At 47.0% G+C, this 139,697-nt stretch overlaps 6 protein-coding genes and 2 non-coding genes across 18 annotated transcripts in view; 6 read left to right on the top strand and 2 right to left on the bottom strand.

Moving 5' to 3' along the window:
- The window catches only part of GRB2 (growth factor receptor bound protein 2), a 72,149-nt gene extending 32,558 nt beyond the window's left edge, over positions 1–39,591 (top strand). Inside the window, exons 3-6 of the mRNA XM_043585260.1 lie at positions 26,453–26,550; positions 32,662–32,784; positions 36,092–36,260; positions 37,446–39,591. Coding sequence (XP_043441195.1) covers positions 26,453–26,550; positions 32,662–32,784; positions 36,092–36,260; positions 37,446–37,631 — 576 coding nt within the window. The 3' untranslated portion in view covers positions 37,632–39,591. The remainder of the gene's footprint in view (positions 1–26,452; positions 26,551–32,661; positions 32,785–36,091; positions 36,261–37,445) is intronic.
- Positions 39,592–60,991: 21,400 nt separating this feature from the next.
- Positions 60,992–75,462, top strand: SLC25A19 (solute carrier family 25 member 19). 3 transcript variants are annotated; one of them, XM_043585251.1, is made up of 8 exons: positions 60,992–61,092; positions 61,606–61,656; positions 64,353–64,522; positions 64,691–64,846; positions 66,202–66,372; positions 71,317–71,500; positions 72,080–72,210; positions 73,780–75,462. In XM_043585251.1, the coding sequence occupies exons 3-8, from the start codon at positions 64,391–64,393 to the stop codon at positions 73,960–73,962; spliced, it is 957 nt and encodes a 318-aa protein (XP_043441186.1). In that variant the 5' UTR covers positions 60,992–61,092; positions 61,606–61,656; positions 64,353–64,390; the 3' UTR covers positions 73,963–75,462. The 3 variants fall into 3 exon arrangements, with proteins under 3 accessions (XP_043441186.1, XP_043441185.1, XP_043441187.1); XM_043585250.1 differs by having other exon boundaries at positions 61,606–61,661; XM_043585252.1 differs by lacking the exon at positions 61,606–61,656 and having other exon boundaries at positions 61,001–61,092.
- Positions 73,819–80,250, top strand: MIF4GD (MIF4G domain containing). Of its 4 annotated transcripts, none has more exons than XM_043585258.1 (6): positions 73,819–73,910; positions 77,317–77,448; positions 78,317–78,426; positions 78,625–78,780; positions 78,872–78,964; positions 79,508–80,250. In XM_043585258.1, exons 2-6 carry the CDS (start codon positions 77,361–77,363, stop codon positions 79,733–79,735), a joined length of 675 nt encoding a protein of 224 aa, XP_043441193.1. In that variant the 5' UTR covers positions 73,819–73,910; positions 77,317–77,360; the 3' UTR covers positions 79,736–80,250. The 4 variants fall into 4 exon arrangements, with proteins under 4 accessions (XP_043441193.1, XP_043441191.1, XP_043441194.1 ...); XM_043585256.1 differs by lacking the exon at positions 73,819–73,910 and adding an exon at positions 76,279–76,408; XM_043585257.1 differs by lacking the exon at positions 73,819–73,910 and adding an exon at positions 76,448–76,696.
- Positions 80,156–83,649, bottom strand: MRPS7 (mitochondrial ribosomal protein S7). Of its 3 annotated transcripts, none has more exons than XM_043585254.1 (5): positions 83,541–83,649; positions 82,595–82,786; positions 82,410–82,473; positions 81,871–82,038; positions 80,156–80,765 (listed from the first exon to the last, which is right to left on the bottom strand). In XM_043585254.1, exons 1-5 carry the CDS (start codon positions 83,585–83,587, stop codon positions 80,544–80,546), a joined length of 693 nt encoding a protein of 230 aa, XP_043441189.1. In that variant the 5' UTR covers positions 83,588–83,649; the 3' UTR covers positions 80,156–80,543. The 3 variants fall into 3 exon arrangements, with proteins under 3 accessions (XP_043441189.1, XP_043441188.1, XP_043441190.1); XM_043585253.1 differs by having other exon boundaries at positions 83,324–83,547; XM_043585255.1 differs by lacking the exon at positions 83,541–83,649 and adding an exon at positions 83,091–83,305.
- Positions 83,646–99,763, top strand: GGA3 (golgi associated, gamma adaptin ear containing, ARF binding protein 3). Of its 3 annotated transcripts, none has more exons than XM_043585244.1 (17): positions 83,646–83,759; positions 90,372–90,456; positions 90,583–90,658; positions 92,035–92,133; positions 92,850–92,973; positions 93,230–93,333; positions 93,468–93,548; positions 93,938–94,075; positions 94,616–94,697; positions 94,810–94,926; positions 95,257–95,499; positions 95,885–95,955; positions 96,259–96,572; positions 96,815–97,023; positions 97,327–97,496; positions 97,670–97,780; positions 97,997–99,763. In XM_043585244.1, exons 1-17 carry the CDS (start codon positions 83,720–83,722, stop codon positions 98,105–98,107), a joined length of 2,175 nt encoding a protein of 724 aa, XP_043441179.1. In that variant the 5' UTR covers positions 83,646–83,719; the 3' UTR covers positions 98,108–99,763. The 3 variants fall into 3 exon arrangements, with proteins under 3 accessions (XP_043441179.1, XP_043441180.1, XP_043441181.1); XM_043585246.1 differs by lacking the exon at positions 83,646–83,759 and adding an exon at positions 84,052–84,157; XM_043585245.1 differs by lacking the exon at positions 95,257–95,499.
- Positions 99,764–100,167: 404 nt separating this feature from the next.
- On the bottom strand, positions 100,168–138,080 carry NUP85 (nucleoporin 85). Of its 2 annotated transcripts, none has more exons than XM_043585248.1 (19): positions 137,761–138,080; positions 133,423–133,516; positions 130,471–130,633; positions 124,329–124,399; positions 123,752–123,795; positions 122,443–122,512; positions 121,149–121,270; positions 116,356–116,490; positions 116,120–116,242; positions 115,788–115,919; positions 114,798–114,904; positions 103,909–103,992; positions 103,702–103,767; positions 103,381–103,532; positions 102,515–102,632; positions 102,305–102,405; positions 101,237–101,388; positions 100,730–100,831; positions 100,168–100,356 (listed from the first exon to the last, which is right to left on the bottom strand). In XM_043585248.1, the coding sequence occupies exons 1-19, from the start codon at positions 137,791–137,793 to the stop codon at positions 100,258–100,260; spliced, it is 1,968 nt and encodes a 655-aa protein (XP_043441183.1). In that variant the 5' UTR covers positions 137,794–138,080; the 3' UTR covers positions 100,168–100,257. The 2 variants fall into 2 exon arrangements, with proteins under 2 accessions (XP_043441183.1, XP_043441182.1); XM_043585247.1 differs by having other exon boundaries at positions 124,329–124,465; positions 137,761–137,894.
- Positions 125,826–125,932, top strand: LOC122486298. Its single transcript, XR_006298133.1, has one exon. It is a non-coding gene; the product is annotated as a U6 spliceosomal RNA (small nuclear RNA).
- Positions 131,670–131,776, top strand: LOC122486188. Its single transcript, XR_006298045.1, has one exon. It is a non-coding gene; the product is annotated as a U6 spliceosomal RNA (small nuclear RNA).
- Positions 138,081–139,697: the final 1,617 nt, after the last annotated feature.

Raw genomic sequence — 139,697 nt, 5'->3', positions numbered from 1 at the left:
ATTTACAAGCTTTGTCTCCTTGGGCAAGTTTTCTGGCCTCTTTGAGTGGACCTTAGCTTCTTCACTTTTAAAATAGAATAATATCTACCCATCTTACAGAGTTGTTAGGAGGATGAAATGGCCCAGTGTATCTTGAATTCTGGCATATAATAATTGCTTAATAACAGTAAGCTGTGTTATTTCAGTTATTCATTAAAGGAGGGATTAACTCTTCCCACTAACAGGTGTTGAGTGTCTCCTGTATACAGGAATGTGATGAAACCAAAGACTGGACTCTGCAGGACGTAGGGAGTATATGCTCTGCGGTAGTGTAGTATAGTTAGTTTCATTTCATTAGTGGAGATGTGTACAAGGCACACACCTAGAAAGGAGAGTGGCCCCGATAGATTTTACAGATGGACCATTCAGCTACATTTTGAAGATTGAGAGTAGATTAGGTAAATAAATATGGAGGTAAGGGCATTTCAGGCAGAGAGCAGAGACATGAAAAACCATGGAAGGTTGGGGAACCGCAGGTGATTCTGCTGTTGTCAAAATGCAGCAGGGTCGGGGTGCCTGGGTGGCTCAGTCGGTTAAAACACATCTGACTCTTGGTTTTGCTCAGGTCTTGATTGCATGGTTTGTGAGTTCAAGCGCCATGTTGGGCTCTGTGCTGACAGCTTGCAACCTGCTTGGGATTCTCTGTTATCCACCGCCCCTCCCCTGCTCGCTCCCTCTCTCTCTCTCAAAATAAATAAGCTTAAAAAAAATGCAACAGGGTCTTTGTGGAGAAATGGCAGGGATAGTTGGAGAAGTGGGCAGAAACTATATAATTAGGGAGTTCATGTTGAACTTGATTCTTTAAGAGCAGGAACTAATTGGAGGATGTTAAGCATGGAAATAACGTCAGAGTTTCATTTTAAGAAAGAAGTTGTAGCTGAGTGGTAAAGGGAAATCAGTGAGGACATTCCACTGTGTAGAGATGGTGGGTGTTTCTGTTGAGGAGGATGCCTATTTAGATGATAGAAGTAGACTGAGGGGCGGGTCAGGAAGAAGTCTGATTAAAGCAGCTTGGTGCCTGGGTGCTATTCATTGGGAAAGGTAATATGGGAGATAGAATGTTTTTTGGAACATCCTGAGCTCCATTTGGTTATGATTAAGGTGCTTGTGAGACATTCAAGAAAAGAGATTTATTGGACAGTTAAATAGGTTGGTCTGGGCTAAAGAGATTTGTGCATATCCAAGTAGAATGGAGGCACTAATGAGAGTTTGTGCAGAGGTGAGCTTTTTCTAAAGTGAAACTGTAAGGTTAGAATAGTACCAAGAAGAGAAGCTGGAGGAGTGTTAGACATCTGAAGGGGAGTTGGCACAGGCGCGGGGGGGAAGCACTCCTGCCGCCTGAAACCGAAAGAGGCCGTTGTAAAACTGTACTGGCAACATCTTAGGTGGATTTTCGGTGTGCGGTCAGTATGTTGACTTTCTGGTATACACCACGTCAGCTCTCCGTTCTTTAGCTGATTCGCTCTTAGGGCAAGCTTAACAAATTCAGAGTTGTGATTTCTTTCTTTCTTTCTTTCTTTCTTTCTTTCTTTCTTTCTTTCTTTCTTTCTTCCTTCCTTCCTTCCTTCCTTCCTTCCTTCCTTCCTTCCTTCCTTCCTTTCCTTCTTTCCTTCCTTCCTTCCTTCTTCTTTCATTCTTAATATTATTTTGGGGGGTGTGAACGCAAGTGGGGGGTGCAGAGGATCCAAAGGCGGCTCGGCTCTGACAGGCTGACAGCAGCAAGCCTGATGTGGGGCTCGAACTCCACGAACCGTGAGATCATGATCTGAGCCAAAGTTGGACGCTTAACCGACTGAGCCACCCAAGTGCCCCCAGAGTTGTGATTTCTTAAGAATGAGACTCTGTGTAGAACATTTTGCAGATACAGCATTCTTTGTGTCCACTGAACTTTTGGATTCCGGAGATAAATGATAAAATATCACTGTCTTCTTCTACACAAGCCACATAGTTTTCCAAAGTGGAAAAGATCCTCCATAGAGAAAGCTTAGAAGCCGAAGGTGCTACCCAGAGTGGAAATGGTAGTAGCCTACCCCCTGGAGCTAATTTTAGACGTTCCCAAAGTGGAAGATCTGGCAGGTACTTGGTAGTGGGTGGGTGTTGGGACACAGGTTGACCAAAGAAGATAATTTAGGTGTTCAGACCCTTTAAGAGAGTTTGTCTTGATTCTTGATGTTAGAAACCAGGAGACCTTTGTGATAGAAAATAATCTTTCCCCCCAAAACAAATAGGACATACATACTTTGTGACAGGAGTAGATTTACAAAGTATGGTGTCCGGAGCAAGCCCTCAGCTGGGCACCTCTGTTTTCATTTGTTCCTTCCTTCTTCAAATGACCCAATTCGAACGATTCTCATTTTTTTTTCCCTGTCTATCCTTTAGACTTACTATTCTTCCTTCTTTTTTTTTTTTTCCCAGAAATTTTTAATGTTTATTTATTTGTGAGACAGACAGACAGGGCATGAATGGGGGAGGGGCAGAGAGAGAGGGAGACACAGAATCCAAAGCAGGCTCCAGGCTCTGAGCTGCCAGCACAGAGCCCAACGCAGGGCTCGAACCCACGAACCGTGAGATCATGACCTGAGCCAAAGTCAGACGCTCAACTGACTGAGCCACCCAGGCGCCCCACTCTTCTTCCTTCTTATACTCAAAGATGAGGAAGCCTTTAGCTTTTAACTGTAGTGCTTTATTTGGCTGTGTGTATCTGTCACATTAGTAATTGGGTGATCTTGGCTGGAGGTGGGGGGCTGTTCTGCCCTTTTTAAGGTTGGCCCACACACCATTGTGCTCAGATGCCCACACAGGAGCAGAGGCAGGCTGGCTGGATTTTGAATGCAAAAGCATGATACTGTGAGTGGGAGCATGTATAGTTTTAGAATTTTTAAAGGCAAGACAAAGCCCCATGCACCTAATGGGGCCAGAGGATAAACTTTACAACAGACAGAACTTTTATTTCTGTTTTTCTTCATCCAGCAATTTAAAATACTAGGAACAGAAATAAAGTGAAAATTACTCAGTACCTGTATGTATTGCTTATTGCTTAAAAAAATCAACGTATTAAAAAATATCTGCTGGCTCCCAAATTGTTAATACTTGCTGACGTGTCTGCATTCTGAGTAATTTAGTGGAGGAAATGAGCTGGATCCTGCATTCTCATCAGGGATGACTTCTTCCCTCGGGGTGAAATTTGGTGGTTGGAGGATGAAAAAAATCTTACTCTTTTTACGCATATATTACATAAATAGATACATAGTATATTTTTGGTAACAAAAGTTTCATGGGGGGGGTGATTTTTTTTTTTTTTTAAGGCTGTGGGTCACTGGGCTACCCCATTCCAGTGCCTGTCATGCTCTGAGTCCCTGTGTCTGTCTGTGAGGGTGTTAATGCACCTTCTTTATTTTTCTCATCTCTAAAACTGGTCTGAGGTGATAAACTCTGAATAATCTGAAGTGTTTCCAGAATGCCTATGGGTGGTTTGAGGACTTATGTGATTCTAACACTGTATATGTAAGGATTCAAAAAAGTTGATTTGTATAGTTCACTTACATCAAGGAACTTTGAGGTTGGTTTAAACATGAGAAAATCAGAAAAAAATACCAAGAGTGGGAAAACATGAGTCCTAAAATATTTCCAACATTATGATTTACGATACTAATGATCTGTATGAATGGAATTGTTCAGTTAGCAACAGACGTTTTAATTGGCATAATACATTTTGCTCATGACGTCCTAATGTTTTCAGGGATGGTAAAAACTACTAAATTGGGAATTTTTTGTGTTCCAATTTGGTGAGGAGTTTCTTGTTCTGCGCTCTCTCCCTGCCCTCCTCCAACTATGATATTGAGGATGGTTCCTCGCCGTGTTTGAGGTATTAACCTCTACCTTCATTCAGGAGGTAGTATTTTGCAGGTAGATCTGTGCGACTAGTAAGATGGTATTTCCTAATAAGTGAAGCGACTGATAAAGAAATAATATATTTATAATATTTTAAAAGAGCCAAGTGTTTCGGCCCATTTTTCTTCTATTTCCCTATCCCTTCCCATGGCATAGTACACTGTCCTGACCTATTTTTCTGCCCTTACACTGCCTAAAGGAAAACACTTATTTGTATCTTTGCCACTGTGTAGTTTTGGGTTTCCCCCCCTTTTCCAGGAGACGGATGAGCAAAATGTAGAACAAGAGAGATGTAAATTTGAGAGGCAGTTTCATTGTTTATTAACTGTGTTTGTGGTCAGTGAACCTCTTTGAGCCCTGCTTTGTTCATCTATAAAATAAAAATACCCTCTCTGGGAAGAGTTGTTTTTCATATACATAGAAAGGTTATGTAACAGACACACAATATAACGTTAAAAAGTTAAAAAAAAAAAAAAAAAAAAAAGGCAGCAGTGACCACTAGCATTGTGCAGCTCCAGTCCAGCACTCTTATTTTATGAGGGATTTGTGTGAGGCCCAGACGAGTCAAGGGACTGGAGCAAGGTTAGAGGGAGGGACAGCATGGATGCCACTGGCTCTGGTTCTTCTGGCTCCGCTGCACCTTTCTTTTCTGTAACACCATTCCTTACCGGGCGGACACACGTGGTAATGGTGAGGGCTGTGTGTGAGCTAATGCTGATTGAGACCTACATTGCATTGGCAGTGATTACATTTGTGTGGATTCCTAAGGATAGTTCTGTGGAAGCCTCCTAAAATAGGACAATTACTTTGTCCATATTTGTGACTTCATTTACTAGGCTTTATAATAGGAAAATGGATTGGAAGATCTCCTAAAAGCCCATCTGGTCCTTTGATTTTTATGTGTGAAGGGCTTACAATTACCAGGAATTATTCCAAACACATAGAAAACCAGTCCCTGTTGTCCAGAATTGTCTTTTTAAGATGTGGGTGGGTGGAAGATGGGGGTGGGGGAAGAGTGCGCATGAACGAGGTGGGGGAGAGAGACAGAGACACATGCACACACTAAATGCCTGCAATCTGTTGAAACCATATTTTTGAGACTTAAGCTATTGAAGCATTTGCTTATTATGAGTAAAAAGAAAACCAGCCATAAAAATTCATTATGCAATAATCACATTTTCTCATTTACATTTGGGAGATAGTTTGTCATTTCTTTTAAGAGAGAAAGAACTAGAATATTTCTGTAGCATACTGTTTCTCCAACAAAGGTTTTAGGTTTTTCCTTGTAAGACAAACCATCAAACCGTCACTGAGTGCCCTTGAGGGATACCAAGATTTATAGTTGAGGGACCTGCCCACAAGTAGCGCAGTCTAGTAGAGAAGACAGATCGTTAAAATACATGGAGACTGTATGATGGTAGAGCTGAGATAATGCAAAGATCAGCGGTAGCAAAGAGGAAGTGATTCTGAAGTTGAGCCTTGAGTTTGCCATTTTAAGTAGAGGAAACAGCATATACCAAGTCTGAAAATCATAAAACATCCTGGCAGTTGGGAAGCACTTGCAGTAGCTTTAGTATTTGTTGGAACTTGGAGCTCAAGGCAGGAAGTAACAGCCGCCAAGACTGGAGAGCCAGGCAGGGGCCTGATAGGGAGGAGCTGTGCCCTTGATAGCAGTCTGGAAGCACTGGGAGCTTGTACCAAATGATTGGTAGTGTTTGCTCTGCCAGTTAAAGGCCAGCTCCCTGAACTTAATCCCCAGCTTTTCACTTGAGTTATCAGATTCCCTGCCTATAGCTTTTTAGAAGTAAGTAAATATTTAAACTAAGAATGTGGTCATAGACCTGTTAAGATGAATGATTCCAAATTAGATTTTACCTACATTGGTAGGGGAAAAGTCCTTACATTCAACATTTTGATGAGAATTTGAAGCTCTAATATATTTGACCAAGTGTTTCCTACATTGCTGTGTTGCTGGTTTTTAATCCCAATTTAAGCTGTGTGGTAGCCTTTCTTCCTTGTTCATCTGTGGACACACTCATTCCCCGTTCCCTTTCAGTGCTTATTGAGTGTTCAGTAGAAGATACAAAGAACAGTGAACAGGATCTGTAATTTAAAGGGAGGTCACAATGTGATGAGAGGATTTATCAACAAAGGTAGAACTGTCATTGAGAAAAACAGACAATGCCGCTTTTGCTAAATTGTCTCCGAAAACTCTCGTGCATTGGAAATGGTACTCAGCCAGTCTTCCTAACAAAGAGTCCTAGCTACACCTCTGCTCACTCCTTCTGAAGCGAAGGCTTATGTTGTCCAGCCTCACCCACTTCCAGAGGAGGCTTTTGTATTGTCTCAGCTTAAGATGTGAACACACAGCTAGGGAGGACCGGACCTTAGAGGAATGGGAAACCACTGAAGTATCTTAAACAGAATGACAGTCTAGCTTAAAAAAAAAAAAAAAAACTATTTTCAGCACGTTTTAGATTTACTAAAAATTGTACAAAAGCTCAAGTACACCTTACACCAAATCTCCTCTAGAACTAATATCTTACGGTAGTATGGTGTATTTTTTTTCCTACGATTAGTGAACGAATATTGTCACATTATTAACTGAAGTCCACACTTTATTTAGATTTCCTTAGTTTTTTTTTTTTTTTTTTTCCCCTAATGTCCTTTTTGTGTCCCAGAGCCCCTTCCAGGTCCACATTACCCTTAGTTGTCATGTTTGCCTGGATTCCTCCACTGACTGAGCTGGTTTACATTTTACCAATGTTACTCTGGTTTGCAGAATTGACAACATTCTGAAAGGGGGCAGAACAAAAGTCAACAGGACCGGTTAAGAAGTCACTGTAATAACCAAGCAGAGGTAATGCCAGTTGGAATGATAGAGTGATAGCAGTAGAAGTGAAGAGAACGTTCTGATTTGGGATATGTAAAAGCCATGAGACAGGATGAGAAAATTAAGGCAGTGAGTGCAGATAGAGCAGAAAGTAGGTTAGGGATGGCTATAACATTTAAAAGTTAATGAAAAGGAAAAAAAGCTAGCAAAAGAGATTGAACCAGAGTGGCCAGTTGGATAGAAAGAGAACCTAGCAAGTGTCACGTCCTGAAGGCCAAGGAAGTATCTCAAGGTAAAGGAAGTGGTTACCCCAGTTATGTGCTGCTCATAACCCAGGTCAGATAGGGATGGGGAACTGACCTTTGGATTCAGCAATAGGAGATCATCAGTGACCTCTCTGGATAGTTAGAGTGGAGTAGTGAGAGCAAATGGAGGCTTGGAGTGGGTTCAGAGAGAAGGGTGGGCCCGGGGAAAGGGGCATGAGGAAACTTGCTAGGGAGTGGCAGTGATTATGTAAACTTTACACCAAAAGAAAACACTGCGAACTGGTACTTAAATGTAGTCAGTAATTGTGTGCGGACGTATTTAGGAGAAAGTGTACTGATGTCTGTCTGCAACTTTGAAAAGTATCAGAAAACAGGATAGATAGTGGAAGAATGTATTGATGGATCAATATGTGATAAAGCACATATTGTTTTTAATTTTTTTAACATTCATTTTTGAGAGACAGAATGGAGTGCAGGTGGGGGAGAGGCACAGAGAGTGCGAGACAGAATGTGAAGCAGGACCCAGGCTCTGAGCTGTCAGCAGAGCCTGACGCAGGGCTAGAATCCACGAACCGTGAGATCATGACTTTAGATGAAGTTGAATGCTTAACTGACTGAGCCACCCAGGCGCCCCGTAAAACACATATTGTTAATGATATAAATTAGGTGGGTAGGTAAATGTGTGTTCTTTGTAAAATTATTTTAACTTTGTTCTACGTTTGAAAACTTTAATAGGGACACCTGGGTGGCTCATTCGGTTAACTGTACGACTCTTGATCTCACCTTAGGTCATGATCCTACAGTTCATGGGATCAAGCCCCATGCCCTGCACATGGCTCTGGCTCTGCACTGATAGTGTGGCACAGCCTGCTTGGGATTCTAGCTCTCCCCCTCTCTCTCTTTGCCTCTCCTCCGCCCTCTCAAGATAAATACGTGATTTTTTTTTTTTAAGAGGGGGTGGGGATAGGAAAAATGGGTGATGAGCTTTAAGGAGGGCACTTGATGGGATGAGCACTGGGTGCTATACATTAAATGATGAATCACTGGATTCTACTCCTGAAGCCAAGACTACACTGTATGTTAACTAACTTGAGAATTAAGGAAAAAAAAGAAAACTTTGAAAATCTAATGTTGGGGGTGGGGGAGGGAACAGGAGAAAAGAAATTGGGAATAGAGACAACTATTCCGGAGAGTTTTGATGTAAAGGGAAGGAAAGATAGGAGGTAGTCGAATCAAAAGAAATCTGTTTTTACCCCAGTCCCAAAGAGGGGAGAAATAACGGCATTTGTATTTACTGATAGCAGAGATCCAGTAGAGACAGAAAAAAATTGGTGGTACAGAAAGAAACGAATATTACTGGATGAGCGTCCGAAGAGACGAGAGATGTGGCACAGAAGTACTAGCATGGGCAAGAATAATAGGAGGCAGAGGATAAGACTATAATGTTTGTTTATTTTTGAGACAATGCGAGAGACAGAGTGCAAGCAGCGGAGGGGCAGACAGGGAGACACAGAATCTGAAGCGGGCTCCAGGCTCCGAGCTGTTAGCCCAGAGCCCGACACGGGGCTCGAACTCACGAACCACCAGATCCTGAAGTCGGACGCTTAACTGACTGAGCCAACCAAGCGCCCCAGGATAAGACTATAGATACAGATAACTGTATAGGTGTGGCAGGAGCTTAATAAGGTGTCTTCTTTTAGCTTCTGTTTTGTCAGTGAAGTAGGAAGGAAGGTCATCTGCTGGGAAGGAAGATACAAAGAACAGTGAACAGGATCTGTAATTTAAAGGGAGGTCACAATGTGATGAGAGTCTCACTGTTGAGACTTAGGAGGTGAGAGTCCTCTGGGAAAGGGTGAATGTAATGAGAGCCCCCTTGTGGGTTTTCATAAGGTCTGATAACTGACACACGGTTAAAGATTCAGAAGGAGAATGGTGCAAATGGAAGGAAAGACATGATCGAATTTTTAAAAAAAGAAGGAACTTCTCATAGCTGATAGATGTGAATTTTCAGATGGAAGGGCCTACCCACCAAGCACCCAGCATGCTGAAAAAAACCAGATCCACACTCGGATACATTGTTGTGAAATTTCAAAGTGGCAGTGAAAAAGAAAAAGTTCCAAGAGCATCTAGAAGAAACAAGTCTGTATAAAGAACTGATAATCAGACTGCCAGTAAATAAACTCCGCATGAACAGCTCCAAATACGGAAAAAACAGTGTCCTTCACGTTCTGAGGGGAAGTGCTGTTCAGCCGAGAATTCTGTGGAGTTCTGTGCCTAGTCGGACAGGGCTTCAGGTAGAAGCATAGAATCAAGGCATTTTCAGGCATGCCAGGACTCAAAAGGTTTACTTCCCAAGCACCCTTTCTTGTAAGAGTACTTAGAGCGCACTACAGTTAAAACCAAGAATGGGGAAGACATGAAATCTAGAAATCGATACATCCAGCTGAGAAAGGTATTGGAGGAAAACCCCAGAATGATAGGCCTGTTGAAGAGGGGAGTGGGTATCCCAGATATTTTATAGCATTCTTGAAAAGTTGTAATAACTTAAAAGTGAAATGAAGCCAGAAAAAAAAAATTGTTTTAAGGCCCACTTGAACTCTAGGAAAAGCAGAAGGCCACCCAGTAAAGGAACTGTAATTTTTTTTTTTTTAACTAGCTTAACTTTTTCTCCCAGAGGTGCAAACTGTGACCTTGACAATGAAAATTCAACTGTAGAACATAGCATTTTGGTTCTAGTCAGTTCAGATTTGACAGCTTAATCGCTACAGGTCTGTTGTGTGCAACCATTTGTGACATTAAAACCCTTTTACTGCATGGAGTGGCGGGGGGGGGGGGGTGGTTATAAAGGCCTAACCATAGTATCCTGCAGCTGCAAACAGGAGTCATACCTGAGTTGATGGCAATATGTCAGGTCATTTGGGGGGAAATTACTTGTTATTGTTGACAAGGGAGGGAATCCCATATGGCTGCTTCCCTCTTGCATTTCCAGGCAGCACGGATTAGTTCTGCCCTCAGTTGGTTCTGTGGCTAGGCCAGAATCGGGGGGTTGGGGGCACACAAGTTTCCCGCTTTAAATGCCACGTACAAGCAGGAAGTTGTTCTTGTAGTCTGGAATTGAGGGTCTGACGAAGCCATCGTTCGCATTAATACATCCTATTATTTAGTCCTCAGTCCCTGTATTCTCTGCAGGTTGTGACATTTCCGTGGGACGAAAATGATGATTTTCCACACGGAACAGTGTGTAGGTGCTTAGAGAAAGAAAACTAACAGGAGAGCAAGGCTGGGCTTGTCATCTCTGATGGTCCCCAGCAGCAGCTTGGTCGTGCCCCAGTGGCACCGCCCCCCAGCCCTCCCTGCCAGCCTGCTCTTTCTGGCGGTGCAGGTGCCTGAAAGAGGCCACAGAGCTAGTTAATTACTAGAGAGGGAGGCCTGTGCTCCATCAGCAAAAGGAGGGGTAGTCAGTTTAGCCTGTCTGTTAACGGCGGCCGTTTGTCTTCAGTTGCATTAGAGGTGCTTAGAGAAAGTTGTCCCATCCTGGGCTCTCGTGTCCGTTTTCTTCACGAAAATGTCCAATTTGAGGTCTTTTAAGACTTGTAATGTCACTTCTGGAAGTTAGAGAAAGCTTAGTAAGTAAGTGACTAAGCATGGGTCAGGGTGTACTCGTTAAAATGGAGTATTTTCATAGATTCTAAAGTTTGTCTTCACGTTATACCTGTTTGAATTGGTTGTCTGAGAAAGTAATGTCAGTTTTGTCTATTTTTAATTGTATAGCAATTAAAATATGACCAATGTTCTCAAAGAACTGAGGGATTATCCCTTTTACCGTTTTATAGATTTTCTTTTTTTTTTTTAACTTATGGTGGAAAATACTTTAGCTTTTTTTTTTCTTTTTTTTTTTTTAATTTAATTTTTTTTTTCAACGTTTATTTATTTTTGGGACAGAGAGAGACAGAGCATGAACGGGGGAGGGGCAGAGAGAGAGGGAGACACAGAATCGGAAACAGGCTCCAGGCTCCGAGCCATCAGCCCAGAGCCTGACGCGGGGCTCGAACTCACGGACCGCGAGATCGTGACCTGGCTGAAGTCGGACGCTTAACCGACTGCGCCACCCAGGCGCCCCAATACTTTAGCTTTTAAATTAGGTCACCCTGAGAAGCCCATGATAGGACGCCAAGTTTTCTATCACACCTTATACTGTACTGTGTTCCCTATCCCTGCAAACGGGGATTTTGCGCGTGGAGGAGTACATTCTTAAAATAATGTGTATGGACTTTCAAATATTTATTTTAGAGCTTTTCAAAACCGTCAAAATCCCCCTACCCTACTCTAAATTTCCATCTCCTCCTGCCTGGCTTACTGCAGTAGCTTCTTCCTGCTGCTAGTTTTGTCCCCACAAAAGCCAGAGTCGTTCTCTCTGAAGGCCTGCCCGGGTCTCTCTCCGTGACCTCCAGCACCTCTGCTTTGGACATCCTCCCTGGGATTCAGTGTCTGAATTCTAGGCTAACCCCCAGGAACCTCCACTCATACTCTTCCCTCTGCTTAGAATATCCCTTCCTCGCTCTTCCCTGTGTCTTCACCCCACCCCCAGCCTAGCTAAGACCTCCTCGTGCTTAGGTTTCGGTTGAAGTGTTACTGCCCACAGGAGCTTTCCTTGACACTCATCTCTGCGCAGGATTAGATCATTTCTCCCTGAGATGTGCTCTCCTACAAAGTGCCCTAAACTTTTCATCCTGTAATTTATCCTACCTGAAGTTATGATTCCCTTGCCTTCCCCACTGTCTGTTCCTTGCAAGTAAGGATCCGTTCTTTGTTGCGTCCCTGGCACAGCGTCTGACTCAAAGTGGGCACTCGCTGCATGCTTGTCTGCTCCCTGATGATTTTATTAGGATAGGACCCTAAGAATGGTATTACTGGGTTACTAGGTATGAAAATTCAGATCTTTGATACGTATGGCCAGGTTCCTTTTCATAAAACCATAACACCTTTTTTCCTACTCCAACCGGTAACTTTTTCATCTTTGCCAACATGATCATCCACAGGGAGGGGAGATAAAGGGTGGTCTGTCAAATGAGTGACAGAAACAGAAGACTTGGAGTGAGCCACTTGATCTGGTTATCCCAGGCACGCCTGCATGAAATCCTTGAAGTCCTTGAAGATTTCTGGGCTTTAGGACTCTTTGGCCCTTTCGCCAAGTGGAGGCAGCAGCGGAGAGGACAGCTCGACCTGCCTGTTGGTGGAGTAGCGCACCGCCAGAGTGGTTGCCTGTAAGAGGTGACTCTGCCTGATGGAGCCACATCCAGCTATCCGGTGTCTGTAATTACCGTTTGTCGTTTAGACGCGTGACCGCTTCATCACCGGAGGATAACTCGTAACCTGGCAGAGGGTCACAGGCAAAATGTGATAAGATAACAGTGGCCCCTTCTTCTAAATATAAGAGGGGAGATTCGTTTGTTTACCATATCCTCTGCCATACTGAGTTGCTGTACCTTGAGGTTCTTGCTCTATTCCTGGACTCTTTGAAGTTGTCCTTTTTATAGTTCCCAGACAGGAACTGAATTTTATACATCAGCCATGCGACTGATTTGGAAACCGATAGCTGTGGGTTCCATATTCAATTCAAACTCCGCAATTTCCCTTGTCCCACATTTTACTTACTCCCTCATTATTTACATATACAGCTCCCTTAGTTCATAATTGTTTCTGAGGGCAAGGACCATGTCTGTCTTTTTTTTTTTTTTTTTTTCCCCATTTTAGCTTCCTAGCATAATGCGTTCAGTGTAATTAGGACACACAAACATTCACTAAAGTGCAATTCAAAGTGGACAGCTACTGTCAATTATTATGACCATCTAGTAATGACCAGGTAACAGGCTCTGGATTTTCATACCTTCACCCTCTTTCTCAAAAGTTCCCAAGAACTATTTGAATAGTAAATAGAACAATCATTTGGCTGCTTAAGAATAAGGTCCTCATAAAGCAAGCCTCTTTTATAATTTTCTACTCCCAGGTTAGTTGGTAGAAATTGGATACTTGTATTCTTTTTGCCACACAACAAATATCACTCTGTATAACAAAATATCTTTTTAATGAGTTCCAAAGGATACATACAACTGATCTTGAGAGTAATTTCAATCACAATCCTGGGAGGAAACACATGACACCCTTAATCCAGCTAATTGGAGGAGACTTCATTTATTATTAATTTTTTAATTTTAGTTCATGAGCAGGGAGAGAGGCAGAGTGAGAGAGAGAAAATCCCAAGCGGGCTCCACACTCAGCACAGAGCCCGACGTGGGGGCTCGATCCCACAACCCTGGGATCATGACATGAGCCAAAATCGAGTTGGACACTCAGCCGAGCCACCCAGGCGCCTCTTGAGGAGACTTTAATAATGAGACTGTTTACAAGGTGTAGACAGGGCTTCTCTGGGAACCACAGGGGATAGTGCCATGTCAGAGCAAGGAACCGGGTTGCCATCAGAGGCCTGCAGAGAGTGGGGCAAAGGAAGTGAGGGAAGTTACCAGTTACCTGGGGGAGAAAAAGATTGTGTCAGAGGGGCTAAGACCACAGTTGAGGGTTCAAGATTGTCCACAGAAACCCCCAAATTGCAAGAGACCACTGAGAGCGTGAGAGCCTGTAGAGGAGCCTGTTGATGGGGTCCACACAGGTCCAGGGATGATAAGACAGAGAAGGGTGTCAGCTGGATCTGGAGAGGCAGGTGGAAGGTACCAGTACAGGGGTACCATCTACCTTTTAAAATTATTCTTGGGCACCTGGGTGCTCAGTTAAGCGACTGACTCTTGATTTTGGCTCAGGTCATGATCTTAAAGTTAATGAGTTCGAGCCCCGCATCGGGCTCTTGAAAACAGTGCCGAGCCTGTTTGAGATTCTCCCCCTCTCTCTGCCCCTCCCCGACTTGCACTTTCTCTGTCTCTCAAAATAAATAAATAAAAACTTAAAGAGAAAATAAAATTATTATTTTTACTCATGGTGTCTTTAAAAGAAACTTGCCCAGCAGTTCCACATAGGTGTTTTTCTAAAATGCTTTTCAGAAAAAAATCAGTGGCCGAGACACCACTGAACCACATCTAAATACCAAGGCTTTTGGGGAACCTGGGTGGCTCAGTCAGTTAAGCGACCAACTTCAGTTCAGGTCGTGATCTCACAATTTGTGAGTTGGATCCCTGTGTCAGGCTCTGTGCTGACAGCTCAGAGCCTGGAGCTTGCTTAGGATTCTGTCTTCCTTTTTCTCTGCTCCTCCCCTGCTCGTTCATGTTCTCTCCCCCTCTCCTTTTCCTCCTTGCCTCTCTCCCTCCTCCCTCCCTCCCTCTCTCTGTCTTAAAAATAAACATTAAAAAGAAAAGTTTCATTACCAAGCCCTTTTGATTCCACCTCCAAAAAATGTCTTGAATATGACTTCTTCCCTCTACTGCGCTGCCCTTGCCTGTGTCATGGGTCCCCACAACTATAGTGTCATCACCTGTCTTGCCACCTGTCTTCCCTGCACAATGCAGCCAGCAAAGTGTCACTTTTCAGTACCTTATTGTCATCCCTAGCTACCACTTCTCATTCCCTGATTTGCACACAGTAGCTCTCTGCCCACAGCATCTGCAGAAAGACCCTTTGGCTCTCCCCCACCAAATGCCACTCGGATCACCTCCCCTAATGGCAGACTAGATAGTTCCTGTGTTTGTTTCCTCCCTCAGATTATACTTAGCAGTAATCCACATTTTCACCTTACTATTGTAATTACCTGCCTGACTTCCTGCACTCACCTCCACCATGGGAGTGGGGAGTAGGGACTCCCCACTCTATCCAGTACCTCTGTGTCTGTCTTGTGTTACACACTGGTCTGATTTAGAGCCAGATTCACTGCTTTGGAAGTGGAAATGCATTTGCAACTGGCTTTTTTAGCTCAGAATGTTAACATGCTAGGTGTAAGGACCCCTGGCCTTGAGTTTTTAAGAGACCTAGATCCTTATGTGGCTGTCGGTAAGTAGCTCAGTGACTATTGGTTTTGGTGTTTTTGTGTTTTGTTTTGTTTTTCTTTCAGTTACATTTTCTGAGGTAGCTCTCAGGTAGCAATGTAAATCAATAGATCTTAGTTCACATCTTGAATCAGTAAAGCCTTAATTGAAATTTAATAAACTCTATTGTCATTAGTTTTTTGGAGGCAGGGGAGTCTCTTGGTAGCGCCTGTCCCTGTTGTGTTTATGACACTGAAGCAGTGAGGAGCCAGTACGTCTTAGACACTGGAATTGGTGAATGGGCGCAGGTTTGCTCATCCTCAGAAAACAGTAACTCCTGCTGCTCTGGCTTGGCTGGCTTTGTTTTTTATTTTGTTTGGTTCTTTGAGGGAGGGGAGGGTTGTAGAAATTGACCTAAAATTGAAAACGTTCTGTTGTCAGTAAACAATATGGAAAAGACAGTATCTTTCTTGTTGTTGTTGTTATTGTTATTTATTTGGGGGAGGGGGGTGCATGTGCACTGGGGGGGGGGGGGGTGGAGAGAGAGAGAGGGCTCTGCTCTCAGCACAGCTCATCACATGAGATCATGGCCTGAGCCAAAGTCAAGAGCCGGATGCTTAACCGACTGAGCCACCCAGGTGACCCAAGACAGTATCTTTTACAAATATATTATTGTTAAATAATTAGTTATAGTTAGAGATTATTTTGGTTATTTCCGGTTGGGAAGTTCTGGTACGGCCAGTAAGGTTTTACTTTCAACTTAAGGAAACTTAACCTGTCATTTTTAGTTAACGGCAGCCAAGTGTGGCCAAGAGAATAATCCATCCCCCGTTTGTTTGACAGCAAGTTGGGAAGTGTGTTCCTTCCACTCACAGTTCTGCATGGGCTGAGGAGAAGTAAAGATGCAGAGAGTATAACCTAGTTCACACTCGATCCAGGAAGTTTTCCTGTGTCTCCTAAACTGGACTTGGGTCTTTCTCTTCAGTGTTGGGAACTCATATTTTCTGTTGAGTTGGTCCTTGCTGTAGGTAGTACCCCTTACTACCTCCTCTCCCGGCGTCTGTCTCCCCGTGTTGCACTAGCAGTTACCAAACTCCGAGCTCCTGGGGAGGGGTATGCACTGTCTCCTTCGCTCCCCTAGCTCACGGCCTGGCACTCCTGTGCATTGTACCTGCCTAGAGCAGACCATCATTGCTGAACTTTTCAAATGCGCAAAATTTTCTCTCTTGAAACTCTCTGGTATTTATCACTGTCCCTCTCCCTCCCCCATCTCTCCCAACACCCTGCCGTTGAAATTCTGACGTTCTGAGAGCATTTTACTTTTCTGTTGAGCAGTCATCTACACCAATGTAATACAACTTCCATGAATCACAGAACACAAAAGACAATTATTTTGAGTGGAAACTCTTGGTACCCTTTTGGTAGAAAGAGTTTATTTTGGGGTATTGCCTGTGCACTTAGGTTTCACTGCCTCCAGGTTTATCTGGGTGGAGTAATAGCACGTAAAGTGTGAACTACCTTCCTGTTTTGTTGAAATGTCACAAGCAGCTTTTAATGACAACTGAACCTTAAGGAGTTGAAGAAAGTGTCTGATTTGTTTTTTGAGTACTTAACTGTTGCTCAGAGAAAGAGAAATATAATTTGGTTAGCCTTCTTGATTGTTCATTTTCTTATATATATAAACATAAAGGAAGTCTTAACATTTAAAAAAAATGCATGAACTCTTAATATAATCAGTGTGTGTGTGTGTGTGTGTCTAATCATTTTTCTCTCCACATCAATCTAGCTGCCATTCAGCGGAAGAATAGTTAGGTCCGAGGTCTTCTGGACTGTCTTGTGTAAAAATTTTTCTGGAAGGGTTGTAGCTATAAAACAATACCCTGCAAAAATCTGTCACAAGTCAGACATGCAGACTGAAGCAGGCATGTCAGCATTTCAGGAAGTGCTCCCTTGCTGAAAGGTATTAGTCTGGACAGTGTAGCAGCTACTCTTCCTCTATCCCTGTTCCATCCAGTCATCACTCCTTTTCTCCATTCCATACTGAAATTTCTCCTCCCTACCCACCCATTCCCATATACCTGCCTTATATCTTTTTATCTTGGGGAAAGTAACAGCAGATAGTCCTGTGGAAAGGATTTAGCATACCCCCTTTGAGATCTTCACGTGGAAGTCTTTGGGCAGTGGTGCCCAAGTAGGGCGGCAAGACTGACTGCCTGATGATTCTATTACTTGCTTTACTTTGCCTGTCCCTCCTTGGAGAAACAAACTTGTGATGGTCAGACTTCTTACTAGGGTCTGTTTAAGAGGCTGTTGTTTTTCATCAAGGAATTTGACGGTGGTGTATCATCTGTGCTGCTCCTTAGACCAGCTAGCTCTGGGTTATGGTATGCGTTACTTATAACACAGCCCCCATATACAAGTCAGTTCCTCAAAATATGCTAGACACCATTCTGAGCACTATGAGGACCACAGATGGAGAATTGGGCACAGAGCCAGCTTCAGGGTATTTGCAGTTTATTTTAGGAGAGGGCCAAAGCACACCCGAACACAGTACAAAGTATAGTGGTAGATAAGATGTTATAAGCGATTATGTTACTGTTGAGCATGATCCTCCATGGACTACTATAAAAGTAAAACAGAGAAAAGTTGACCAAGGTGGTTGTAAGCTCTGAACTGAATCTTTAGAGCTTATCAAATAGATAAGGAAGAGAACAGTCTAACCAAAGGGAAGTACGGTGTGTTTAGAGGTTGATGAGTTGACTTGCTTGACTGAACTGAAGGGTTCATTTAGAGAACTAAGTGGGTAGGAAGGCAGTTAAGTGGGTGATGGCCAAGTTATGAAAACTGGAATGCCAAACCAAGGATAACTTGAATCTGTGGAAGGCTACTCAGTACATTTTAAAGAGAAAAACAGTGGTGTTTCAACTGATTTGGAGCATTCAATACATTGAGGTCAAACTAAGGCAGCTTTAATGCTTGGGCATTTGGTACTCCTCAGCCTCCTGATTCACCACTGTTCCCCTTTCAAACTGATCTCCGTTGGTAGCAGCTGTTTAGAGAGGGTACAGAAATCGAGCTTGAGCAACAGGGAAGAAGATACTATTTCTGGGGTACAACTGGTTCATATTCAAATGGCAGTGTAAAAGCGATGAATGATTTTTACCAGTGGAAAATTTGGGAGTTTGAGTGTTTTTTTCCTCCTTCCCTCCCTTCCTCTTTCTCTCTCAATTGTTTAAAGGGCAAAACGGAGCCCCTTTCACCATGTGTCCCTAGTGGTCAGACGGTAGGCTCAACTAACAAATGCCCATTGGATTTCTTTACTTTGATAAATGCAATCCTCTCTTAAAAGAAAATAACATAAAAAAGTCAAAGATTTCAGACTCCTGGATCCCCAAAGAAATGAATCTTCTAGAAATACCCTTCTCAAAGAGAACTAAAAAAAGCTTTTCTTGGCACAGATGTTATACTTTTGCTGAGAGAGGTCCTCACCATAAGGTAAAATACCTCTTCTCTTGGTATCTTTATGTGAATACTTTTTTTAATGAATAGGCCTTTTTTTTAATGTTTATTTTTGAGAGAGAGAGGGGGAGAGAGAGAGAGAGAGAGAGCGCACACTAGAGTCGGAGGGGGGCAGAGAGAAAGGGGGATAGAGGATTCGAAGCAGGCTCTGCAGTGACAGCAGCAAGCCCGACACTGGGCTCGAACTCACAAAATGTGAGATCATGACCTGACCCGATGGACGTCAGATGCTTCACTGAGACACCCAGGCGCCCCTGAATAGGGTTTCTTTAAACCATTTATTTATTTTTAAGTAAGCTCTACGCCCCATGTAGGGCTTGAACTCATGACCCTGAGATCCAGAGTTGCAGACTCTGCTGACTGAGGCAGACAAGGACCCCTCTTTCAACCATTTAATAAATAAAACGGTATAGTTTGATGTTTACACACAAAACTTCATAAATGCATTTCGTTTTTCTCAACTTTCTGGTCTTTATTTTTTTATTTTTATTTTTTTTTTAATTTTCTTTTTCAACATTTATTTATTTTTGGGACAGAGAGAGACAGAGCATGAACGGGGGTGGGGCAGAGAGAGAGGGAGACACAGAATTGGAAACAGGCTCCAGGCTCCGAGCCATCAGCCCAGAGCCCGACGCGGGGCTCGAACTCACGGACCGTGAGATCGTGACCTGGCTGAAGTCGGACGCTTAACCGACTGCGCCACCCAGGCGCCCCACAACTTTCTGGCCTTTAAAGGCCGACTGCCTGTCAAGTGTCTTGACTGGGCCATAGGTTCCCCAGCAAGTGTTGAAGGAGCTGTAGTCCTTCAGCCTGGAGACTGACCTGGTGGCTGTTGCTCTCCGTGTGCTTGGGTAAACAATTGAAGGTTTCTGTGGGACCAGGAACCTTAATTATTAAACTGCCTTTAAGTTGGTCATCTCATCATTAAAAGCTGAATAGCTTATCTACAGTGTGGGTGTTTTTCGTGATTTGGCACACAGTAGAGCAGCCAGCCTAACTGAGATGTTTTTCACATTGACAAAACACGTAACAGACGGAGCGGTGATTGCAAAGCACTTATCTCAAGTGTTAGCAGTGAATCAGTGCAAGTCTGAGAGCGAATCCGTAGTCCATGCAAAGGGAGTCTAAAGTTGAAGAGCATTCTAGGAGTTTCCAATAAAATACTCAACAGACAGCTGAAGACAACTGATTTAAAAACAAAATTCTTTTTTAACGTTTATTTTAGAGACAGAGCACAAGAGGGGGAGGGGCAGAGAGAGCCAGAGACAGAACCTGAAGCAGGGTGCAGGCTCTGAGCTGTCAGCACAGAGCCCCACATGGGGCTCAAACCCATGAACCAGGAGATCGTGACCTGAGCCAAAGTTGGACACTTAACCGACTGAGCCACCCAGGAGCCCCTGAACACAACTGATTTTTAAGTGGCTGTCCCAATGCAGTTACCCTAGCCAGGACCCTGTCAAATTTTTTAGGGGTTCAAGCCTTTTAAAAGCGTGTATGTGCATTGTACGTGTGTGTGTTCTCCCTTTTCTAAGAACTTCAGGTTAATATGATGACCAGATTCTTGAAATCTGTCTTCACATCATGGCAGTTTTTTAGTATTGTTCCTGTAGCATTGATTGACCTTTGAAGAGCAGAGGAAACTCACTGGCTTTTGTTGAATTTCCATGATGCAAGGATCATATCAAAGTGGTATTTTGGGGGCCTTATGTGTAAGAGCCTAAATATGCAATTGTTCCTATCGTTCATGCACAAGTGCTCTTACACAAGTTGCTCTGTGAATTGATACAACTCTGGATTGGCCTACTGTTCCATAACTGCACTACATACCTATTTTTTAAAAATCATGTTTTTTGTTTATTTACAAAAAACTGAATATGTTCAGGCAGGAGAATAGCCCCATATTTCAAATTACAATCTAAACTAGCAGTCTATAAACAAAATACTTATCTATCATTTTCCTAAAAGATACCTTTTTCCATAATTTGTATAGAAAATTGAGTACAGTTCTTGTCTTCCAATATTGGTATAGAAGAGATGGGGGAAAAGAATTAGCTGTTATTGTAACCCTTGAACTCCGCATTTAAAATCTTTTTTGAAGTAAGCCCAGAGTCTTGTATTTGTGTGTTTTCAGAATAAAACAATCCCTGCGCTCTGTTAATATGTGTCCTGCTGGTGCCCACGAACAGCATTACATGAAATTTAGTAGAGATAAAATTCAGTCCCCCCAGGATTGCCACATTTTCTATGATCTGATGCTGCTCATGTGTAAGGCAGAGTTAACTGTTGTGAAATTTGTCCACTAAGGCAGCTGAAATGTAGCTCTGTACTGATTGCTACACTGTTTATCACATTTTCTCATGAATCACCTCAGTAACCCCGGGAGGTGTAGGTATTACCACCACTTTATAGGTGGGGAAACCAAAATTAGAGAACAGGTCGTTTGCCCAAGACCACATAGTTCACTGGTGAGACTGGAATTTGAACTCGTGTGTTCAGCCCCTTGAATCCAGATCAGGTGGATCCTAAGAGGCCTGAGACTGAAATTTTTGACCTGACCTCCCTTTCCCTTTGCCCTCCCTCCCCATCCCTCCACCTCCTCCTTCCACTTGGAAAGCTTTGACTTGGTATAAATGGAAATTTGCATTGCTTTAAGAATGGTGTCCGATTGGGGGTGAGGGCAGCAATGAATAGTATCAAAATCACATAATGGAGAAAAGTAGAACCACATGGTGAAGAAAGCTGTATTTCTGAGAAAATTTTTTTCATAGAGTAGTGATAGTAAGCTACGATTGTGGGGGTTTCTGGAGTCTCGCTGTGTTGTTTTCTGCTTCCCTGTGTATTTTGGGGGTGAGAAGTTTGTGCCCAAAGTGTATGAGGAAGCCCTGGTGTGATTTTCTGATGTGTGAATTGGACCAGAATAGGACCCTGTTCTCTTGACTGAAAGATTTCTAACTATTTTTTCTTAATTAAGTGAACTCTACCCACCACATGGGGCTCAATCCGATTACCCCAGTGTCAAGAGTCTCCCATGCTGTACTGAGTGAGCCAGTCAGACACCGAGTATTTCTTTTAGTTGAAGTATGACATGCATATAGAAAAGTTCATGTGTCCTAGGTACCCAGTTGAGTGAATTCTCACAAACCAAACATACCCAGGTAGCCAGCATACAGTCAAGAAACAGAACATTAATGACACCTCGAAAGCCCCTGATATGTCCCCTTCCATGGACTGGAATGGTTTTAGGTGTCCCGTATAAACCTCACATCATTCCTCATCTTTTAGGTGTCTTTCTGATTTGGTTCTGACATTATTTTCAGTCTTTTTGCCAAAAAAAGAAGAAAAAGAAGAAGAAAAGTCACTGAAACTTGTCACTTCCTCCTTTTGTAATCTCCTCTCTTGATCAGTTTGCTTCTGTTAAACTAGAGTGTTTTGTGTGGCTACAGAGTCATAATCTGAGGGATTATGAGAGTTAATAGAACCTGCAGCTGTGAGGTAAAAGCTGAAAATATTCCTTGGAATGTTCAAGACTGAAGATTTGGTTGTTGAACTCCACCATCTATTTTCTTTAAGAGGGAACGAGTGAATGCACTTGCCTTCCATCGTGGCGAATGGTGAGAGGGGCGCTTCCTCATTCTCAGAACTCTGATCAGGCTTTTTAAATTTCTAGCGAAGGATGTGAGTGTTCGTGTAAATCCTTAGGAAGTTAAACCCAGTCTTTACAGGTGCAGACTCCTCCCCATATGGTTCTGGTCCCCTTGTCTGCTCCACTGTGGACTCACTCAGTTATTTTGTGTCCTTTGCTGTTTTAAGCATTTAGATGTGTGAATAAAACTTAATTTGTAAATATGTGTTCCATCATCCCAGCTGCAGGCTTGCGTGTCGTGTCGTGCTGAGGTACCAGTGAAGCCGCTGGGCGGGAAGACCTGGTCCGTGCCTCCCAGGGTGGCCCAGGCTGGCAGATACACTGTTTCTCCTGAGCTGTGCCTCCAGCGAAACCAGTCTTCTAAGTTCTAGAGTAGAGAAGTTTAGAGGCACGCACAGCAACATTTTGACTTTCTGGTAAAGTGATATTCAAGGTGATAGAATGTTCCAGAAAACCAAAAATTTTAACTATTCACATACATTAAAAATAATCTAAGTGCATCAATTCCATATTTCCCTGCCTTCCTGGGGAGAAAATCATACTAAACACCAAGTAATAATTTTATTTTGCAGAAAAAACCGTAGTTCTAAATTGCTGCCAAGTCTGAGAGTTGTCCCATAAATTCTTTTGTTAGGGGGGAGCATTCTTCAGGGGGGTTGCCCTTAGTAAAGGTGATAAGAATGTGCAGCTATATGAACTGGTGTGTAACATAGTTATCCTCTTCTGCGAGGTTATTGGTCACAAATTAAAACTGGTCCTTTTCTGGCAGATTACCTTATTCTGTTTTGATGCCCAAATGGGCCAGAGCCCCCTCCTTGTCAGCCTGATTCTCCTCTTTTTCCAAGAAATCTTTAAGGTAGAGAATGCATCATTTCAGGAATTTTAAAGACATTTTGAAAAACTCTTGTTCATAGGCCTACAGGTTTATTACTGATGTTATTGTTATTATTAATTAGGTAATTACTGGGCCACATTTTTCTATAAGCTCTTCTTTTTGGTAGATAACAGAATACTGCCATGTGTGTGTGTGTGTGTGTGTGTGTGTGTGTGTGTGTGTGTGTGTGTGTGTGTTTATTTTGAGTAAGAGAGAGTGCACATGTGAGCAGGGTAAGGGCAGAGAGGGCGGGAGAGAGAGAATCCCAGCCAGGCTCCACGCTGTCAGCGCAGAGCCCCATATGGGGCTCGATCTCATAAACTGTGAGATCATGACCTGAGCTGAAATCAAGAGTCAGTTGGACATTTAATCCACTGAGGCACCCAGACGCTCCCTTAAGCAACTTCTGAAATCACTCCTTCACCCTCATGCTGTTGAATCTTCTGTGACACCGGCACGTTATGGGCTTCCACCCGAGGTCACTGCATCTTGGGTGACACTGGTAGAGTGACCTCACTGTTCAGGGATGCCAGCGCTATCATGGCAGGGAGCACCTTGGGAACACTTATCCTCAGTATGGGCTGTGTGACGGTCTAGCAACAGAATAACTGCTGGCTGCTGCCACAGTTCATTGTCTTTAAAATGCAGATTTCAAAATTATGAATGTATTTTACATGTATTGGTTTGTAACGTTGCAGTATTTAATAAAACTTAATGATTGGTTTAAAAGGGAAAACAGTAATCAAAAGTTTTCATCGCTGAAACTGCTGGGATTTACCAGTAGCTGGTTTTTTAGAGCTATTCATTCATTAACTCTTGCGGGATTTGCCCTCTTAGCCTGCCCGCTGAAACTCTCTGACACCTAGGGCCAGAGGCTGGCGAGCGTCACAGATCAGCACCAGGACTGTAGAACGCCTCAGGTTGTAACTTCTGTTCAGGAGTGAATTTGCTTAGAGCTGTTGCTGATGCAGCTTGGCTGTTTGTTGGGTAGCTGACCTGTCTAAAGTTGGGTCTTACTTTGGAATGTCAGTCCCGTCTTCCTCAACTTACAATTATCACAGATCAAAAATGCCTTTAATATACCCCTCACCTACGAAAACATCATAGCTTCATCCAGACTACTTTCATTGTGCTCGAACACTAACCTCTACTTGGGCAAAATCATGTAACACAAAGCCTATTTCCATAATAAAGTGCAGATCGTTTCACATCATTTATTGCAAACTGTACTGAAAGAAACAATGGCTGGGTGTGTCTGGCTGGCTCATTCAGAAGAACGTGCTACTCTTGATCTCAGGGTTGTTGAGTTCGAGTCACACGTGGGGTGTAGAGATTACTTAAATAAAAACAAAAACAAAACTTGAAAACCAGAGTGGCCGAATGGGTACAGAATGGCTGTCAGTGCATTAATTAGTGACCCTCAGGATTGCATGGCTGACTGGGAGCTTCAGCTGCTGCACATCACAAAAGAGAATAGGACCATGTATTGCTAGCCCAAGAAACTATCACAATTCAAAATTTGAAGTACAGTTTTTTCCTGAATGTGTCACTTTCACACCATCATAATGCCAAAAATTTATAAGTCAAACCGTTATAGGTCAGGGACCATCTGTACCTACACATCATGCACTCTGAGCAGTCTAAGTTCTAATTTGATAATGAGTACAGCATCGTTCAGCATCTTGAATAAATCATTTGGTGTTTTGGTTGTGGTTTTTATTTTTATTTTTTAGAGCATGCACGAGCAGGGGAGGGGGCAGAGAGAGAATCTTTTTTTTTTTTTTTAAGATTTATTTTATTTTTAGAGAAGGAGTGCGAGAGAGCAGCAGAGGGAGTGAGAGAGGAGACAGAGGGAATAAGAATGAGAATATCTTAAAGCAGGCTCCGAGTTCAGCACAGAGCCTTAACACGGGGTTCACTCCTACAACCCTGGGATCGTGACCTGAGCTGAAATCAAGAGTCGGACGTTCAACCGACTGAGCCACCCAGGCACCCCTTGAATAAATCATTTTGTAAAGAATTTTACCAGCTTTCTTGGGGCGCCTGGGTGGCTCAGTCGGTTGGGCGGCCGACTTCAGCTCAGATCATGATCTCACGGTCCGTGAGTTCGAGCCCCGCATCGGGCTCTGTGCTGACAGCTGAGAGCCTGGAGCCTGTTTCACATTCTGTGTCTCCCTCTCTCTCTGACCCTCCCCCATTCATGCTCTGTCTCTGTCTCAAAAATAAATGTTAAAAAAAATTTTTTTTTTAAAAGAGCACGTGACTTTTGATTTTGCAGTTACGAGCTAAAACCCCACATTGGATATAGAGATCACTTAAAGAAAAAATAAACTTTAAAAAACATTTTTTTTAATTTTTTTAATTAAAAAAAATTTCTTTACAGAACTTTGTTGTATAGTATAGACTGACTGCCACTCTGCTGGTCCATCTACCTTTTCTTGTGTTCAGCATTTTGGAGTTGGGTTCATGTTTCTATTTTCTCTTTTAAGTCATTAAAATGCCTTCTGCTCTTTACCTTTTGTTAGAAATCTAGAATTCAGAGGTGGCTTTTATACTCTATCTGTTCTCTTCTGCTCCTTATACTGTCATGCAGTATCATGGTCCAGCCTATCCATGTAAACTCTCAAGGAACAGTTTGGGATCTGAAAATCAATGTGTGATTCACTAGCTCATAACCTTGGGTAGTCATGTCACGTTTGTAGAGGATGTTTTCAGTCTAGAGAATGCCGTGTTTCGGTTTTATGGGCTCTGGATCTTCCCCCTGAATTGGGCTGGGTGGTGTGCTTCCAGCATTTTCTAACTCAAACGCATTGTGGCCTTGAGGGTGAGTGAAGTAGGATTTGCTGTGCTTTTTCATTAAAGAACGGTTCATGTATGAGGACACAAGGATGTACGTACATGACTCACCTGTTTGGTGGCTGACCTGGGATTGGATCTGTGATTCTGGAGATGGGTTCTAGAGAAGTCTTGAAGTTCTTTGCTGCTGCTTCTCCATTCGGCTGTTCTGCCTGCTTTCCTAGAGAGCATCCCTGTAGGGCTCCCTTCATTCTCCAGCATCAATGCCTGCTGTTGTCCAGAATCTCCTTTCCCAAGCTGGTACTTTCCCCTGTCATTCTCCCATCCTCATCTAGGGGTTAGTGCTAGATGTTTGGGGGCCCCAGACTCTCATTTTCAGAGACCGTTTCTTTTTCTTTTTAACTAGAATATATAAGAGGTGGCAATAACGTTGGTTTTCTAAATTTATGTGAAGTTTTACATCCATGTAACTGATCATACTTCAAATAACACCTTATACAAACAAACCTAAATGGCAAAATTCATTGTCTTAGTGGCTGCCTTTTTAAGAATGATAAGGAGGAAAAAAAAAAAAGAAAAGGAAATGATTGATTTTTTTTTCCCCCTTGTTTTCTTTCTTTTCAGGTTTTAAATGAAGAATGTGATCAGAACTGGTACAAGGCAGAGCTCAACGGGAAAGATGGCTTCATTCCCAAGAATTACATAGAAATGAAACCACATCCGTAAGTTGGGCTCTGCTAGTCTTCCAAGGGTCAGACCCATCTGCTTATTTCAAAGAATGTTTTTAAAATTGAGATCCTAGAGATAATAGTCGTATTTTTTATCTTCCCAGAAAATTAACAAAGCATGTTGATTTTGCATGTTAATAGTATGTAATGATAATACTCAATAGTAGTATGTTTTAGACTGATAATAGTTGCTGGTTCTCTTTAATGAAGCAATTGTTTCATTTTTGAAACAGTAGTTTATATACTATTACATAATAATAGTACACATTTTGGATTGATACTGTCTGATCTTCAAATAATAAAACAACAGTAATGCCACTCCAGGATTCTTTTTCACAAAACCCCTGGGGCCAGAAGTGTTTCATAATTCTACATGTTTTGAGTTTTAAATTTTTTTCAACGTTTATTTATTTTTGGGACAGAGAGAGACAGAGCATGAACAGGGGAGGGGCAGAGAGAGAGGGAGACACAGAATCGGAAACAGGCTCCAGGCTCTGAGCCATCAGCCCAGAGCCCGACGCAGGGCTCGAACTCACAGACCGCGAGATCGTGACCTGGCTGAAGTCGGACGCTTAACCGACTGCGCCACCCAGGCGCCCCTGTTTTGAGTTTTAGAAAGGGTACTTACCACAGGGTCTTGTTGATACATTTGATTACCCTATAGAACTTTATCTTAATAATCTTTGTATCCCCAGAGCACAATGCTTGGCAGTATAATAGGTTTTCAGAAAATGCTTATTTTAATCACTACCCTTGCCTACCACTTAGTGTTCCCGCGTTAGAGAAAACAAAATAATCTCCCTACTCCAGGCTCTTGAGAGCAGTGAATTTTTTTCTCTTTTTCTCCCTAGGAACCTCCCCTCCCCCACCCAGTTTGTACTGGTAGGTGACATGGTGGGACCCTGGGAGCCCATACAGACCACAGCCTTCCCACCCTCACCCACCATCTCCTTCACTGGCCCTGCTCCTCCCTCGGAAGCAGTCTCTTCCATTCCTTGTACATCGGTGGGAATTGAGGCTTCGTGCTCAGACTAGCGTGCCATTGAGACACGAAGGAGGAGTCAGTTGTGTCTACTTCAGTTAACGCAAAACGATAAGAAGCCCTTTAGATGACTTGACCCACCTCGAATAGCAGCCCAACTGTCCCTCTCCTTCACTGTCACTGCTCTCATGGGTGGCCGTCATTTCTTTCCTCTCCCAAGCACCAGAGCGAAGATCTTAACCCCATGTAATCACACACCCGGCTCGGTGTCACAGAGCCCAAAGGGGCCCTTAAGATCATCTAGTTCATTTCTCTTTATCCTAGAAATTAGGGAAGCTATTTTTATTTCACTGCTATAATTTCAGTAACTTATGAATTTAGTTCTCATTATAAAAGACATTGTAGGAAACTGTAGAGCAGAGCAGTACATGAGTTTCTCTCTACACACATACCCCTTTCAGAGGTGACCACCACTGGCAGTCAAGTACAAGCCAAATGCTGGGCGCCTGGGTGGCCCAGTCTTTAAGCATCTGACTTTGGCTCAGGTCATGATCTCACAGTTGGTGAGTCTGAGTCCCACATCGGGTGAGCTTGTGCCCTGCTCTGGGTAAAAACACAAGCCCCAGGTGAACCTCACTTCTCTCTCTCCCTCTCTGGCCCTTCCACATGTGCACTTCCTCTCTCTGTCTCTGTCTCAAATAAGAGCTAAATGCTATTTTTTTTTTTTTTTTTTTTTTTTTTGAGTAGGCATTAAAAAAAAAAAAATACTTCCAAAGGTGTCTGTGGAAGAGATTCCTGGACCCCTGTCAGTGGATTGCTAATACTCCTTATTTGAAGTCCCCATAACATTAGATCAGGGGTTTACGAACAGCCATGCCCGGGTCACTAAAACATAGGCACAAATGGTAACGACCAAAAAACTCCAGAAGATGAACACAAGACTAGTACAGATGTCCTGGAAAGTATGCTAAGGACAGCTTTGCATCCTTGTAACCATTTAGTGTCAGTATTTGCTTTGGGGGCTGTGTGAACTTTCCATGGACAGCATCATGGGATGCACTCCATGGGGAAAAGCAGTTGGGTAGTGGTTACCGGGAGTGGGGGGGACTCCTTAGATCACACAGTGGGAGCTCCCTCGGTCCGTATAAGCCAGGTAGTCTGTACACATCTGTTCTTTCAGTTATCCTCAAAATAGATCAAAGGTTGGCTAAACTCTGTGTAAAGGACCAAATGATAAATATTGTAGACTTTGAGAACTATTTGCGATATCTGCCATGTCACATATTTCGAATTTTTTTTTAATAACCCTTTAAAAATTTGTCAAAGTCTTAGATTGTGGGCCGTATAAAAACTGGGCATATTTGGGCCGAGGGCCATAATTTTAATTTGCTGGCTCCTGCACTCAATCCAGTCATAACAAAGTAAACTTCAGTTCCTTTTCATTTCCATATTTCTGTGCTGAAAGGGAATTCAGCAGAATATCATACTGCAACTTTTATATTAAATAAAATGCCAGTGGCTCTAAATCCTTGTTTTTCTTCAAATTGTTGGAGGTAATGTAGGCGTTTCGAATCCAACTGTTGGGAAAACACAAGAAATGCCTCCTTCCTCAGAAAGTACGAGTTACTGCCCCATTGCGCAGTTGATGGCTTAGCCCTCGAGGAAGAGTCCCTATCCTGCCTTGTCCTCTTTCAAGTACCCTAAAGAACTCTGGAATAATAATCTATCGGGAAGCATCCAGGACAGCCTCCGTGGTGGTGGTCTTTGCAGCCTCTGGCTGAAATGCGGGCAGTGCTTCTCCACTGCAGGCTCAGAACAAGGAAACCATATTGCTGAACAGACTGTGGCCATGGGTCTTTGCAGCAGTTGGCCTCATGGACACGTATTCTGTTCCAGGACTGCTCTGACTGGTCATCCATAGGTACAGTGTCCACGTCGCTCCCATAGCTGTGGGAGAGCACAGGGGATTAAGCCCCCCTTCCCTCTCCCCTCCCTCCTTCCTGTCCCCCTGCCTTTAGTTTTTGTTAGGAGGAGGGAAGTTTCAAATGGAGTACGGCCTAACACAGCATTCAGGTTAACAAATTAAACAGACTACCAAGTGATTGGTGGCAGAAGTGTTGCACCACGGGTTGTACATACTGGGGGTGGATCCAGATCTATGCTTTTCACACTGAGCGCATGTGGATGGGAGCCTGTGGGGTATAGTAAAGAATTAAATTGGACATGAGCCACCTCCTCTCGTTAGCTTTCTCCTTTGCTATTTGTGTCAGAGTATAAACCCAACTTTGAAAGATTTAAAAGATTGTGACCGTAGTCATGTTGTTACATATACGTGTCACTATTTAAATGTTGTAACTGGGAGCGATTGCTTATGTTGTACGAATACCCCTTATGTTCCGGGACATCCATGAGAGGGAGAGGGGGAGAGAGGGAGAGAGAGGAAGAGAGAGAGAAGAGAGAGAGAGATTAGTAAAAACGGAAGCAGATACAAAAGAAGTATAAAATGGTCTCCAGCTAATTTTCTGGTTTTCCATCTGGGTGCTTATAATGAGTGTGTTTACTTTGTAAAAATCCCAATACAGAGTACTTTATTTCACTATAGTTTATCTTTTTTTTTTATTCTTTTTTTTAACGTTTATTTTTTTTATTTAACGTTTATTTGTTTTTGAGAGAGAGAGAGAGACAGAGCATGAACAGGGGAGGGGCAGAGAGAGAGGGAGACACAGAATTGGAAGCAGGCTCCAGGCTCCGAGCCATCAGCCCAGAGCCCGACGCGGGGTTCGAACTCACGGACCGCGAGACCGTGACCTGAGCTGAAGTCGGACGCTTAACCAACTGAGCCATCCAGGCGCCCCCGTTTATTTATTTTTGAGACAGAGACAGAGCATGAATGGGGGAGGGTCAGAGAGAGAAGGAGACACAGAATCTGAAACAGGCTCCAGGCTATGAGCTGTCAGCCCAGAGCCTGATGCGGGGCTCGAACTCGTCAACTACGAGATCATGACCTGAGCCGAAGTCAGACGCTCAACCGACTGAGCCACCCAGGCGCCCCAAGTTTATCTTTTTTAACTGAAAACAAAACTGAGTTAGTTTTAAGCTGGGGCAGGAAAACACTGGCCAGATCTACGAATTTGTGCGTCGGAAGCAAGGGTCTAAAATCGACCCCCCATAACTGCTGACAGTTGCTGCTGTGGGGACTTTGAGGGAAGTCTTGCTTTTTATTTTTACTCGACGAATATCTATGCTAGTCAGCTGCTCTTTCGTAGTTGGAGATCATTCTGTTGTATTAATATGTGACGTCTCTCGTGCGGCCTGACTTCCAGGCCTGGAGGACTTACCCTTGAGTTACTTGTAGGAGCCAGAAGCTAGCTCGTAGCAGCTCCTCAGCAACCTGGCATTATAGTACTCAACATGAGGAACGCACAAGAAGGTAGGTTTAGGAGTGTTTAAAGGTGAATCCAGCTAATAGCAGCTTCTGAACATATCTTCCCTAGCAGCTCACTCCATTTGAATGTCCGTATAGTATGTTACCTTAGAGGGGCGCCTGGGTGGCTCAGTCGGTTAAGCGTCTGACTTCAGCTCAGGTCATGTTCTCACAGTCCGTGAGTTTGAGCCCCGCGTCGGGCTCTGTGCTGACAGCTCAGAGCCTGGAGCCTGCTTCAGATTCTGTGTCTTCCTCTCTCTCTGCCCCTCCCCTGCTCATGCTCTGTCCCTCTCTGTCTCAAAAATAAATAAAAACATTAAAAAAATTTTTTTAGTATGTTACTTTAGAGATTCCGTACTTGTAAGGTAGAAGTTAGATTTATTACTTTAACGGACTTTCTGGTACCTTTGTTATTACAGCTTGTATATATAAACAGACTTCCAAAGTATCATGTAAAGAGTCTGATGAAGCAGATAGATCTTTATTAGCTCTAAGTAATACCATTGCTTTTTATTTTTTTAAATGTGTGTTTGTTTATTTTGAGAGAGAAAGTGAGCCAGGGAGGAGCAGAGAGAGAGAGAGAGAGAGAGAGAGAGAGAGAGAGAGAATCCCAAGCAGGCTCCATGCCTCCACACCGTCAGCATGGCACTCGATCTCCCAAACCGTGAGATCCATGACCTTAACCAGAATCAGGAGTTGGATGCTTAACTGATCGAGCCACCCAGGCACCCCTATCATTGCTTTTTAAAATAATAACACATTAAAGACAAATTTGAAAAGAGAGTATTGTTTTCACAGTTCACTCATCCTAATTAGTAATGGTTTTCGTGTGAAATAGGCAGCTATGACTTTAAGCTCTTTTCACCGGTCGTCCTCCTCCTCCTCCTCCTCCTCCTCCTCCTCCTCCTCCTCCTCCACAGGCCAGATACTCCCATAGTTTTGCATGAATTCACCCACTTTTTCTTGTGGCCAAGGTGAATTAGCATTGAGAGCAGAAGAATCTGTAACCTCCAAATGAAAAGCTGAATTTTGCCACTAGCTGCCTCTGCATAGGATAAATTATAATGTTCCTGATGGTTCCTAGAAGCCGACTCTGAGCAGTGATGGCAGAGAGCGGGGCCTCGAGAGGAGTGCCAGCCTTTGTGATAGCAGAGGCTGCTCTCTCAGAGCCTGACCCTCTTTGCCTTGGGCCGTTACAAGAAGTAGCCCTGTCTCGAGTTTCTGGGCCTTCCGGTTTCCTACCTCCATTTCCCTTAAACCCACTGTAGCAAAACCGTGACCTTGGCAAATGGCTGCAAGTAGAGGCCTGTCTTTCCTTATGTGGTTCTTCCGGTGCTTCATATTGACAGACCCGGGCTTTCCCCAGTGCCCTACTGATGAGTCAGTAGGGAGCCCAGTGGTCCTTGGCCCGGGAGGCCCATCTTTAAGTGTCTTCCTCTATAGGAAGAGTGGCCCACGATCATGCCTTATGAGTCACTTTCTGGAGAGTAGGGTAGGGAACAGTCATTTGAAGGGAGATGGTCCATCTCTCAAGGGAGAAGCTGACTTGAATGGCTTTGTGGGGCATGTTGACACTAGAGGGTAAAGAGGGAGGCCCCTTCCTTTGGCAAGGAGTGTTCTGTTACTCACATTTCGGAGGCTGGATATCCCGTTTCTTTGTGGGGAAGCAGATGTTGACTGGCTTGTCTTCCTTCCTTAGGTGGTTTTTTGGCAAAATCCCCAGAGCCAAAGCAGAAGAAATGCTTAGCAAACAGCGGCATGATGGGGCCTTTCTTATCCGAGAGAGTGAGAGTGCCCCTGGGGACTTCTCCCTCTCTGTCAAGTAAGTACTTCCCGCTCTGGTCTCCTGGAGTCCTCTCTCTGATGATCTGAATTGTGAAGCCACAGGCCGGGTGTCTGGCTACACACACCAAAGGTTAGCGGCTGGTAAAGGATTGGCCTAAACTGTGTTTTACCAAATCAGAAAGTTGTACATTAAAATAGTAATTTCTGGCTCCTCTTAAAAATTCTACCAGCATTGAGTTTAGAGCCCCGTGACTCCAGCGTTCAGTTGGTGATGCCTAGCTTGAATCTACACCGTCCTGGGCCTCTCACTTTGCCTTTAAAAGGTTAACACAAGGGTTTGGGGGTGTTTTGCTTTCCCCTGCGGTAGATATAAATGTGAAGGGGAACTGGAAAGCTGGGAACGAATGGGGAAGGTGGGAATTTTACCGCCCAAGGAATCATGGAGGCTAGAGGTTGGAACCTTGAGGGTTCAGAGCAGATCGCTTCTCATCTGTGAAATAAGGATTTTTAATCAGTGTCATTTCCATATGTGTTTTGACTCCATCTTTTTCCATTTAATGTATTATCATAGGCACCCCTGCCCTGGGAATCTTACACATCACTTATACATCATTTATACGACAGTGTGATTAGGTTACATGCAGACCCAGATCACTGGGTGTTGTATGTAAGTGATGAGTCATTAAATTCTCCTGAAACTAATATTACACTATATGTTAACTAACTAGAATTTAAATAAAAACTTGAAAGGTTAATTAATTTTTTTAATGTGTATTTATTTTTGAGAGAGACAGAGCATGAACAGGGTAGGGGCAGACAGGGAGGGAGACACAGAATCCTAAACCTTCAAGCTCCAGGCTATTAGCTGTCAGCACAGAGCCCGACATGGGACTTGAATTCACAAACCATGAGATAATGACCTGAACTTAAGTCAGATGCTTAACCAACTGAGCCATCCAGGCACCCCTACATTGATTAGTTTTAAGCGAAGCCCATAAGACGATTTATTTGCCATTTGCACAGAATGTAGATATTTCAGTTTCCAGAACCAACTGAATATCTTGTTTCATTTTAGGAACCAGTATGGTTTTTGGAAATGTAGATTTAAACTGAATTTTTGTGTTCCTTTCCTCACTGAAGGTATGGGAGGCGGTTTTTTGTGATACAGTACTTCACAGATCAGTGTCCTATAGAGTGAGTTTTTTTAGTCCCAACATGAAAAAGTCAAACCGGTTCTAATTATTATCATCAGAATTTTCCTCTTCTACCAATGCCTTTTTTTTTTTTTTTTTTTTTTTTTTAAAGTTTCATTTATTTGAGAGAGAGAGGCAGAGAAAATCCCAAGCAGGCTCTGGCTGTCAGCTCAGAGCTCAATGTGGGGCTGCATCCCACGACCCTGGGATCATGACCTGAGCCGAAATCAAGAGTCAGATGCTTAACCCACTGAGCCACCCAGGTGCCCCCTAGGTGTTTGTGTTGTTGAAGGTAGTAATAACATCTGTTTCAAATTTTATTTTTGAAACAGTAAATGCATGGGCTCTTTAAAGTTTTGTTTTGTTTTTTTTTAATTTTTTTAACGTTTATTTTTGAGACAGAGACAGAGCATGAACGGGGGAGGGGCAGAGAGAGAGGGAGACACAGAATCGGAGGCAGGCTCCAGGCTCTGAGCCATCAGCTCAGAGCCGGACGTGGGGCTCGGACTCACGGACCGTGAGATAGTGATCTGAGCCGAAGTCGGACACTTAACTGACTGAGCCACCCAGGCGCCCCTAAAGTTTTATTTGATAAAATGGAATGGTTTCAGGAGATTGCCATTGGCTACCGCATGAGCATGCACAGTACTTACTGGTAATCAAGGCCTCCAACCTCATACCACCTGCCATGGTGGTGGCCGTCACTCAGAACTAACCCACGAGTAACTGCTTGTCCTCCTCGTTTGATAGTGTTTGATTTCTACTCAGATCAGCATAAAACGTAAGGAAACAGATGATGAAACACAGGATAACAAGAAACATCAAGGTAGTAATCACACCTCAAGATACTCAGGGCCATGGTCTCACGGTTCGTAGGATCAAGCCCCACATTGGGCTCTGTGCTGCAGGTGCAGAGCCTGCTTGAGATTCTCTCTCTCCATCTGTCTCTGCCCCTCCCTCTCTCTCTCTCAGAATAAATAAATAAACACTGAGGAAAAAAAAAACCTTCTCAAAGGAGATTCAAGAATCCACAGTCTCTGAGATGTTTCTCTGTTGTCAAGATGTGAGTCAGTGATGGAAAACACTGTGGTAGGTAACAGCTCACTGTCTGGACCCAGTACACCTTTTAGAAACTGTCTGCCTCACACCGGTGGGGGTTAGGCTTCCGTGGCTTCTGTGGAGTCAGAAGTGTCTCTTGAATGTGGCCTCCTTCCTCCCGGCACACAGGGATTCCCATGAAACAGCAACACGGTTTCTGAACTCTTGGAATCCCCTGCTTGAGGCCCAGTGCTGCCACCTGCTGGGTGGTTTTTAAGAAGTTTTTCCATTTCTTTCCCCCTTTAAGACTGAAGGAGAGAAGAGACGCTGTCCTTCATTTACAGATGTTCATCAAGTGCCTTGTGAGGGCTGAGCACTGGTGCCCCTGCTGAGGACCCAGCAGTGAGCAGGACAGGCAGAGCCTTGCTGAGCTGCTGCTCCAGCCACGTAGCACTGTGGTCAGGGGCGGTCAGCACCCAGTCGCGGTCCCACTCCTGTGGGTTGATGGAAGAAGGTGATAGGCACGCCTCTTGGACTTACTGTTCTGTTACGTCCTTTTGTTCTGATACTTTTCTCCCATGAGTAGAACTAAAATCCCTACGCAGGAATCGTGACTCTAAACTGTCCCAGTTCCGGGAAAGTTGTTGAAAGTATGTCCAGTCCCTCCTCTCTCTCCTTCCTGTCCCACCTTTTGTCATCTTGAAATCTCACATAAGGTTTTAATTATTTTTTTGCTTGAAAAGTTAACAAAGTCACATTCTCTGCCTTGAATGAGGTTCTGTTTGATGTGGTACGGTGCAGGGCACGCAGAGGCATGCCATAGGTTGGGCCATTCTCTTCTGTTTTACAAACATCTTCAGAATTGAACTGATGGACAGGGTTTCCCTATCTGGCCAGGGTACTTCCTGTCATCACTGGTGAGCATCAGTTCCCTAGGGGCTTCTCAGGAGCACTTGGTGTCCTAACTCTCCAGCGAGGGAGTCTTCTTGTGCCTCAGCCTGTGAGGAGTGTTGCCAGAATACTAGTCCTCACAAGACCCCTCCTTGATCTGATGGGCCGGTGACCCCCAGGGAGCCAGGACAGAGCCCTCTGACCTGTTCTCTGCGCCCCCAGGTTTGGGAATGACGTGCAGCACTTCAAGGTGCTCCGAGATGGAGCTGGGAAGTACTTCCTCTGGGTGGTGAAATTCAACTCTTTGAATGAGCTGGTAGATTATCACAGATCTACATCCGTGTCCAGAAACCAGCAGATATTCCTCCGGGACATAGAACAGGTGCCGCAGGTAAGCCTCATCAGAGAGACTGGGATCACTTTGAGCGATTCAGAGTAGCTCCTCGGGCAGGCCAGTACCTTCTCAGAGGATTACCGCCAGGGCTTCTGTGCTCATTGTTCAAAATACTACCTTTAGCTCATGTTAAAGGTTTGTGGTTGAAACAAAATAGCTTTGCCTTTTCCAGAGGCTCCCTCGGCTGAGGCAGTGCGTTGCTGGTTACCACCTATGTCTCTCTAGGGAAACGGTCTTTAACGCTGTCCAATATTGTATCGCTGGAAGCAAGTTAGGAGGAAAACCTCGCTTGTTGAGGGAGTGGAGTCCACGCTCATTCCTGTATTCCTATGTTACGGGGAGCTCCACTTTTGTTTGTTTCAAACAAATTTTTTTAATGTTTTTATTTATTTTTGAGACAGAGACAGAGCATGAGCAGGGGAGGGGCAGGGAGAGAGGGAGACACAGAATCCGAAGCAGGCTCCAGGCTCTGAGCTGAGGGCACAGAGTCCAACGCGGGGCTCGAACTCACGGACCGTGAGATCATGACCTGAGCTGAAGTCAGACGCTTAACCGACTGAGCCACCCAGGCGCCCCTGTTTGTTTTATTTATTTATTTAAAGTTTTTATTCTGAAGAGCGCGAGTGGGGGGGAGGGGCAGAGAGAGAATGCCAGGCAGGCTGTGCACGGACCGCACAGAGCCCATTGTGGAGCTCGAACTGACCTAAGCAGAAATTAAGAGTCGGACACTTAACCGACTGAGCCACCCAGGTGGCCCTCCACCTTACTTTATTTAAGCTATTGACTCTGTAAAACCTTAAGGACTTTATAAGCAATAAAGTGATGGGAAGTAAAGCCTTTTCAAAGCCTGGAGTTGTAAACCAAAGCCTGATTGCTGTTTCCCAAGTTCCTTCCCTGAGAAAGCAGTACTTGCTTCGATGGTGTGGTGCCCTGGCCGCCGTGGCGGAATAGACTCCAGCGTGTTCTAGCGTGTTGTGGGCTTTGGTGAAAGTAGTCTGTACCCACGAGAGTAGACGTAGGACCTATAAGGATAAATGGAGGGGGAGGAGAAATGGGAGGTCATCTCAGGAGACATAAAGAGTCGCACACATCTGTTGCGCCCTTGTGACCAGCCCCACCTAGCAGGGGGCTGGCTGTGAGCAGAGACCCAGCATGTGCTCTTTCCCTGCCCCTCTTCTGCAGCAACCAACATACGTCCAGGCCCTCTTTGACTTTGATCCCCAGGAGGATGGAGAGCTGGGATTCCGTCGGGGAGACTTTATCCACGTCATGGATAACTCAGATCCCAACTGGTGGAAAGGGGCCTGCCACGGGCAGACCGGCATGTTTCCCCGCAATTACGTCACCCCTGTGAACCGGAACGTCTAAGAATCAAGAAGAGATTATTTAAAGAAAGTGAAAAATTTAAAACACATACAAAAGATTTAAACCCACGAGCTGCCTTAACAGCAGCCCGTGAGGGAGCTCAGAACACCTGGCTGGGTCACCTGGTGACCCTCTCACTTTGGTTGGAACTTTGGGGGGGGCGGGAGGGGGTGTTGGATATAAAAATGCCAAAACTTACCTATAAATTAAGAAAAGAGTTTTTATTACAAATTTTCACCGCTGCTCCTTTCTCCTCTTTTTCATCCTTTTCCTCTTCTGTCCATCAGTGCATGACGTCTAATACCACATATAGTCCTAGCTGATGCCAATAATAAAAGAAAAGAAACCAAGCAGGCTGGTATTTTCTCTATGCAAACTGTCTGTCGTAGTCGGAATGACAGAAGAAAGAACAGCCGTCGTTGTGCTCCTCGATGCACAGAGGAGAGGGCAGTGGGTGGCAGCCCCTGCCGGTCACCTTCTGCCAGAGGGGCGGCCCCCAGCCCCAGCGTCTTGTGACACAGTTGGAAATGGAGCAGGGCAAAAGGAAGGACTGTTGGCCCCTCACGGCTTCCCGAGAAAAGTCAACCTGAAAACCTTTGTCTCTTTTCTATGTTGTTTTCTCTCCACGTGGTATCATTAAGCACGTTGATTTTTCATAGTGCCTTTTTCCTTATTTCAAGAGTTGCTTATGAGTGGTGTTTTTTTTTTTTTTTTATTTGTTTTAAAATAAGTTAAAGACAGTCCAGAGCTTTTCAGCCAATTTGTCTCCTACTCTGTGTACATCATCCTCCCTGGGTAGGGGGAGGGAGAGAGGGAGCGGGGTAGAGGAGAGGAGGCCAGCGCAGGTGGAGGGTGTGGGCATTTCTGCCTGTCCACAGCCACGAGCCTGGAACGTTCAGCTTTAATATTTGTCCAGCCCTCTGGGGTTTGCAGTGGCACCTGCTGCCGGGGAAGGAGGAGAGGTTACAGCTTCTCCCACATCGGACTGGATCTCACCTAGGGAGGAGGGGGGTCAGAGTCCTTGACCTCGTGATCTAGGCTGTTGTCTGCCCCTCCTCAACTCCAGAGCGCCCACCGCCCTTCCCCCCACCCCCTCCAGACACAAAACCCTGGAGCCAGCAAGTTCCAAACAGGAAAGCCCAAGGAAATTAAAACGTCCCTCTGTGACTGTCCCAGGTTGTACTGTGTTCCAGCACTGGGGTGGAAGATGAGAGCTTCCATTTTTCTTGCTCTGAAACAGAGGTGTCCGTGGCTTTCTTCGTTTGTGCTGACTCCCTAACCTGCCCAGGCGAGCACTGGGGCAGCGTTGATGAAGTGGCTGGGTTTTCGTGTCTCTGTTCCCAGGGGGCTGTGTTTATAGCTGCCCCCCCCCCCCCAGGAAGTGTCTCCGTGAGGCAGGGACTGTTTGGGGAAGGACAAGTGGGAAATGTAGGAAGGCCGTGTCCATGGCAGAGCTCTCTCTGCACGCCTTGTCAGCTGCTTGCCCCTCATAGTGATGTGCCTGTGAACTTTCTCCACCTGATCCCATTCCTGCAACAAAAAATGGGGCTGCCCGGAGTTGGTGACGGCCTTTGGATTCTGAAGTCTCCAATTGGTTGGAGGTTGGAGTCTCCCCTGGACTTTGGTTATGGAGCGGGACTCGGCCCGGAGTACTCAGAGGCCCCGGAGGCGGCTGCTCTTCTGGACGGAGCATCTGCCACCTCACGTCCTTTCTGGTAGCTTCTCCTTTCCTTGGTGATGATAAGAGGAATCTCTGGCATTCTACACCTGGACCATTTGATTGTTTTATTTTGGAATTGGTGTATATCATGAAGCCTTGCTAAACTAAGTTTTGTGTGTATATATTTAAAAAAAAAATCAGTGTTTAAATAAAAAGACTTATGTACTTAATCCTTTAACTCTGCGGATAGCATTTGGTAGGTAGTGATTAACTGTGAATAATAAACATACAATGAATTCTTCACTCTGTATCTTTTCTCCTTTTTTTCCCCCTTTCGTCTTAAAGTAAAAACCTAAAAGCTGTGTCAGATGTCAGGACTCCTGTGTCCTGTTTTCTGACTCACCTAGCCCCTTGGGGAGCATGTGGGTCTTGCTGGGCCCCTGAATTAAGGATGCCCACACTCAGCTGTTCATCAGGGTCCCTGGGGGGCTTGTTCACAATGTGGATGCCCAGACCCCACCCTTGGGTGCTCCGAGATGCTTGAGGGCACAGCCAGGCATGCCTGGTGTTTTGGGTTTTTTTTTTTTTAACGTTTATGTTTGAGAGCGCGTGAGCAGGGGAAGGGGCAGAGAGATTAGGGGGAACAGAGGCTCTGAAGCAGGCTCCTTGCTGACAGCAGAGAGCCCCATGTGGGGCTTGAGCCTGCGAACTGTGAGATCATGACCTGAGCCCAAGTCAGACGCTTAACCAAAAGAGCATGGCTTCTTTGGTTCTCATCCCCTCTCCCCCTCCCTTAAATAAAGGACAGAGGCACAGAATGCTGTGTGTTGAAGCAGTCTCCATGTGCTAAGTAGCTAAAAAAAGCGTCTGCTCAGCTGGCTGTTGCAGGGTGAGACCAGGAGTGTCTGACCACATCATGCTGGCTGTCCTAGACCAAACAAGTGTTGTTTGGGGAGAGCCTGATGGAAATTGAACCCAAGGAATTTCTTGGTCTGTGTTGTGTGTGTTTTATGTTTGTTGTTGTTGTGTTTTGTTTTTGAGAGCAAGAAATTGGGAGACTGTGCCAGTGGGGGAGAGAAAGAAGGAGGGAGACAGAATCTTTTTTTTTTTCTTTTTTAAGTTATTTACTTTGAGAGGGAGAGAGAGAATCCCAAGCAGGCTCCACACTGTCCATGCAGAGCCCCGTGCCCGGTTCAAACTCGTGTACCGTGAGATCATGACCTAAGCCAAAACCAAGAGTAGGACGCTTAACCGACTCAGCCACCCAGGGGCCCCGTGTTCGTGGTCTAGTTCTTAAATACAGTTCAGCATGCTACCTCATTTGTGGTTGCCCTACTTGTGCAGTAGTTTTCAATTCGCATTTCTTCGATGGCCTCAGTGGATACTGTCCTGCTGGACTCTGCTGGTCTCCTGGACCACCTGTGCTAGCTACTCCGAAGCTGAGCAGTTGTTTCCAAAGTGGGGCCATTTTAGTGAAAACTTAAGGCCCTGCCCATCAGCCTCCTTGTGGCTTTTTGCTCTGTTTGACTCATTGCGTCAGAACAGCATTGGAATTAATGGGAACGGTGATGCTTTTGCAGAGTTTGGTCACAGGTTTCTTGGTGTTTGGATCCCCTTCCACCATGAATGTGTAATTCCTGGGGAGGCATGCCCCATGGACAGCTCAGCTGCGTTTGATGCCTACGAGTCAGGCGGACGAGTGGCCTTGAGACTTCCTCGTACTGCACTCACTGCAGTGGCCCTGCAGCGGCAGGAGGTCCAGTACGCCCGGCTCACTGGTAGCAGTCTCATTTTCAAACACGATTGCAGAGGGAGCAGTGCTGACAGCTCCCATCGAGGGCCTCAAGGCAGTCTCTGCAGCACCAGACCCCACCTTCAGGTACTCCAAGATGGTGCTTGAGGGCACAGACACCGACGTCATGGAAAGAGATAAGGCCAGGGGCACAGGAAGTCTGCCTTTCCTTGTCTTGCCCCCTTGACCTGCTTACAGTCGGCGATGTGTGGATGGAGCTCTGCTTTACCAGAGCGCCTGGATGACTGGGAAGAATGAACACGGAATGGTATCTGGTGCCTTAGAAATGCTTTCATTCCCCAAGACACCATGTTTCCATGAAATGCACGTTCTCCAGTCCTGAGCCCTGTTTTACACTAAAGAACAGGGAGACGCTGTATATGCTCTTGAAGCGTGTGTTCATTTGGTGGTTTTGTTTTTAGTTTATTTTGAGAGAGAGTGGGAGCATGAGTGGCGGAGGGGCAGGGGCCTAGGGAGAGAGTGAACTGTCAGTGCAGAACCTAACTCAGAGCTTGAACTCACAAACTGTGAGAGGAGAAGATGACAGCCAGCCTCTGCCGCAGATGGACAGAGAGGAGAAACCTGTATTGAGCAAATACCCTATTTCTGGTATCGTGCTTGACATCTTATGTATTACTCACTTCTCCCAAAACCCTAGGAGGCAGACTTTGTATTCCATCATATTGATGAGGAAATAAGGTCCGAGGCGTTAGGTAACTTGCCCAAGGTTACACAACTCGTAGGATCCAGAGCTAGGACTACGAACTTTGCCATGGACTGAATGTGGGTGTCCCCTCCCCCCCCATCCAAATATTGAAGCCCTAACCCCCAGTGTGATGGTATGAGGAGGCAGGCCCTTTGGGAGAGAATTAGATTAGGTGAGGTCATAGGGGTGGGGTCCTCATGTTGGGTCAGAGCCTTTATAACCAGAGCTTTCTCTCTCCACCTTGTGAGACAACAGCGAGGCCGCAGCGTCTCAAGCCTGGAAGAGAGCCCTCACCAAGAACCGAATCTGCCAGCACCGTGATCTCAGACTCGCCGGTCTCTGGTATTTTGCTATAGCAGCCTGAGCTGACGGAGACAGACCTCAAAGCTTTCCCCCACCACGTCCAGCTGCTTTAGGAGTCTTCGAGGGTAGAAGGTTGGAGGGAAGTCCAGCCATGTTTTTCTGAAGTTCAGACCTGCCTGCCAGGCCAGAAAAGGCAGCAAGGATTTGGAGGAAAACCAGTTAGTAATGTTTTTTAAATGCATCTGCCCCTTGTTTTCACCTCTTAGGGTAAGGGGTGCAGCTGGAGAGTAGGAAGACCGTGTTCTCTCTGGTCTATACCTACTAGCACTGAAACAGGATGACTCCACAAGGAAGTGAGGCTCTAAGGGCTTGGACAAGACCCTCATTACTGCCTCTGGGCATCTGATCCCTGGCCCATCCTATCAAAGGAGGAGAATGGGCTAGAGCCGGTCTCATTCGGCAGTAGAATCCTCCGGGAGCTTTGCAAAGAATTTTTTTCCCTTAAATGTGTATTTCCTACTTCCCCTCTTCCATGAGCTTCCAGAACCAGCTATTTTAGCCAACAATGTTTTTCTTTTTTCATTGTGATAAGAAAACTTAGCACAAGATCTCCCCTCTTAAATTTTCTTTTTTCTTCATGTTTATTATTTTTGAGAGAGAGAGCACAAGTCGGGGAGAGAGGAATGAGAGGGAGACCTAGAATCCAAAGGAGGCTCCGGGCTCTGAGCTGTCAGCACACAGCCCGACGCAGGGCTCAAACCCACAAACTGCAGGATCGTGACCCGAGCCAAAGTCAGGACGCTCAACCGACTGAGCCACCCAGGGCGCCGCTCCCCTCTTAAATGTTCAACGTTTATTTCTTTTTGGGACAGAGAGAGCCAGAGCATGAACGGGGGAGGGGCAGAGAGAGAGGGAGACACAGAATCGGAAACAGGCTCCAGGCTCTGAGCCATCAGCCCAGAGCCCGACGCGGGGCTCGAACTCACGGACCGCGAGATCGTGACCTGGCTGAAGTCGGACGCTTAACCGACTGCGCCACCCAGGCGCCCCCCCCCCCCTTAAATGTTCATGTGTACAATACGTTATCGTTGACCGATAGGTACCGTGTTGTATAGCAGATCTCTAGAACTTACTCATCTTGCTTAACTGAAACCTAATGCCTGCTGATTAACCATTTTAGTCTTTGATTCTATGAATTTGATATTTTCGACTCATGTAAGTGGAAGCATCCAATATTTGTCCTCCCATGACTGGCTTGTTTCACTTAGCACAGTGTCCTCAGTGTTCATCCCTGTTGTCCCATATTGCAGAATTTCCTTTTATTAAGGATGAGTAGTCTTCCACTGTGTGTGTGTGTGACATGTTCTTTATCCACTTATCTGTTGGTGGACATTTAGGTTGTTTCTAAGTCTTGGCTACTGTGACTAGCCTTGCAATGAACACGGGAGTGCTGATATCTCCTTGAGATCCTGAGTTCAATCATTTTGGATAAATACCCAGAAGTAGGATTGCTGGATCATTAGGTAGGCCTATTTGTAATGTTTTGGGGAAACTCCATACTGTTTTCTGCAGTGGCTGCACCAATTTACATTCCCACCATCAGGACATGGGGATTCCTATTTCTCCACATCCTTGCCAACACGTGTTGCTTTGCCTTTTTTAAATTAATTTATTTTTTTGCCTGACAATAGTCATCCTGACAGATCTGGCATTTTGTTCGGAAAAAGGTAATCTCTCCTCACAGGTTACTTTACTCAGGCTACAAAAGTGATTGAAATCTTATGGGCAGAAAGCATTTGTAAAAGAACTTGTTTCCCTTAGAACAAAATGTTTTGAATAAAAGAAAAAAAAAAAAAAGAGGGGCACCTGGGTGACTCAGTCGGTTAAGCATCTGACTTCAACTCAGGTCATGATCCAGCAGTTCATCAGTTCGAGCCCCGCGTCGGGCTCTGTGCTGACAGCTGAGAGCCTGGAATCTGCTTTGGATTCTGTGTCTCCCTCTCTCTCTGCCCCTCCCCCCCACATGCTCTGTGTGTCTCTCTCTCAAAAATAAATATTTAAAAAAAGAATTTTGTGCAAATAAGATGTTGGCACAGATTTAAGGCGATTTCATGACAAGGAGTCATCAAGCATCCCATTTAAGCCCCCCATCTCTCAGTCTGTCATTTGCTCATTAAACTCATTCTGTGGGATCCCGGTGCAGGGAGATCTAGAAGCAGTGGAAGAGCCTTCTTAGAGCTCACCTAGTTGTGGGGTTTAAACTTGAGATTTAAAAACAATTTTATCTGTATGACACCAATTGCCAGACCACTTCAAACAGTCCAGGAATTCAGGAGGAAAGTGAGATAAAACCCGTATGGAGAAACCGATACCTTCCTACATGTAAACACCCACCAGTGAGATGGCGTGTTGGAAGAGAAGGTCTGATCTCCAATGTCAACAAAACAGATAAAATATCTGGAAATAAACATCACAAGAAACGTGCAAAACCTCCCCAAGGAAAACTGAGACATTCCCAAAGGACATGAAATTGAAAAGGTGGAGCTGTGTTCTTGGCGAGGAAAAAACCCAACGTCATAAAGATGTCAATTCTTCCAAAGGTAGTTTATAAATTGAACACGATCCAAATAAAAACACCCAGAGGCTTTTTTCCTGGAACTATCTGAAGTTTACATTGAAAACATGAACAAGCAGAAGAGCCAGGAGAACTTGAGAAGGGAGAGCAGTGGGAGAGGGGTGGCGCATCGGACACCCCCACCTCCTGGGAAGACTCAGGAATGAGCCTGGCGGCCATGCCCAGCAGGGCCACTAACAGCAACAGAACGGAAAGCCCAGAAACAGGCCCCCAGCATATGGAAACTCAGAGTGTAAAATGCATCCTCTCAAATCTCAGAGCTGAAAAGGGACCTTTCTTGTTTTTTTTAATGTTCATTTGGGAGGGCGGGGGGAGAACCCCAAGCAGGCTCTGCCCTGTCAGCAGAGCCTGAAGTGGGGCTTGAACTCACGAACCATGAGATCCTCGCCTGAACCAAAATCAAGAGTCAGACGCTCATCCGACTGAGTCACCCAGGCACCCCAACAATGGACCTTTTAATAAATATAATCTGGACAACGGGTACCCTTCTGGAAAAAGACAGCTGGGTCGAACCTCACGACGATCACCAGGGTAGCCTTCAAATGGGTCAAAGGTTGAAACATAAAAGAGGGAAACTATGGATGAATTTCTTTGCCCTCAACAAGAACAGAAGCCATGGGTGGGCACAGGGCTGACCGGAAGTGGGCTGGCATGCATGCATGGATTACCAGGTGTGGGAGCTGGCATCGAGGAGCCCACAGTATCCTGGGCAACCCTCACATAGCTTTTCAAACTTTCTTGAGGCTGAGAAAGGTAGCTTGTACAAGGTCACCTCCTGGTTACTCCCAAAGCATAGGAGGCAAACTGTCCAAGGTCACCCAGAGTCTGGGTCCTAACCACTGCTCTGTGGCTCCTGACTGCAGATGAGCCCCGCCAGCAGGTGGCTATTGAAACAGGGTGCTGGGCTTGGTGGTGGTGGCCAGAGGGCAGGGCCACAGGCAGGTCAAGGAGGGGTCCTGGCTTCAGGGAGCAGTTCCTCAGTTGGACGAAGAGACCAGTGACATCAGTGGGAGGGAAGGCAGGCATGTGGGCTTTTGAGGCTGTGGCAGAGCAAGAGCTCACAGGAAGCTGGTCAGGAAAGGCTCCTCAGGGGGTGGGGGGTGGGGCGTGGGTCAGTTGTGGCATCAGGCTGAGGATAAGTAGACAAGCAGAGAGGAAGAGAGCCCTTGGCCCCAGATCAGAGAGAAAAGTGGATGCTGGCTACAGCCAGGGACACTCAGAAGGAATTTAGGGGGCCAAATAGTTGAGGAATTGGCCCAAAGAACCAGGCTCAGACTGTAAAAGGCCTTGAAAGCCAAGATCGTAATCAGTACCGGTTCCATTGCACTTCATAGTTTGAAAACACCAGGGTGTCTGGGGGGCCCCCGTCGGTTAAGCATCCAGCTCGTGGTTTTGGCTCAGCTCATGATCTCACGGTTCACTGGGTTCAAGCCCTGCATTGGGTTCGGTGCTGATAGCATGGAGCCTGCTTGGGATTCTCTCTCTTGCTCTCTTTCTGCCCCTCCCCTGCTCATGGTCTCTCTCTTTCTCAAAATAAATAAATAAGCTTTAAAAATTAAAAAAAAAAAAGTTTGAAAACACCTACACACAATCATGGATCCTCAGGCCAACCTGGCGACATTGGCTTTTTTTTTTTTTTTTTTTTAAACAGATGGACAAGGGAATTGGAGTTTAAGGCCCTGCCCAAGGTCACACAGCCTGGAATAAAGCCCTGGGCCTCCCCGCTTCCCCCTGCATCACACCTTCCTGAGGGTCAGGAGTCTGCACTTGGTCCTGGAAGCTGGGAAGGTTTCTCAGCAGAGGGGGGGAAGTGTGGCAGGGCAGGGGGGCCACAGTCTGGGTGGGGTGGAGGCTGAGGGGCTGGCTAAGGATAGCCTCGGGGAGGGTCCTCACAGCACATACGGGCTGCCTGAGCACCTCCAGCGCTGGTTTGTCTCCTGCCCCTTATGCCGCCGCCTCTGTTGCTTCCTCCTCTCCCCTTGTCCAGCCTTCAGGGCCTGGCCTTCCTCAGGCTCAGCAGAATTCGGCCCTGTTTCCTCACCAAGAGTGGCAAGTGTGGGGTCTCAGCCGGGGCCATGGCTTCAGGGCCGCCTCCACGCCCACAACCTCTCTTCCTGGGTCCCCTGCTCAGATTTATGTCCTGAGCTACAGGGGAGGAGGCCATGCTGCTCCTAGACATTTGCCCACAAGCACCTCAACTTCCACGAGCCCAACATCCTCCCCGCCCCCCCTGCACTCCCCTGCTCTCCCTACCCCAGGGTTACCCGACTCAATCAGCAGCAGCCTAAGGGTCCTAAGGGTCCTTGTAAGCCCCAACAAGTTTCCTCTCTTGTAATGCAAGTGCCTGACTTAAGATTTGCTTGCTGATCTGCTTCCCAGGGCTATCTGGAATAGCACAGCTCTAGCCCCAGGGCCAAGGAGAGATGGAGAGCCTGCTGCTTCCCAGCACTGAGGCTCCTTTGAATTTTTTTTTTTTTTTTTTTTTTTTTACCATTTATTTTGGGGGAGAGGGGCAGAGAGAGACAGAGAGAGAGAGAGAGAGAGAGGATCTGAAGCAGGCTCTGTGCTGACAGCAGAGAGCCCGATGCAGGGCTCGAACTCACAAACCGCAAGATCATGACCTGAGCGGAGGTCAGACACTTAACCAACTGAGCCACCCAGGCGCCCCTGAGGCTCTTTTGTTTTAAAGATCTTGGAGCACCTGGGTGGCTCAGTTGGTTAATCGTTGGACTTCGGCTCGGGTCATGATTCTCAGTTTGTGGGTTTGAGCCCAGTGTCAGGCCCTGTGCTCACAGCTCGGAACCTGGAGCCTGCTTTGGATTCTGTGTCTCCCTCTCTCTCTGCCCCTCCCCTGCTCACCCTTTGTCTCTTTCTCTCTCAAAAATAAACATTAAAAAAAAAGAAAGAAAGAGACCCGGGAGCTATACAGAAAAACAGTGCTGTCAGGAAGAGAAAGTGCTGGAATCGAGGGGATTACTATTTGTATTTCGGGAGGGCTTCTCTGAGAGAGGACTCCTATTTGAGCAGAGGCCTGAACGAACCACAGGACAATCTGCACAAACATGCGCCCAGTGACTGACCAAGGGCACAAGAGGTAGGGTCAGAACTATTAAGAGAGAACCGGTCAGCCGTGCCCTCCTGAGCCGCGAGCCTGGGGAGGGGGGCGAGGCCCCAGGGAACTGGCAGAGGCGACTGGAGGACTGCAAGGTGCTGGTCTCGGGGCAGCGTCAGCGTCGCTCTCTTGCTGCTCATTTAGCTCGTCGCCCCCGACCTCAGTGGTAGAGCATGTCAAGTGCATCCAGCCAGCGGCGGGGAGGAGAGAACGTGGGGGGCCTCAGGGGCCAGCCAAGCGTAGAAGTGGCGCATATCACGTTCCAGCGCAACGTCACATGGCCACACAGAACGGAACGCACACAGTCCAGCTGACTGTGAAGGCATGAGACTGACCAGAAGGCATGAGAACCCGGCTGGGCTGTGCCGTAACTCTTCACGCCCTCGAACTGCCCTGGCCCCATCAGCCCCTTCCAGGTGATCCTGATTTGTTCAGGGCACTGGTGCTTGTCCCTCCCCAAACTCACGCTGCCTCATGCCACTCACCTACAAGACCGACGGGACCCTCGGCGTCTGCCTCGAGGTGGCTGTTGCTCCGTCTGTGTTAGAGGCCGGGAAGACCCACCGGGAGTGTCTCCGCCTTGCAGGAGGCTGTCCGGGTTCCTCTCTAGCAGCGTCCCAGCCCCCACCTCTCCTAACACTGCACCTCCTGCTGCTTCGGGGAGGGCCCACTTGCCCCGGGTGGGGGCCCGAGACAGCCTCCTGCAGGAGCTGGCCCACGTCCCATCTGCCCCCCACCGCCCACCACGCACAGACCGTGAAATTCTCTCACGCGCTGGCTTGCATAGCAACAGGGGAGTCACTATGGAGATCGCACCGGTGTCACACACAGACGCCCCGAAGTGGGGTAGTTTCCAGGTTCGGGCTGACAGAGAGCAGAGCGGAAAGGCGCGGCGGATGGTCTCGGGGAGGGGTGTAAATGGGCTCCCCTCAGCCTCTAGCTAGAGCGACAGGTGCCGCCAGTTCCAGAGTCAGAAGGCCACACTCCCCAGGAACCAGGTGGACCACGGAAATCGCTGCCAGGAGTGCTCAACGGGCCCGAACGGGAGTGAACAGAAGAGGGGGCACCCGGTGCCCTTCGATTCCCAAGCGCAGGACAGGACCAGGGGAGGAGTGAGGGCAAGGGCCAGGTTTGCACCCATTACGCTTCGGGGCACTTACATGAGCTCAGAGCGAACACACCAGTTGTCATTCGGGAGGCCTATCAGACTCAGGAGAGCTACAGTGACCTGCTTTCCCAGCCCGAGTTCTGGATCCAGCTGACAAGGGGGTGGGATATTTAAAAATAAGAAAATAAGACTGTCCATGGGGCGCCTGGGTGGCTCAGTCGTTAATCTGACTTCGGCTCAGGTCATGATCTCGTGGTTTGAGCCACGGGCTGTCACTTCCTCCCCCCGCCCCTTCCCTCCTCTTCTAGAGTAGTGGAACACTCAATTTGTAGCCTGTACATAACTTTAAAAAAAAAAATTTTAACACTTATTTAATTTTTTTTAATGTTTATTTTTGAGAAAGAAACAGAGTGGGAATGAGGGAGGGGCAGAGAGAGAGGGAGACACAGAATCCGAAGCAGGCCCCAGGCTCCGAGCTGTCAGCACAGAGCCGGATGTGGGGCTTGAACTCACCAATCGCAAGATCATGACCTGAGCTGAAGTCAGACGCTCAACCCACTGAGCCACCCAGGTGCCCCTCAGCCACTCCAGCTTTTAGGTGTGGCCCTGTGACTGAATTCTTACCAATAGGATTCAAGTGAAAGTCTCATGTGGGAGCTCCAGGTAGCCCTCCCAGAACCCCTTTCTCCTCCGAATCCTTCCTCCATCCTGTTGCTAGAATTCCAGCTGCTGCCTGGGGTCAGACAGTGAGAGCCACACCTGGGATGGTGGCATGATGAACTAGGCCTCTGTGCCCGTGGGACATTCGTGAAGACAGTGGCCTAACCAGCCCTGGACAGTGTCCTCTGCCCTTTGATGGATTTAGCCGCTGTTACTGTAGGGCCCCGTCACTGTCGTGGCTGAATCTAATCCTGAAACCCTACCATTCATGCATGCCTATCAAGCGTTCATCCTCCACATTCTCTGACACCTCTTTTTCTCCAGAGCTCAAGGGGCCTCAGAAGCAGGTGTATCCCCACCCCAAAGGTGAGCAAAAAAAGACACCCAAAGAGGCCCCACAGTCTTTCTCCATTCAACTCTCTTCCATGTAGAAAGCTCCTCCGTAGCTTTACTGACTGAGCAATCCGGGTGCCCCAAGTGTTGAGCATTTTGAACATGGATCTGTGCTGGGTGCTGGAGACAGAAGAGTGGGAAGGTTGGCAAACGCCAACCTTCAGGGAGCTCAAAACGTAGGGAGGAAGCTGACCAGTGATCTGTCTCAGGACAGGGATAGGGTATGGGGGAAGCGGGGGGTGAAACACAGACTCAGATGGGGTCAGGAAGGGCTTCAGAGAGACGCTGGGGGAAAGAAGAGAAAATTGTGTATGCAAAAGCACGTGGCATCAGACAAATAGAAAAGAAGTATTAACAAGCATGTGGAGCCGTTGGAACCCTCATACATTGCTGGTGCGGATGTGAAATTGCTGTGGAAACCAGTTTGGTGATTCCTAAAAACAAACAAACAAACAAAACTAAACATAGAATTACGATATAACTCAACAATTCCACCTCTAGGCATGGACCCGATGAAAGAATTGAAAATGAGGATTCAGATACTTTCAAGCCAATGTTTGTTGCAGGATTGTCCACAGTTGCCAAACTATTCAAATACCCATCAAAAGACGAATGCATGAACAAAATGAGGTGTATGCGTGCAAATGGAATATTTTTCAGCCACATAGAAAAATGAAGTTCTGGGGTGCATGGGTGGCTCAGTCCATTAAGCACCTGACTCTTGATTTCAGCTCAGGTCATGATCTCGTGGTTCGTGTGTTCAAGCCTCTCGTCTGGCTCCACACTGACGGTGCAGAACCTGCTTGGGATTCTTTCTCTCTCCTTCTCTCTCTGCCCCTTCCCCCTCCCAAAATGAATAAATAAACGTAAAAGAAAAAAGAATGAAATTCTGATTCGTGCTACAATGTAGATGAACCTTGAAAACATTATGCTAAATGAGAGAAACCAGACACAAAATGACAAATATTGTGTGGTTCCACTTACATGCAATATCTAAAAGAGGTAAATCCATAGACCTGGAAAGTAGATTAAAGATTCCCATGGGAATGCAAGCTGGTGCAGCCACTCTGGAAAACAGTATGGAGGTTCCTCAAAAAACTAAAAATAGAACTACCCTATGACCCAGGAATCGCACTACTCTGCATTTATCCACGGGATACAGGTGTGCTGTTTCAAAGGGACGCATGCACCCCCATGTTTATAGCAGCCCTATCAACAATAGCCAAAGCATGGAAAGAGCCCAAATGTCCATCGATGGATGAATGGATAAAGATGTGGTTTGTATGTATATATATATATATATATATACACACACACACACACAATGGAGTATTACTTGGCGATCAAAAAGAATGAAATCTTGCCATTGGCAACTACGTGGATGGAACTGGAGGCTATTATGCTAAGTGAAATTAGAGAAAGACAAATATCATATGACTTCACTCATATGAGGACTTTAAGAGACAAAACAGGGGCGCCTGGGTGGCTCAGCCAGTTAAGCGTCCGGCTTCAGCTCAGGTCATGATCTCATGGTTCATGGGTTTGAGCCCCGCATCGGGCTCTGGGCTGACAGCTCAGAGCCTGGAGCCTGCTTCGGATTCTGGGTCTCCCTCTCTCTCTCTGCCTCTCCCCTGCTCATGCTCTCGCAATAATAAAAACATTTAAAAATTAAAAAAAAATTAAGAGACAAAACAGATGAACATAAGGGAAGGGAAACAAAAATAATATAAAAACAGGGAGGGGGACCAAAGAGAAGAGACTCGTAAATATGGAGAACAAACTGAGGGTTACGGGAAGGGTGGTGGGAGGGGGATGGGCTAAATGGGTAAGGGGCCCTAAGGAATCTACTCCTGAAATCATTGTTGCACGATATGCTAACTAATTTGGATGTAAATTTTTAAAAATAAAAAAAATAATAAAAAAAAAGATTCCCAGGGGCCAGGAAAGAAGGGGAATGGGGAATTATTGTGTCATGGATACAGGGTTTCTGTTTGGAGTGAGAAAAACATTTTAGAAAGAGTGGTGATGGTTGCACAACATTGCAAATGGAGTGAATGCCACAAAATTGGACACTTAAAAATGGTTGAGGGACGCCTGGGTGGCTCAGTTGGTTAAGTGTTCATCTCTTAGTTTTGGTTTGGGTCATGATCTCGCAGTTTATGAGTTCGAGCCCTGCATCAGGCTCTGCGCTGACAGCACAGAGCCTGCTTCAGATCCTCTGTCTCTCTGTCTCTCTGTCTCTCTCTCTGTCTCTCTCTCTCTCTCAAAAAGAAATAAACGTTTAAAAAATAGTTGAAAATGGGGTGCCTGGCTGGCTCAGTTGGTGGAGCACAGGACTCTTGATCTCAGGGTTTTGGATTTGAGCCCCATGTTAGGGGTAGAGATTACTTAAAAATCATCTCTGGGCGGGAGTTCCGGTTGCCCCACAGCTTTGCTAACGTTTGGTGTCATCCGTCTTTTACAACTTTAGCCACTGCGGTGGATGTGCAGTGGTGCCTTATTGCCATTTCAAATTTGCACTTCCTTTGGGCTTATGCTGTCGGGTGCTTTTGTGCTTTGCTTGTTACCCGTTTGCATCTTTCTTTGTGAAATGTCTGTTCAGCTCTCTTGCCTAATTTGTTTATTGGGTCGTTCATCTTTTTTACTGTCAACTTTACGTCCAAGTTTGAGGTTCCCAGAAGTAGTCATTCTTGAGTCTGGTGAGATCAGAAGTCGTGGAGGAAGGAGACGTGGTCTGCAGTTGACCTGGGGCGCAGCAGCCTCTCGTCTGTGATGGAACTGCACCCACTCTTCCTCTGCGCGTTACGCGGTGACTGACGACGGGCTTCCCACAGACACAGCAGGAAACACCTTCTCAGGGAAGCTCAGAAATGAGTAATGGGTGAGGTGTTGTCACCCACGAAGGCGGATGATCTTGTCAGAGAGAACCAAATGCTGGAAACCACAGAAAGCTGGAAGCCCAGAGACCCCTCCAGCAGACTTGGAAAGCTTTCTCCTGGGGCTGACATTGACATTCCTGATAGCTTCTTGATGTTTGGCTCTGCTGACAAGAGCAGAAGAAAGTTGAAATGCATAAGAAATCAGCTCTTGAAAGCTACTGGACAGTGAATCCTCTTTCTTTCGTGTGTGTGTGTGTGTGTGTGTGTGTGTTTTCTCGCCCTTTGGTTAGTACGCTGGTGTTTGAATCATTTACTGAATCTGAAAGGACAGAAAAGGGAACTTGGTCAAACATGCCCCTATCTTTGGCCCCTTGCAAGCTGCCCCAGCTTCCTCCAGAACCCTCCTACAGTTGTTGGTCTTTGATGATTTTCTCAAACTTACAGCCCCAAAGTTTAAAAAATAAGTAAATGACAATGATGGAAAGTTACATGCACACAAAAACCTACACCCAGATGTTTACAGAAGCTTTATTCATAATCACTAAAACGTGGAAGCAGGGCACCTGGGTGGCTCAGTCGATTAAGCGTCCACCTCTTGGTTGCAGCTCAGCTCATGATCTCATGGTTCGTGAGTTCGAGCCCCACATTGAGCTCTGCAGCTGGCGGTAAAGAGCCTGCTTGGGATTCACTCTCTCTCCCTCTCTCTCTGCCCTCTCCCGCCCATGCTGTCTCTGTCTTTCTCAAAAATAAATAAATAAACTTTAAAAAGGTAAATAAAATGTGGAAGCAACCAAGATGTGCTTCAGTATGTGAATGTGTGATGCATCCAGACAGTGAACTATTGGTTCTAAAAAGAAGTAAGCTATCACAACACAGAGAGATATGGAGGAAACTCAGGTACGTATTACTAAGTGAAAGAAAGCTCCAGAAGGGAAGAAATTCTGATTTGCTCATTGCTATATCTCCAGCATCTAAAAACAGTGTCTGGGGGCACCTGGGTGGCTCAGTACATTGGGCGTCCCAACTTCGACTTCAGCTCAGGTCATGATCTCATGGTTCGTGGGTTCGAGCCCCGCGTCAGGCTCTGTGCTGACAGCTCAGAGCCTTGAACCTGCTTCAGATTCTCTGTCTCCCCCTCTCTCTGACCTTCCCCACTCACACTCTGTCTCTCTCCCTCTCTCTCCAAAATAAACAAACATAAAAAAAATTTTTTTTAACAGTGTCTGGCTAGGCAGACCCTCAATAAATATTTGATGGGAAAAAATGATGGGGAATAGAGGCCCTTCATCTCACCCAGAGTCATAAGAAAGGAGAAAGAAATAAGGAGAGCCTGGGATGACCCACTGAGATGTGTACCCTTTAATTCAATCTTCCTCCAAACATGGGCCACCAACCAAAATGCTTATTCCTGGGCCACATGCTAGACCTGCTTGATCAGAATGAGTATCCCTAAGGAGGTGTACCCGCATTTTTAAATAAGCACCCCAGATGATTCTGGCATCAGCTGAAGTTGAGAACCCTTGGGATGCTTACTAAAAATGCAGATTTTTTTTATACCTTTGGAAGCACAGAGGCAGCAAAGCTTGGACACCCTGTAGTCCAACACTTCCATCTCTCCCTCTTTTTTTAATATTTATTTTTGAGAGAGAGAGAGAAAGCGCATGCAGGGGAGGATGGTGGGGGGGTGGACAGAGGATCTGAAGCAGGCTCTGAGCTGACAGCAGAGCCCGACGCGGGGCTCGAACCCGTGAACAGCGAGATCATAACCCATGCGAAGTCGGACACTTCACCGACTGAGCCACCCAGGTGCCCCTAACACTTCCATCTTCATAGGTAGAGAAACCGTGGCCCAAAGGAAGGCGTGCCTGGCTACAGAGCCACAGCAAATTACCTCCTGGCTCTCAGGACTCTTCTTGGTGGCACAGCTGACGGCTCGGGCAGTAAGAGATTCTTTTGCCTGTGATTGGACAGATCATTGGCGGAGGAGTTGATAAATACCAACCCTATGTGGTCAAGGCCAAGGAGGTATTTACTTCCTCTGAGAAGGCAGGGGAAATCCAAAGAAGCTTTTAATAGGTCTCTTTAGGGTAAATTTTGATGAGGTCACAGAAGGATTCACTTCCCCAAGCTGACGGGAACCGCTTTTCTCCAGTTTCTCTTTCCGCACGATAGGATATACTTAGTATATTTAACTTAAAATGAGATGACCAGATTTTAAATATGCAAAAGCCGGAGCCAAGGTGTGAGCCCAGGAAGGCTGGCACCTGCCAGTGATCTCATTTCCGCTGGGCCACGAATTTGCCATCTGCCTTTGAAGGACCTTGGGCACACCGCCTAGCCCCTCTGGGCCCTGGCTGGACTACGTGATTTCCATGAGTCTTTCCAGTTCTTGCGATCTGTAGTTCCCTGAGTCTAACTCAGCCTACAACTAGCCAGTAGCCAAAGTCCTGCTGCCTTACCTATTGAGTGACCGTGGGGAGACCTGTTCTAAAATGTGGGCTTGTTCTAGTCCAGAACAAAATAGAACCAAAGATCTCCAGAGCTGAAGAGATTATGTGGGAGAGGTAGCCAGTCAGTCCACAAAACTGATGAAAACAGAGATATAACAGAGGCTGGGCTTTCATGGCAAAATAAGGCAATCTAAGCAAAGAGACAGAGGAGGTGAGTGAGGACCGGGGGTGGGGGTGAGGGGGTGCCCTGAAGGGCAAAGTGGAGAACATTTCCATGAAGGACAAAATGTCAGATTTCTGTACCTGGTTCTGCCCACTGTGGGCCACCATAACATTTATAACCATCCACTTCCCATGTGGACAATGCTTGTCAAAGGAAAGCAGTACTCAAAATTCTGTATATATATGAACAACTGATGTTTTAAAATGTTTATTTGTGAAAGACAGAGAGCATGTGCAGGGGAGGGGCAGAGAGAGAGGGGAACAGAGGATCCGAAGCAGGCCCTGCACTGACAGCAGCGAGTCCGATGCGGGGCTCAAACTCATGAACAGTGCGATCATGACCTGAGCCAAGGTCAGGCGCTCAGCCTGAGCCACCCAGGCGCCCCAGAGCAACTGAGTTTCAACCAAGTTACAAAAGGTAATTCAATGGGAAAAGAATAGACTTTTCGACAACAGCAATGACAACAACAAAAACCACAGTGATTTCCAGTGCTGAAACAATGAAATATCCAAATAAAAAAAAAAAAAAAAAAAGGAGGAAGAACTTCTGTCCATATCTCATGTCATACACAAAAATGAACCCAGGGTTGCTTGGCTGACTCAGTCAGTAGAGCATGTGACTCTTTTTTTTTTTTTTTAAGTTTATTTATTTTTTTTAGTAGTCTCTAGACCCAGTGTAGGGTTCAAACCCATGACCTCTAGATCAAGAATCGTATGCTCTTCCTGCAACCAAGCAACCTGCATGTGACTTGCGGTTGTGAGTTCAAGCCCTAGGCTGGGCCTAGAGCTTCCTTAAACAAACAAACAAGCAAACAAACACCAAAAGGGATCAGAGACCTAGATGTAAAACCTAAAGCTATAAAATTTCTATTGGAAAATGTAGAAGAAAAATGTTTTGTTTTGTTTTGTTTTGTTTGGCTAGGCAAGGAACTCTTAGATATGATATCAAAAGCATGATCCGTAAAAGAGGAAAAGAATCAATAAACTTGACTTTATTAAAATTAAGAACTTGGGCTCTTTGAAAGACATGAGTGAAAAGACAAGCCACATAGCTCATGAGAAGCTACATATATTATGATAAGGGGCTTATATCCAGAAAAGAGAAGAACTCTCAAAATTCAACACGAAGAAACAAAGCAATCCATGGGCACCTGGGTTGCTCAGTCGGTTGAGTGTCTGACTCTTGATTTTGGTTCAGGTCACGATCCCAGAGTCATGGGATTGAGCCCTGTGTTGGACTTGGCACTGGGCATGGAGCCTGCTTGAGATTCTCTCCCTCTCCCTATCTCTCTCTCTCTCTCTCCCTTTTTCCCTCCCCCCTGCTCTCTCTCCTTTAAAAAAAAAAAAAAGGCAATCCAATTAAAAATAGGCAACAGAGTGGTGCCTGGGTGGCTCAGTCAGTTAAGCATCTGACTTTGGCTCAGGTCATGATCTTGTAGTTCGTGAGTTCAAGCCCTGCATCAGGCTCTGGGCTGACAGCTCAGAGTCTGGAGCCTGCTTCAGATTCTGTGTCTCCCCCTCTCTCTGCCCCTCCCTTGCTCGCGCTCTGTCTCTCTGTCTCTCTCTCTCAAAATAAATAAACATTAAAAAAAAAACTTAAAAATTTGACAAAAGATTTGAGCACCAAAGGGATGCAAGGATAGCAAGTAAGCATACAAAAAGATATTCAAAAGATATGGCACTAGGGAAATGCAAATTAAAACCACAATGAGATACTACTACATATCTGTTAAAATGGATAGATTCATAAAGAATCACCTTACCAAGGAGGTAGAGGAACTAGAAATGTCATCCTGCAGGGGTGGGGGTGGGGAAGTAAAATGGTACAACTACTTTGGAAAACACTTTGGCAGTTTCTTACAAAGTCAAATATACACTGACTCTATGATCCAGCCATTCCACTCTGAGATTTGCACCCAAGAGAAATGAATGAAGATGTCAATACAAAGACTTATATGTGAATATTTATTGCAGCTTTATTTGTAATTGCCCCAAACTGGAAGCAACCCACATATTCATCAACAGGTGACTGGATGATCAAAGTGTTGTATATCCATACAGTGGAATACTACTCAGCAAGAAAAAGGAATCAACTCATGATACACACAGTGTGGATCAATCTCAAGATAATTATGCTGAGGCAAAGGAGCCAGACAAAAAGGACATCATATATAATTCCATTTATAGAAAATTCTATAAACTGCAAACTAACCTATGATGACAGAAAGCAGATCAGAGAGTGCCTGGGGAAGAGGGAGGGAGAAGAGGGTGGGATAGTGAGGGAGCACAAGTAATCTTTTGGAGTCACAGACATATGTTCGCTATTTTTGTGGCGATATACACCACACGTCAGAACATAAAATTGTTGGGGCGCCTGGGTGGCTCAGTCAGTTGCGCGTCTGACTTCAGCTGAGGTCATGATCACACGGTTTGTGATTTTGAGCCCTGCATTGGGCTCTCTGTGGTCAGCACAGAGCCTGCTTTGGGTCCTCTGTCTCCCTCTCTCTCTGCCCCACCCCTACTTGTGCTCTCTTTCTCAAAAATATAATAAACATTTTACAGGTCATGATCTCAAGGCTCGTGAGTTTAAGCCCCGCATCGGGCTCTGTGCTGACAGCTCAGACCCTGGAGCCTGCTTTGGATTCTGTGACTCTTTCTTTCTCTGCCCCTCCCCTGCTCATACTCTGTCTCTCTCAAAAATAAGCATTAAATAATATATATAATATATAATATATATAATTATATATACATATTAATATATAATATTAATATAATATATAATATATACATATATATTATATATGTATACACATATATAATATATATAATATATAATATATATAATAAACATTAAAAAAATTTTTTTTTTCAACGTTTATTTATTTTTGGGACAGAGAGAGACAAAGCATGAACGGGGGAGGGGCAGAGAGAGAGGGAGACACAGAATCGGAAACAGGCTCCAGGCTCCGAGCCATCAGCCCAGAACCCGACGCAGGGCTCAAACTCACGGACCGCGAGATCGTGACCTGGCTGAAGTCGGACGCTCAACCGACTGCGCCACCCAGGCGCCCCTATAATAAACATTTTTATTTAAAAAAAATTTTTTTTACAACGTTTATTCATTTTTGGGACAGAGAGATACAGAGCATGAATGGGCGAGGGGCAGAGAGAGAGGGAGACACAGAATCGGAAACAGGCTCCAGGCTCCGAGCCATCAGCCCAGAGCCTGACGCGGGGCTCGAATTCACGGACCGCAAGATCGTGACCTGGCTGAAGTCGGACGCCCAACCGACTGCGCCACCCAGGCGCCCCATATAATAAACATTTTTAAAAGACACATAATGTCAGTTATACTCCAATAAAACTGTTTAAAACTTGTGATGAGCCTAGAACACCAGAAAGCCTGTTACACCAGAAAGTAGGAAGCTAGACATTTTGCCAAAAGGATTCAGAGGCAACTTGAATAGGCACCCACTAGCCAAATATGGTTCTTTATTTTATTTTATTTTTTAAGTGAATACTACACCCAAGATGGGGCTTGAACTCACAACCCCGAGATCAAGAGTCATATGCTCTACCAACTGAGCCAGCCAGGTGCCCCGAGGACAAATCTGTTTAAATCCATATGTTCAAATGATAGATATAAAATATGTCCTATGTGGGGGCACCTGGGTGGCTCAGTCGGTAGAGTATGTGACTCGTGATCTCAGGATCGTGAATTAAAGCCTCATGTTGGGGGTAGAGCTTACTTAGAAAACAAATAAAAATGTAAATAAAATACGTTTAAAATACATTTTGTGGTCATAATAATAACAATAAAAAATCTCCTTGATCAATCACCTTTGAAAGATACTAGGGAACCAGTTAATTATTTTGAAAACTGCTAAAAATAAAGAGTCACACATTTATCCTGCCTTTCTTCTATGAAGTGTACTTCATATAATCAATTAACCAATGAAGGGATATTCCTCTTACAGATAGTCCAGCTAATAAATGCTGAAATGATGTCACTATTTACAACCCCCAGGCAGTGTGGTGATATTAATGACTGCAAACATCACAAAATGAGAGACACGCAGGCACTGTGATTCTCCTTATAGAAGTCCGCAATAAGTAATCTTGTAAAATAAAAAATCAAACCTGATCTGATCAGACCTCCTAGCAAACAACACAGGAGGCAGAGAAAGATGATAAAACAATGCCGTGTGGATGCCACAAGCCAGATCCAGACTGGGGAAAACGCTACAGGATAAACCACCTAGTTTCTTAAAAAACAAATCGAGAAAGGAAAAGAAATGAGAAGAACATGAAAGAAATTGCAAGCAAAAATCAGAGAAGAGGGAAACCATAGATTTGAAAAGACTTGAGACATACTAACCAGTTCCAGTGTATAGCCTGGATAGCAATTAGCCCAACTTTAAAAAAAAAATGACATTTTTAAATGTCATTAAAATGATAGGCCAATCAGGGAAATGTAAACACTAATTTGATATTTGATAATATTAGAAAAATTATAGTTAATTTTTTGGGGGGTGGGGATGGTAAGTTTGGGGGATATGCTTTAAAAGGGGAGTGCTTGTCTTTTAAAGATACATTCTGAAATGTTAACTGGTGAAATCATATGTTGTCTGGTATTTACTTCAAAATAATGTTAGGGGGCGACACAGGTGCAGGGATAAGGGACACAAAATTGACCATGAATTGGTTCATTGTTAAAGTCGAGTAATAACTGTATGGTGTTCATTAGGCTATTTTACTTTTGTATATGTATGAATGTTTTAACTTGTGCAATGAAAATGGTTTAAAAGTGTGCGTAAAGTGATTGTACTAATGTGGAAAATGCAATTTAAAAATCGGGAATACTGTCCTGCAAAAAACGCTGATGCTACTTGGCTTGAGTGGTGGTATGACTCACTTCCTCCCTTCGTGTCTACATTTTCTGTAGGGTCTGTAATGTATTTCTATATCATTTTTATAATGAGAAATTATGCATAATAAACTCTAGGGGAAAACAAAACCTCTACATTTTTGCCGTCTTCTTCCTGGTTTCAAAAACCCATCTAGTCTCACTCCCAAGTCCTCCCGGTTTTAGCTAAACTTCCCGCCATCTCTCCCAGGTTTAGATTGTCCGGGTTCTGAGACTACGAGGGTTTTGAGGAAAACGGGTCAAGTTCAGCGCACCCCAAGCTTCCACCTGCCGGTTGGACGACGAAAGCCACACACCACTCGGCGCCGAGACCTCCAAGGGCGCAGCCTGACTTGGGGACGCGCCACGCGCGCGGCGAGACTACATCTCCCAGAAAGCTCTACTTCTTGCACGGGGACCCGCCTTCGTAGCGGCGGACTACATTACCCAGCTACACCTTGCGAGAGGCGTTGCGGTTCTACGACTGTACAACTATTGGTCCAGCGTATGTCGGAAGCTGCGCAGTGATTGGCCCCGGAGCCCGTCAGTTACTGCCGAGTTCAGTTAGGGTTGCTGTGAGACTGCTGGAGTAGATAGGAAGAGAAGCGCGCGGAGCCGGGCCGCGCCCTTCGTGCCGGGTGAGTGACCTCTACCTCTTACTTCCTCACCGTGCGTTTGGGGACCCGGGGGTCGCACACGCGCGCCAGCACTCACGAGGGAGGAGGGTCTGTACGCACTCGTGTCACGCCTGACCTAAGAAGCATCTTCAGCGGCGCAGGAGGCAAAACCGCACACACGCGGGACACCCATACACGTGGGTGCCTGTTTGGCTGGCATCTTCTCGGACTCGGGGAGAAGACGCTCCGAGCCAGTCCTGGACACCTGCGTCCACACGCGGGGACACCTGCGGGGACATCCCCCCCCCCCCCCCCCCCCGCCCCGTTGAACACTTGGGCACACGGGCACCCGAGCTCACCATTCATATCCGATCTCAGGGGCTTCCGCAGTAAGAGAAGGGGGATGGCCTGGCCAAGGCAAACTCTCACGCACCCCATCCACCCTGCCACTCACTCCAGCGGCCCCCCATCCTCTGGGTGCTCTAGTCTATATATCATGCGTATAGCTCTATTTCATTTTTATTTTGTCTCTAGATAAATATCAAGGCTTACTGGTACAAGAAGGAGATCCAGCAAGCGGGAAACGTAAGGTCGCTACTGAACTATATTTAAACAGCCCTTTCACGTGTATAAAACTTTTACCTTTTTTTTTACAAAACTACCACATATGTTATCGTGCATGATCCTCCCAGCAGTCTGGGCTGGGCAGGGCGGACATCATTCTCATTTTCCAGGAGAGGGATGGGAACCCAGGTTGAATAAGCCTCTCGGGGTACTAGGGAGGCAGAACTTAAGTTTACTGATATGAGATTTAATGTTATGTCCAGCTATGCACAGCAGCTTATTTGTAGAAATACCTCATTCCCTTCCTGATGGCAGAGAGCTCACCCTGCTCAGTGAGACCTCAGCAGTGGAGGTTTTGCCTGTCAATCATCTGTTTCTCACAGGTGCCTGGAGAGAAGCAGCTTGAATTAATGTCTCAGAAGTTGGTGGGCAAGACCAGATCTCCCTCCTCCTTTGAGAGCGTGGGGAAGAAAGTGCCGAGAAACGGACACATTCCTGGAGGGGTGGCAGTTTCACATCATGAGGCTTTTTTTGTTTTTGTTTTTGTTTTAATATATGTTGATTTATTTTGAGAGGGGAGGGACAGGGAGAGAGGGAGATAGAGAATCCCAAACAGGTTCCACACTGTCAGTGCAGACTCCGATGCGGGGCTTGATCCCATGAACTGTGAGATCATGACCTGAGCCGAAATCAAGAGTCAGATGCTTAAACGACTGAGCCACCCAGGTGCCCTGAGACTTTTCTTTTTAAGTAGGCTCCGCGCCCAGTGCGAGGATTGAATTCATGACCCTGAGATTAAGAGTTGGGTGCTCTACCGACTGGAGTCACCCAGGTGCTCCCATACCATTAGACTTTTAATAAAATATTTTAGAATACTTTGCTGAGAGAGCCCCATGGAAATGCCTTGTTAATTTTAAGGATGGATTGGAGCACTACTTTCCTACTTTCAGAAGCGTGAGTTTGGGGCTCTCAGAGTTCCAGAGGAGAAAAAGAATCAGTGGTGGGATGGACCTTGTCTCTCTGTGGGCACCGACTTTATTGTAACTGTTAGTATTCAAAAACTAGGTTGGTTCTGCGGTCCCTTCTAAAATCTTTTATATTTAGTTTTGTAACAAATTCATATGATATCGAATTATGTAAAGAAAAAGGGAGAGGAGTGCCTGGGTGGCTCAGTCGGTTAAGCGTCTGACTATGGCTCAGGTCATGGTCTCATGTTTTGTGAGTTCGAGCCCCACATTGGGCTGTCTGCTGTCCGGAGCCCACTGCAGACTCTGTCTCTGTCTCCCTCTCTCTCTGTCCCTCCCCCGCTCACGCACGTGCACGCACACACTCTCTCTCCTCTCTCTCTCTCTCCCTCCCAAAAGTAAAATAAACATTAAAAAAAAGAAAGAGAAAGGGAGAGATGTATTTTCTGTCTTCCTTTCCCAACCCTTCCCGTAAAGGTGATCTTAACCAGCCTGTTGGCGGGTGCGCTGTTCCAGACTTTGCCCCGTGCTCTCTACTACCCTACACAGTGTCATAGGTCTTGCTGGTTTACTTTTGCAAAAATGGGGTTTTGCTAGACACGCTGTTCTGAAACCTGCTGCTTTTTTTTTTGCCTCACGTTTCAGTGTATTATGGACATCTTTTCAAGTGTGCGTATCACTCTGGCTCGTTCTTCTTAATGGCGACGTACGAGTCCATTGCTTGGATGTGACTTAGTGTATTTATGCATCCCTTTGTGTTATATCCAGTTTTACAAAGAGTGATGTGATGCGTGCCATTCTATACACCATTGCTAGTGTTTCTTGACAACAGTGGTTCTCAACCAGAGCGAGTGCTGTGAATGCTAGAGAGGACAGGAGTCCGGTCCGTGGCGGGGATGCTCTTTAGCTGAGCCCTGGTGCAGGGGGAGGAGCTACAGGGGAAGAGTGAGTGGGGGCATATGAGGTGGGGAAGAGCCACTGTGTTTCAGACATGGGGGGCAGTAGATGCAGAGGCGAGGCTGGCAATAGGAACTCAAGCAGTGTTTTCCAGAAACTTGTCCAGAGCGGAGCCCACCCTGATTGAAGTGGCTGAAGAGAGGTCCAGGGTGAGGTCGAGGAGGTCGGTGGAGATCGGGTGGGCCAGAAAGTATCATTTCAAAGCCTAGCAGCCCCCCCCCCCCCCATTGCTGCAGCTGGGGAGGCAATGGAGAAAGCTAAGGAGTCTCTGGGCTCTTCCTTGGGATCACGTGGGCTTGTTGGAGAGTCCCATGGGCCGCTCCTGGAGCCTGCGTCTGACGTCTCCCTCCATGCTCATCTGCTGTCATGCTGGCTCAGCCTGGGACTTTACCTTGGATGGGAGTTGGCCATAGAGCCAGGTGTCTTGGAAAGCAAGCTGATCTCTGGAAGTGAATGATTTCCGCCCAAGCCTGTTTGTTCATTCAGTTAACAAATATGACCACTCACCATGCTGGGCTCTGTTCCAGGCGCTGGAAATACAGGGATGGGCAAATGGGAGCCAGGCCACATTTTCACGGGCTCACATTCCAGGGGGGGAGGGTGACAAGAAGCGTGCAGAATAAACGTCCAGTGTGCTAATGCCATAAAGAAGACTAAATCAGGGCAAGGGGACAAGAGGGCATGTAGGTGCTGTTTTAGATGGAATGGTCCGGGAGGACTGCTCTGAGGAGGTGGCATATGAGCAGAGACCCTAAGAACTTGCTCTGGTGTTTACTCCACGTCTCTTGCTTGCAGCCTGAAACTGATGGACGTTGTATGGGCCAAGGGCAGGGATGGTTGGCTATGACCCCCAAGCTGATGGCAGGAATATCTCCAGTTCCGAGGTGGCGGTGGCTGGGTCTGTGTCTGGACTTGTCACGCGGGTGATGATCAGCCCCTTGGATGTCATCAAGATCCGTTTCCAGGTACCTTTTTCCCCTCGCTCCACATAATGGGCTAGAGGGCAAGTTCTCTCTTCTTGGAGTTTTGTCAAGGAGAAGCACTTTGCTGCCTTTGTTAACCTTTTCTGAAAGTTCTCCTTCTCACCCCACACCTGCTCCTGTTGTCCTGACTTTTTCAATTTTGATCCCTAGCTTCAGATTGAGCGCCTGTCTCGCAGTGATCCCGGTGCAAAATACCACGGGATCCTCCAGGCTGCGAGACAGATTTTGCTGGAGGAAGGCCCGACAGCATTCTGGAAAGGACACATCCCAGCCCAGCTTCTCTCTATAGGCTATGGAGCTGTCCAAGTAGGTGGCAGGGGAACGGGCCAGGCCCCTGGGTTGGAGTTGTTCAATAGAGGAACACAGGGAGGGTGGGGCCTGCAGGGACCCTGTCTGGGTAGGGCAGCAGGAGCGGTCACCACACTTCTTACTTGTCTTAACTGCGAAACTACCTGAAGTTTGAAGTCTGAAATTGAAGACAGTCAGACTGAGTTATACCACGGGTATTCCCTTGCGCACCTCCTCCCCACCGCGGGCACTTTGCACCGACTGAATATTAGATGTTGCCCCTAGGAGACTGTCTTGACGCCATGCTTGGCAAAGGGCGATACAAATCTTTGCATTTTTTCAAAATAGCATTTTCACGTCTGTGCTGCCTTTAGACTTCCCAGCAGTATTGTGAGGGAGGTAGAATAGACGTTACGTGGATCACAGAGAGGGTCAGCGAGCCGCCAGAGGCCACACAGCCTGGAAGTGGTGGGGCCAGGATGAGAATCCAGGCTCCTTGACTTTTGTTCACACATTCGTGCGGCTCGGTGCCGGTTGATTTCGTGGCGGATGGCTTGCAGCCGTACAGTCGGAGTGGTGGTAGTAGGCTGCCTGCGTGTGGTGCTAACGGTGAGCCCGGCTCTGCCTTAAGCGCTTTGAGGGGTGTTCTGTGGTCACTCCTGTGTTATAGACGGAAGACCAGGCAGAGAGAGCTTAGGTAATGGCCCCAACCAAAGTCACTAGCCGGAAAGGCAGCCGAGCCGGGATGCCCACCTGGGCAGCTGGGGCCCGAGCAGTCCCTGCCTGCTTTTCCTATGACATCACAGCGATGGCTCGGGTCGGGAGCTCAGGAGTTGACGTGCCCGTGCCTTTCAGCCTCAGCAGCTGGCACTCAGGTACCGCAGCGTGATGAATAAATACAGCAGCGTGCTCTCGGGACCCTGGCCCATCTGAGTTGGCTGGGGAAGATCTGAGCAAAGGGGGTTTACGCCATAGAATGTGGAACATGTGGAATTCTCCCAAGAGAATTTCTGCTCCAGGGCAGAACGTCTGTCAAACGGTGCCACCGCCAGGTGAGCCCCGGGGTTGCCCACCGAGAATCAAATAAGGGCCTTGCTTCCCTGGTTCTGAGGAAACTCAGTTGAGGAGTAGAACTTTCTGATGTAAAATTTTTTCTCGTATATTTTCTTAACCCTTTGGATATTTGGCTCTCCTCACAGTAGAATATGTGAGTAGAAAATGGCATTTGTGCTCTGAACAAAATTAGATGTTTATCGTGTCCCATCGCTGCCTAAGAAGAATATTTCCTCGCCTGTAGAACCGGGCCGCGCGTGGATCATGGTGGCGCTTTGGGGTGGGGGGGTTGTCAGTAACTTTGTCACGTGCTCTTGCAGTTTCTGTCGTTTGAACTGCTGACCGAGCTGGTGCACAGAGCCAGCAAGTACGATGCCCGCGACTTCTCAGTGCACTTTGTGTGCGGAGGCCTGTCTGCCAGCACGGCCACCCTCGCCGTGCACCCTGTGGACGTCCTGCGCACCCGCTTTGCAGCTCAGGGTGAGCCCAAGGTGAGTGGCTGGGCCAGAGGAGGCGGGAATGAGTGGCCGAAGGTGGTCCAGGAGGTGGGGCTCTTTTCCTTAGAGGAAACAAAGTGGGAGCACCCGGGGTTGGCGTCCCTTCCGCTGGTCCATCTGTGACACCCGTAACTGTGCTGAGCCCCGTGCAGGGTGCTCACAGCCTCACGTGGGAGACAGAACAAATCCTGAACAGCAGCTGGACGGTGAGGGCATCCGGGAGAGTGAGACTTGAGATCGTATTGCTGGGTTATTGTGAGAGTTGTTTTTGGTTTACTCCGAAAGTTTGAGTCAGATTCCAGGAAGAACTTACTGAGTGAAAGGGAGGGATTAAATCCTGAAATAGAGCTCCCCACCATAATCTCCGTTTCCTGGACTTACATAAGAACAGCAGTACGTGTGCGTGCACGTGTATGTGTGCGTGTGCCCATGCTCAACCCGATTCTTCTCAACGTAAGAATTTTTCCATCTCCCTTCTGCTTTAGGGTGGGAATGACGCTCTGCTTAAGAATAACTGTGGTTTCAGTTCTGCTGGTTCTTGGTGTTGCCTGGGCTGGAGATCCTGGGTTGGTGAAGTCCTTTTGTTCAAGAGACATCCTGATGACTTTTGTGGTTCAGAAGGGCAAAGTGCCCTGGGAACAACCTGCGAGCTCATGAATGGAGCATGAGAACTAGATCCCTCTGTATGGCACTTCAGTGGGAAATAGAGGTTTCTCCTAATGGGGAAATGAGATGAGGGGCCCTAGGCACTGAGCAGAGAGATGGGGACGAAAGGTGTTTGTAGATGGAAAAGACAGACAGACCACAGCAACATGGTGGCTGCGGGGATGAGGAAAAATGAGGGATGACACTCCATCACCTTCCCTGCTCTGGGATGCTAGAGTCCTCTTCCATCACTGCCCAGCCTTTAGGGGAAAAAAACAAATCTATGAGAAGGTGCACCTTGAAACTAATATAACATTGTATGTCAATTATACTTCAGTAATAAATTAACCAAAGAAGTCTGTGAGAAGGAAAAAATATAAGAGAAAAGAGAATAGCTCATTACCTCTAGCTAAGGTGATTGAGATGCGGATTCTAGATTCTGGAATGATCAGGAAATCATCTGTGTGAATGGAAAAGATCTGTTTAAGAGCTGCAGATCAGCGGCGCCTGGGTGGCTCGGTCAGTTGAGGGTCCAACTTTGGCTCAGGTCATGATCTCGCGGTCCGTGGGTTCAAGCCCCGCGTCGGGCTCTGTGCTGACAGCTCAGAGCCTGGAGCCTGTTTCAGATTCTGTGTCCCCCTCTCTCTCTGCCCCTCCCCTGCTCATGCTCTGTCTCTGTCTCTCTCTCTCTCTCTCTCAAAAATAAATAAAACACTAAAAAAATTTTTTTAAAAAAGCTGCAGATCAGTAGTGGCCTTGGTGTAAATCCTCAACTTTAAAATGTTTCTGGTTTTTTTGGTAACATCTTTTTTTTTTTAATGTTTTTATCTTATTTTTGAAGGAGAGAGAGACAGGGCACGAGCAGGGGAGGGGCAGAGAAAGGGAGACGTAGAGTCTGAAATAGGCTCCAGGCTCTGAGCTGTCACCACAGAGCCAGAGGTGGGGCTTGAATCACAGACCACGAGATCATGACCTGAACTGAAGTCAGATGCTTAACCGACTGAGCCACCCAGGCACCCCTAAAATGTTTCTTAATCAGCAATATAGGTTAAAAAGTCCGGTGGTAAAAAAAAAAAAAAAAAAAAAAAAAAAAAAAAAAAAAGTCCGGTGGTTCTGCATGAATTATAAAGAAAACACCAGCCACCCTGATTCCAGTCCCCAAGAGGCAACCACTTTAATACTCGTGGCTCTTCTTCCATTATTTACTTCCTAATTCTTCATAGCATGCTTAACCTTCTACATCTCTGTCTCTTTCTCTTTCTTTCTTTTTTTATTTTATTTAAAAAAATTTTTTTAACGTTTATTCATTTTTGAGAGACGGAGAGACAGAGCATGAGCGGGGAAGGGGCAGAGAGAGGGAGACACAGAATCTGAGGCGGGCTTCAGGCTCTGAGCCATCAGCACAGAGCCCGACGCGGGGCTCGAACTCACAAACTGCAAGATCGTGACCTGAGCCAAAGTCGGTCGCTCAACTGACTGAGCCACCCAGGCGCCCCTGTCTCTTTTTCTTTCTAATTTTTAACGTTTATTTATTTTTGAGACAGAGAGAGACAGAGCGTGAACAGGGGAGGGGCAGAGAGAGAGGGAGACACAGAATCTGAAACAGGCTCCAGGCTCTGAGCCGTCAGCACAGAGCCCGACGCGGGGCTCGAACTCACAGACCGTGAGATCATGACCTGAGCCGAAGTCGGACGCTTAACCGACCGAGCCACCCAGGCACCCCTTCTTTCTAATTTTTAAATTACAGACATTAACTCTTGATGGCTACTGTGGAAGATGAGAGTTTACCTCTTTACCATCACCCTCGTGTGCTTGTGTTTCTTCCTTTGTCTGATTACAGTATACCTGATTTCTAGATTTTGGCTAGATCAATATCAGTGTCTTGCAGATATGATTATGTAAATGTTATTGCTGAGCCTTGAAATACATTATGATTACATTTTCTTTTATATTTTTGTCTTGCCTGAAGTTAGTGATTGCCTTGTATTTTATTTGTTTAGCTTTCTGCATGCTCATCGTGAAGTTATCCTCTTGATAGGGTCAGCCTGTGGTCATCTGTCCCACTTTATTACAGAGCCTCTTCTGGAGCCCTCCACTCTGGCAGCCTTCACCCTCTGGCTTCAGTGTGGACTCTTTGTCCCAGGACTGTTGCCAGCTGTTCTGTTAGAAATTCTCTTGCTGGGTCCTGTGTCTTCTCTTGATTAATCCCTCATTTTGGTGGAGCACAACATGAGATATGGCTTCTTTAGAGAAGCCTTGATAGAAAATGCCTTAATTTGACCCTTACTTACACTTGACTCATGATTTGGGTATAGAATTCTAGGTAGCTCTCAGTGTTGCTGGGGAGAAGTCCAGAATCACTCTGATTAATGACCCTTTATATGAAACTATCACCCTTCCTGCCTTGGGAGCTTTCAGGATCCCTTTCTGATTCCTGACATTCTAGAAGTTTACCAGTGACGTGCACTGGTCCCTCTGTCATTTGTTGTGATGGGTACTTCCTGGACCCTTTAGTCCAGACCTTTTTCCTGGACACACTGGACAGAGGATCTGAAGTGGGCTTTGCAGCGAACCCGACGCAGGACTCGAACCCACAGACCATGAGACCATGACCTGACACGCAGTCAGATGCTCAACCAACTGAGCCACCCAGGTGCCCCTGTCTCTTATAGTCTCTTTTGAAGATGCTTTTAATTTGGTAAGGTCCAGTTTATCAATTTGTTCTTTTATGGATTTTGCTTTGGGTATTTTATCTAAGAAATCTTTGCCCAATTCAAACTCACAAAGATTTTTCTCTCAAGAGCTTGTCTTGTTCTCTGAAGCTTACCTTTTTTTTTTTTTTTTTTAATGCTTATTTATTTTTGAAAGAGAGCACGAAAGCTGGGGAGGGGCAGAGAGTGGGGGTGACAGAGGATCCAAAGTGGGCTCCGCACTGACACCAGACAGCCCGACGAGGGGCTCAAACTCACAAACTGCAAGATCATGACCTAAGCCAAAGTCGGACGCTTAACCGACTGAGCCGCCCAGGCGTTCCCCTTACCTCTTTTAAAAATATCACGGAGGTGATCCCTTCTCTGTGGCCTGAGAATATCACTTCCAATTCTGTGGTTGGTTTCCATTTCCCTTAGTTTTCTTCTTTTGTCTATACTGTTTCTTCCTTCCAGATGATTTCTGTGCCTCCCATCGATCATTATGTTTTCTGGGTTTTTCATTTTTTTATTTTTTTGTAAGTCATCTTTATGCCCACCGTGGGTCTCCAACTCATGACCCTGAGATCAAGAGTCGCACACTCTACTGACTGAGCCAGCCAGGTGCCCCTGGTCTCCGTTGTTTATGAAGGCTTTCCTCAGATGTGTGTGTCCCTTGGCTGCCAGCCTGGTGTTAAAGGGGGCACAGGGAAGCAGAGTGGGACTGTGGGTGCCTGGCAGGCTTGTTGCCTCATGGCCTTCCTCTGAGTCCTGGCCCTTTCGTGGACATCCCCCGGGGCGAAATCCTTCAGTGTGGCTGTCTGCGTCTGGGAGCCAAGTGGTGAGGAGGCGGCCAGGGTCCTCCCTTCTCTGTGCAGAGTAACTCCCTCAGCTGCCCTGTCTGGGCCGTGCCTCGCTGCGCCCACAACCGCCTCTGGTCCACTGCAGAGAGTATATGTTGAGTAGAAGCAAAACCCGTGCCCTGTTGTCTTCCTACATGGAGATGGCCTGCTGACAGTTCACAAAAGGTTAAATATATGCACCTGGCAAATACCCAGAGAATCTAAAACGGTGGAAGGCAATCTCCCTCTTCCCCTGCCCCCGCCTTTCCCCGCATGGAGGTGATGCTCGCCCTTCCTTGTTTCCTGTGGATCTTTGTGCGGGATAATCTCTGCATAGTTTTTTTCCTCCACAAGCACCATACCTGTTCTGCATTCCGCTGTGCTCATTTAGCTGTCTGTTTGGGGGATGATCCCTTATCAGCCACATAGATGGCGTTTTAACAGCTGCTCTGTGTTCTTTTGACGTCCTGTGCCCAGGGGTGGACATTGCGTCTTTGCTCTTGTGCGGGACACTGTGGCAGCTGTCTCTGGGCACATTCTTGTGTGCACTTGTGCAGACAGATGAGTTTTGTAAAGAGCTAGAAAGGTTGTTGCTGGAAAACCCCACTGTTGGAGTTTTTGTCCAATATTTTCTCTGTCCTCTTGGCAGGACAAGTAATGCTCCTGGCAGCTGGGATTTTCGGTGAGGGGAGATGCATGTGATGGGCGGCGTTCTAGGGCTAAACCGGCACCCACACTCACTCGAGCTGCACATGTCTGTCCAGGTGTATAAAACCCTTCGAGACGCCGTGGTGACCATGTACAGGACCGAAGGCCCCTTGGTCTTCTACAAAGGCTTGAACCCCACCTTGATCGCCATCTTCCCCTACGCTGGCTTCCAGTTCTCCTTTTATAACGCCCTGAAGCACGTTCATGAGTGGGTCATGCCTGCCGAGGGAAGGAAAAACGGTGAGACAGCCCTCCCACGAAGGGAAGCTGGGTCTCCGCTGCACCCCCTCCCCCAAGCCAGAACACCTCCTTCTGAACCACCTGGGAAAGAAGGGCTTCCTGTCAGAAGCTAAGACATCCCGCTCTCCAGACCTTGCTCTGTAATACACCCAGCCAACCAAACCAGTCCCGCTGCTTGTAGACCCTCCCTCGCTTTCGGATCTTGCCACCCCATCGGTGGCACCGTCAAAATTTATTTCTGACTTTGGTCATGGTTTTCATTTTTGTCTGAGGTCCCACTTACACGCAGCCTGGTTTTGGTTGTGGCTTTTGTTTGGTTCTTGTTTGAGGAGGATGGGAAGAGCGGTGGGCGTCCTGGTCCCTCCCGAGCCTTGAACCGAGTCTCACGGCAGACGGCAAGCCCTCACTTCTGTTCCATCCTCATTGTCACTCTTCCCCAACATAGCTGTGTGTGGTTCTCAGACTCAGGGTGCTGGTGGGTCTTTGTTTCACGGTGGAGGGCTAGGCTCTTGACCTTGAACTTGTCTGCCCCCGATAACACTTCTCTCCTTTATCCCCCTCAATCCCACTTTGATTCAGAGAACCTCAAAAACCTCCTCTGTGGCAGTGGAGCCGGAGTCATCAGCAAGGCCCTCACGTACCCCCTGGACCTCTTCAAGAAACGGCTGCAGGTCGGAGGGTTTGAGCAGGCCCGAGCCTCCTTTGGCCAGGTGAGCCGTCCCCCTCAGAGAGCTCTGAGTCTTGTCCCTCACCTGCCCATTGGGCAGCATTAGCCCCCACAGCCCTGTCATCCCTGACCTGTCCCTGGGGACCCCCAGAAATGCGGGAAAGCCACACACAAAGCCCCGTGCATGTTGGGCACTGTGGGACGATCCAGGTGAAGGAGAGCTCGGTGTTTCCTCTTAAAAAGTGTTCGATTCAGTTTGGGCCAGAGAAAGGTCCCCAAAATACTAAAGAACACGGAGAAGGAGACTCCCACCGGCACATAGAGTTGTTTGCTTTATTCTGTAGTGGTTCCTGGAGAGGAATGAATTAAATCTGATCGACTCATACATGGATTCATTCTTCACCCAGAAGAGAGGGGTGGGATGGATTGGGAGTCAGGGAAGGGCGGGAGGATTTCTTACTTGAGGGAAGGGAAAGAATGGAGTTAGTTGTAATATATCTTTGTAGGAAATTCAGAGAAGTCTGCTAGACGGAAAGATTAAAATCACACATAACTCCCAACACCACCTACCCACAGGTAGCAGTCATGCAGAATCTTTGGCTCTAGGTTTGTTTCTTTGCATAAACGTACATGTATACATTTTAACAAGTATGGAGCTGTTCACAAGGTTTTTATAACCTCCTTTTTCCATTGTCCTCCTTTTTCCTCCTTGTCCTGAAAGGACGGTTTGAGTTTGGACAGTTGGTGAGAGCCCAGGGCAGAGGAGCTAGGCCCTGCTTCTAACAGACTGTGTGGCTGGTTTTGTGGGAGGACTGGTGGTGGATGATGACAGATCAGGGAGGGAAGTTGAGGCCAAATGGAGCAACACTCTGAATACAGGCCACGGAGTGTGGACTTGGTCCCTTCCCTTCCTTCCCCTTCCCCTTTCCTCTTCTCTTTTTCTTTCTTTCCTTCTTTTCTTTTTTCTTTTCTTTTCCTTTCTTTTCTTTCTTTCTTTCTTTCTTTCTTTCTTTCTTTCTTTCTTTCTTTCTTTCTTTCTTTCTTTCTTTCTTTTCTTCACTTAACGTGGGGCTTGAACTCACAACCCTGAGATTAAGAGTTGCATACTTTACCAACTGAGCCAGCCAGGCACCCCTTGGTTCTTTATAATACCACTGCCAACACCACGGGGAGTTACTGGAGATTTGGAGGGAGCTGTGTCTTGGGGACGCGAGTCTGGCAGCAATATGTGGTCAACTGAGAAGGCCAGACTGGAGGCTAAAGCTAACAAGGGCTAGATTCAGATCAACCACCCAAAGGGAACCAGGTGGGATGGGATAAAGGGTGGGAGGCGCCTTTGGGAAGAGGGTCCTTAAGAGGCGCAGTCAGTAGGAGCTCTGTCCAGTGCTGATTTCTAGGTACATCTGTTCAGTCTGAATTATTAGTCCACTTGGAAGAGAAAGAAAAGGTCTACTTTTCTGTCCTTTTTGCCTTGTCATTTCTTTGTCCAGCAAGTGTTTATTGGGAGCTGTGATGTGCCGGGTGCTGGGCTGACAAAAGAGTACAGCCAACACCCACGTGTTGAGCTCTTCTTCTGCCCTCCACCAAGTACCCTCCCTGTTCCTCTCCCCAGGTTCGCAGCTACAAGGGCCTCCTGGATTGTGCCCGGCAGGTGCTTCGAGAGGAAGGCCCAAGGGGCTTCTTCAAGGGCCTGTCCCCCAGCCTGCTGAAGGCTGCTCTCTCCACCGGCTTCGTGTTCTTCTGGTATGAGCTCTTCTGTAACCTCTTCCACCACATGAAGAAGGCGGACAGCTAGGCCCGAGGGCAGGAAGGGCAACCTCCCGAAGGAAGGCAGGCTCACCTACGATCTTGTGTTGCACTGAGAGCTGCCGCCCGCTCCATCCCTGCCAGCCAGCGTGTCTGTCACCAGAAGGGCAAGGAGAGCACACAGGACTCGGTCTGTGGGGACACAGCCATGCTGGTCCGAGGAGTTTGCGGTGGTTTCTCTGTAGCCCATGCTCACAGGAAAGGCAGCAGCTGCTACCCTGTGTTCTTAGCCCCTTCCACCCAGAGAACTGTCCCTGCTCTGGGTGGGGCCGTGGCCGGAGCACGAAGGCTGGGACTGGGCCCTTGGCAGGGGCCTGGTCCTCACGTGTAGGCTCTTACTCCCACCAACTAATTTAATACACATTGAAGCTACAAGCACATTCCTTAATCTCACTCCCATCTTCCCTTCCTCATCATCCCTCCTCACAAAGTGTGAGGGAGGGGACCGTTGCCTTCCTCAGATGCCATTTTTCTAAGTAGTTGCATCCCTCACCCAGCTTTGCTTCTAGTTCTGGGGGAAGAACTGGTCACTTTATAACCGCCCCCCCACCCGCACCCCATGCCCAGATCTTCATGTCTTAATTTCCACTCAGGCTCTTCTCTCCCCTGGACAACGGAGCACAGCTGAGGGCCTCGGGGGGGTGTGGGGGGGTGGTAGGCAGGTCCCAGCAGCCTGAAGGCAGTGGGGGGTTGTGCTGATGGGAAGGACTGTGGGTGAAGATGGGGGCCCTTCTCCCTAGTCTACCTGGGATCACTCCTCTTGCATGGGGTGGAGGGAAGCTTACAGCTGAGCCAGTTGGCATCAGCTGCCCTCTCAGGGTGCCCCAAGGTGCTGTGTGTATCCTCTGTCATCCCTGAAGGGCCACAGCTCTGAAGCAGCCATGTGAGCAGATGATAGAAGGAAAGGGTCGGACAGACAGCCTGCTGAGGGCACAATTGGGGGCGGGGGGTTGTCAGCACACGAATTTACATCTACTCATCTGTGCACAGAGGAGACACTGCACTTAGGGGGACGGGGGTGAGAGGGAATTTACAGAACACAAGCACCACCCTTTCCACCCAGTTCTGCCCCCCTACGTACCCACCCAGGGCAGCCCAGCCTGCAGGGTTGGCTGTGCAGGGGAGGCCAGCATGGAGGAGCACAGGAGTCCCCTGCAGGACTTTACCCTGCTCTGAGACTGGGATCTGGCTCCAGCCTTTGCAATGACTTAGGAGGAAGGCACAGGCTGGGAGCAAGCCTGTGTGGGTGTCGTGGCCCTCGGACTCCTGTCATAAGAACTGTTTGGGCTCTGACCTGGGGCTTTGTGGTATGTTTGGGACCCTGACTCCTGAAGCTTCCCTGCTCTTGGCTGCTAATTCTGAAGATCTAGGCTGTGGGTAGGGTTTGGGGCACTGGAGGCCTGGGTTGGGGCTGCAGGAAGGCAGCTGCCTGAATGTATTTTTAAAGAAATTCCACTTGAGTGGAATAAAGTACACTTTATTCTTTTCATCTCTTCTACTCATCACTTTCTTTTGCTGCAGCCGTCCTTCCTCATTTTTCTGGTGACCACTCCCGCCAGCTGTTTTAATCAGAGGAGAGAACTCTGGCAACAGGAAGTCGCCATGGACACTTCTTGTCCACACCATGAAAAGAGGCAATTCTCTTCCAGCCCCTTCTGGTTGCCCTTCTGCAACCCGGGGCCGACCTCAGGGAGGGCCCTAAGCTGCTAGGCCTATGCCTCTTTCCCAGCCCCAGCCAAGACCAAGCTAGGAGCTTAACCAACTTCGGGGTCACCCCCAGAACTTCGCGGGTCACAGGCTAGCAGGGGGATGGGGTTCTTGGGCTGGTCCACTGGTTTTCAACTTATTTTACCAGTACTGTTTGTACTTGGAGTAGGAGAGAAGGAAAGGGGAGCAGTGATCCAGCCGTTACAGGCACCCCTGCCTTCTCGTGTCGGGGGCAAGAGGCCACGACCTGTAAGTTCCTGCCCCCTCCAGCCATCACTGCCCTACCTCCGCAGAGTATCTTTAAGTCTCCTCTTTGGAACCCGTTTTAGCCCGAGCCCCAGGCGTTGGGACGGGGTAGGGTGCCACCACTTGCTACCAATGGCTTCCTGTGGGCCGAGGAGTAGGTCTCGCCCGGCGCGGGCGAGTCGAGTGAGGACAGGGTGGGGACAGCGTCGCGGATGTTCCCCGTGGTACCTCCACTGACCTCCGAAGGACGAGCGGTGAGGACAGCGTCCCCGGGACTCCGGCAGGTGGCGCTGCCGAGACTGCTCCCGCCCCGCCCCGCCCCATCCACGCCGGGCTCCGCCCCGGCGCCGCACTCGGAAATGACCTAAGCGGCTTCGAGGCCCGACCAGCCACTCCAGCTGCTGCTGCGCGGCGGCCGGGGTCGCGCGCACCATGCTCTCCGAGCAGCCTCCCGGCACGCGGGCGCGGCGCCGGCCCGGCAGGTGGGTTCCGACGCTCGTGCCGCCTCTCGTCCGCGGGACTCCAGACGGCGACCCTGCGCCGCCGGGCAGGGTGTTCCGGGTTTGGAGAAGCTGCCTGGCTCTGGAGACCCCAAGGTCGTCTCCTTTGACCAGCGGGGAGGCACCGCGTCCGGAGAGGGGACTCCCACAGGGACCGCCGCTGGGAGACGCGTCATCCCGCTCCTCTCTTCTTTAAGAGGAAGGGTCCAGAATGGAGCTCAGGAATTGGGAGTCCTGAGTGGGCAGGACCGGGTTTCTGCCGCTCGGGAGGCGAGTTTAACCAGTCCGTCCCTGGGAGAAGTTGGCCGGGACGGCGGCAGTTCGGGCTCCCGCACCCACCCACACAGGCCAGGCCGAGGGCTGGAAGGGCGGGTTTGGGGACTGAGAGGGACTCTGATTAAAGCCGAAGGAGGGGAGACGGGGCTTGGAACCCTGCTGAGACAGCTGCCCGGTGTCCCCAGCCCGGTCATTCGCCGAAGTCTGCTGGGCCAGCAGCTTCCAGGCTGGCTTATATAGACAGGGCAAGTGTCTGATGTGCCCCCATCCACACCCCCAGCGCTGCGCACCCCACCCCAACATTGGTATGAGCTGAGAATAACCCTACCTCCTGTGGAGACAAGAGGGTAGGCACGTTCACCTTCACCTCTTTACGCTTGTGTAATCCCAGAAGCTACTGGGGTTCTTAAACTGAGCAGCAGGTGCCTGGCTGGTGCCCAGTCTCCACCAGAAGCCAAACTTGGTGGGCGTTCAGCCAACCGCCCAACGCAACGGACTGGCTGGGAAGACCTGTCTCAGTGTGCGGGCCAGCCCTGCCTGGGGCGTGCAGGATCAGAACCTGGCCCCACAGTGCACACCTGAGGCCTCTCCCTTGCCCCTCTCCTCCTCCCTAGGTGCTGTCATTAGTCCCACCCCAGTAAAGAGCTGCTGGGGCTGAATGGTCATGGGGGAGCCTGGTAGAGAGGAGTATAAAATCCAGTCTTTTGACGCAGAGACTCAGCAGCTGCTGAAGACAGCACTCAAAGGTGAGCATGGGCGCCCCCCTGAGCTGTACAGAATGGTCCAAAGTGTCAGGCCTGGAGACCTGAGTCTCAGCCCAGAATGCCCAGCTGTCCCTTTGCTTTCTGAGAACAGGAGCGAGTAAGTCACTCTTGGACTGGAGGACAAGCTACATTTAGACCAGCATTTCAAAGTGTGAATCATAGAGTCACCTCTCAGGCAGTAAAGCCATTTTTTAAAGTTCAAGTTCCCATGAAAGGGGCTGGAGCACAGAGAAGAGTCGTCTCCTGAGCCCTGACATTGGACCAGGTTTCAGCCACAGGAGGCTGTCTTGAATGTGCAGAGCTGGCTGACTTGGGACAGAGGATGGAGCGTTGTGCTTGGCAGAGGAGATGTAGTAATTGGCCTGGATCTGTGGCTTCTGCAGCACCCAGAAGTTTGACTCAGCTAACAATTAGTAATGCCCATCACATGCCAGGCTAAGCCTGTTGGGGAGGCCCTGCCTGGACCGCTCTTGTCAGGGTTCATGTATTAGAAGAACACTGTGTATTGTTAAGAACACTTTCTTCCGTGAAATTGCTGTCAAGTACATCGCTGTTCAGTGCTCCTTCCTCAGCCTAGTGCCAGGAAATGATGTGTGCTCTAAAAAAACTGGCCTTCTTTGATTAGTCTGTAGTGGCCACATAACCCTTCTGGTTTCCTCCGAGTGGGCCATCAGGCTCACGGTAGAGCTGCTCCTGTGTGTGGTTACTTCTCCACGTATCTTCTGGTCTCTTTACACGTCAGGTTTATAATGGGAGTGCTCTTTTGTAAGTATCTCCCATCCCCGTAGAAGCAAGTAGAGGCAAATGTGGTAATTCAGCAGCTCTGGATTCCCACCTGTCTCTACCCCAGATCCAGGTGCTGTGGACTTGGAGAAGGTGGCCAATGTGATTGTGGACCATTCTCTGCAGGACTGCGTCTTCAGTAAAGAAGCAGGGCGCATGTGCTATGCCATCATTCAGGTTGGCCGGGACTGGTAAAGCGGAAGATGCTTTGAGAAAGACCTCAGCACAGGGCAGAAAGCCTGGCCAGCAGGGCAGAGATGCACAGGGCTCCCCTCGGGTGGAGAGAGATGGACAGGAGGGTCCTCTGTCACCGAAGCTTGGGTGAGGGTTGCCATGGCACCGCCCTCTACTCACCATCCTTTCCCTGGCTCACAGGCTGAGAGCAAGCAAGCAGGCCAGAGTGTCTTCCGACGGGGACTCCTGAACCGGCTGCAGCAGGAGTACCAGGCTCGGGAGCAGCTGCGAGCCCGGTCCCTGCAGGGCTGGGTCTGCTATGTCACCTTTATCTGCAACATCTTTGATTACCTGAGGGTGAGGCCCCGGTAGTCACCCTGTGCAGCAGAGACAGCCTGTCTCCTTCAGCCACTAAACCAGTGCTCTGGTCTCCACTCTCCCCCCACAGGTGAACAACATGCCCATGATGGCCCTGGTGAACCCCGTCTATGACTGCCTCTTCCGGCTGGCCCAGCCTGACAGTCTGAACAAGGAGGAAGAGGTGGGTGACCCGTTCGGACAGCTGTGGAGGGGGGGGGGCAGTCTCAGATGCCTGTTGTCCATGGAGGCATCCGAGAGCATCACTTCTTAGGGTAGGAGCCTGGTGGGGACATGCGAGGCCTGCCTCAGTTCCAGGATAAGCTGCCAGGCCTGGAATTTATCCAGAACAGAGCAGCCAAAACCTACAGGCTCAGAGGCTTTATCCCCAGTAGGAAAGCTAACCTGTGATAAGAATCCAGCTGTGGATACACATGGCCCAGAAACCCATCAGTTAGGCAGGTGAGGAGAGGGGTAGAAAGGCTGGGTTAAGTGGCAGCTTACAGAGAGGGCCTGCACCCAGCCTGGCCCAAGAGACCTTAGGTAAGTCCTGAACTGGTCTCCTTTCATGTAAAATGTGGCTAATACCCACCAGGTGGTGTGAGGATGACAGGAGAAAATGAGCATTTGGGGCCAAGCACGGAACCCTGCAAGCGCTCCGTTCACGGCTGCTCGGTGATGGGCTGGCACTGCCTTGGGGGTCACCTCCCACTGCCCTCCCCCACAGGTGGACTGCCTGGTGCTCCAGCTGCATCGGGTGGGGGAGCAGCTGGAGAAGATGAACCGACAGCGCATGGATGAGCTCTTTGTCCTGATCCGGGATGGCTTCCTGCTCCCAAGTGGCCTCAGCTCCCTGGCCCAGCTGCTGCTGCTGGAGATCATCGAATTTCGGGCAGCCGGCTGGAAGACGACCCCGGCTGCCCACAAGTATTACTATAGCGAGGTCTCCGACTAGGCCTCCCAGTCAGGCTGCCGCACCAGAAGCACCAGCCTCTCACCTACCCGACTTCCTGCCTCTCCCAAAGACTGTCCTTCCAGACTTTCAACAGCTCCTGAGCGGTTTCCCACTTATGCTGTGGTCCTGCCCCGAGCACCTTCCCTTCTGGATTCGGGAACTGGGGAAAACACCAAACAGACTTGCCCCCCACTGTCCCATCACCTCCAACCTGGGCCAGGCAGAGAAATGCAGCTTCTAAGAACCACTGCCTTGTGTAGCCACTGGTGCAACAGCCATCTTGGTGCCTCAGTTTCCCCATCTGTAAAATGGGTACCCATAGCTACTGGTGGGATACTTTGGGATATCAAGGGGCAGAGCACAAGTCCCACCAGAGAGTGCTTTTTACATTTTGTACAAGGACCACTTCGGAAGCAAACATATTTCTAGTCGGTTTTAGTAAACGGCAGCACCCCATCACATGCTACACCAGTTCAGGGTGACAGTTTTCTAATAAAGCTTTTCTAACATTAAAACTGCTTCCTTTTGTATCATCCTAAGTTCTACCCCCGAATTGAGGGGAGAGACTGGATGGGCCCTAAGTTTCCTGCAGGAAATCTAAAGTGGTATGTTCCTTCATTGTAAGGAGATGGGATAGGAAGAGCAAGTTCTAGGCCCGAAAGAAAGGACTAACAAGCAATACATATGTTGCTCCATCCTTATGAGGCCCGCCTGCCCTGAAAAAGGAACGACACCCTCAACCCTTAAGTGTTTCATTACTTCTTGCAGCAAAGAGCCCCGGGCTCCTCCCAGGGCCCCTACCCTCCCTCTACCACCAGCGGTAGTGAGCCAGCGCACGGTTGGCCTCGGCCATCTTGTGCATGTCATGCTTCTTCTTGATCACAGGGCCCTGGTTGTGAAAAGCCTCCAGCAGCTCATGGGACAACTTCTCCGGCATCAGCACCCGCCGGTGCTTCTTCTCCCGGCACTCAGTAATCATCCACTTCATGGCCAGGAAGCGACGGCGCCGGTCGGCTAGTGGCACGGGGACCTGAAGGAGACAAGACGTGGGCAAGTTAGTCCAAGAACTTGCCAGGCCTGCAGCCTCCTTCCTCCCTAAGCTGTAAGGGGTAGCCACAGGTTCCCTCTGACCCAGCCTTGGCAACGCTCCTGAGAAGAAGGGCCTCACTTCTCCTCTTGTGAGTTACCCACACCCGAGTGACCTCAGTGTAGCAGACACAAAGGCGTTCATTGAGCAAACGCTCATTAAGCACAGACCTCTTTCACCTCTAAACGGAACCTTAGCCAAGTTGATACAAACGTCAACTGGGAAAAGCCCCATCGAGCTGGGGTGACTCAGCTAACTCAGATCACAGGTGCCTATAAACACAATCCTCTTGTCCAAAAATTATCTGCTAGACCACCACTATATACCACGTACCACACAAGACCCCAGGGACACAGTCATTAACGAGAGTCTCTTCCCTTGTGAAGTTTATGTTTAAAAAGCAGATGATGGGTGCCTGGGTGGCTCAGTCGGTTAAGCATCCGACTTCGGTTCAGGTCACGATCTCACGGTTTGTGGGTTCAAGCCCTGCATCGGGCTCTGTGCTGACAGCTCAGAGCCTGGAGCCTGCTTCAGATTCTGTGTCTCCTTCTCTCTGCCCCTCCCCCACTCATGCTCTCTGTCTTTCAAAAATAAAACAAATTAAAAAAAAAAAAAAAAGATGAGAACACTGGCTTATAACAATGATGTGTAATTAAGTGCAGTAACAGACCCCTCATTCAGTTCAGGAAATGGTGATGAAGCATCAGTTACAGGTCAAGCGCTACTCTAGACACCGGGAGATGAAGAGGAGTTATAAACACAGTCCCTCACTGCAAGAAGCTTACAATTTAGAACAGGGCATAGTGGACAGAATGGGGGTGGGGTGGGCTTCCAGAAAAAGTAATTCGGATGATTCTTTGCTCTCTTCCCCTCCCATCTTCGGCCTGTGAGTTTTACACTAGGACTCCGACGAGCAGATTCTGACAGAACCTAGTCCCTATAAAACTATCAATCTTGGCCTTGCTCTGGACCCTCCCCCTCGCAAGTACCCCCCCAACCATCTTGTTTCATGGGTGGGCAGCCCTGCGTTCCGGCCCTGACCACTCACTTGGTAGAAATGGCCGCCTCTGAGGATGGGTACCAGCCCAATCACAGGCTCACAGTTTTTCAGCGCTTGGTGGAAGATGGTATAGGGGTTGCGTTCGATGGATGCCCGTTCCTCTGCAGAGGCAGCATGGTACTTCTCGAACTGCTTCCTTTTCACAGCTTCCAGAGTCTGCAAAGGCATACATTGAAAGACACCGCACCAGCCTCCCTACAGGGTTTTCCCAGTTGAGCTAGTACCTTGCCCTTTACTCCTCCCATCCTGCTCTCCTACAACAGTGCAGCTCCTCTCTCAGAACTTCTAAGGCAAAGTTCCTAAGTGCCTCCCTCTTTCTGAGCGAGGACCAGGCAAACAGGCCAAGATTTGTGATTGGGGGAGTGAATGGTGGTGGCCGACTCCTGCAGGATGTATTAAAGTCACCACCTCCACCCATACATAGGAAGGTCATTCTAATGGCAGGTATGTGAATTTGTGCTTTTTTATGCTAAAGTGAAAGCCACATACAAAGCTGTAAGAAAGCAGACGGGAGACGAGCTGCTTACCTGCGCCATGAGGGATCTGGCCAGGACTTTGTTTCCTCCTTTCATTATCATGTTGGTGAATTTACTTCAAGAAGAAAAGCAACACGTTTAGGTTTCCAAGGCCTAGGATTCCACAGAATCCTAACTGCAGACCCTCCCTGGTATAGTCCCAGTCTGTGGAACAGAAGTATTTGCTTCCATCTGACCTGATCACTGGGTCTTCAAACACAGAGCTTGTTTTCGACGCTGGGGCAGCTTTGATATGCTGAGTCTTCCTGAGTTCCCGCTCATACTTCTCCTCCTCCGTCAGCTCTGCCAATGGCTTACGGTAATATTCTTTGTCAACCTGTGGATCCTTGTATTCAGGACCATAGCGGCTCCCCCTCACCTGGGTTAGCCTAAGAGGGGGGAAGAGGAAGAGGCGGGCAAAAGTTGACCCCACAAGAGAAAAGGCCTTACTTAATAGGCATGTTTGCCAACCCGTCGAGGAGAGAGAGGCAGGGAGAGCGTTAGGCAAACCTGAACGCAGTAATTCTGGCTCTTGTCCCAAGAGGTAAGTAAACTCCCCCCAAAAAGGCCAAGAAAGTCTCCCCCTCGTCAAGTGCCAACGGTAAGGAGAGCCTCCTGAAATCACAGGATAGGCGCCCCGCCTAGGCAGCTCTCCCCCCACCTCTCCCAACACAGAAAATCCCAGCACTGAGCTCTTTTCGTAAGACCGCACTTTCAGCTTCCAACCAGAACCCCATCGCCGGGAACAATCACGAAACCTTCACACTGGCCCAAAGTCACGCAGCTAATTCAGAGTCTTGGACCCAGGTGTCCTGGCCCGCAGGCTCTGTCCAGGTCCCCGCACGGTCCGCTTGTGGTCCTTTCCTTCCCTGCAGGTCTCTCCGTGAAGACCCAAGCGGCCCCCCGGCTTCCCGCCGCCCTCCTACCCTGGAAACCGCAGGAGACGATTCCGTACGCCCAGCGCCAGAACCGGCCACCCTCGCGCAGCCTTCACCGCGGGCGCAGCCATCTTGGCTGGCCACGAGGACCCCAACAGGGCCGTCCTCGGCGTGCCTGAGCGAGGGACGGCAGGCGGGGAAAAAGCTCCACAGGGTCCTAAATCTGTGCGTCACCCTATTAGTCCGGGCGTTAAGAGTCTCTCACTCCGAGGTCCAAAGGGAAGAATCGAAAGGAAACATTCGGCTTCTCATCCGTCGCAGTCTGATTCGACCGTCGGCGGCGGGGCTCTCTCCTCTCAGGCCCCATGCACGCCCCGCCCCGGCTCATCTCTTGCAAGTTCTCGCGAGGTTTGAGGCCGCAGGGCCGGCCCGGGCGGCTGCAATATGGCGGAGGCGGAAGGGGAGAGCCTGGAGTCCTGGCTGAGTGAGTAGCCGCGGCCGCTTCTGTCTGTCCTCGAGCCCCCTCGCCGCCCCCGCTGCCCCCCCTACACCTCCTCCCAGGGTCCAGTGGCGGCGTCTCCTAGCAGCTCGCGCTTCGGCTTGCCCTCGCCGCAAGCTGTCAGCGATCACGCCCCTTCCCCAGCAGGGCGCCCGGTCCCCCTCCCGGCGCCTCCTCCCACTGCTGCGCGCGGCGGCGGGAGCTGCGTGCTGTCCCGGCCCCGCGGGCTGCGGAGAAGCGTCAGCTAAGTGCTCCCGGCTGACATGCATCGGCGATTTGGGGACATTGTGGTGGGGCCCCGCTTCTCAGACCCCCGTGCCTCAGTCTCAGACCGAGGGAAAAGCCGCGGATTGGGGCTGAAACTTCGGGAGCGGTGGGCACCAGTGAGTATACACATACTGCTTCAGAATTGCGACCATGCATTTGAGAAGTGGCCGCTTCGCTGAGGCAGAATGTTTGAAGTGAGAATAATCCAAAGTAGGGTAAAGAACAGAGCTCCATTTTCCTGCAGCGGCCAAAGCTTGGTTATGTCTGTGTTGGGAGACACACACACTTGAACACCTTAACGAGTCATCGTCGATAGCGTACTCTGAGCAAAGCTGAGGAACACAGCCTAGTGCTGTAGTTAGAGCGGCCTTTGCTCTAATTGCTAAATCATATTTCTGTTAAGGAAATACAGGTTAACCTTGTTAGCAGGTAGTACTCTGCTGAAGGGTTAATAAGTTAACTTTCCTATGGGCTAGAAGAGGCCCTTGGAGGCCTCTTTAAGTGAACACAGATTGGGCAGGATGGTGACAGGTAGGATGCCTAGAGATTGCCTTGCGCAGAGACCTCTTATGTACCAGAGCCTCCAGGCTGTTTCCTCCAATGGCCTGAGCTTTCTTAATAAGAACCCCCCTTCAGGTTGTTGAACCCAGGTTACATTTGCAAAATCTGCAGTTGCAGGCAGGTCACAGTCTTCTGTATATATGGAACTGTTCTCTAAGGAGCTCAAAGCACTCCAAAGACACTCATTTAATTCATTTATCAAGTATCCTAGTGAAGCAGGTACTAATGGCACCATTTCACAAAAAGAGGACACCCTGACTCTAATCAAACCACTCGTCCAGAGACATCTAACCAGATATAGATATAACTACACTGGAATTGGATGTTGTTGTTTTTTAAGTTTATTTATTTTGAGAGAGAGAGAGAATCCCAAGCAGCCTCTGTGCTGCCAGTGCAGAGCCCATCCCAGGGCTCAATCCCACGAACCGTGATAACATGAGCCGAGCTGAAATCAAGAGTCAGATGCCCAACTGACAGAGCCACCCGTGGGTCCCTGAAATTTGTTTGATTCATGAATATGAATAGGGACGTTGAAGTAATTTGATTTAACCTGAGTTTAATAGACTAGATTTAGAGTTATATTTTGAAATAGGAGAGGGACAGACCTGTTTTTGAGGGAGAGTAGAGATTGTGAGTGGGGGAAGGACAATGGTGTCTGTAGACTTTAGAGCTGATACTGGCCTTTGATTTTTCCCATTAGAGTGACATTAGGGGCAGTGTTCAGATTCCTTCCATTCTTATGCGTCATTCACCTTCACAGTTCTTGTGACTTATTGGTGTGAACTTGGCCAGGTGAACGAACCAGTGCTTGGGGTTTAGCACTATTTTAGTCTAGGTCCTTGTCACTCTGTGGATTGCCAGAATTATTATAGAAGCCTCTACTGGGCCCAATGCTTCAGGTGTCTCCCCACGTCCCTTCTGTCCACTTGGCATTCTGCTCCCAGAAGAGCACTTCTGTGGAATCAGGTCGTCCCACTGCCGCACGCCTCCTGCCGCCTCTTGGTGGCTTCCTGAGCGTCTTCTTGCTTTGCTAAGTCAGATGTGTTCTTGTCCCATCAGCACACATTGCTCTCCTTCCCTGGAAACCCTGTTCTCCTTTGCTTAACTGAATGCTTTAAAACCCATCCCAGATTCTCCTTGTCCACGGACTGTCTCTTGATGACTTCAGCCTTTTCTGAATTCCTGTCATTACTATAATCAGTCCATAAGAAATACCTGTTATGTGGGGCGCCCGGGTGGCTCAGTCGGTTAAGCATCCGACTTCAGCTCAGGTCATGATCTCACAGTTGGTGGGTTCAGGCCCCCCATCAGGCTCTGTTGACAGCTCAGAGCCTGAAGCCTGCTTCGGGTTCTGTGTCTCCCTCTCCCTCTGCCCCTCGTCTGCTCATGCTCTGTTTCTGTCTCAAAAATTAGTAAACATAAAAAGATTTTTAAGAAATACCTGTTATGTGAGGTATTATTAAAATTAATTAAGTTCAATCTGTCTTTGCCTTAAGTTCGGTAAAGGCGATCCTGGAGTGGATAAAGCATTATTAAAAAGATACAGGTACAAGGCAAGAACTGTAAATGCTAAAATGCAGGCAGTTTCTTCAGGAAATTGGGGAGAAGTGGAATGGAAACATGATTCTGTCAGTGAGGAGGTAGCATTTGATCCAGCCCTTAAAGACTGGGGAGAACTGGCTAAGAAAACACTGGATGGTGATGTAAATAGAGAAACCATATAGGAACAGGTTTTTGGCTGGTTCAGGCAGGTAGTTCCAGTAGGAGTGTGGTGGGAGAGAAACCTGGGAAGTTAGAACCAAATTCTGGAAAAGCTGGAATTCCAGCTCAAAAAGCTTAAATTTCGACAGTTATCAGGTCCCCGTTCTTACCGTCTCTCGTGAAATCAGTGTTTTACAAGGGTTAGTATAGGGGTTTTATATAGGATGGCCAGGAGAAATTCAAGAAGCAGGTGAAGAAGGGGTTGGGGTAGGGGCAGAGGTAAGAAAGGAAGGAGAGATTTAAAAAGATTTTGAGGGGGGACACCTGGGTGGCTTAGTCGGTTAAGCGTCTGACTTTTGATTTTGGCTGTGAAATCAAACCCGATGGCGGGCTCTGTGGTGACAGCATAGAGCCTGCTTGGGATTCTGTCTGCCCATTCCGTGCTTGTGCTTGCTGGATAAATAGATAGACCTTGAGAAGGAAGGGACCCTAGGTTGATGGAAATGGGTAAGAGGGAAGGAGTCAACAATGGGGGTTCAAATCCGGATGCCTGGATGTGGGGGCAAAAGGAGTTTTTGAATGATGGCACCATTTTTCTTTAATTTTTTTTAATGTTTTATTTATTTTTGAGAGAGAGACAGCGTGAGAGGGGGACAGAGGATCCAAAGTGAACTCCGTGCTGACAGCAGTGAGCCCAGTGTGGAGCTCAAACTCATGAACCGTGTGATCATGACCCGAGCAGAAACCGAGTCGGATGCTCAACCAACTGAGCCACCCAGACACCCCATGATGGCACCATTTATAGAAATAGGGAAGTCAGGAAGGAGAAGTAATGAGCTTGTTTTAAAACTTGTTTCTGTAACAAATCATATACTCTAATTTTTTGCTCTGGTTATTTTGCACGTGTTGCACCAACAGAGTATAACCTCCTCAAGGCTAGGCTCTGAGTCTTGGACTTTTTCTGTAGTCCCTCTATGGCCAAATGCTCTGTACTTAGTTTTCCTTTAGTTACGTTATTGATTGATTGAATAATATAGTACAATACAGTTGATCTGTGTACTTCATTTTCTGTGAGCACTTAACAAAGACTTGGTGACTAAGGCCCTCTTGATTCAAGACCCTAGCACTGAGGGCTGACTCTTGATTGCTTTTCCATCCTGTATTCTTGCCTCTCTTAATCTCTCAGTAATATGTTACATAGAATTTGTCATCTGTGAAATGTTTGAGCTGTGTTGGGACTGGGTAGCCAGTGTTGCCCCTACTTGAACCATCCCCACTTGACCTTTTGAGGCCCCACAACAGTCAAAACTAGTGTTGGAACTAAGCTGAAAAATGAGAGCAGAAAATCTAGATGCACAGACACACAAGAGAATAAGGCTTTCAAGAAAGACCTGAAAATAGAAACCTTGAGTCAAAGTAGAGTCCAGGGCTAGTTCTAGAGGGTGGGGTCGACAGGTGAGGCTGTGGTGTCAGCTCTGTGCCAGGTAATAGAGCTTGTTTTGTGGGTGGAAAGTTGTGTGCATCTGCTGGAGGGAGGCAGTGGGCAAATGGAGAGATCGAGTCACCCAGAAGTATCCCCAGTTTTCTTCCAGTTCCCAAGGGTGCTGTGGTCAGCTTCCTGAGGAGGCTGGAGAGCTGGAGCAGATACTCAGAACCAGGACTGACCATTGCTGAACAGGGGCTGTTTGTGCCCACATGTAGGCAGAGAGCTCCCTGCAGAGTTGCAGTAGAAAGGTCTGTCCAGATGAAAGGAAGTGGGATTCTGGAGAAGTTGAACCCAAGTGAGAAGGGGGTGGGCGTATACTTGGAAGCAGAAGTGCTACAAGAATGACAGGAGGCCTGGGGGGAACACGTGTGGTGACGGTCCATTGCTCATGCACGTGTGGGGGCAGGGGAGCATCCGTGCAGCACTCCCCGCCGTCCTTTTCCAGTTGTGAACAGTGCAAGTGAATGCGTTAGTCTTTCTTACGCCATGAAGCACGTGACTCTTCTCAAAATGATAATAGCAGCGATGGGAGGGGTATGGCTTCTCAGACCATCTTCTTTTTGCATCCTTCAGCTTCTTGATGTCATGTGAGAACTTTAAGCGTCTCAAATGATGGGGATTAGTAACACAGCCATGCTAACACCTGAGAAGATATCAGGCAACTGATGGGAGAAACATGGGGCTTCTGGAAGGTGACAGCTTGTAGGTCACCATGGCAATAAATAGCCACTCTTGACGGAATTAAATTAATTTGCTTCCTTTCTAGCTTGACATTTTAAAGGGCCTGCTAATTCTCTCTTCATGATTGAGGACAGACATTTCTCTTTTCCTCCAAATCGGAGCTCAAAGCATCAGAATCTTCTTGCGATCAGAGCAGAAACACTGCCAGGCACGCGCGCTGCGTCTGTGGGTCCTGCGCGCCGCGTCTGTGGGTCCTGCGCGCCTTCCCTCTGCCTCCGGGTGGCGTCTGCTGACTTCTTGCACCTCAGAGCCCTCTTTGGGGCAGGGCGGGGGTGGGGAGATGCTGGGAGGCCTTGTTAGGATTTGGTCACGGAGCAAGTGATTTTTGATATTAGGAAAAAGGAAGTTAAGAAAACACAGTCACGAGAAACCAGAATTCAAGAACTTCTGACAACACCCCTTGTGTGGAGGGGCTTTTTCAAGGTTCTCTTGCTCTGCTTTTGGCACTTGTGGAAATGTGTGGGAGTATGGGGATTTAAAAACGATTTACGCCTTCAGCCTTCCATTCCTCTTCTGAACCTGAAGTCCTAAATTTAGCAAACAGCTTGAGAGTGCTTTCTGGAAGAGGCAGACTCCAAGATCTGAATCAGAGGTGGGAACACCCTTAACCACCCCTAGCAAGGTTCTGGGGGATAACAGGGGAGAGGGGACCCCACCAAATATTAGGAGACTTGACATTTAGCACGTGGATTTTAAACCCTCAATGATCCCTCTGAGAACTCTCCAACACTTGTCTTTGTCCTTAATCATAGGAGACCACTTATTTTTTTATTCTTTTATTATTATTTTCAAAAAAAATGTTTCAAGTTTCTTTCTTTATTTTGAAAGAGAGAGAACGAGAGCGAGCAGGGAAGGGGCAGAGAGAGAGAATCCCAAGCAGGCTCCTCACTGTTTGCAGCCAGATGTGGGGCTCTAACTCACAAACCGAGAGATCATGACCTGAGCTGAAATCAAGAATTTGATGCTTAACTAACAGAGCCACCCAGGTGCCCCATAGAAGGTCATTTAAACTGTAGGGGCGGTCTGTATCTGCGGTCCTGGGGATGGAGCACGATGATTGGTGTTCAGTAGGGGCTCATTAAATATTAGTTTCACTTAAAAGGATGACATCGTGGGGGTGCCTGGGTGGCTCAGTCGGTTAAGCGTCCGACTTCAGCTCAGGTCATGATCTCACACTCTGTGAATTCGAGCCCTGCTCAGGCTCTGTGCTGACAGCTCAGAGCCTGGAGCCTGCTTCAGATTCTGTGTCTCCCCCTCTCTCTGCCCCTCCCCTGCTCATGCTCTGTCTCTCTTTGTCTCAAAAATAAATAAAAAGATTAAAAAAAAATTTTTTTTAAAGGATGACATTGTGTACAATTTAAAAAACATTTAAAGCGTTAAGGAAAGTTGGGTCTTGAAAAAATGTTTGAAGGGCACATAGGAAATACATTTCCTAAGTATATATATATATATTTTTATCAAGTATCACCTGACTTTAATTTCTCCAGGAAACACTTCTTGATAACTCCTACTTGCTTAATAGCTTATTTTTATGTAACTAGAATTATTTATACTTATTTGTTACATTAAGCATTTTTGCAGATATCAGTTTGAAGATTTTTATCATTTGTGTTTATAATTATTCATCTGTACTATCAACCGTGGTCAACTCTAAGCTTTGCAAGGCTGAGAATTTGTTTTCCCTTTCATCTGTGACTTTCAAAATACTGGACTGACCTGTTGAGGATTTTCTTATCAGAAAAGAAATGTGGAAACAAACTTAGCTTCACATCAATGCCTAAAAATTGTTGGAACACTTTCCATTGTGTCCTCAATTGTCCTCCGCTTTGCTCTGTCCCAAGATAAAGCCACCAATCCTTCCAACCGCCAGGAGGACTGGGAATACATAATTGGCTTCTGTGATCAGATCAACAAAGAGCTTGAAGGGTGAGTCTCAAAGCTGTTGGGAGGCAAGTGGGAGAGAGCTGACTGTAGAAGTAAAAACTGGCCAAGGAGGGCCAGTCACGTGGTCCCAGGGTCGGTGCCTGAAAGCAGGGTATGCTTGTCTCCCAGGCCACAGATCGCTGTCCGACTGCTGGCCCATAAGATCCAGTCTCCACAGGAATGGGAGGCAGTCCAGGCCCTGACGGTATGTGGTTTCATTGCGATGGTGCATTTCAGTGAGCCCAGGCCTTTCCTCATGCGCCCACTGGGTTCTCTGGGGTTTTCATGGCTCACGTCCTAAGGCAGCTGGAAGTCCCTGATACTAGATCTATCTGGAGCGCGTTCTGTAAACTGTCCCACGAATGCGTATGACTGAAGTGCAGTCCCTGCACCATGGCCACCGGTCTTGTGGGAGAAGCTGAGTGGCTAAGGGAAGGAGCCAGAGGCAGGAGCCCTGAGCCCAGGGTGGAGCCCAGAGGCGGCTTCTTGAAGAGATGCTAAAAGCTGTGTTGCCAGTTAAGAGTTAGCCAACTAAAGGAAAACGAGGCAAGTAAAAAGTTGTTCTGTAGCTAAAAGTGACGCTAGCTCCTGCTGAAGGCACCACCGACAGGTGGAACTTAGTGTTTATTCAAAGGGGACAAGTGCGGCACTGAGCCAGAGGTGGCTGAGCTCACAGGATTCCTAGGTTCTCCCCGGCTTCAGCCGGGTCATGCATGGGAAGGGCGCTCAGACGGCTCACGTGCACACCTCTGTTGCGTTCACTGCAGAGAGAAGGCCTTATAAAACAATGCTTCTCAACCTGGAGTGGGTTTCCTCTCCAGGGGACCTGTGGCAGTGTCTAGAAGCACTTTTGGGTGTCACGTGTCATGGGGCATTACTAGTATCTAGTGACTAGAGGCCAGGGATGTTGCTGAACATCTTACAATGTAGAGGACGGGCTTCCACAACAAAGAATGGCCCAGAACGTCAGTAGCGATATGCTGGAAAACCCCTACTTTACAAAGTCAGAAGCCAAAAAAGGGAACACTGGGGTGGAGCTCTCCTGGGCATAAACTGCAGGCCCCAGGGCCCCAGGAGGCACCGAAAACTTAAGGTAGTTTATGTGCCTCAGAAGGAAAATCGATGGGAGCAGGGAGGGAAAATATGTCTTTGAAAAAGAAAACTGTTTAAATATTATCTTCCATCTTCCCCAAACATTGATCAGCTTATAGCAAGAGCCCTGGACCCAGAGTCACAGAAACTTTCTGTCTCTGGGCCTCAGTTTCCTCATCTAAATGATGAGGGCGGAATCTTGCAAGCAGGCACTTTCTACGACAGACATTCATCTGTCTTGGTATCTGGGTCCCAGTGCTTTGTTCTTGAGTTCCTATTCGGCTTCCCCAGAAGAGGTTTAAGGGGCCCAAGGTGTCCGTGATCCTGTTGCCCTGATGCTTGGGGGGGGGGGGGGGCAGTGCACACAAACTTCCCGATCGGTTTCTTCCTTGTGAAGGTCTAGTCACTGTGATCTATGTGCAGGGTCCTGGCTGAGCGCCAGCTCCGACCCTCACCCGCACTGAGCACCTCCCCTCCATGTGGCTGTAGGTGCTGGAGGCGTGTATGAAGAACTGTGGCAGGAGATTTCATAATGAAGTAGGAAAGTTCCGGTTTTTGAATGAGTTAATCAAAGTCGTCTCTCCAAAGGTCAGTCAGTGGCGGTTTTCTCATTTCTAGGAACTCCTTTCGTGTTCCTCCCCCTCTCCCGTCTTACTGGCTTCACCTTGCAGCCGGCATCTCCACAGAGCTGTCTTTAGAGAGCTGTCCACATCTTGTCCTCAGAGAGCTAGGCCCTGAGTGTAGCAGGGTGACCATGAGGCCACAGGGACAGGCAGCCCTCTGATGGACTCCTGGCCTTAATGTGACAGGTGATGTGGCCGCAGGTGTTAACACGCACCCTGGCTGGGGGCGGGGGGGGGGGGGGGGGGAGGGGGGCTCCTGGGACCGCGGTCACTTTTCTTTGGTCCGTCTTCCGTAGGTCTAAGGAGTTACTCTTCTCATCACTCAGCCGCTCAGCTTCTGTTGCTCGCTGGTGTTGCTTCAGCTCTAGGCACCACTTAAAGCACAGGGAGCAATTTTTCATACTTCAGACATTCTCATTAATTCCCCTGAGATAAATTGCCATTGTTTCTGGGAGATGGTGCATGGAAACTGCCTGTCTGAGCAGACTGTAGCCCTGATAGATCCTGCTCTGCCACGGTGGTGTCCTTCTATGTCACACACACCGGACACCTGCCGCTCTGGGACAGGCCTGAAGACTGGGGCTAACCAGCCACCTTTCATTGCCGTGAAGAGAGCTTTCCCATGGTCTCTGCCTCTGACACCAGTTACGAGGTTTTTCCCTATTTCCTTTTGCCTCTTAGTACCTGGGGGACAGGGTGTCTGAGAAAGTGAAGACCAAGGTGATCGAGCTGCTTTACAGCTGGACATTGGCCCTGCCAGAAGAAACAAAGATCAAGGATGCTTATCACATGTTGAAGAGACAGGGTATGTGCTTACCTTCCCTCGGCCTTCCGAGCAGCCCCAGAGGCTGGTTAAGGCCAGGAAGAATGAGGGGGTGTCTGCCATCCCCTCCTGAAGGGAAGATCCTGGGAAGGGCTCAGCTGCGGTTTGATAGGTTGAGATGGTCCTCACCCCTTGCAGGTCCTGGTCACAGGGCTGTGCCCGCCCTCGTTGTGTGAGGAACGGCCACAAGGTGACCCCAGCCTGAGCAGACACTCCGCCCCCTTATGTTCCCTTTCAGGCATAGTGCAGTCTGACCCACTGATCCCCGTGGACAGGACACTGATCCCCTCTCCACCACCTCGTCCCAAAAACCCTGTTTTTGATGATGAGGAGAAATCCAAGGTAAAGTGCATCCCAGCCGATAGCGTCCTCAGATGAGGTGTGGGCTCACTCAGTGCCACGGGAGCTCCGGTTCCTCTGCGGTCTCCCAGGTGGGGTGTTACCTTTCCCTTTACCTTCGGTACCTCCTCTTCCAGCTTTTAGCCAAGTTGTTGAAAAGCAAAAACCCAGATGACCTACAAGAGGCCAACAAGCTCATCAAGTCCATGGTGAAGGAAGTGAGTGGGCCCTGGGCCTTGGGGCGGAGGAACTCTTGACCACAGAACAATAGTCCCTTCCCCTGGTGTGAGGCCTGCTGCTTGCCCTTGCCCCCAGCCCTCATCTGGAGAGGCCAGAGAGCGGGAGGCGCACTGGAGCTTCTGGGGGGAGAATGGACTAGAGGAGCAAACCTGGATGGGGCCAGCCTGGGGGGTAGGGCGGGCCGTTATTTTAAAAGAAAAAGTGCGTCAGGACTGGGACTTGTGTTTCCCAAGAACCGTGCATGAAAAGGAGCTTCCACTGGGACTGGCCTCTGCGCGTGTCCTCTGGTGCAGTCCTTGCTGTGGGGCATCAGGGGCCGTGGGATGAGTCTAGTTGAGCTTTTTCTCCTTGATCATCTTCGATACAGGACGAGGCACGGATCCAGAAGGTGACCAAGCGTCTGCACACTTTAGAGGAGGTTAATAACAACGTAAAGCTGCTCAATGAGATGCTGCTTCATTACAGCAAAGAGGATTCTTCAGAGGCAGATAAAGAGCTCATGAAGGTAGGCGCGTCTCCGGGGGGCTGGGCTCTGGGAACGGGGGCCAGCCTTTGCTCAGTACCTGCCATTCCTCATTAGCACGGCAGCCGGGTGGCGGTGGGAGCAGTGACACCCCCATTTTACACGAGCTGTGGCTAACTCAGGCTAGAAGAGCCGTGTGTACACCCGAGTCTGTGTGGCCCCGCGGACCCACCATCAGGGCTCACTTCTCTCTGCCTCAGGGACATTTGGGTAGAGAGACCCACCCTGTGCCCCCTGACGCTGCTGCACCTTAGTCCTTGGTCACATAGATGCTCTGAATTCTGAGGCGTGTGCTCACCTCGGGGACAGGAAGGGACACACTCCCACTGGTCCTAAGCAGACCTTTCGGGTGATCCACCGTGGTGACAGCTGGGAGCAGGAAGATGTGTGCTCTGAGCCCAGTTCTGCCGGTAACTGACCATGGCACTAGAGGAGCCCCCTGAGCGCCTGGACGTGAACACCGCACCGGAGGATTTCCAAGGGACTTTGTAGCTCTCATTTTTAGGTCTGGGACTCTTTCAGGAGCTGTTTGATCGGTGTGAGAATAAGAGGCGGACATTATTCAAACTAGCCAGTGAGACAGAGGACAATGACAATAGTTTGGGTGAGTTCAAGAGTAGTTGGCAAGGATGACCCAGGAATGTGGGTTTGGCCCGGAGGCGTGGAGTGGGGGAGTGTCATGGCCTGGAATGAGAAGTACCTCTTTTCTGCTCTAGGGGACATCCTCCAGGCCAGTGACAACCTCTCCCGGGTCATCAGCTCTTACAAAACAGTCGTTGAAGGGCAGGTGGTCAATGGTGAGGTAGCCACCTCAGCCATTCCAGACTCTGAAGGTAAAGTGTTCCAGTTCTCCATTCTGGACCCGTCCAGACCAGCCCCGGGCCCCACCACCGAGCCATCCAGACCAGCCGTGGGCCCTGCCACCGAGCCATGAGCCCCGAGCGCTTGACCCACAAGCCATCCTGCAGGGCCCGAGGGGATTCTGAGCCACTCCAAGTGGTCCTCCAGCTTCCCAGAGGCCAGGAGCTGTGGATAGGGTTTTCTTTGCTTGCTTCTTTTCACTGTTGCCCAGGCTGGAGGCCGCGCTCAGGGTTCTGCTTCCTTCTGTGCAGCCACTAGAGTGGCCCCTAATCAGTCCCGTCCCCCTCCATTCGCCCATCCAGGAAACCACTCCAGGGACCAAGGCACTCTCATCGACCTTGCTGAGTTGGACACACCAAGCAGCTCATCCTCAGTGTCGGCCCCGGCCCCTGCCCCACCGTCCTCCGGCATCCCTATCCTCCCTCCACCCCCCCAGACCTCAGGCCCTGGGCGCAGCCACCCATCCAGTCATGCCGAGGCCGCCCTGGGACCCAACAGCACAAGCAATGCCCTCTGCCTGCTGGACGAGGAGCTGCTCTGCTTGGGTGTGTCCTGGAGGGGCCAGCAGAGCAAAAAGGCGTGTGGAATCGGGAGGAGGGCTGAGGGGTGGCTGTGTACTTAGCAGAGGTGGAGAAGGGGGCTTCAGGTGGAGGGATAGAGTCCAGTTCAGTGGCCTTCAGGGCAGTCTGCACCCAGGCTCCAGCGTGGACGCAGTGGACTGTCTTGCTCTGCTCCCCACCTCTGCGCCCCCCGCCCCCCACCACATACGGAACATAAGGACTGAAGAGAATCCCTCTCCCCTGGAGGCTGCCTGGGGGAAAACCTACCCGCCTGTCACCCCTTGATGCTCATTTTGTCATGTGACCTTCCCTGGGTGAGGTGGGACTGCCCAAGGCAGAGCCCCTTCTCACCATCATCTTCTGTTTTCAGGCCTTGCTGATCCAGCCCCCACTGCCCCTCCCACAGAGTCAGCTGGAAACAGCCAATGGCCCCTGTTCCAGGTAGGGACATAGGGGACATCACTAAAATGCTCGACGAGCTTCACTTCTCTTTCCCGACTCATCCTCAGCCCCAGTTGGCTGCAGCCAACTGCGGCGACTGTCCTTACTCCTTGGGGCACTGCCCTGCGTGCATTTAGGAACGTGGATCACATCCAAGGGCTGGCCTTGGCCTCAGGAAGCTGCTCGTCCAGTGGTGGGGTCACAGGGCCCCCAGGGAAGGGGGCCAGAGTTGGAGACCGGAAACCTGCCATCTGCGGCAGACCCCTCCACAGCCTTTGCTCATGCACTTTCCATCCCTAACAGAACGAGCAGCTGGACCTGGACTTTGGCGGCCCCGAGCCCGGGAGTGCTGCCGCCAGCCCCTCGGATGGGCCTCTCGTCCCGCCCTCAGCACCGTCCGCGGGCAGCTCCCAGGCTCCACTGCCGCCCTCCTTCCCAGCTCCTGCGGTCCCAGCCAGTGTTCCCGCCCCCAAACCAGGCTCCTTCTTGTTCCCAACTGGACCGGCCCCAGCCCTCAAGGCTGAGCCCACAGCCCTCGGGTACCACGGCTCGGCTTTGGGCGATAGCACCCTGCACCAGCTGGATGCCCTTGATCATCTTCTTGAAGAGACCAGAGCGTAATGAGTGGGGGAGAGCTGGGTTGGGGAGGGCTGGACCTGGGTTTGGCAGAACCAGGGGCAGCTCCAGAGGGTCTGGGGATGTGCCCTTTTGGCCTACTGAGTCAGGTGGGAATCTGGAAACGGTGGGAGGTGGGGTAAGAACCGCTCTGCCTGGTGGGAAGGGGAGAGGTGCTTTGAGGGGTTGGCGCTATAGCTTCCCCAGGTCTCTGACTTGCCTTGTCCTCCTTCCTGCCTCTCAGGACATCAGGTCTGGTGAAACCCGTCTCCTCCATCTTCTTCCCTGGGGCCACCACCTCCCCTCTGGTCCCCACCAGCACCACTGCTCGGCCTCTCCTCCCCTTCTCCCCTGGGCCCAGCAGTCCTCTCTTCCAGCCCCAGGGCAGCCCCATGAAGGGGCCAGAGCTCTCCCTGGCCAGTGTCCATGTTCCCCTGGAATCTATCAAGCCTAGTAAGTGTCGGAAGCATGGGGCAGGAGGGGATGTGGGGCCCAGGCTGTGGGGTCATAGGGAGTGAGGGGCGGGCACAGGCCGTCTGCCCAGGTCCCTTAGAGCCAGACATGACCCGCTTCCCTGCTGTCTTGGGTCTCTCCTTGTTGCCACTGGACTCTTGGGAGGTTCTGAGAGGCTCTTTCCCAGATTCTTGCAAGGAGCCTGCTGGCCACAGGGTTGCCCGGTCCTGCCCACTTGGCTGTGGCCAACACCCTCTGGGCTCTGTGAGGTTTCTCCTTCACCCACATGATCTCTCCTCACAGGCAGCGCCCTTCCTGTGACAGCCTATGATAAAAATGGCTTCCGCATCCTCTTCCACTTTGCCAAGGAGTGTCCGCCTGGACGGCCTGATGTGCTGGTGGTGGTAGTGTCCATGCTGAACACAGCTCCCTTGCCCATCAAGAGCATCGTGCTGCAGGCCGCAGTGCCAAAGGTACCCCTGGCTTCCTGGGGCCTCTAGAGGCAGAAGTAGCCTTATCTTGAACCCACTGGGTTGAGGGGCCCTGAGGCCAGCAGGCAGCAGCCATGTGTCCATTGTGACTCCAGTAGGCTCCCTCCTAGGGGCACCTGCCATCTCTCTTCAAAGGAGCTTCTCTTTTTCTTCAGTCAATGAAGGTGAAGTTACAGCCACCCTCTGGGACAGAGCTGTCTCCATTTAGTCCCATCCAGCCGCCTGCAGCCATCACCCAGGTCATGCTGCTGGCCAATCCGCTGAAGGTGAGCTAGAACCAAGGTCCATCCTGAAGCCCCAGCTGCCCCAGATTAGGACCTCTGCCTCCCAGTTTGAAGTGCCGTGATACCGCAGCGTTAACTGTGTCCCTTCCCTACCCTGGTTCAGTGGCCGAGTGAGCCTGGGGTGGTGAGGGGAGCACAGAAAGGGCCCCAAGGTTTGAGGAGAAGAGGAGGTCTCACACGCTTGCCCCTTTGTCACAGGAGAAAGCGAGGCTTCGGTATAGGCTGACCTTCGCCCTGGGAGAGCAGCTGAGCACAGAGGTGGGCGAGGTGGACCAATTCCCTCCTGTGGAACAGTGGGGTAACCTATGACCCCAGAGGACTCCGTGTCACCTCCGCATTGAAGCTCAGGCAGGCTGCCACAAGACAGGAGGGCTCTCTGGTCCAGTCATTCTCCACATCCTGACTGCAGTGCTTAGAGCTTTGATACGGAACAGGGGCCCTGGGCATTGCTGCTGGGAGCCAAGCTGCTGCTGTGATGATCTCTCATTGGCCCCCTAAAAGGACCTGGTTTTTTTGTCTACCTGTGTGACTTGAAGTGGCCATGTGCTGTCAGGGGTGGGGAGTGGCTCCAGACTCTGCACTATTGCCCTGGGAACGTGGACCCAAGGCAGGGGAGTAGGTTTTTTCCTCCCATGCTGGCATCCTGATGCCATAAGGGGGGAGGGCTCTAAAGAGACTTGGCACCCTCCCTCAAGGACCGTGTTCTCACACCCCCCCCACAGAGGCCTCAGCCCCCTCATCACTACTTTGTGCTTCCCCTGCTGGCAGGCTCCTCTTGGGAGGTAGGCAAAGCCCAGTGGTCCCAAGTGGCCCTGGGCATAGAGAAGTTGACGTACTACCGAGTCTCCAGCCCTGCCTTCCATGGGCAGCAGCATCCTGGAATGGCCGCTGGGTGAAGAGTTGTGTGCTCGTCTCTGGTGGTTGCAGGCTGTGTCCTATGGACATCGCAGTGGGATATGAAACTCAGCCTATTAGAAACAGAACTTGGCCTTGTGGCAGCCAAAACTAGGGATACAAAAGAAAACGGAAGAGAACCAGTGTCTCCCCTTCTCTGGAAGCAGGTACTCAAAGCTTTCTGGGAAAAGTGTGCCTCCTGCCTTGGGAATAGGCCATCCTACTCACTACCTCTTGCTTGGCATGAAATAAACTGCTCTCCTGCCCTTTGAGTCTCTGAAGGAGAGGACAACTCCCATCATCCTCTGCATTCTCCTGCTTAGGCTTCCCCCTCTTCCCACCATTTGGCCTGTGGTATGGCATGTATTTGGGAACAGGCAGCCTCAGGGTCAGGCATATTGCACTAGACTTCTTACCTGTTGCCTAGGAACCTTGACTGTCCCCAGCTGCTGAGGGGCATGTCCACAAGATACGGGGTCTGGAGGTGGTGAGATTAGGAGCTGTGCTTGAATCGAGTCACCAGACCCTAGTGCTTCGGCAGTGCTCAACCTCCGACCGCTTGTCCGAGTTGCTCCTTCTACCAGGTGCACGTGGGCCAGGGACTCCAGGCCTCACAGGGCAAGAAAGGGACAACCACCAGCTGAGGAAAGAGCACTCAGCTCATCTGGGCTTAGCTGGATGGCTCCAAGCCATCTCTGGGGAAAGGTGGCACATGCCACAATCCCTGATCCCTCCCTGCACTTTGCCAGGTTTCCTTACTGTATCAGAAGGTCCTCTCCCGCTTCCTTTCCAGCTTCCGCAAGCAGAATTCACTGCTTATTAGAACAGGTCAAAAGTGAATCCATTCACAACATACAGAGTAAATCCAAGAGCTTTCCAAAAGCCAGCTGCTAGCAGCCCTGGGAAGGTTTACGGGATTACTGTGTGAAAATACACCTTTATAATAAGCTTTAGACATTAAAATTGAGTGTTACTACTGAGGTCACTGCTTTGTGACAAATGGCTGTATACGATATCCCAACTCTGCTGCCCTTGTTCTGCTGCATGTCAAATAAAATCATTTTTGCCGTAGCTGGAATCCTAATACCCATTCACCCCACAGTGGACAGAGTACCATTTAATGAATTCCAAATGTAGACACATCTGCTGGCATCACCTGAGGTTTTTGTTGATGAAAGTACAGGTTCCTGGACCTTTTCCTTTTTTAAAGGACAGAACAATTAACAATGTTCCAGTTGATTCTAAAATGAGGCTCAATTTCAGAAGCCTAAGTAAACCACTGACTGCTCTCATTTGATTTTCAAATAGGAAGAGGGCACTGCACTCACCATAACTTCCAGGAGTGGCTTTTTCTTTTGGGAGACCAGGAAAAAAGTTCCATGCCAAGGAGAACAGAACGCGTACTTTCTAACACCTTAAGTTCACAGCAGAGGTAGGAAAAACCCCTAGCTGAACTTTTAAGAATTTGCCTTCTATTTGAGGGGGAAAAAAATGTTTTTATTCTTTCAAAAATTTATATACATTGTCATACAAAGATGCCAGGCTACAGCAGCTCTTGGCTAGCCTCAGGAGCCTTCCAGTGAGCCTTCTTTTATAATGGCCCGGGCAAGATTTCGCGCAAGAGCAAGTCTCAGCATTTCCAGCTTGGTGTTCTCTATGTCCTCCTAAAAAGCAAAGAAGGCCAGCATAAGGTATGGCAGGAAGTGTTCCTTCTTTAAAGTTCTGCAAGGTTCTATGTGACCCGGAGGCAGACCAAGGGCATTTAACCCTTAATAGCTTCTAGCAAGTGGTTTATCTGAGGGAACTGCATGCAAAGAACCTCTGCGACTGACCAACAGACAAGTAGAGACCAGAACACTAGGATCACCCCACTTTCTCCTAAAACAAGCTGGTGTGTCAATTACAGGTTAAGAGCTAAACCAAGAAGCACAAGTTTGTAAGGGGCCAGCGTTTCAGGAGGGAAGTAGGGGAGTCCAAGATAGAGGGAGCCTTTTCTTCTCGCCATTACAGAATCAACAACCCAAAAGCTAAAATGACCTGGAGTCGCTGAGCACCAGGCTCTCCCCGCACTGGCCTTCCTGAGGCCAAGTCCTCCAGACATCTCATCAGCTCATATGTTTGCTCTGTTGTAAAAATCACCTAAAAGAGAAAAAAGAAGCTGTTTTGCTTAGATGCTTCCCAACCAAGGCCTGCGCTGATCTGGGCATGTGCCCGGGTTCAGAGATTGCCTTCCGTGCATGCCCTTTGGAGGGGCAGGCTTCATATATGCAGCCCTGGAAGAACAGCACCCGTACTGTCACCCCCAGCCTTTCTCGTCAGGGCACTAGGCTGAGTATTGTTAGTAGACAGCTGCCTCATTTCAAATTAAGTAGCTTTTCTCGTTGTAGATAACTCTTATTTCCAGACAGGGCATTACGAGAGAATGCCCCACACACAGGGCTCTACTTGGGAGATGATGTGTGGATGTGCATCTGCAACAGCTGCAGAATGAAGCATTCTGTCAAAGACTATAAAACACAAAATCACTGTGGATTAAAACTGTACCTGTTTCTGTTCCAAAAGGGGCAGGGCATCTGTTAGTAGTGTTACCCAGAAACATCGTGGAGCAATCTGAGAAGTCATCAATGACAGGAGAAGAGAAGCCGCATCAAAAAAGCGCTTCTCCCCATAAAATCGGTGGAACTCACGGTACTTTCCTATTGTGAAGAGAGAACACTAGGTCACCTCTCGCCCTAAACAAGCCAAGAGAAACCCCAGACCAGCCACGTGAAAGCAGAGAGATTCTTTCAGAACTGACTCCAAACGTCCTGGACCAATGAGAACAACAGGATTAAAAACAAACAAACAAACAAACAAACAAACATGTTTTGGGCGCGTGGGTGGCTCAGTGGGTCAAATGTCCACCTCTTGATTTCAGCTCAGGTCATGACATCACAGTTTGTGAGTTCAAGCCCTAAGTCAGGCTCTGTGCTGGCTGTGTGGAGCTTGCCTGGGATTCTCTCTCCCTCTCTCTGCCCCTCCCCATTCACGTAGATTATAGAGAACGTTGTATAAGAGAGCTGAACAGATTCTTCAAAAATGTCACAGTGAAGGAACACCAAGAAAGGCAGGGGCACTAAAGAGACAGGACAACTGAATTTGTGAACGTGGAGTTGATAAAAGACCTTGCTGGGACAGCAGATATAATCAGAATGTAGATTACAGATCTGAGGAGAGCCGTGCATTCTGGTAACTGGTTATATGAGAGGATGTTCTTGTTCTTAGAAAATACATGCTCAAGTATTTATGAGGAAAGGGAAACAAAGTCTCCAACTTACTTTCAGACTGTTCCCTAAAAACCTAATAAAATAAATGAGGCAAAATATAAATGGTGAATCTGGATAAAGTGTACATGGGAGTTCCTTATTCCTGCAACTACTTTTGCACCTTTCTCTTTAATTTTGAAATTACTGGGAAATGTTAACCAGAAAGTATGCTTTGCAGAGTCTGGCACACAGGGTTCTACGTGGTTTGGAATTTGGGCTTAACAGGAAGGAAACACTGGAGAAGTCTAGATAGTACCTCCCATCTCCACCATGCCGCAGGTCCAGGGGACAGAGCCCAAAGACTCACCCAAGAATGTCAGTCGATCACTGAGCATCATGGCTGGCCCAAGGTTGTCAATGAGATCCAGATCGGAAAAGCAGCCTCGCTCACAGTAATCCCTGAGGAACCTACAAGGCCAGGCCCAGAGGTCAGAGCGGCAGTCCCAGGCCCCACTTCCTCAACCTCCCAACTTCCCATACAGCTCCCAGAAAGCCAAAAGGGACTGACTGAACCCACCTGTCTGACACCAGCGTGGCAAAGGCTGCATCCTTGGCTCGGATGCTCCAAGACAGGGCAGAGCCCAGGCGATTGTTGCGGACAGCTTTCATGGCTAAGATCTTACAAATGCTGCGAACTTGGCAAGAAAAAAGAAAGAAGGTTAACTTTTCACCCTGCAAGTCACTCCATTCATAACGCTTGCTGGACAGAAACAGGCTTCCCGACTCCTCTGAGCTTTCTGCAGCCTGTCCACAGGCTCCAAATACAAGTTGGTCGGTAACACTGGGAACTTTGGGGTTTATAAATTGTCTCCTGGCTCTGATCACACTATGACCCACCCTGGCAGGACTGGCTTTGTGAGTGGGTTTGATTTCAGGGATGGCAAAAAGATTTTTATTGCTCTCCACAAGTCAGCTCCTTCATTATCTGTCCAGGTGTCAAAAACCCTTTGGGTCTTGAATGCCATGTGCTTTCAGAGATGGTCATATGCAAGCAAATGCCTTGAAAAGAAAACTTGAGTTTTTGCACTCAACGGTGAGGGGAGGAGGAACAAATAACACTGCTTTCCTTTCTGTGCTCCTCCTGAGCTGACTCTGGTCCTACTTCTTCCCCACTGAGCAGCCTTAGCAACAGCAACCCACCTGGGAGAAGCTGACCCCAACCCTGAACTTAGAGTAGGCAGGAGACAGAAGTGGGTAAGAATCTTTTTAAAAGGTAATGTGCTCCATTGCTTTCTAAGTCTCGGTGGATCCCCAGCTCCTTGTCCTTCCTTCCTCAGTAATTTTCCTGTTTTGGCTTATCTCTTGGCACGCGCTGCCCGGCCTCTCTCTAGTGTGGCTGGCACGGCATGAGCAGAAAGTATGCCGGGAAGAGGGCAGGCTCACCTTGCTCAGTCATCTGCCGCTGCTCACAAATCCGCAGCACCTTAAGGGCTTTCTGCTCAGTGCTCAAAGGGATCCGCTCAATGTGCAGCTCCAAGGAAACTCGGCCCAGCTCAGGGCAGTAGTCGAAGTAATCCACTCCCAACTGCCAGAGGCTGCAACAGTCCGAGGACAGACATGAGGGCCTGGAGAGCCCAGGTGCTGCCCTGGAGCTCAAGGATTGGCACTGAGATGGCTCCTCCCGCACGCCCCGTAGACCTCAGGGAACCAGATGGGAAGGAACACCATCTTGCATGCTGAAAAGCACCGTTGGGGTCTTCCTACCTATGATGAGCAAACAGGCCGGAGGCATATTCCAGCAGGAGGAACTCTCTCATGTTGGATCCGAAGCTGGAATAAAATGTAACATGAGACCAAAACCCATGGCCTGCTCCATTCAGGGCCCTCCCATAGCCCAACCGTGCTTCCATACAGTGGACCCCCCCTCCCCCCGCCAAGTCCCAAGGGCTGGCCTGGCTGCCACATACTTACTAGAGGTTGTGTGACTGGAGGAGCTTGCAGTGATCCAGCAGGTCTGTCAGATGGGCCACAAACCACCAGTTGCTTAAGGCAATGCTGTGGGTTCAAACCCAAGGAGGGGAGTCGGGGTCAGAGAGTAGGATCCATATGAGCAGAGCATGACCAGGACCCCTCATGTTCTTTGAATAAAAGGATAGGTGGGACAGTGACAAGCTGAAATCCGTTTGGAAGAAATTTCTCTGTGTTGTGTGAGGACTGACAGTGCATACCCAGAAGGAAGGTCAACCCTCAAACTGGCAGCCAATAACCTGTATCTATGGAGAATGTCACAGTGAAAATAAAATTCAGGGATCCAATCAGATGCAGACAATGTGGATACAGAATAATGTGTAAGAACAAAAAGAAACAGACTTATAAAAACAGAACTGGTGGTTGCCAGTGGGGAGGAGGGTGGGAGGATAGGAGAACTAGGTGAAGAGGTACAAACTTCTAGTTAGAAAATAAGTCAGTCATGGGGATGAAAATTACATCACAGGGAACATAATAATCTTTGTGTGATGACATAGTAATTACGCTGCTGGTGGGAAGTATTTTGTAACGTACAGAATTGTTCAATGTTGTAAACGTGAAACTAACACATCAACTATACTTCAATTAAAAAAAAGATGGGATGGTTGTAGGTTAAGTGTCTGACTTTGGCTCAGGTTATGATCTCATGATTCGTGAGTTCAAGCCCCACACTGGGCTCTCTTACTGTCAGTGCAGAGCCCACTTCAGATTCTTTGTCCCCCTCTTTCCTGCTCCCCTGCTTGCGTGCTCTCTCGCTCTTGTTTGCTCTCTCACTCTTGCTCGCTCTCTCACAAATAAACTTAAAGATAAAAAAGAAAAGATCACGGCACCTGGGTGGCTCAGCTGGTTGAACGTCCAATTTTGGCTCAGGTCATGATCTCATGGTTCATGAGTTCAAGCCCCATGTCCAGCTCGCTACTGTCAGTGCAGAGCCCACTTCAGAGTCTCTGTCCTCTCTCTGCCCCTCCCCCACTCATGTTTCCTCAAAAATAAACAAACACTGGGGCACCTGGGTGGCTCAGTCAGTTGAGCATCTGACTTCTGCTCAGGTCATAATCTCACAATTAGAGAGTTTGAGCCCTGCATCAGGCTCTGAGCTCTGTGGTGCCAGTGTGGAGCCTGATTGAGATTCTCTCTCTCCCCCCTTTCTCTGCCCCTCCCCCACTTGCATGAGAGCGCACGCGCTCTCAAAAAAAAAGACTAAAAGATTAGTGGTTTCTGATGCTTCAGGAAACATGGAATTCAGAGGAACATATTTTCATTTGGATTCACTGTTAATGTTTCTCATTGTATAGCTTTTGATTAGCATACTTTATGAATACAACTGTAAACATAAGACAGTTTAAAAACCATCTTATGTTCAGGTTTCTTTTAATACTTTGCATGAAGAAACTTTTGTTCAGTGACAAGATTTGTAATTTTATTGTATTTATAGTCTGACCAGGATGAAGGCTAAGTCCTTCCCCAAACTATACTTCACCCCCCCACCCCCCCTCAAATCAAACTTTTAATCAAAGCCTAGAATCATCTAGGGCCCTTGTGAAAAATGAAGGTTTCTAAGGCCCTTTGAGGTCTGATTAAGTAAGTTCCTTGGAAATCACTGTTTTACATCATCAATGTTTGTAAGCTCCCTAGCATCCTTTTGTACAGTGTACCAGAACACTTATCAGTGTGCCTCCATCATTTCAGGTTAGGTTATTCATTTGTTACTTGGCATAGGCCTTCTGTATTTGATGCCTATTTTTTAAATCTTGGGAAAAGGGAAAAGAAGCTTTAATGATTGCTTTCTGTAACAAAATCAAGCACAAATGAAAGGAGCAGACTATCAAGGCAGACACAGTCTCGGAGGTGTAATAATGCATTAAGGTAAAAAATGCTGCTTTCGTGATATAAAAATAGGGATTGGCTTACACTGAATTATTGGACAAATGTTTAAAACTTCTGCCTCATTCTTAAGGATGTGGACATACTCAGAGACTCCATCTGTTCCAGGATTCCACCATTAGGGAATAAATATGCTTGTTGGCCTTCCTAACATTCATTTTGAAGATTAGCTATTTTCCAACTTTATTAATAGCTCTGTATTATTCATTCAAAAAACTATGTGTGCTGGGGTACCTGGCTGGCTGAGTCGGTAGAGCATGAGACTCTTGATTTCAGAGCCATGAGTTTGAGCCCCATGTTGGGTACAGAGATCATTTAAAAAATGATCTATGCTGGGGCATCTTGGTGGCTCAGTTGGTTCAGCAACCAACTTTGGCTCAGGTCATGTGCTCATGGTTTGTGCGCCCCATTTCAGACTCTCTGCTGTCAGGGCAAAGCCCGCTCTGTCCCCATCTCTTTCTGCCCCTCCCTCCGTCTCAAAAATAAACATTAAAAAAAAAATTATCTGTGCCAAATTTCAAAGATTTTCCTCTATTTCTATCATCCTCCAATACTAAGTTCTAAAAATTCATTACATGCTACACGAAGTCCTAACATGCTCAAGTTTTTAAAGAGTTCTTTCTTGGGGCACCTGAGTGGCTCAGTCAGTTGAGCACTGGACTTGATCCAAGTTCATGATCTCATGGTGCATGAGTTCAAAGCCCATGGGCTTTGATCTGGGATTCTCTCTCCCTCTCTCTCTGCCCCTCCCTGCCTCTCAAAACAAATAAACTAATAAGCAAACAAATAAACAAAAGAGTACTCTCCTGGGCCATGTTTTCCTTAGCTATGGCTTTACTAATTTTGTTATTCTGCTATGTTCCTTCCTGACCTTGTCCTTTCTCGACAAGAATTCCAATAAATCTCTGTTTATGGCAGTCCCCTAAACAAAACCCCAACTCATCAGATAATGTTGTTGCTATTAACTATTCTAACTTCGTCATACGTCCTTATGTATCAGTAATTCAACTGAACACTGTCATTGGGTTAACTAGACAGTGCTTTCGTGGAAAAGATACTACAAATGGAACTCGAGACCACCATTTCAGTCAGTCCTTACCTCTCTGTCCCTGTCATCTGGAAAATGGAAGTAATTTTATCTCTTGCCTACCTGGACTGTTTAAAGAAAAAAATGGGAAAATTGATATATCTTTAAAAAATTCTTTTCAGTAGTGCTCTATAAATACAAAAATCAGTAAACCCAAGCTTGAGGTTAACACATAAATAGTGCCCTACTAAACTGCTTAGAGACCACCATGGATGTGCTCTAGCAGCACTGCAAATTGGTTCAAATCCAGTCCTGCTAACTCAGTGACTGGCCAGTTATTTAACTTCAGCTTCTTTGCCAAAGTGGAGGAATTATGATGGTCAGTACAGCTCTCTGAGACTCTGAAGCTATCTTTAGAGACTGAAGTTCTAAAAAATTCAAGGGTAACAGATGAAATCAGAAGTGGCCAGTCTTAAGGAAGAATATTAAATAAGGTGAGCAAATGTTAACCCAGAAGATCTAAAAACAAGTTGCCTCCCCTACTCACAACTACAGGCACAGTCCACCCTCCTAGAGTAAGGACCATAGAGAACATTAATGACGAGGGACTAGTTCTTTGAACAGAGGGCTGGAGGAGGAGGGAGAACCGCCACAGGAAGACAAGAGAAAGGAACAGCCCTGAAATAGAGGCAACAGTCAGTGTAAAGGCTCTGGAGCAGGAAGTCAGTCTTGTTCCTACTTCAGACTGAAGCCCGTGTGACTCAAACTTCAAGTCAGGCAAAGGCCAGCTCACTTAGTGCCTCATGATGGGAAGCCACTGGGACAGAAAGCAGGAAAAAATGGTTCAACACTGAAAACAAGTAGCAAATCAAAACTACAATGAGATATCACCTCACCCCTGTCAGAATGACTAAAACCAACAACACAGGAAACAACAGGTGTTGGCAAGGATGCCCAGAAAAGGGAACCCTCACGCATTGTTGGTGGGGAGGCAAACTGGTACAGCTACTCTGGAAAACAGTATGGAGGTTCCTCGAAAAGTTAAAAATAGAGGGGATGTTTGGCTACCTCAGTCAGTAAGGCATGCAACTCTTGATCTAGGGGTCATAAGTTCAAGCCCCACATTAGGTGTAGAGCTTAGTTTAAAAAAAAAAAAAAAAAGTTAAAGATAGAACCACCTTGGGTCCCTAGATCTCTTTTGATTTCCACTCAGGTCACGATGTCAGGGTCATGGGCTCCATGGGGCATTAGGCTCCATGCTCAGCATGGAAGTTGCTTGGGATTCTTGGGTTTCTCTCCCTTTGCCCCGCCCCACCTCACTCACAGGTGTGTGTGTGCGCGCTTTCTCAAAAATAAATACATGAATAGGGGCGCCTGGGTGGCGCAGTCGGTTGAGCGTCCGACTTCAGCCAGGTCACGATCTCGCGGTCCGTGAGTTTGAGCCCTGCGTCGGGCTCTGGGCTGATGGCTCGGAGCCTGGAGCCTGTTTCCGATTCTGTGTCTCCCTCTCTCTCTGCCCCTCCCCCGTTCATGCTCTGTCTCTCTCTGTCCCAAAAATAAATAAACGTTGAAAAAAAAAATTTAAAAATAAATACATGAATAAATAATAAATATAGAACTATCCTATTATCCAGCAATTGTACTTCTAAGTATTAACCCAAGAGATACAAAAATACTAATTCAAGAGGATACATGCACCCCTATGTTTATTGTAGCACTATCTACAATAGCCTAATTATGGCAACAGCCCAAGAGTCCATGGACTTATGAATGGATAAAGAAGCTATGGTAGGGACACCTGGGTGGCTTGGTCTTTTTAGTGTCCAACTTCAGCTCAGGTCACAATCTCACAGTTCATGAGTTTGAGCCCCACTTCAGGGGTGGAGCCTGCTTGAATTCTCTTTCCCTCTCTCTCCCTCTCTTGAAATAAATAAAACTTTTTAAAGAAATGCTTCCTGGGGCACCTGGGTGGCTCAGTCAGTTAAGTGTCCAACTCTTGATTTTGGCTCAGGTCATGATCTTGCAGTTTGTGAGTTCTAGCCCCACATCGGGCTCCATACTGACAGTGCAGAGCCTGCTTGGAATTCTTTCTCTCTTTCCCTCTCCCTCTGCCCTTCCCACTCTCTCTTAAAAAACAAAAACTAAAAAGCCTGGCTGGCTCAGTCAGCAAAGCATGGGACTCTTGATCTCAGGGTTGTGAGTTTGACACTCACCTTGGGTGTAGAGGTTACTTTAAAAAATCTTAAAGGGGCTCCTGGGTGGCTCAATCGGTTAAGCGTCCAAATTGATTTCGGCTCAGGTCATGATCCCATGGTTCATGAGTTCAAGCCCTGCACTGGGCTCTGCACTGAACATGTGGAGCCTGCTTAGGATTCTCTCTCTCCCTTTCTCCCTCTCTGCCCTTCCCCCATGCTCTCTCTCAAAATAAATAAACTTAAGAAAAATAAATGTTTAGGGGTGCCTGGGTGGTGCAGTCGGTTAAGCGTCCGACTTCAGCCAGGTCACGATCTCGCGGTCCGTGAGTTCGAGCCCCGCGTCAGGCTCTGGGCTGATGGCTCAGAGCCTGGAGCTTGTTTCCAATTCTGTGTCTCCCTCTCTCTCTCTCTGCCCCTCCCCCGTTCATGCTCTGTCTCTCTCTGTCCCAAAAATAAATAAACGTTGAAAAAAAATTTAAAAAAAAAAAAAAAAGAAAAATAAATGTTTAAAATAAAATAAAATCTTAAAATAAGCAAAGAGGGAATAAAAAAGAGAAAAGAGGCAATCCAAGAAACAGACTCTTAACTCTAGAGAACAAACTGATAGTTACCAGAGGGGAAGGAGGTGGAGAGATGGGTTAAATAGGTGATGGGGATTAAGGAGTGCACTTGTGATGGGCGCTAGGTGTTGTATGGAAGTGATGAATCACCATACTGTTCACCTGAAACTAGTACTATACTGTGTGTTAACTAATGGGAATTTAAATAAAAACTTAAAGACTGAAAAGAGTACTCGAACGGTTGTGTCCAAATGGACAATGTAGAGATGGGGACAGTGGTGAAGCCCGTCAACCTGCAATAGTTCAGGTTGTTGATAATGGTGGCTGGGCTAAGGTGGCAGCTGAGGAGGGAACGAGAAGTAACCAGTTGTGAGATAATTTTGAAGTTAATAGAACTTCTTGATGGCTTCATTAGTGCTTAAGAGCTCAGCAAACTGTATGGGCTTTAGCAAGTGGCTTTGGGGCCAAACAGCCACAGGGCCCTTGTTAGCTGGCAGTGTGACTTTACCAGGGCTCACTTCCCTCATATGTGAGATAGGCTTGAAAAAAACAGCACTTTTGGGGCGCCTGGGTAGCTCAGTCGGTTGAGCGTCCGACTTCTGCTCAGGTCGTGATCTCACGGTCTGTGAGTTCGAGCCCCGCGTTGGGCTCTGTGCTGACAGCTCAGAGCCTGGAGCCTGCTTCAGATTCTGTGTCTCCCTCTCTCTGTCCCTGCCCTGCTCATGCTCTGTCTCTCTCAAAAATGAATAAACATTAAAAAATAATAATAAAGAAGAAAAGAAAAAAACAGCACTTTTTATCTCAGGGCACCTGGATGGCTGTCAGTTAAGTGTCCAACTTCTGATTTTGGCTTGGGTCATGATCATGAGATCGATGCCCCACGTGGGGCTCTGTGCTGTGGTGCAGAGAGAGGAGAGACAGAATTCCAAGCAGGCTCCGCACTGCCAGCACAGAGCCCATTGGAGGGCTCCAACTCACAAATCATGAGACCATGACCTGAACTAAAATCCAGAGTCAGACGCTTAACCGACTGAGCCACCCAGGCACCCCAAAATAAGTAAATAAACTTAAAAAAAAAAAAAGGCACCCATCTCAAAGGTCTGTTCCAAGATAAATTGAAATAATCCATTAAAACTTAGTCTAGTAAATCTTAACTATTATCACCATTACTGTAATTACTAACCATTTTAGTAATTTTGTTAAGTTTCCAGCTGCCAGCCTTGCTGTCCTCCACACTCTTCAGATTGTTCTTTCTCAAATACAAATTTCACAGCACTATCCTGCTAAAATCCTCAGTGGCTCCCCATTTGGATACAATCAAAACTACTGTGTACAGTGTATCTGGTCCTTGATAACCTGACTCCTTTCTGACCTCTGTCATTTCAACCCCTCACTTAGTGTTTTGGTCCTAAGAGATGTTTACAGTTCCTTCAGCAGGTAACAGGCCTTCTTTCTTTCCTGTCTTTCCCTATGTTTTTGTTTCTGCCCAAAATGATGTTTTGGGCTGAACTTTTCAGGACTCCACTTTGAGTGTAGCCTCCTTTGAGAAGCTTTTCCTCACCTTACAATCTGATATAGGGTCCTCTCTTAAGGGGTTCCACAACATCTGGCCTAGATAATACATTCAGGAATACAAGAAAAACTGCTATAATCGCAAAGCTTGGCACAGTGTGGGGCATAAAGGATGGGTGAGGGGAGATGGTACCTCGGCCCTCCTGAACAGCTGCTGTTGCCCAGACTGATGTGACAGTTAGTGAGACAGCCAGTGAGGTGGCTGAGGAGCCACAGCATGCCCTAGTCTGGCAGCCCTCAAGCATCTCCCAAAGGGATACAGCAGCCTCCAAGGCCACAGGGCAGCGACCACTGAAGGCAGGGTGCTAATGACACTGCTCGAGTGACCAAGACAGGATGGAGTGTTGAACAAGGCCGGCACACCCTCCCTGCAAAGCCAGACAAGTCTCAACAACAGATTTTGGAGCTTCACACGCAAATGATGGAGAATTCCCAAGGCAACCTCTATACAAACCAAGCAAACAGCTCATTGTTCAAAAATGTTTGAGGAAGACTCAACAGCTCTGGAGTGGCCTCTGCTAGAAAAGAGAAAATTGTGGAGCTGGGAAGACCAGCCGTGGCGAAGGCCCTACCCAGAGCAAACAAGTGTAACTCTCCACGGGACTGTTTGCCCTGCACTGGGCCACTGCTGCCCCCTTAGCCCAACTCCTGTATCTTGTTTTGGCACCTCTGCAGCAACCACTACCTAACTGAGCTCTGGCGGCTGTGGACCTTCTTCTGTAAATGGTGTGTGAGGGTCTGCACACCGCCACAATCCACAGCCAAAGTTATGGGCCGGGACAAAGTTCTGGCAAGAAGATTCTAGATTAGGTAAACATTAAACCGGACCTCTTCTTAATTTTTGAAGGAAGACCTGTTTCCTTCTAGTTCAATATTGTGACAGGACTTTAAGGGCACCAGAAAGCTGCCATCCTGCCTAGCTCCCAGTGAAGTACATGCCAGCTCCCTGTTTCCTTTTGCCAGGTAGCAAGGAACTGGCTTTTAGAGGCAGCTGTAAGCCAGAGAGGAGGAAATGAGCACTTGGAGGATTCCCAACTTCTCCTTTCGGCTGTGGGGATAATAGGCAAACATGCAGCTCTCCAGCAAGGGCTGATGAACTATGGCCTCTGAGGGCCTTTATGCTCCACTTCAGCACCCTTCACTGCCCTTTGTGCCTCTCAGGGTCTGGCTAACATGGGGATCATAGAATACTCATTTAGAAATCTCCTTTTTAGGGGCGCCTGGGTGGCGCAGTCGGTTAAGCGTCCGACTTCAGCCAGGTCACGATCTCACTGTCCGTGAGTTCGAGCCCCGCGTCGGGCTCTGGGCTGATGGCTCAGAGCCTGGAGCCTGTTTCTGATTCTGTGTCTCCCTCTCTCTCTGCCCCTCCCCCATTCATGCTCTGTCTCTCTCTGTCCCAAAAATAAATAAATGTTGGAAAAAAAAAATTAAAAAAAAAAAAAAAAGAAATCTCCTTTTTAGCACCTTTAGAAAGGATTCCCTTCATTCCCCTTTACAGGGTAGTCATGAACCCAGTTGACGTCATACCCAAAGAAAGCTGCGAGACTTGCCTACATCACCAGCCCACTGGCCCAACACCAGACGTTCCCCACTTTCCCAGGAACCAAGCTTGGGTCTGACTGGTACAAACCAAGAGAAACCAAGTGTTCGTAAAATGCCAAATCCAATCCTTCCCCATCCAGGAGGGCACATTCCTAAAGCTCTATTACTCTCTCTAAAGGTACTTCAGCCTTTCCTCCAGTTTCTGGGATGAGGTTTCAAGACTTGCATTATGGTGCCTCTTTCAGAACAGAGTAGGAAGTAGCTCCCGGATCAGAAAAACCCAAGCTCCAGGGGTGCCTGGGTGGTTCAGTTGGTTGAGTGTCCGACTTTGGCTCAGGTCTTGATCTCGCAGTTTGTGGGTTCAAGCCCCAAAGTCAGGCTCTCTGATGACAGCTCAGAACCTGAAGCCTGCTTCGGATTCTGTATCTCACTCTCTCTGCCCCTCCCCCACTCACACTCAGTCTCAAAAAGAAAAGAAAAAAAAATGTTAAAAAAATGTTTTAGAAAAACCTACACTCCAAAGTTTATAGCAAACAGAAATACTTCAGACTCTTTCCTGCTTGCCAGGAGACAGAGGTGCTCAGACTGAGGGGCTGAGAGCCTGATCCCTATGTGTGAGTAGGAGGAGGGTGATGCCATTTTCTGGGGCATTCATGAAAGCCACTCCTCTTCTCTGGCATTCCCCTTTTTCTTCTACTGTCACTGCAAAGAACAGGGTGTTTTCCCTTTTCATTATCCTTCCTCCTGGTTCTGTTCAAATCTGATTTGTTCCTAAAAATTCAGATGTGGCTTATGAAGGAAGCCTTCATGGAAATAACCCAGTACTATAACAGACAGTATATTTGGGAATGCCTATTACTCCAAATTATAGGCTGAGGCAATGGCAAAGCCAAATAATGACACGTGTGTGCCTTTGTAAGTGATTCTCACTAACGGTTCCGTGCAGATGCCCCTCATCAGCTGGATTCTGAGTCACCTTCCAGCTCCAACTACAGGTCTGTGAAAAGGATATATAGACATAAAACTCGGTTTTCTTTCTCCAAATCTAGCACCATTTTCTTCAAGCCCTGGTTCTCTTTTCGCTCCAACAGGAGCATAGCAGGAAAGGATCCCTTCCCACTGCCCAAATCTATTAAAAATTATCCAGTCGAGATCAGTGAATTTGATAGTTGAGCATGGTCATCTGCTATAGTTCCCAACTCTCTCCCTTCCAGGAGTCTTCAATTCAATACCCACTTGTCCAGGATGCACAAGAAGGGAAGATAAATTGTGTCTGACTTCCTATGTATGGAAACTCCTAGTAAGCTTTACCTGTGATTCATTATGTCTGATACTCCTTTTCCAGCCTTGCTGAAGGTTCAATGCGATGACAAGATACCCTTTTGAGGAGAGGGGTGGTGTAGAATCCCTGCTCTAAACAGACTCAACCAGCAGTTTGCTGGTGTGGTAGCCCTTGGCTCACTAGAGAGGGAAACTAATGAGAAGTACTGTCCCTTAAGGTGGTATGCATATCCATCAGGTTCCAAGAAATAGGTCTGCTGGCTTTTTATGGATTTTAAATACCAAATTTACTGCAATGTTGTTCAAGTAAACATCCCTGAAATGAAAACTGCTGTAAATAAAGTAGCCCCCAAGCCTTAGGAAGGTCCCCAAGCTTGTCCAGAGAGAAGCCAGGATCTACCTACATGTGGCCTAGGAGAAGAGCATGTCTGTGGGAAGAAAGTTAAGACACCAGTGAGAAGGAACAAGACATTCTAAAAAAGGATGGTGGAGGGTCGCCTGGGTGGCTCATCGGTTAAGTGTCTGATTCACAGTTCTTGAGTTTCAGCCCTGCATCGGGATCTGCACTGATAGTGTGGAGCCTGCTTAGGATTCTCTCTCCCTCCCTCTCCCCTGCTTTCCTGTGCACATGTGCACTTGCGCATGGTCTGTCAAAGTAAAACGAAACTTAAAAAAAGAATGGTAGTGATGGTTGCACAACACTGGGAATACACTTAATGCCGCTGAACTGCACACCTCAAGACAGAATGGTGGGGGTGTAGCAGGTCCTACCTGCACTCCTTGATCACTTGGTGGATGTCAAACTCAAAGGCCGCCATCAAGATATTGTCCAGGGGTTCTGGGCTGCTCTCTCCTCCCAGAAACAGGTCAAGGCTGGACTGTGGAAAGGTGGTGACCAACTCAATTCCCAGATGTAAGCAGAGACTCAAGGGGGCAGGTAGGGCTTCTGTGTAGGGAACCCTGGAGAAGGATGATGGGTCCCTCAAAAAGGGCCAAAGTAGGGGATGCTGAGCTAGCTCAGTTGGAAGAGCATGCAACTCTTCACCTCTGGGGTCATGCTTTGAGCCCCATGTTGGGGACAGATGACTTAAAAAATAAAGAGGGGCACCTGGATGGCTCAGTTGGTTGAACATTCAACTCTTGATTTTGGTTCAGGTCACGATGTCAGGGTCTTGGAATTGAGCCCTGCATTGGGCCCTGCACTGAGCGTGGAGCCTGCTTAAGATTCTCTCTCACCCTCTGCCCCTACCCTGCTCATGCATACATGCTGTCTCTTGCTCAATTAATTGATTGAGCCTGGCTGGCTCAGTCAGAAGAGCACGCAACTCTTGATCTCTGAGGTCATGAGTCTGAACCCCAAGTTGGAGGTAGAGATTACTAAAAAAAAAAAAGATAAACTTAAAAAAAAAGGGGGTGCAGGGGCGCCTGGGTGGCGCAGTCAGTTAAGCGTCCAACTTCAGCCAGGTCACGATCTCGCGGTCCGTGAGTTCCAGTCCCGCATCAGGCTCTGGGCTGATGGCTCAGAGCCTGGAGCCTGTTTCCTATTCTGTGTCTCCCTCTCTCTCTACCCCTCCCCCGTTCATGCTCTGTCTCTCTCTGTCCCAATCAATCAATCAATCAATAAATAAATAAAAAGGGGGTGCAAAAGGAAAGACCTTTCCTGTTCTCCAGGGAGGTTCAACTCAAAGAGGCCACACACTGAAAATGAACTACCCCCATGATTCCTACTCCCTCCTCCCACTCCTTAAAGCTCAGGCTCACCTGGGCATAGAAGTGCAGGTCAATGGGTTTTACTGTGGGATGAGAGTACAGGAGCCGGGTCACTAGGAAATGATACCAGTTATTCAGAAGTTCCTTTTGCTCCAACAAGGCAGCTTCATCTCCCAGCATGATCTAAGGAGAGAGACATTTTCCTTTAGTTCCAGGGGCAACTTCTCTATTAACTCTCCTAATCTCAAGTAGAGCATTTGGTCTGAAAGCTCTCTCCTTCATGACAGAGATGATGGACAGCCCTGTCCATCATGTTCCTGCTATTGCTGCACTGGAACCACAGCTCCAACTTGGACCCCAACCTGAACTTCCTTCCCACAGACCTTGCAGAGAGACTCCAGGTGAGGACTGGAGGCGAACGTGCCATCCTGGAGATGACGCTCACATTCCTCATGCCAGTGCTGCCACTTCAGCTCCAGCTCTGTCAGCGTCTGGGTGTTTCCAGGCTAAGGGGAAAGACACAGTGAGATGCCATTGCCACTCACAGTGAGTGACCCCTTGTGCTTAGTGAACAAACCCATATCTCATGGCCCAACAGAGCAGGTCTGCTCCCACATACACTGAGAACGGGCATTGTCCTCATCAGGTCCCCCAGAATTCGGCACATGCCCGCAGAGGTGGGGCTGACGTCGGCTTCTTTGGAGAGCATCTGCCGGGCCTCATCCAGCCGGCCCTGTAGCACCAAGATGGTCACCTGGGAGGACACCAAGAACATAAGCATTCAAGTAAGGCCTGGAAGTCAGTCTCCTCGATCCACATTTTAACTTCCTACATTGGGGAAGTATGATAGTTCCTTTCCTCCAGAGGTAATCTAGCTCATCTAGTCTCATGGTTTTAACCTAAACCATACTTTTCAAACTGCATGTTGTAACCCACAGATTGCAACCAACATACTTTTTATATATTATACATTTTATTATTTTATATCTTAAAAAAAATTTTTTTTTAATCTTTATTCATTTTTGAGAGAGAGACAGAAAGACAGAGCATGAGCAGGGGAGGAACAGACAGAGAGGGAGACACAGAATCGGAAGCAGGCTCCAGGCTCCGAGCTGTCAGCACAGAGCCCAACGCGGGGCTCGAATCCACAAACCGTGAGAACATGACCTGAGCCGAAGTCAGATGCTCAACCAACTGAGCCACCCAGGCGCCCCCTTTTTTAAAATTTTTAAACAGTATTTATTTTATATCTTATATTTATTTAATTTTTATTTTTCGAGAGGGCACAAGTGAGCAAGGGACAGAAATAGAGAGTGAGAAGCGGGGATCGAACTCACGAAATGTGAGATCATGGCCAGAACCAAAGTCAGAGGCTTAATTGAGCCATCCAGGCACCACTGCAACCAACATTTTAAAAATAAATGATGGGGGGGGGGGGGGGCACCTGGGTGGCTCAGTAGGTTAAGCATCCAACTCTTGATTTTGGCTCAGGTTATGATCTCGTGGTTCATGGGAATCAAGCTCCGTGACAGGATCCGCTCTGACAGCGCAGAGCCTGCTTGGGATTCTCTTTCTTTCCCTCTCTCTCTGCCCCCTCCCCTGTCCCTGCTATCTCTCAAAATAAATCAACTTTGAAGAAAAAAAAAAAATGAAATAAGGGCGCCTAGCTGGCTCAGTCAGTAGAGCATGTGATTCTTGATCTTGGAGTCACGAGTTCAAGACCCACGTTAGACGCAGAATTTACTTAATGAATAAAACAGAAGATGGCAGAGTATAAATAAGATTGATTTATAAGTTTCAGTTCAATCTTTCAAATACAAATTGATTCATAAGTTTCAGTTCAAATAAACAGATGCACAGATGCATACACTCAATATAGTCAATCCTGTTTATTCATAGATTTCATGTTTCTGAATTTGCCTACTTGTAACCCCCAAATCATTATATGATGTACTTTCATCATTACTTGTGGACATGTGTAGAATGGCAAAAAATTTGAGTCACTTGATATGCACATTTGCAGCTGAGGTTAAATAGGTGGTGCTCTACCTTCTTGTATCAACTAACACTAAACAAGTATCTTTTCCAGGATCTATTTAGTACCACTTTTTTTGTATATTTTTTTCAGTCTTTTTTTTTTTTAAGTTTATTTATTTTGAAAGAGACAGAATGTGAGTGCGGGAAGGGGAGAGAGGGAGAGAGGGAGAGAGGGAGAGAGGGAGAGAGGGAGAGAGAGAGAGAGAGAGAGAGAGAGAGAGAGAGAGAATCCTAAGCAGGCTCTGTGCTGGGAGTGCAGAGCCCAATGTGGGGCTCAAATTCATGAACCATAGTAAGATCATGACCTGAGCAGAAACCAAGAGTCAGACGCTTAACGACTGAGCCACCCAGGCTCCCCTGTATGTCTGTGCTTTTTCCTGAGCCTCTGAGCATAGTGAAGTGCTATACAGTGTTTTAATTTTTTTTATTTTTTAATTTTTTTAACGTTTATTTATTTTTGAGACAGAGAGAGACAGAGCATGAACGGGGGAGGGGCAGAGAGAGGGAGACACAGAATCGGAAGCAGGTTCCAGACTCCGAGCTGTCAGCACAGAGCCCGACGCGGGGCTCGAACTCACGGACTGCGAGATCGTGACCTGAGTCAAAGTCCGACGCTCAACCAACTGAGCCACCCAGGCGCCCCTATACAGTGTTTTTAAGTGTTAATGAAGGCCGATAGGGAGAAAATACAGGTCAGATAAGCTTCATTCAGGCATGCATTACAAGGCTTTTAGCCATGAGTTCAATGTTAAGGAGTCAGTGATATATATTAAAAATTTCTTTTAATATCCACTTATTTTTGAGAGACAGAGTGCAAGCGGGTGAGGGTCAGAGAGAGAGAGGGAGACACAGCAGGCTCCAGGCTCTGAGCTGTCAGCACAGAGCCTCACGCAGGGCTCGAACCCACAAACTGTGAGATCGTGACCTGAGCCGAAGTTGAACGCTAAACCGACTGAGCCACCTAGGCACCCCAGGAATCAATAATATATATTTAATAAGGTATCTTTTTAAACAAAAACATATATAACACAAGGTTACATACTGATCAGCTGACAAAACATGATCAGAGGCCAGAAGAACCCTGTATTACAGTAATCAGTAATACAATGTTCCAGGCAACTTTACAGACCCTAACCGTTATGAATAATGACAATCAACAGTAATATACACACAAGTATATATGTAAAACATACATAGTAACATTCTCCCTTACTAAGTCATGCTGAAAAAAGCCAAGGATATATATGCTGACAAATCCCCAATTTCTCTAACCTGGACTTCCTTCTCTGGATTCCAGACTTGTATATCTTACAGCCTTAGTCAGTGTCTCCACTTGGATTTCATAGGCATCTTAAACATAGCATGTCTAAAAGTAAACACCCAGATGCCTCCAACTCACCAACCTGATGATCCTACCTTCTCTTCTTATACACACACACACACACACACACACGCACGCACATCCAACGCATGCACATCCAATCTATTAGCAAATCTCACCAACTGTATCTGTATGCTGCACCAGAATCTAATCAATTCTCACGACCTCCTCTGCTCAGCTCCTACACTTGTGCAAGTCCCCAACATCTTTGCCTGGTTTAGTACCATAGCCTCTAGACTGGTCTCTGCTTCTGCCCTTGCTCCGTCCTCAGTAGGGCAGCCAGAGAGCCTTGAAAACCTACATCAGATCATGGTGTACCTTTGCTCAGCTCTCCAAAGCCCCCCTCACCCCATCTGACTCCAAGGTAAAACAGGAGCTCTGTGTCTATCAACCAGCTTACACACATTTATGTGCTTTAATTTCATCATTACATGATCTTAAACATGATCTGATCACTATCCCTGTTGCACAGAAGAAACTAACGGCAGTTAAATAACTCATTCAAGACCCCACAGCTAGTTAGAGGCAGAGCTGGGATGCTAACCCAGGCAGTTTGGCACCACAGACCATGTTCCTACCACTCTGCTCTACAGCCTCTCTCAAAGCTAAAGTCCTAGGACAGTCCAGGGGGCCCTATGATCTGGCCCTTTGGCTCTCTGCCCTTACCTCCCCAACTCCAGCCCTTGCTCCCTCTGCTCCTCGTCCCACTGTGCCTCCAGGTCAGAGCGCTTGCAGGTCTCACTGCCTGCAATGCTCTTTCCCCTCCTTTGGCCCAGCGCCCCTCCTCCCATATCACCTCATGAGGGTGGCCTTCCCGGACTCCCCTGCTCTCCATACCACTGGGCTTCACTGTGAGGCATGCTACGTATTTTACTTGTTTCTGTATTTATTTTCTGTCTCCCCACCCAAGATGTAAGACTCAGAAGAGCAGGAATCTTTGCCCACTTTGGTCATAGTTGTTTTCCCCAGTGCCTTGCAAACAGGAGTGCTTGATAAATATTCAGTGAATGAATCAGAGACTCAAAATCTGGGCCCAAGATTTCCTGTCTCGAAGGCAACAATTCTTTACCTGAATTCCATATTTTGTAAGTTTAATCAACCTTCCATTATTCAGGTCAACTGCAATCTTCTCCCCAGGCCCTCCCAAATGGGTCACAAGTCAGGAAAGGTAAATGGAAAAAAGCATTGCTTTCATAGGCACAGAATACATACATACATACATACGTACATACACACACACAACACCAAGAGACATGCTGACCTTCTTCACGGTTGTTGTTGTTTTTAAGTTTTTATTTATCTTGAGAGAGAGAGAAAGTGCGAGTGGGTGAGAGGCAGAGAGAGAGAAGAGAGAGAATTCCAAGCAGGCTCTGTACTGTCAGTGCAGAGCCCAATATGGAGCTCGAACTCACGAACCACGAGATCATGACCTGAGCCAAAGTTGGACACTTAACCAACTGAGCCACCCAGGCGCCCCTGAGACCTGTTGACTCCCAAACTGATAATCCAAAATGACTTCAGGATCATCAATCTTTAATAGCTGTATGGACCTATAATTTACACACCACCAACATTCACCTATTTAAGTAGTAAGTTTACAGAGTTGTGCACCATCATTACAATCCAGTTTTATAACATTTCTATCACCTCAAAACCCCTCATGTTTATTTACATTAAGCTCCCACCCCCAGCCCCTATCAATCAGGTTTGTATTACCCCATCTTCTCTTCTCTTCCTTAGATTCACAAAGAAACTAAATTTCTCTGCTCACCAGAAAGCCTACAAAGCATTACTTTTTTTTACACGAAAACTTAGTTCTAAACTCTTCTGTGGATCAGGGAAGCAAAGATCTAAGAGCATCTCCATAATCACAGACCCAAGAGCTACTCTGAGTGTGAGCAGGCTCAGCAGGCAACCCTCAGGCCTGCCTATGAATACTGGGAAAACACTGTGAGGTGAAAGTCAGGAAGGCCCAACCTGCATGAGGTCCTTACCAAGTTCCAGAAGCTCTCATGCTTGCTTGGATTCTCACTGCCCAGGACATCTGCCAACAAACTGTCCACCTCACATACATGCAGTCGGACCCAGTCAAGGAGGTGGAGGAGGAGAGGGCCGGCTAGGAGGAAAGACTCTTGTCACACACAAACCTCAGCTTCATCTGTAGCAAATTCCACTTTCCCACAGTACGGACAGAAAGTATAGGGCAGAGAAGAGAACTATGGAGAAGTGGTTTATCCCTCGTAGGTGGGCACACATATGGCCCTGAATAAAGGACTGGGCTGACAAATGGACCTTTAGGAATACTTCCTCTGAGCCAGGCAGCTCCACCTTTCACTGAATCTTTGATAGGGCTGAATCTCACCACTTTCACCACGCCCAATTCTTCACAACGATGCAGTGTGCAATGGCCAGGTAAGGAACAGCCATTTAGGGACTGGTACTGATTAGGTGCTAGGTAAGCAACAATGACAGAAACACAGCAACAGCCCTCAAGATATACTGGAGGCAGTAAACATAGAAACAACTAATTTTCATTTCAAGTTGCTCAGGACTTTAGCAGGAATGGGAGTAAAAAGCTATGACTACAGAGATTACTAACACTCATTTATGGGTAACAGCAAACAAACTATCAAGAGATACAAAAAAAAAAAAAAAAAAAAAAAAGCCTGCAGCACCTCCACAGAGAGCAAGGATACCGTACCGCCCACAATTTGGTTCAAGAACATCCAATAATTCAGAATGGACAGTTCACGTGTAGAGCTGCCCCTGCCCCAATCACTGGTGACAGAATTCTCCAAGTGACTTTGCCTCCCACCATATAATCCCTCACATCCTTAAAAGTTTCTCTTTCTTTTAAATTTTTCAACAACGGACCTTTATTATTTCACACTTCTGGAGGCCAGAAGTCTGAGATCAAGTAGTAAGCAGAGTTGGCTCCTTCTGAGGCTAGGAGGGAGAACCCATTCCATGCCCCTCCCCTGACTTCTCCTAAAACTTTCACAAGCTTGACCAGTCCACAACATAAATACTGACCACCCCTATCATACAGCAGTTTAACATGTTTTACTGGTGTTTTTCAGGGGCCACCAGCCTAACATTTTAGGTTTTCAGGAGGCATTTTCTAAGAGGTGACAAAATGGCAGGCTTCTTTGGGTGTTACGTACAACTTTCTGATGGTTACGTTGATGTAGAGTGATGAAAAGAGCATTCTGGGCAATTAAACTCTCATCATGACATGCAGGAAAGGTAGATACCTTTGATGTTGGGAAGGGATGATTCCATGCTCACCTGGGGCTACTTCAATAAAAAGAATCTCACAAAGATTCCAAATAAGCTCCATTGCTGACAAAATGGAGACCTAAGGAAGAAATGGAGACAAGACTGTAACTGAAAACATTCCTGATATTTGCTCTCAGAGCAAAGGAATGAAGCACATGATGGTCATTCATTATTAACCCAACATTTACTGAATATTCCTATGGAAATCCCACAGGATTTCCCACAGGGAATTCAGTGAGAGAATTTTAGGGGATGGTACGCAGACTAACATTGTTTTTTTTTAATAGTTCTCATTTTAGTTTAATGTGCGTTATAGAAAAATATAATTAGCCCATCACGCCCATGGTCTTGATGAATATTAGGATTTAGAAAGAGGCTCTGAGTAAAATGGAAGATGATTTTTAGAAAAATTTATTCAGTAAATAATATTAAGAATTCTACAGATATACCAAAAATCATGAAGGTGGTATCAAGGGACTAAAGTTTAAGAAAGTCTACTAAAAAGCAAACCTAATATAAGACCCAAAAATAAGTCAGGTATGGACCCTGCCCTAGGAAATATTCAGTCCCCTTCCCCACCATCCTTTCATACAAAAACACAGACGACCTTATTCAGAGAAAATAAATGCTTTGCTGCACCAATCCCTACTCACTACTGAGCTTGAACACTATCAAGATTCTACCAAAGAAAGAGAATTCTTTCAGCCATCTTCCAGCTCCAACAAAATAAACAACTCAGTAAAAATGCTGGGTCACGAGCTGAGTCCAGCTTATAAAAATAAGCAGTGGTTCCAAAAGCTCAGTTCACTACCTCAGGTGACAGAATGTGGTTAGGACTGATATTTCCCCATAAGAATTGTAAATTCAGGGGCGCCTGGGTGGCGCAGTCGGTTAAGCGTCCGACTTCAGCCAGGTCACGATCTCGCGGTCCGGGAGTTCGAGCCCCGCGTCAGGCTCTGGGCTGATGGCTCAGAGCCTGGAGCCTGTTTCCGATTCTGTGTCTTCCTCTCTCTCTGCCCCTCCCCCGTTCATGCTCTGTCTCTCTCTGTCCCAAAAATAAATAAACGTTGAAAAAAAAAAAAAAGAATTGTAAATTCATACAAGTACTTATCAGGCACACCCTTGTGTTCCAATGCATTATGCCTTGAAGGGGGCACCAAGAAGTTCAAGATGATCCTTACCGTCCCCAAGGAGTTGCCTGTCTACCTGGTAAGAAAAACTTGTACATAACAATGACTGCAAAGCCACCCCAGGTGGGTGCTGAGGATGCAGAAGGACATAACGGTGCCAGGACAACAAAGGCAGGCGGTGCCCCTACCTGGCTGCTGAACTGGCGACCACTGGCTGGATCTTTAGCAGCAACTAACAAAACACAAAACATTTTGAAGTAAGCAATGAAACTTTTAGTCTCATAGTTATAGCTTCATATACAAGGTTCTTTGCTTGTGCCTATTTCCTCTAATGACTACCAATTTTCACTGTAAGTTTTTAAAAAGTGCTTCATATCTCTTTGTTGCAGATCAATGATTTGCAAACCCAATGCCCTTAAGTTACAAGCAACACTTTCAACTGCAACAGAACAGAGACCATCATGTTATAAAAGACTTTACTCAGCACCCAGAAATCACATGGCTCTCAAGGTTATGGTGATTTTAAATTGTGAAAGTAAAAGAACTGGGAATATGATTTCAAAGATCTTTAATTTGGCCGTTAGTCTCACACCTGTCAACTCAATATGTTCTAACTTGAAAAACGTACTCAAGACGATTGCCAAAATATTAGGTTACATAAGATGGGAAAGTAAGATTTTTGAACTGTAAAGTCAAATAGACTTTACCTTGCAGTATTGACAAACATTTCAATTACTGTAACATGTACACACACAAAATCCTTACTTGCAGCCTGGTGCATTTCCTCCATACAGGCTCTTATGACTGATCGGTAGTTCTTACTCACTCGGACCAATCTACAAAAATGAAATGACATACAACAGGAACATGGAGCATCTTGTAGTGACAAAAAGCAAGGAAGTCTGCAATAGAAGATAAGAGCTTGCTCAAATACAGGAGCCAACCTGAAGGAGTCTTAACGGCCTAAGCTGGAACAACTTTAGCATAAAAATAAGTAACATACAAGATAACCCATTGAGTACAAAAAATATCCCAGAGGGGCGCCTGGGTGGTTCAGTCAGTTAGGCGTCTGACTTCAGCTCAGGTCATGATCTTGCAGTCCGGGAGTTTGAGCCCTGCGTTGAGCTCTGCGCTGACAGCTCAGAGCCTGGAGCCTGCTTCAGATTCTATCTCATCTCTCTCTGTCCCTCCCCTGCTTTCACTGTGTCTCTCTCTCAAAAATAAAATAAAAACATAAAAAAATTATTTTAAATAAATAAATATCCCCGAATCCATAGTGATATTAATTGTTGCAAATGAGATCTACTGATAGACACTAAAAATAATGGTTGAAAATTTAAAGAGAAATAGAATTTGCATAATCTCAAAGTTTCTCCTCCAAATACCCATTAGTTACAAAGGAAAGATGGTAATTTTACAGTGGAGAAACCCAGTAGAAACCACATTAACCAAGTGATGAAGGTCAATAAACTCCGTAATAAAACTTCAACATGATAAACCCCATAATATGATGTACTGAAGACACATCATACCAGTTCTGTGGTATTCTTACTAAAAATGCATGATCTCAAAAACGATACATAACCTTTGTCCAATCATGAGAAAACAGACAAACCCAAATGGAGGGACAGCACCAAAATAACTGGCCAATATTTTTCAAAAGTGTCAAAGTCATAAAGAAGACTATGGGAAAAAAAATTAAATGCAACCTCAGTCACAGAAGAGAAAAAAAGGCCATTAGTGTAAAAACTAGTGAAATTCAAATGAAGTCTTCAAGCATACTGCATTGATGTTTAAGTTTCCTGGTTTAAGTGACAGTAATATGGTAACATATAGATATTAACATTATAAAGCTAGATGAAGGATATGCAGTAATCCATTATTCTTGTACCTTTTCTGTAAATCCAAAATTACTTCAAGATAAAGTCTTTTTAAAAAAGGAAGTGACGGGGCGCCTGGGTGGCTCATTCGGTTAAGCTCAAGTCATGATCTCATGGTTCATGAGATCCAGCCCCACATTGGGCTCTATATTGACAGCACCGAGCCTGCTTAGGATTCTCTCTCTGCCCTTCCTGTGAGCACACATGCATGCACGCTCTTTCAAAATAAACATTAAAAAAAAAAAAGAAAATGACAAAACATAACAAACATCCACAAGAAAGTAACTGGTTTAGTTACCAAGATGCAGTCCTTAGCAACAAAAACAGTTCTAGAAGAAGAGACCTAAAGACCACCTATTCGTTCCATTTAAAAATGAACAGCATGCTTCCTTCAGTAGCACATATACTAATATTGGAACAATACAGAGAAGACTGGCATGGCCCCTGAGCAAGGATGACATTCAAGTTTGTGAAGTGTTCCATATTTTTTTAGAACATATAGAATTGTTAAATCACTATATTGCACACCTGAAAATAACATAACACTGTATGTTAATTATCCTGGAATTAAATCAAAAAAAGAATAGCAACATTCTGCATATGACCTACAACAAGACTGGCAGGAGGTAAAGCAATATGCACGTATTCCCTCACCCAATCCTCACTACCCCACATCCCCTTTCACTGCCAAGATTCAGGTCCAGATAAATAATTCAGCCAAAAAAATAAGGTGATATGCTAACCCTGATACATAGAACAGGAGCTATCACCCCACCATTAGGATGGCATTCATTCATTCATTCAACATTTTAGAGCATATATTTTATTTTTTTTATGTTTACTTATTTTGAGAGAGAGCAAGGGGGAGGGGCATAGAGAGAGGAAGAGAGAGAATCCCAAGCAGGCTCTGCACTGACAGCACAGGGCTCAATCTCACATACTGATCTCACATATCATGAGATCAAGACCTGAGCCGAAATCAAGAGGTGAATGCTGACTCTTGATTCTGTCTGAGCCACCCAGATGCCCTTAGAGCACGTACTTTATAAACGTGCAAGGGTATGTGGGAACAGAGGGCCCACATAAATAAGACAAGTTCCCTGCCTTCCAGGAATTACAGGACCTTCGACATGTTTTTCTCTTAGAATAATGATGTTTGAGTCACCAATATTCTATTACCAGAGCCTCTTGAAACCAGTGATTCCCTCCCTCTCTGCCATCCCCCCGAAGCTGACTAGGGTATCCTCCAGAATGAGTCATTTGTAAAATTTTACGAGGAAGTAAAATACTGTGATACTGTGATTTATAAGAAATAAACATCGGGGCAGCCGGGTGACTTAGTCAGTTGAGTGTCCGACTTTGGCTCAGGTCATGATCTCCCAGTTCATGAGTTCAAGCCCCCAAATCAGGCTCGCTACTATCAACCCGTCAGCACAGAGCCCACTTAGGATCCTCTGTCCCCCTGGGGCACCCGGGTGGCTCAGTTGATTGAGTGTCTTCAACCAACTTCAGCTCAGGTCATGATCTCATGGTTCATAGGTTCAAGCCCTACGTCAGGCTCTGTGTGGACAGCCTGGAGCCTGCTTTGAATTCTGTGTCTGTCTCTCTGCCCCTCCCCTACTCATGCTCTTACTCTCTCTCAGAAATAAACAAACACTGGGGGACCTGGGTGGCTCAGTCGTTGAACATCCAACTTCGGCTCAGGTCACAATCTCACAGTTTGTGAGTTCGAGCCCCGTGTCAGGCTCTGTGCTGACAGCTCAGAGCCTGGAGCCTGCTTCAGATTTTGTGCCCTCCCTCTCTCTCCACCCCACCCCCTGCTTGTGCTCTGTCTCTCCCTGTCTTTCAAAAATGAATAAACATGTAAAAAAAAAGAAAGAAAGAAAGAAAGAAAGAAAGAAAGAAAGAAAGAAAGAAAAGAAAGAAAGAAAGAAAGAAAGAAAGAAAGATAGAAAGATAGATTAAAATTTAAAACAGGGAAGCCTGGAAGGTTAAATAGGTTAAGCGGCCAACTTTGGCTCAGGTCATGATCTAGCAGTTCATTAAGTTCAAGCCCCTTGTCAGGCTCTATGCTGACGGCTCAAAGCCTGGAGCCTACTTCAGATTGTGTCTCCTTCTCTCTCTGCCCCTCCCCCACTTGTGTGCAGACACTCTCTCAAAAATAAACAACCTTAAAAATCTTTCTTTAAAAAAAAAAAAAAAAAGGATCCTCCATCCCCTTCTCTCTGCCTCTCCCCATCTTGCACTCTCCCAAAAATAAGTTGTTTTTTTTTTTAAAGAAAGAAAGAAACATCTAGTCTTTATCCTAGTCCCTGACACAAGATTCCTATAATCCTTGTGAATTCCTAAGTGATGAGAGCATCAGGAGCACCTTACGTTCTATTGAGGCCATTCTGGGTGGGCTCCTGGATTGGGGTTGGTCAAAGAAAGACTCAGCCATCAACAGAAGACCGAAATCTTCTGCTGTGCTAGGGTGGCCTGTCAGTCAGTCTAGATCTCAGCTCTTGATCTTGGCTCATGATCTCGGCTCAGGTCAAGATCTCCTGGTTCCTGAGATAGAGCCCAACAGGCTCAGGTCACGATCTCCTGGTTCCTGAGATAGAGCCCAACAGGCTCAGGTCACGATCTCCTGGTTGAGACAGAGCTCCATGTCAGGCTCTGCACTGAGCATGGAGCCTGCTTAAGATTCTCTTTCTCTCTTTCTCTCTTTCTCTTTCTCTTTCTCTCTTTCTCTCTCTCTCTCTCTCTCTCTCTCTCTCTCTCTCTCTCTCTCCCCCTTCCCCAATCACACACTTTCTCAAAAACAAATAAAAATAAAAAAAGAGAGGCGCTTGGGTGGCTCAGTGGGTCGAGCATCCAGCTTCAGCGCAGGCCACGATCTCACGGTTCATGGGTTCGAGCCCCGCGTCGGGCTCTGTGCTGACAGCTTAGAGCCTGGAGCCTGCTTCAGATCTGTGTCTCCCTCTCACTCCACCCCTCTCCTGCTCGTGCTCTGTCTCTCTCAAAAATAAACATTTAAAAATATAAAATTAAAATTAAATTAAATTAAAATAGAAATTTTCAGCCCTGCACCCTACCTCTCTGGAGAGGGGAGAGGGGCTAGAAATGGAGTTAATAATTGATCATGCCTCCCTCCATAAAATCCCAATAGTATGGAGTTCAGAGAACTTCCAGGTGGGTATATAAATCCACGTACCACGAGCGAGACACACCCAAACTCCACAGGGACAGAAGTTCCTGTACTCCAAACCCTCCCAGACCTTGTCCTATTTATCTCTTCACCTAGCTATTCATCTGTATCCTTTATCATATTCTTTAATAAATTGGTAAGCTAAGTGTTTCCCTGAGTTCTGTGAGCCACTCTAGCAAATTCATTGAACATGAGGAGGTTTGGGAACCTCCAATTTGTAGCTGGGCCAGAAAAATGCTTTAAGTAACGTGGGAATGCACTAACTGCAATTCACATGTGAAGCAGGGAACAGTCTTGTGGGACTAAGCCCTTAACCTATGAAATCTGATCTCCAGGTAGATAGGGTCAAAATTGAGTTAAATTATATGATACCCAGGGGACCTGGCAGGCTGTCAGTAAAGCATGTGACTTTTTATTTTTGAGAGAGAGACAGAGAGCAAGTTGGGGAGGGGCAGAGCAAGAGGGAGACAGAATCCCAAGAGTCAGATGAGTAACCAACTGAGCCACCCAGGCACCCCAAGCATGCACTCTTTATCTTCCGGTCGTGAGTTCAAGCCCCATACTGGGAAATACAGCTTACTTAAAAAAAACAAAACAAAAAAAACACAAAAAATTATAGGATACCCAGCTGGTGTGACAGAATTGTTTGGTGCCATACATCTGGCATCAGAAGTGAATATGGGGGTGCCTGGTGGCTCAGTCGGCTCAGTGTCCAACTCATGGTTTTGGCTCAGGTCATGATCTCACGGACAGTGCAGAGCCTGCTTAGAATTCTCTCTCCCCACTCTGCTTGAAATTCGGTCTATCCTTTCTCTCTGCCCCTCTCCCGCTCATGCTTTCTCTCTTTCAAAATGAATTTAAAAAATTTTAAATAAACAAACAAGGGGAGCCTGAGTGACTCAGTCTGTTCAGCGTCCAACTTTGGCTCAGGTCATGTCATCACAGTTCATGAGTTCGAGCCATATATTGGGCTCTCTACTGTCCGAATGGACCGAGGACTCCGTTTCACATCCTGTCTCCCTCTCTCTCTGCTCCTCCTCCACTTGCATGCACTCTCTCTAAAATAAACATTTAAAACAAACAAACAAAAAACAAAGAAATGAATATGGCAGTAGTGTGTAACAAAGGAGACACACAACAGGAAGGAAAAACTTTTTTCCCCCAATACAAATACCAACGCTGCCCATGCTCTAACTGTATTTATGGACACTGATAAAAAACTAACATAAAGGTTCTCACACTCCATGGTGCTTAAGACTCACCTGGAGATTTTAGATTTGAGGATCCACCCCAAGAAACTTTAATTTTTATGATCTGAGGTGGGGCCCAGAAATCTGCCATTAACAAGTATCTGATATTGATGCAGTTACCGCATGAACCACACTTCAAACAACCCTAGTCTATATACAGTATAATAGTTTTCTGGTCTCTTACCAAAAATGCCTTGAGAATAATTCTTTAAAGATACAATAAAACTACTTTTTTAAACTCATTTTTATAGTAAGATAATTCCAAAATCTTCCCACAGTGGGACTTCTTTCAGTGATTTTCAGGTGCTTATTTGGCCTAAATTTTCTTCTTTGCAGGGTAAATGAAACAGGAATATAAACAAACAAAAAGTTTATCACGCCACCAAATCGATCAACAGCCATTTGCACAGTCCCTGAAAGACATTTCATCCCTACCTACCTCCACTGCCCAGGACAGAAGCCTCAAAATAGAACCAGGAGCCCCTTATTTCTCCAGGCACTCCATCCATCATGCAAAAGGACGAGGCAGTTCATTTGGCTTTCACGCTTTAGTTGTGGACTGCAGTACCTACCAGCAGCCTACTTACTGAGCTTTTCTGGATTTTCCAGTCAATTCTTCTTCAATTCTCTGGAGGCCCACAAAGATTCCATGGGATTCATTGAAGAGTTTTCTCAAGATCTGAGAGTAAACATCTATATCCTTTCGGATGATATAGATAAAGGGGCAACCTGGCACAGTCTCTGATTTTTCTGAAACAGGAAAAATTTAACATCGATCACCATTACTCTCATATAACAACTCTATAATTTTTAAATTGAGTTATCTAATTACAACAGCTTCAGCTACTTTGCTAGATTTCATTTTTTAAAGTATGAATTATTTATCAATTATCCACACATGAATTATTTAATATACATGTTTACTTTCAGACTTTACTCCTCAACTGACTGGCTTATTTTATTTTGTTAATGTAACTTCTAGGCCTGGAGTGCCTGGCTGGCTCAGTCAGTGGAGCGTGCAACTCTTGATCTTGGGGCTGAGTTCAAGCCCCATACTGGGTATGGAGATTACTTAAAAATAAAATGTTTAAAAAAATAAAGTAAGCTCTAGGCCCAAAATGGGGCTTGAATTCACAACCCTGATATCAAGAGTCACATGCTCTACTGACTGAGCCAGCCAGGTCCCCTCTCACTGGCTTATTTTGGAACTAACTTTTGCCTCCATCAGTTGAAATATACTAAAAAAATTAAACTCACTTCATACTAGCCTAAATATAACTCAAAAAATATGATAAATCTACAGACAAAATTTTACATAACCTCAAATTCAAGTAAAATTTTTATATCACTTTGTACTGCCATTAGTCCTAAAGCAAAGAATCAAAAGTTAACTGAACTATTTTGCAACACTGATAAAAAGGCTCTACAATGATAAAATATAAACAACCAATTTGTGGAAATTTCTTAGGCAACAGCTTCCCAAACAAGCTATGATGATGTTCAATGGCTCATCTCTGATGAGACTGCAAGAGATGTAAACCTCACGTTTTCAACAATTGAGGACAAACTATCAAATGTTGACAAGCCTTCCCATTAAGTATGAAAAGAGGACAGACATATTCAAAGAAGGTTCTCCTCTGAACAACTGTCCCTTTGGCAGCTTCTATAGCTCTGCCAACCTTGAAATCTTTAATACCAAAATATCCCAGAAATAGTTAGCAACATCAGGGACAATTCTTAACTACAAAATCAAGAAAAACTACATCACTTAAAAATTGCATGAACTGTGCTCACTTCAGCAGCACATATACTAAAGTTCAAACAATACAGAGAAGATTAGCATGACCCATGCGCAAGGATGACATGCAAATTCATGAAGCTTCCATATTAAAAAAACAACCAGAGCACCTGGGTGACTCAGTCAGTTAAGTGTCTGACTCTTGATCTCAGCTCAGGTCTTGATCTCAGAGTCATGAGTTCAAGCCCCACACTCAGCTCCACACTTAGCATGGAACCTACTTTAAAAAACAAACAAACAAACAAACAAACAAACCAGGGGTGCTGGGTGGCTCAGTTAGTTAAGTGCCCGACTCTGGCATAAGTCGTGATCTCAGTCCACGAGTTTGAGCCCCATATTTGGCTCTTTGTTAGCACAGAGACCACTTCAAATCCTCTGTCCCCCTCACTCTCTGCCCCTCCCTTGCTTGCACTCAAGTGCTCTGTCTCTAAATAAATAAATAAACTTAAAAAATAAATAAAATCGGGGTGCCTGGCTGGCTCAGTTGGTTAAGCATCCAACTTTAGCTCAGGGCACGATCTCATAGTTGGTGCCCTGCTCTGGGTTCCACACTCTCTCTGTCCCTCTCTCTCTTCCCCTCGCGCACTCGAACTCTCCCATAAATTAATTAAATAAACAAACAAATAAATAAATCTGCATGAACTGCACACGATTTGCCAAAATTTTAACACTTTCATTAGCTCCATCTCCTCTCTATAATAAAAGAAAGCCTCCACATTTGAATAACCTGTCAAAGATCTGCACAAAAATATCTTCAGCATTCCCCAAGACTCGTCTTGAAAAAAAGAAAGCAAAATCAAATGTCAAAATTTAGTTTTATCTTACTAGAAAAGTCTATATCAGAAAGAGAATATCCAAAAAAAAAAAAAAAAAAAGAGAGAGAGAGAGAGAGAGAGAGAGAGAGAGAGAGAGAGAGAAGATCCAGGGTGCCTGGGTAGCTCAATTGGTTGAGTGTTGAACTGATCTTGGCTCAAGTCATGATCTCATAGTTCATGGGTTCAAGCCCCACATGGGGCTCTGCGCTGGTGGTGCTGAGTCTGCTTGACATTCTCTGTCTCCCTCTCTCTCTGCCCCTCCTGGCTCATGCTCTCTCAGGGAGAAAAAAAAAAAAACAGAGAGAGAGAGAGAGAGAGAGAGAGAGAGAGAGAGATCGATCCATGTCCAAAACCTGATGGAACTTAGAGAATAAGGAAGAGCCACTTCACTCTCCAAATCCTTTGTGCTTTTATCAACAGCCTACAGAATTCGATTAAGTTCACAATAATAAAAGGTAAGGACTTCAAAGTCTTCATAGATCTGCAGTTTCACAATAAAGGGGCTGATGTAAAGGGAATTTAGTGATTCTGGACAAGAAGGGGAAAAAACTTGAAGTTTTTAAATACACAGGAAACATTTCAGGGTGCATGGCTGACTCAGTGGGTAGAACATGCTACTTCTGATCTCAGGGTTGAGTTCAAGCCCCACGTATGTTGTAGAGATTACTTAAATATATTAAAAAATAATAATAATAAATAAAAGAAACCTTTAACACCTGGAAGATTAATTTTTTTCCCCTGGACTCAACATCTGCCAGGTCTCATAAGTTAATGAAAATCTTAAATAGCTAAAGTTTCAAAAGTGAAAACGGTACAAAATAAGTTTAACTGTTTCTTGCCTCAGTCAAATCTGAGAGAAGAAAACAACCAAATGTGCCAAGATGGATAATCTGGAAGAAAAAAAAAAAACAAAAAAAAAAACCTACCTTTTTTGTTGAAGGAGGTTTCACACACCAGCATCTCTCCTGGACCCCAGTCAAAACACATTTGCTTCTTCTTGGAATTCACTCCTGGAATCAACTAGTAAAAAAAAAAAAAAAAGCCAAAGAAACTTACTTTTACTAAAGGCTTCGCTTTCAACTGATTTGCAAGTATAACCCTAGAAATCAATGTTCATGAAAGTTAAGTGCTACTCTATGTATACAGCTGAGTGTGGTTGAGATCAAACTAATCTGTTAAAGTCCGAATAAGCAAGTGAGCTTTGTCGGGCACCTCAACCCAGCCTGCCACTTAACAATTACTATACGATAATTTAGTGATCTACAGTTCAGAAAAAGGGAATTTAAAAAAATAGAGAAATTGAAGTGTTTGTTATTCACTAAAAGGAGCCCTCCAATCCCATGGCTTCTGTGCCATCTCTTAGATGAGGACTCTCAATTTTTCTGACTCAGACCAATCCCTTTGAGTCTCAGCTTCATACATCCAACTACCTAATCCACACTTTTATAGGTTACCTAACCTAGGTATAGAGCTATATCCATAACATAAGAACCAATAAAGGACTGTTGATGCTCATCTCCAATTCTCCCCCCACTGGAGCAAAGCTTTCCCCAATTGTTAGGACTGATTTGTGATTCTTCTCTTTCCCTTACCGCCTTTGTCCAATCTATCAGTAAATCCTGTTCTGCTCTTAAATAAGCCTGAATCCAACCACTTACCACGTCTACCAGTCTAATCCAAGCCACCATCAACTCTCACCTGACTGCAACAGCATTTCTCAGTGCCTGAAATGACTCTCCTACATGGTTATTGCCTCTCCCTGTAAATAGATAAAAGCTCACAAGGGCAAAGGACTCCGGGATTCTCATTCACTGCCTAGAAGAGAACGTGGCACAAAACTGGCACTCCATAAATATTTTTGGCAGACGATAAATTTGTTATCAAGACAAATGCACTCAGTTCTTAGGAAGAACTAATGCAGTCATTCAACAACTAAGCAATGTTTAGTAAGCCTTTTTTCCGTACTGGGCTCTAGGAATACAATGTGTAATACAGTTTCTGTCCTCCAAATGCTAGCAGTCTACTGAGGAAGTCCAATAAACAGGCAGTAAAAAAAAAAAAAAAAAAAAAAAGTGGAAAAATGCCAAAGCAGAGAAAAACACAAAAGAGGATGTTTTAGTAGACTCTTAATGGATGAGTGGGCAAGGCAAGGGGGAAACGTTATACACAGTGCTGCTGAGGCAAATGGGTACCCACATGCAGAAAATAAACCTGACATCATAGACAAAATAAAAGTTAGAAACAAATGTAGAGCAAAATCTGTAAAACTTGAAAAGCACAGTAGAAAACCTTTTGATCTTAAAGTAAGCAAAGAGAGGACAAAAAAGTACAAATTACAAAACAATTTATAAATTGGGGCTTCGTCAACATTAAACTTTTGCTCCTCAAAAGACACTGTTAAGAAAATGGAAAGACAAGCCACAGACCGGGAGAAAATATTTGCAAAACACCTATTTGATATCTAGAATATACAAAGAACTCTTACAATTCATTAATAAAAATAACCCAATAACAAAATGGGCAAAAAATTTTAACTGCCACTTCACCGAAGATATACAGATGACTCATATATAAGCATATAAAAAGATGCTCAATATCTGTCATCATTAGGGAAATACAAATCAAAGTAATAATGAGGTACCACTATATACCCACCAGAATGGCAATGGCTAAAATTTAAAAAGACTGACCACACAGGGGCACTTGGGTACTCAATTAAACATCCGACTTCACCTCAGGTCATGATCGTTTATGAGTCCGAGCCCCACGTTGGGCTCTGTGCTGACAGCTCAGAGCCTGGAGCCTGCTTCGGATTCTGTGTCTCCCTCTCTCTCTGCCCCTCCCCAGCTCTTGCTCTGTCCCTCTCTCTCTCTTTCAAAAATAAATGTAATTTTTAAATAAACAAACAGGGGCGCCTGGGTGGCGCAGTTGGTTAAGCGTCCGACCTCAGCCAGGTCACGACCTCGCGGTCCGTGAGTTCGAGCCCCGCGTCGGGCTCTGGGCTGATGGCTCAGAGCCTGAAGCCTGTTTCCGATTCCGTGTCTCCCTCTCTCTCTGCCCCTCGCCCGTTCATGCTCTGTCTCTCTCTGTCCCAAAAATAAATAAACGTTGAAAAAAAAATTTTTTTTTAATAAAAAATAAATAAATAAAAAATAAACAAACAAATAAATAAAAAGACCGACCATACAAAGAGTTGATGAGGATGTGGAACAACTGGAACCCACATGTTGCTGGTGCAAAAATGGTATTTGAAGAAATGAGTTTATTTTAGCTAAATATGAATCTACCCTATAACCCAGCAATTCTACTTCTAGATATTTGTCTTAGAAGAAAATAAAAAAGGCAACAAAAACCAAAACTTACATTTCTTAAGTATCTTTGAAACAAAAGGATAAAACCACTGGTCTAGAAAAAGAACTAAAAGATTATTCTACCCTCTACTTTGAATCTATACATAAACATCTTTAAATGTGATGACTAACTGGCCTTCACAGGCCTTAATGATAAGCAAATGGGACACCTGGGTGGCTGAGTCGGTTGAGTATCCAACTTTTGATTTCGGCTCAGGTCATGATCCCGGGGTCATGAGACTGAGCCCACATCGGGTTCCACACTGAGTGTGGAGACTGTTTGAGATTCTCTTTCTCTCTCTCCCCCTCTCCCCTGCTTGCTCTCTCTAAAATAACTGAAAAGAGGCGCCTAAGCAGCTCAATCAGTTAAGCATCTGATTCCAGCTCAGGTCATGATCTCATGGTTCCTAAGTACGAGCCCCGCATCAGGCTCTCTGCTGTCAATGCAAAGCCTGTTTTGCATCCTCTGCCTCCCTTGCTCTCTGCCTCTCTCGACTCACGTTGAAGCTCTTTGTCTCTCAAACTTAAACATTAAAAAAAAAAAAAAAAAAAAAAGGTTGAAACAGGGGCACCTGGACAGCTCAGTCAGTTAAGCATCCGACTTCAGCTCAGGTCATGATCTCACGGTTGAGTTCATGACTTCAAGCCCTGCATCAGGCTCTCTGCAGTCAGCATAGAGCCCACTTCGGATCCTCTGTCTCCATCTCTCTCTGCTCCTCCCCCACTTGTACTCTGTCTCTCTCAAAATAAATAAATAAACTTAAAAAAAAAAAAAGCTGAAAGAAAGGAAGAAAAAGTTCCATTGGGGGAGGAAAAAAAAGTAGAAGTTTCAGCAACTCTGATATTCTAATTTTTCTTCCTGCGGACACTGACATAGTCCCTCCAGATACATATAAAATATTTCAAGTACTTTATATAGATCTTCAAATTTTAATACTCTGCAGCAGTAAACTTTTTGGAGTTACAACCCACGTTAACTGCTATTTAAGATCTCAGGTCTCGTTTTGTCCAGTTAGCTGTGAAATGACCCCCATCTTTAATTTTCGGTTTTCTCAGACACTGCTTTGCAATCTGATGGCTTTAGCTCAAAACTGGAGGCACATTTCGACTTTCTAAAAAGCAAAGATACGACTTTCTAAAAAGCAAGATCAGGCAACCTGCAGTTTAGTGAAGCCTATCGCTTACCAACAGCTAAGAGGGGCAGAACAAGCCAATGATGGACAAACATATTTTACCTAGCCAGGGAGGGAAGGGAAGGCTTTCCTGAGAAAGAGGATGCAGGTTCTTGCATTTGAAAAACGAGGAGAGAAACCTAATAGAGAAAAAGAGAGGATCCCAGGCAGGGGGAACGGTAGGTGTCTGCGACCTAAAAACCCATGAGCCTCTTTATGGACATCATAGATCATTCACATTCGACATATGCTCTCGTCAAAGTCCAGACAGAAGTGGGAGCAAACAGCAATAAAGACAAGAAGTCTCCGGGGAGAATATGTACTTTCAGCAAACCTCGGGCCAGGACGGCACACGAAGCAGAAGCCAAGCTCACGGTGTCGCGATGTGAAGCTGAGCTCTGCGGCCGAAAAAAAAGCCCCAACTGCTCTACGTGGTCCGAGACCGCTCACTAGAGCACTAGCCCAACGGGAGAAGCTAGGCAAAAATGGGATGGGAAGGCAAGGAAGACAAGACAGGGTGAGGAGGGATGGAGTGAGGCCTCCGAGCCAGGCATTTCTGAGTACACAAAAGAGTAGACACCTAGAGAACACCACGACCCAAACACAAGCACCTTGCTAATGGGACCTCCGAATTGTGGCAACTGAGCTGAGGGAAGGGGAAAGGAGCCTCGAGGGAGCCTGCAGTGACGAAGCAGACACACTCCTCGGACAGCGAAGGCAACACTTTCGCAGGCGCCCTTACAGTGACCGTCGGCTCGCCGTCGAGTTCCTCCATAGCGCTCCGCTTCAGCCACCAAGAATTTCCACAGCCGCTGAAGCTCCCAGCTCAGGCCTCCCGCTCACAACCGGCTGCGAGAGAGGACCCCTCCCGAGCGCCTCCTGCGCTGCCTGCAGGCCCCAACCCCCCACCCCCCATGTAGGGGCCTCTCCTCTCCGCCACGATCCTCCTTCTGCCACACTCTAAACGTGTCGTCCCTTCTTTGCCGGCGACAACACGTCAGGGAAAACAGAGGAAGGGCAGCCTGTCAACCCAGTTATCTTCCAGCCGGGTCAGGCGCCGCCGCGGACGGCCCCGCGCCGGGCAGGGAAAAGGCCCCCCGAGACGGCGGGAGCAGCGGCAGTGCGGCTGCGCGTGCGCGGGCTGGGGCGAGTGCTGGGCCTGGTCTGGGAGCCAGCGAGCCAGCGCGCGGTGTTTCCAGACTCTGGCAATTCTCTCTCTTGTGGGTCTGCAAGTCGCAACTGCTTCGCTGAATGGTGTCCAGGCCTTGTCCAAGCCCCGTCGGGCCACTGGGCTGTGTAGGAAGGCGGTCGCCACCACTCCCACCCCGAAATGCTCAAAAGGCACGTGGACAGAATTGTTGCAGCTGGAAACAACTGTGAAATGGAGGCAGCTGGGCTTGCTTAATTAAATGCAAATACTGGTTTGTTATCTCACCAAGGAAAAGCAGGAAGGGACACTCAAATCAGGGAATCCCAGAATTTGTTAATGGAAAACTCAAAAGTGCTCCAATAATTTAAAGGAGTCGTTTGTTGTAAATGTCATATTCACAAGTACATACACGTACAGGGAAGAAAATAGGAATGCTTCTAAATTTCCAAATAAACTTTTTGAGCAAATTGAAGATAATTGGAAATTTAAAGAGAAGTCGTAGGAAATTCTGCCTGGAAATGTAGTAGCTGCTTTTATTTAGAAAAGAAATTTGATCTGAAAACAAGACATAATTTCAAGATGCTCCTTTCCCTGAGGTGCTGAACGGCCTGTCTGAATTGGTTTAAAAAAAAAAAAAAAAAAAGACGACGGAGTGGTTAGGAAAATCCCGTCTCCCCAATAGTTTGTTCTTTTGAGATACAGACTGTTGGGCAAGGAAGAAAAATCTCGGGGCTATCAAAATTTCATCCAGATCCTTGTCTCTGAAGACCGCCATCCATCCAGAGGATGAAATTTAATGTAGTTTTGCAAAAAATTCCACACTGTCCTACCAACTATGTCTTCCTACATGTTCCAAATGTTTCAGTTTCACTGATCTGTTTCTTTTCTTTTTTGATTATTATTTTAATTTACATCCAAGTTAGTTAGCATATAGTGCAATAATGATTTAAGGAGTAGAATCCAGTGATTCATCCCCTACATATATACCCCAGTGCTAATCCCAAGTGTCTTCCTTAATGCCACCTGCCCATTTAGCCCATTCCCCCACCCACAACCCTTCCAGCAACCCTCAGTTCTCTATATTTAAGAGTCTCTTATGTTTTGTCTCCCTCCCTGTTTTTATAGCATTTTTACTTCCCTTCTGTTCATCTGTTTTGTATCTTAAATTTCACATATGAATGAAGTCATATGATACTTGTCTTTCTCTAATTTCACTTAGCACAATACACTCTAGTTCCATCCACGTTGTCGTAAATGGCAAGATTTCATTATTTTTGATTGCCGACTAATACTCCATTGTATATATATATATATACCACATCTTCTTTATCCATTCATCTGTTGATGGGCAGTTGGGCTCCGTCCAAGCTTTGGCTATTGTTGATAGTGCTGCTATAAACATTGGGGTGCATGTTCCCCGTCGAAACAGCACACTTGTATCCTTTGGATAAATACCTAGCAATGCAACTGGTGGATCATAGGGTAGTTCTATTTTTAATTCTTTGAGGAACCTCCATACTGTTTTCCAG

Source organism: Prionailurus bengalensis, chromosome E1 (assembly GCF_016509475.1).
Source record: "Prionailurus bengalensis isolate Pbe53 chromosome E1, Fcat_Pben_1.1_paternal_pri, whole genome shotgun sequence".
Taxonomy (NCBI): domain Eukaryota; kingdom Metazoa; phylum Chordata; class Mammalia; order Carnivora; family Felidae; genus Prionailurus; species Prionailurus bengalensis.
The sequence above is the reverse complement of the archived record's forward strand: the minus strand, read 5'-3'. Positions and strand labels throughout refer to the sequence as shown.

Coding starts and splice junctions, on each gene's coding strand:
- SLC25A19 (XM_043585251.1), top strand. CDS start 64,391: ATGGTTGGCTATGACCCCCAAGCTGATGGCAGGAATATCTCCAGTTCC. Junction 64,523..64,690: donor TCATCAAGATCCGTTTCCAG/GTACCTTTTTCC, acceptor TTTGATCCCTAG/CTTCAGATTGAGCGCCTGTC. Junction 64,847..66,201: donor TAGGCTATGGAGCTGTCCAA/GTAGGTGGCAGG, acceptor GTGCTCTTGCAG/TTTCTGTCGTTTGAACTGCT.
- MIF4GD (XM_043585258.1), top strand. CDS start 77,361: ATGGTCATGGGGGAGCCTGGTAGAGAGGAGTATAAAATCCAGTCTTTT. Junction 77,449..78,316: donor GCTGAAGACAGCACTCAAAG/GTGAGCATGGGC, acceptor TCTCTACCCCAG/ATCCAGGTGCTGTGGACTTG. Junction 78,781..78,871: donor ACATCTTTGATTACCTGAGG/GTGAGGCCCCGG, acceptor CTCCCCCCACAG/GTGAACAACATGCCCATGAT.
- MRPS7 (XM_043585253.1), bottom strand. CDS start 83,406: ATGGCTGCGCCCGCGGTGAAGGCTGCGCGAGGGTGGCCGGTTCTGGCG. Junction 82,474..82,594: donor TTTGAAGACCCAGTGATCAG/GTCAGATGGAAG, acceptor TTCTTCTTGAAG/TAAATTCACCAACATGATAA. Junction 82,039..82,409: donor CCAGATCCCTCATGGCGCAG/GTAAGCAGCTCG, acceptor ATGCCTTTGCAG/ACTCTGGAAGCTGTGAAAAG.
- GGA3 (XM_043585244.1), top strand. CDS start 83,720: ATGGCGGAGGCGGAAGGGGAGAGCCTGGAGTCCTGGCTGA. Junction 92,974..93,229: donor TCACATGTTGAAGAGACAGG/GTATGTGCTTAC, acceptor GTTCCCTTTCAG/GCATAGTGCAGTCTGACCCA. Junction 94,927..95,256: donor AGCCATTCCAGACTCTGAAG/GTAAAGTGTTCC, acceptor TCGCCCATCCAG/GAAACCACTCCAGGGACCAA.
- NUP85 (XM_043585247.1), bottom strand. CDS start 137,793: ATGGAGGAACTCGACGGCGAGCCGACGGTCACT. Junction 130,634..133,422: donor AACCTCCTTCAACAAAAAAG/GTAGGTTTTTTT, acceptor TTCCTGTTTCAG/AAAAATCAGAGACTGTGCCA. Junction 102,406..102,514: donor GCCACGCTGGTGTCAGACAG/GTGGGTTCAGTC, acceptor CTGGCCTTGTAG/GTTCCTCAGGGATTACTGTG.